Source organism: Vigna unguiculata, chromosome 8 (genome assembly GCF_004118075.2).
Source record: "Vigna unguiculata cultivar IT97K-499-35 chromosome 8, ASM411807v1, whole genome shotgun sequence".
In the NCBI taxonomy this organism is placed as follows: Eukaryota; Viridiplantae; Streptophyta; class Magnoliopsida; order Fabales; family Fabaceae; genus Vigna; species Vigna unguiculata.
The window spans coordinates 15,161,813-15,286,603 of record NC_040286.1 but is presented as its reverse complement, the minus strand read 5'-3'; the positions used below and the strand labels follow the sequence as shown (position 1 = coordinate 15,286,603).

Sequence of the window (124,791 nt, the reverse complement as noted above, 5' to 3'; positions counted from 1 at the left end):
TCAACGTCTCTATGGTGTTCGTTCTAAATTTGCAAATCTTATTTCCTCTAAACATCAAGACTCTATGACTGATTATATGGGCAAAATTCATGCTCTTTTTCATGAATTCAATGAATTATTGCCTCTTTCCCCCGACCTTGCCACGGAGATCGAACAACGCTCAAAGTTCTTCATGTTCGGAGCATTACACGGGCTTGTTGATAAATATTCACATATTCTTGATCAAATTTTGGGTTCCCCGATTGTCCCCACCTTAACTTCAACCTGCTATACTCTTTTGCGTGTACCAGAACAACCCAACACTGATACACCTGCTTTTGTTGATGATTCTTCTGCGTTGGTATCTCATCGTGATGACCGGACTCGTCCTCGCAAATAGGGAAAAGGGCGTCCTAAGTGTGAACATTGTGGCAGTGACAAGATTGAAAAGTGTTATGCATGACATGAGTGTGAACATTGTGGCAAGCCAAGTCACAAGATTGACAGGTGTTATGCATTGCATGGTCGTCCTTCTCGCTTTGCTGTAGCTGTTCAGACCAACCTTTCCCCACCTTCCTCTACTAGGGATCCTTCTTTTGTTTCATCTGATACACTTGTTATGTTCAACAAATTTCTCAAATGGTATAAGGATCAATAGTCTTCTAGTTCCACTGCATCTATCACTCACACAGGTACATCTTTTGTTGGTTTGACTCGATCTTCTTCTCCTGGTCCTTGTGTTTTTGATTCAGGAGCCATGATGAGTGCGTATTTTTGCCCTCATTTAATGTTTAATTCTGGGTATTTAATTGAATTTGTGTGCCTAAAGAGTGATTTAATTGATAATTCTGATAATTAGGTTGTTTGAGCTTGTGTGATAAAAATGTCTTAAAAAGTGATTTTTAGCTGCATAAATTATTTTTGGATATTTTAACGTTTGTTGATGCAGCTGAAGTTAAGTTTTAAGCTCATTTAGAGGTGTGGAAATAAATTGATTAAAGCTTCATGACACCTTAAAGATAAATCAAAGAATAAGAAATGATCAAAAGCACAAAAATTCAGGCCAAGCATTACATGAAGACGGCAAGAAAAGCTTGAAAAAGTGAAGAAGTTTGGCTAAACCAAGAAGAGAGGAAAGAAAAATTGGACCTTGCGATTTTCTTTATCTTTATGATAGAAGATAATTTGAGAAAAATATGTCTTAGATATTTTATTTGATATTTTTAAATAATTATCTTATTTAATTATATCATAAAATATTAAAAGATAATAACTACCAAATCTTTTTAAATATGACAAGATCTTCTGGAATCTTTTTAGATCCACAACAAACAAATATATCTTGAAGATATTGGATTATTTAGAAGATAATTTGAGGAGATTGCAAAGGGTTGATTTGGAAAATTAATACAAATATTAATTGGTGATAATTTATCATATATCTTTAAGTAATTAATTAATTTAATTATATTAGATATTGATATTATCAACCAATTATATTTGTCAAATAGTCTATATCTCTCCAAGTATTTTTAAATATTTATATTTATCTTTATTTCAAAAGATATTTGAGAGATTTTAGCAACAGAAAAGCCCAGTCCAATTCCTATATAAAGAGACCAAGGGAGAAGTAGAAAATAAGCTCGGCACTTCGGAAATTAGGAACCCTTAGGGGGACCTAATTTCTTTCTCTCTCTTTTCATCTCTTTATTCTTCTTTTATTCTTATTTTGTATTCCATGGATTGCTAAACTTCTTGGGTTGATTCCATTGTAATTTCATTATGGATTTTGAGGTTAGAATGAATTAATTTCTTTGTTCTTTTTATTATTGTTGAGGTTTTAATTCATCTATGTCTTTTATCTTTGAATCTCGTAAAAAGTAATGATTTTAAATCTATATGCATGTTGATCATATGAGTTCAAGGGTTTTTAAATTTAATTGAGACTTTACTTTGATTTTATTTAGAAACTTTCATGTGATTAAATGAGTTTTTACCAATAATTGAGACTTTACTTTGGTTAAAGGTATTTACTCTAATGAAAATTAATCGAGACTTTACTTTGATTAATTAAGCTTTTTATTTGGTGAGGAGATAAAAGAATAGACATGATTAGGCATAGTAAAATTTGATTGAGACTGTACTTTGATTGAATTTACTATGGATAATCTAAAAGTTCTAACTTTTAATTGAGACTGTACTTTGGTTTAAAGTGAGAACACCAACAAATTAATTGAGACTTTACATTGATTAATTTGTAAAACTATAACAATAATTAATTGAGCAATAATCTTTAGATAACCGATGATGAATCTATTTTGAAAAAGCAATGGAATCAATCTATTTTCTTTACTATTGTTTTTATTTCTTTTTACCATTTAAATTTTATTTCTATCTTTGTTTATCTTAATCCCCTATATTTTTTATTTTATTTGACTAACTCATTTGTATAGTTTATAAGAACTAATTTGTTAAAAATCAATTCCGTGTTCGTTGGGAGACGACTTTGGGTTACTTTACCCTTACTATTTTGTTGACTACTTTCTTAACAATACTGAAGTTGTTATAGATAAGTAGTATTAATTTGATCGCGTCAACGACAGCGTTATCAAATTTGGCGCCGTTGCCGGGGAACACGGTTAGAATTTTTATCATTTTAGTTCTTATTTTTATTTTATTATTTTGATTTTATTTTTTTTATTTTTATTTTTATTCTTTTGATTTTATTTTATTTTTATTTTTATTTTTATTTTTTGTTTATCACTAACATTTTCTTTTCTCAATTTTTGTTCTAACATTTTTTTTTATTTTCTTTAGTTATTTTATTTTATTTTATTTAGTTATTTTTTTAAGCATAGTTTTTGTTTGAGGAATTTTGTTGGGAAATTTGTGAAACTAGTTGGGAAAAACTTTGGCTAAGGAAAGATAAGGTACTTAAGTTGTCCATTGAGACGCACCTCTCTTTCCTGGAAGTCTACTCAACAAGCTTTCAACTTATTTCTTTTCAGAAAACCTCTTTCAAAAATGCAAAATAGTTTTTTATATGAAAATAATCAACAGTGTGATTTTCAAGTGAATTATAATTACTATCCACAGCAACCACGTGATTCATATGATTATCAACAACAAATTGTCACACCTACTTCTGCACCTAATACAAGTGGGTTAACTTTACGACAATTTAATGATCTATATCCTAGATCATCTTTTTTGGGACATGAGCAACAACCATATTCTGAGTGTCCACCTCAGCAATCATATGTTCCAAATAGTTTTCAGCAACAATATGTACCACCACAGCAATTTGAAGCAACGAATGGACCATCCTACAAAGAAGTTATGATACTAATGGGTGAAGTTATAGAGAAATTAGAGTCCATGGATGAAAGGTTGCGAGTTGATCAACGATGCAGAGATATTGAGCAAGAGTGGTACGAAAATAAGCAAATATTGTCTGATATGTTGAGGGATGCAAGTAAGAACAACTTCATAGAATTACTTGTAACTGTTAATACCACCCCTCAACCCCATCAGAGATTTCCTGAAAATCCAGATTTTAATACACTTCGTCATGAAATCAAAGATGTGCTTCTGAAGTTGGCCATCAGAGCTGAACAAATGTCTGAAGATTTGAGTCAGCTAATGAATGATGCAGTGAGAAAGGTCACTTTGGAAGATATGATGAAAATGATGACTGAAATGATGAAGATGGATCTGGTGGCTCGTTAAGCATGGCGGCTGTCGGCGAGATCCACATCTGACGATGGTGGCGCAATTTCTCTGGCAGCTTGGTGGTGGCGGAGCAGTGGCTACCGGCTTCAATGGATGACGGTGGTGGCCATGGTGCAAGAGGAGAATGATGACGTGGCACCATTTGGTTGACTAAATTTTGAGTGTTTGGATGTCGACACGTGTCATTCTCTAATTGGTTAAATTAATAAGTGGTGGATTGCCACATGACATGATCTGAGTGAATCTTAATTTATGAGTGGAAAGAGGGGTGAAGAACTTGCTAATTTCAGCCTTATTTAAAGGTGTTCTCTAACTTCAATCAATATATTTTCCCTCCTTAAATGAGCTTAATTTTAACTTTAGCTGCATCAACAAATGTTAAAATATCCAAAAATAATTTATGCAACTAAAAATCACTTTTTAGGATATTTTTATCACACAAGCTCAAACAACCTAATTATCAGAATTATCAATTAAATCACTCTTTAAGCACATAAATTCAATTAAATACCCAGAATTAAACACTAAATGAGGGAAAAATACGCACTCATCAACCGGTAACCTAAGACACTGAAACCAGCCTAGGACCACGCATTAGCAACGGCGAGCTGTGATGAAGGATTGACCCCAACCAAGGATGGAGGCACATGCTTAAGAAGACTAAGCATGTTTAGAAAGGAAGTTCACTAATCCTTCATCTTTTTCATTTGTGTTTGTTATTTTTGATTCCCTAAGTTGACTTAGTTGAATCAACTTTAGTTGACTTGTTGACTTTTGACTAGGTTTGACTTGTTGACTATAGTTGACTTGACTTAAGCCAACATGCTAATCTATGTTTATTTGCTTTGTAGGTTAATTAGGAGTAAGAAAGTAATGCTAGGTGGCACATGGTGATTGGGGAGCATAAATGATGTGGAGGAGAGAGTAAAGCAAAGACATAAAGTATAAAGTAAAAGGCATAAAAGAAGTGTACCTATGTACCTTTGGTCTCCTTTGTTTTTAGCACACTTTGGCCACTTTTTGGAGCCATATGAGACACATTCTTTGTGTCCTTTTGTGCTAGAACGAAATTAGCCTTGCACACACCATAGTTGGCTCTTTTGTCTCTCATTTTTGTAACCTTATTTGACCTAGTTTCTAAAAGCTAGGGTTAGGTTTTTGTAGAGACATCCTTAGGTATCTTTTATTTGCTTAGAGGCCCCTAAACTCTTCTATATAAGGGGTGCTCTTAGACATGTAAAAGGGTTGAACATTTTGAAGTAAAAACACTCTTGTGTCTCAACCACTTGTGAGAGTGTCCTCCCTTGGGAGTGAATACTTTTAAGCCTTATCTTGCGTAGCAAGTGGCGGCACACATCCACTCATCTTCAAGGTTGCCATGGCTTCTAGCCTAGCCTTGTAGTGGCGTGCTTCTCACATTTTTACCCTTTCTTTCCTTTTCATTTTATGTTTTCTTCTTCCTTTAATTGTTCTTGGTTTTTTATGGTTTATGTGCTTGCCATTTCCTTTTTGTTTTGAATCAATCCATCATCTTCTTCTCTTGATCTTTGTGAAAGGAACCTTCACATCTAGATAGCTTGCTATCTTAATGTCCAGTGGGGATTTCACTTAGCTTTCTTAATCAACTCACACCATATTCAATAATCTTAAAAAGGAACAAGATAATCCTTCATCATTTGGTATCTAGAGCTTTGGTTGCCCTTGAATATTGTGTTTTCATGTTCTAACCTTGTCATGTGTAGTTATCTTTGAATGGTCCACATAAAAACAAAGCTGGCAAAAAATGTTCACGATTTTAAAAGATTAAACTGCACCTTCTCAGTAGTTCAAAAATTACGTTCTTGGTGTCCAAAGAAAGCTCTGTTAGTCTAGGTTTTAACAAAAAAAGAAACAATGCATTTGGAGTTCTATGGAGAGAGTTATGATTGAAATAGTGAGCAAAGGTCAGAGCCTCAAATCCATGAGTTTAAATGCATGATAGCTACATGTTTGTGTCTTTGTGTATGTCATGTTGAGTCTTTAAATGTGTCTAATTTTGCTTGAGTCATATGTCATATGTTAACTTGAAGTTTTCTTATTTTTGTTTTTCCAAGTATATGAATCTTGCTTTCACTTTATGTCTTGCTTGATGTATGCTCCATAAAATTGATTTTGGCCTAAAACTGGAGGAACTAAGTGTCCAAGCCACCTAAAACTCTTTCTCACCATTTTATGAAACTAGTTGTGAAAGAAGAAAATTTTTCACCAATTTTTGTCTAAAAACTGAGAGCAACCTTGCTCCTTGGTGAACTAAAAGTGTGTTTTTCACTAGGTGTTATGCTACTAGTTTCCACACTTGAGAATTGGGTGATATTGGTTAATTAGTTCCATGCTTTAACTTGGTTATGATCTTTCTTGGTGTATGCATGATTTAAGACTTGAAGATGATTGTCAAGTGTTTTCCATAGAGTCTTTAAAATGTGCTTTTCTTGTTTTAGTCTTGTTAAAAGTTTTGTCTCAAACTTTTCTTCTTTAGAGTTTAGCTTTCCTTGTTTTTATGTTTTTCTTGCTTGTCACTAGGTGTTCTTTGTTTTGTCTTGGTAGTTTTCTTTTCTTGAAACTCTTGGGATGTTGTGGCCGAATCACTTGTCTTGCATTTAAAAGGTTTTGAACAAGTTTTTAAAAGTGTTTGCTTCACTCCTTTGGTGGATTTTGAGTGCTAGCCTTGCCTTGTTACTTTGGGAGAGTGATCTAAACACTTGGGTTACATTTTGGGTTGGATTTGGTCTCGGTTTTCATGTTGTCTAACCTCTAATCCATTTATTTTGTCTCGGATTTAAGTGTTTTTGTTGTAGGAATCATGGCCAGTTCATCAAATGCACCTACACCAAACAAAAAAATACATTGATGAGATTGCTTCGGGATTTGGAGTTGTCTAGGAAGGAGGCCTTTGAACAATTAAGAAAAGACAAGGAGCAAAGTGACCTAAGAATCCAAGAGCACATTCAAAAGCTTGAAGCTAAAGAGCAAGAAAGAGAGGCTAGGAAAAGAGGGCATTCTAGGCGCAACCCATCACAAGAGAAGCAAACTCCAAAGATTCCTAAGTTCTATGGAGGAAGTGATCCCAAAGTCTTCCTTGATTGGGAAGCTAAAGTTGATCAAATTTTCATTGAAAATCATGTCAAGGATCAAGCACAAGTTGATCTAGTAGTTTTAGGATTTTTGGAGTATGCCAATACTTGGTGGCATAAAGTTTGTAAGAATTATGACCAAGGGCCACCCGCGGCTTCTTGGGTGGACATTAAAACTCTTATGCGCGCTAGATTTGTTCCTCCCTCCTATAGGAAGGAACTTCTTTTGAAGCTCCAAAGGCTTCACCAAGGTCCTATGAGTGTGAGTGAATACTTTAAAGAATTAGAGTCTCAAATGCGTAGGGTTGAAATAAAAGAAACTAACAAAGAGAAAATAAAAAGATTTGTGAGTGGTCTTAGGAGAGACAAAAAAGACCAAGTAGAGTTGTATGAGTACTCCACTCTTGAAAATATTTTCACACTTGCCCTTGGGATTGAAATTCAATTGAAAAGAAAAAGAAGGGCAAGGAAGAGTTACTCACCCAACCACTACTTTAGTCACTCATGGAAGGGAAAGGATAAAATGAAACATGATAAGTTCCCTTCTTACTCTCATCAAGAACCACCAAGTAAAAGTAAGTCACCAAGTGATCTCATTCACCATTCTACTTCTCCAAGATCAAGTTCTATTAAATGTTTTAAATGTTTGGGTTATAATCACATTGCTTTAAATTGCCCAACCAAGAGGACCATGATCTTCAAGAAGAGTAATGATGTTGAAAGTGAACACTCATCTCCCCATTCTCTGTCAAAAGAATCTTCTTCCTCTAGTAAAACTAAAATTTTTGAGAAAGACCCAATGTTATTAAGGCGCATGATAGGTCAAGATCAAAGTGAGCTTGAGCCAACTCAAAGTGAAAACATTTTTCAATCTAGATGCAAAATTAACAAATGGGTTTGCTCTCTAATTATTGATGGAGGAAGTAGTACCAATGTAGCTTGCACAAGGTTGGTGGAAAAGCTTAGCTTAGAGACCATTCCTCATGCTAAGCCCCACAAGCTTGCTTGGATAAGTAAAGAGGGAGAAATAGATGTCAATAAACAAGTCCTAATTAACTTCTCTATAGGAAGGTACAAAGATGAGGTGCTATGTGATGTTGTTCCCATGGAAGTCACACATATCTTACTAGGTAGGCCATGGCAATTTGATAAACAAACTCTACATGATGGCCATACCAACCAATACATTTTCTTCAAAAATGGCCATACCAATTTGATAAACAAACTCTACATGATGGCCATACCAATTTGATAAACAAACTCTACATGATGGCCATACCAACCAATACATTTTCTTCAAAAATGGGAAAAAGAGAACTTTACTACCTCTATCACCTCAAGAAGTTAATAAGGATAGAAATATAATAAGAAAAGATAAAGAAGAAAAAGAAAATGGGCAAGCTTTCACCAAGGTGTTACTTGCCTACAAAAAAAATTCTTCCAAAGCAAGATGTGCATCACCCTTCCTTCTCTTCCCAAGCCAAATCCTCCCCCAAATCAAGTCAATCTCCATCTACAAAGGCTTAAAGAATTTGTGGTCAAATTCTCTCCAAGGAAGGGAGGATGATGAAGGATTGACCCCAACCAAGGATGAAGGCACATGCTTAAGAAGACTATGCATGTTTAGAAAGGAAGTTCACTAATCCTTCATCCCTTTCATTTGTGTTTGTTATTTTTGATTCCCTAAGTTGACTTAGTTGAATCAACTTTAGTTGACTTGTTGACCTTTGACTAGGTTTGACTTGTTGACTATAGTTGACTTGACTTAAGCCAACATGCTAATCTATGTTTATTTGCTTTGTAGGTTAATTAGGAGTAAGAAAGCAATGCTAGGTGGCGCATGGTGATTGGGGAGCATAAATGATGTGGAGGAGAGAGTAAAGCAAAGGCATAAAGCATAAAGTAAAAAGGCATGAAGCAAATGTACCTATGTACCTTTGGTCTCCTTTGTTTTTAGCACACTTTGGCCACTTTTTGGAGACATATGAGACACATTCTTTGTCTCCTTTTGTGCTAGAACGAAATTAGCCTTGCACACACCATAGTTAGGTCTTTTGTCTCTCATTTTTGTTATCTTATTTGACCTAGTTTCTAGAAGCTAGGGTTAGGTTTTTGTAGAGACATCCTTAGGTATCTTTTATTTGCTTAGAGGCCCCTAAACTCTTCTATATAAAGGGTGCTCCTAGACATGTAAAAGGGTCGAACATTTTGAAGTAAAAACACTCTTGTGTGTTAACCATTTGTGAGAGTTTCCTCCCTAGGGAGTGAATACTTTTAAGCCTTATCTTGCATAGCAAGTGGCGGCACACATTCACTCATCTTCAAGGTTGGCATGGCTTCTAGCCTAGCCTTGTAGTGGCGTCCTTCTCACATTTTTACTATTTCTTTCCTTTCCATTTTATGTTTTCTTCTTCCTTTAATTGTTCTTTGTTTTCTATGGTTTATGTGCTTTCCATTTCCTTTTCATTTTGAATCAATCCATCATCTTCTTCTCTTGAGCTTTGTGAAAGGAACCTTCACATCTAGATAGCTTGTTATCTTAATGTCCAGTGGGGATTTCACTTAGCTTTCTTAATCAACTGACACCATATTCAATGATCTTAAAAAGGAAAAAGATAATCCTTCATCAACTCATCTCCCCATTCTCTTTCAAAGGAATCTTCTTCCTCTATTAAAACTAAATTTTTTGAGAAAGACCCTATGTTATTACGGCGTATTATAGGTCAAGATCAAAGTGAGCTTGAGCCAACTCAAAGAGAAAACATTTTTCAATCTAGATGCAAAATTAAGAAATGGGTTTGCTCTCTAATTATTGATGGAGGAAGTAGTACCTATGTAGCTAGCACAAGGTTGGTGGAAAAGCTTAACTTAGAGACCATTCCTCATGTTAAGCCCTACAAGCTTGCTTGGATAAGTAAAGAGGGAGAAATAGATGTCAATAAACAAGTCCTAATTAACTTCTCTATAGGAAGCTACAAAGATAAGGTGTTATGTGATGTTTTTACCATGGAAGTCACACATATCTTACTAGGTAGGCCATGGCAATTCGATAAACAAACTTTACATGATGGTCATACCAACCAATACATTTTGTTCAAAAATGGGAAAAAGACCACTTTACAACCTCTATCACCTCAAGAAGTTAATAAGGATAGAAATAAAATAAGAAAAGATAAAGAAGAAAAAGAAAAGGGGCAAGCTTTCACTAAGGTATTACTTGCCTACAAAAAAATTCTTCCAAAGCAAGATGTGCATCACCCTTCTTTCCCTTCCCAAGCCAAAAAGGAAGGCCCAAAGCACAAGAAAGAGAGGAAGAATAGTCTAGAAAATAAAGATGGCCTAACCAAAGCTAGGGGTAATACCCTTAGAAAGGATGGAACAAGAGCTCATAAAAGGGAGGGGCAAATCCTCCCCCAAATCAAGTCAAGCTCTGAAGATGGTTTCAAACAGTAGCAGAGCATGAGTCAACAAGAAAGTTGACGCTGGCCCCTCAGGAACCGCTAACATCACTCCGGATCTGGCCGCCAAGATACAGCAGGAGCTAGTTGATCTGAAGAAGCGCAGTGCTGATGAGATGGAAGCACTGCGACAGGAAAACTCTCACCTCAGGCGAAAAATTGAGGTCGATCCCACTCAAAAGGGAAAGGCCAAGGAAACATCCGAAGCTGCAAAATCCCCGGTTTTCCAGCCTATGTGATGAAGGATTATCTTGTTCCTTTTTAAGATAATTGAATATGGTGTTAGTTGATTAAGAAAGCTAAGTGAAATCCCCACTGGACATTAAGATAGCAAGCTATCTAGATGTGAAGGTTCCTTTCGCAAAGCTCAAGAGAAGAAGATGATGGATTGATTCAAAACAAAAAGGAAATGGAAGGCACATAAACCATAGAAAACCAAGAACAATTAAAGGAAGAAGACAACATAAAATGGATAGGAAAGAAATGGTAAAAATGTGAGAAGCACGCCATTACAAGGCTAGGCTAGAAGCCATGGCAACCTTGAAGATGAGTGGATGTGTGCCATCACTTGCTATGCAAGATAAGGCTTAAAAGTATTCACTCCCAAGGGAGGAAACTCTCACAAATGGTTGAGACACAAGAGTGTTTTTACTTCAAAATGTTCAACCCTTTACATGTCTAGGAGCACCCCTTATATAGAAGAGTTTAGGGGCCTCTAAGCAAATAAAAGATACCTAAGGATGTCTCTAAAAAAACCTAACCCTAGCTTCTAGAAACTAGGTCAAATAAGGTTACAAAAAATGAGAGATAAAAGAGCTAACTATGGTGTGTGCAAGGCTAATTTCGTTCTAGCACAAAAGGAGACAAATAATATGTCCCATATGTCTCCAAAAAGTGGCCAAAGTGTGCTAAAAACAAAGGAGACCAAAGGTACATAGGTACACTTGCTTCATGCCTTTTACTTTATGCTTTATGCCTTTCCTTTACTCTCTCCTCCACATCATTTATGCTCCCCAATCACCATGCACCACCTAACATTGCTTTCTTACTCCTAATTAACCTACAAAGCAAACAAACATAGATTAGCATGTTGGCTTAAGTAAAGTCAACTATAGTCAACAAGTCAAACCTAGTCAAAGGACAACAAGTCAACTAAAGTTGATTCACCTAAGTCAACTTAGAGAATCAAAAATAACAAACACAAATGAAAGGGATGAAGGATTAGTGAACTTCCTTTCTAAACATGCTTAGTCTTCTTAAGCATGTGCCTCCATCCTTGGTTGGGGTCAATCCTTCATCACCACGGAAGACGAGAGCGAGTACAATCCCACCCCGCACACCTTCACAACCACCCAACAAACTCTCATCCTCTCAGCCCATCCCACCCCTGTCGCCACCCTCCCCACCACTCAGGCTCCATACAACATTCCTACCACCCTACACACTACAACCCTCAATACCTCCCTACAACCCACATACCCCATCACAACTTCACCTCCACCTTTCCCACCCTTGTCCACCATCCCATTCCCCCCACCCACTCCCACCCCACCAACCTAGACGTCCTCACCCCTTCACCGACTTCATCGCTAACACCCCCATTCCCACCCAGTGGGAACCCTTCACATTGGACTGTTACACTAGGTAAACCGATCCCGACGAATACCTTAAAGTTTACATCACCCACGTCACCCTGTACACTTCCCAAGACGCTGTCTTCTGCAAAGCCTTCGCATGGAGGAAATGCAGACCCTCCACACCAAATTTTGCAATGATTATACACCCACCGCTGCCAACCGCACCCCACCACCCTCCCCTCAGTATCCCCAGATCCTGCCTCCTTTATGAGGCCCTAAAGGCCGACCTCATCCCACCGCCGCGCAAGACAACCACTCCCCCTAATGCTGATATGTCCAAATATTGCCGTTATCACCGCAACCATGGCCATATTGTAGAGGACTACACAGCACTCTAGGATAAAATTGAAGAACTGGTGCATGCTGGCCACTTTCGCCGCTTCATCCGTAGAGAGGATCATCCCTCTCGACCTTGCCATCATCCTCGTTCCGACCACAGACACCCTACCCATGACTCTCGCCATGATAGACGCCCCAACCAACCCACCAACCAGCTCGCACCAATGTTACCCCCGTCGATCCTCCCCTACGCGACACTATCAACATCATCTCCAGTGGTTTCGCTAGTGGAGGATCCACATATCCAATCCATCAACCAGATTACCCATTCCCATCACATACGCCGCATGCCTCCCATCACCTTCACGGAGGACGACTTTCATGGCCTAGAGCACCAACAAGACGACCCTATGGTCATTACTGTCGAAATTGAAAACTACGCAATTAAAAAAGTCTTAGTAGACCAAGGCACCTCCGTCGACATACTCTACTGGGCAACATACCAAAAGCTTCAACTCCCAGACACGACCATGGTCCCGTATGATGAACCAATTTATGGCTTTTCTGGCGAACAAGTTCCACCCGCGGCTACATTGACTTTCACACAGTCTTCCATGATGGACCACAAACCAAGACCATTCTTATCTGCATCCTCATCGTTGACGCACCCACATCTTACAATGTCCTCCTTGGCCGCCCCTCGCTCAACACCCTTGGCACCGTCGTCTCCACCCCTCATCTGGCCATGAAGTTCCCCTCCCCTTCTGGCTACATCCTCACCATCCACTACGACCAACGCCTTGCACGCGAATGCTACATGGCCAGCCTTCGCCCACAACTACCTATCCAGATAACCAATCATATCGAGAGGTCACCCGGCTCTGGGATCGCTCTATCGGGTAACTATCTCGACCCTAGAGTGGGTCGAGATGTTCGCCTCGAACCTATCGAAGAGACCACCCCCTGGAGCTCCCGAATGGCCACTCAATCAAACTTGGCACCGGATTGGACTCTGAAGAGCATGCCATCATCACACCCGTTCTAGTCGGCAACACAGACCTTTTCGCTTGGTCAGTTGTTGACCTACCTAGAGTGGACCCTCTAATAGCATCCCACAAGTTATCTATCTACAAAGAAGCCTGGTATATCTCCCAGAAAAAACGCAAACTTGGCAAGGAGCGACGCCTAGCGGCTAAGGCTAAGGTTGATAAATTACTGAGCACAAGATTCATTGAAGAAGCTCACTACACCACTTGGCTTTCTAACATAGTGCTGGTGAAGAAAACCAACGGCAAGTGGCGGATGTGTGTCGATTACACTGATTTAAATAAAGCCTGTCCTCGAGATTCCTACCCCTTACCCAACATTGACCAACTTGTTGACGACGCGACTAGGAACAAGGTCCTCAATTTTCTGCACGCATACTCCGGTTACAATGAAATCCCCATGGCCGCATCCGACATGAACAAAACTGCTTTCATCACTGACGACGCAAATTATTTTTACAAAGTTTTGCCTTTTGGCCTTAAGAACGCCGAAGCGACCTACCAACGATTGATGGAAAAAGTCTTTAGCCATCTGATGGGCAACTGCATCGAAGTATATGTTGATGACATGGTTGTCAAGTCTCCGAGCCATCACCAACACGCACAGGACATCTCAGCAGTCTTCTCCGCGTTGCGACAATACAACCTTCGCCTCAACCCCGACAAGTGTTTATTCAGCATCAACCGTGGCAAATTCCTCGGATTTATGCTAACCCAGCGCGACATAGAGGCCAACCCCAAAAAGTGCAAAGCCATCATCGAAATGCGAAGCCCCACCAACGTCAAAGAAGTCCAACGCCTCACAGGTCGTCTTACGGCCATTTGCCATTTCCTGTCCAAATTAGCCGAACAAACCCAACCCATCATTCCGCTGCTTAAAAAATCCGCCAAGTTCACGTGGACTGATGATTGTGAACACATTTTCCTAAAGCTGAAAACCACCCTCACCTCACCACTTATTCTCCACAAACCGGATACTCATAAACCCTTGTTGGTTTATATCACAGCTACAGATCACACCGTCAGCGCCGCACTAGTTCAAGATTTAGGCGACACTCAGCATCCTGTTTACTTCGTCAGCAGAACACTACAAGATCCTAAAACTAGATACCAAATGGTGGAAAAACTGGCCCTATCCCATGTACACGCAGCCCGCCGCCTATGCCCATACTTCCAAAACCACAGCATCATCGTCAAAACCGATTACCCAATTCAGAAGATTTTGAAGAAACCAGACCTGGCAGGACGAATGTCGGGCCGTTGAGTTGTCCGAGTTTAACATTCGTTATGAACCTCATGGCCCCATTAAAGCCCAATGCCTCCTAGACTTCATCAACGACCTCCAACAAACACCCACGGAAGACCAATGGACACTTCACGTAGATGGTTCTTCGAATCCGAAAGGTGCAGGTGCTGGCATCGTGTTGGAAGGCCCCAACGATATCCTCATTGAGAAATCCCTCCACTTCGCCTTCCAAACATCCAACAACCAAGCCGAATACGAAGCCATCCTCGCAAGCCTATCCTTGGACCGCGAAGTTGGCGTCAAATCCTTAACACGCAAAACCGATTCCAAGCTCACTATAGGCCATCTGAATGACGAGTTCCAAATCAAAGACCCCACCCTTTTACAATATTACCATCTCGTCCGAGTAGTCACCCAATCCGCCTTCGACCAAGTTCGCATCCAACACATTCCTAAAACCGACAACATCAGAGCTGACATCTTATCCAAACTAGCCACCACCAAATTAAAAAGCCGCCACCGATCCCTATTGCAACAGACCCTATCCGCCCCTTCCATCACAAATACTTGCCACAACCTAACCCATTCCTAAACCGACAACTGGACCACCCCTTACATCCAATATCTCCAAACCGATAACCCCCCACCAAATGCTGACAAAACTTGGATAACTAAAGCTGCCAGATATACCATGATAGGCGATGATTTGTACAAACGCGGATATGGCCCAGTACATCATTAAAGAATTACATGAAGGCATATACGGCTACCATTCCGGCGCACGCACCATGGCTACCAGAATCTTTCGCGCCGGTTACTTCTGGCCGACTATGGAAGCAGATTGCCAAGACTTCGTCAAAAAGTGTAAACCATCCCAAAAACATGGCAACCTCATTCACCAGAAACAAGAACAACTTCATGCCATACTATCCCCGTGGCCCTTCGCTAAATGGGGGATGGACATCCTCGGCCCCTTCTCCCCCGACAAAGGCCAAGTAAAGTTCCTAATAGTAGTCGTCGATTACTTCACCAAGTGGATAAAGGCCAAACCACTAACCACCATCACAGCCCAACAAGTCCAACAATTTGTTTGGAAGGACATTATATGCCGATATGGTGTTCCATATACGATCATCACCGACAATGGCCGATAATTTATAGATAAGGAACTCGCCAAATTCTACACCGGCCTAGGCATTAAACACATAACTAGCTCTGGTGAACACCCACAAACCAACGGACAGGCCGAGGCGGCAAACAAGGTTTTCCTGGTAGAGCTACGAAACCGGCTGGACAGCGCCAAAGGACGATGGCCCGAAGAGCTCGAAGAAGTACTATAGGCCTATAGGTGCACCCCTCAATCAGCAACAAACGAGTCTCCATTCAACCTTGTATACGGTGCAGACGCCATGATACCCATCGAAATTGGTGAACCATCCCTGCACCGAGAACTATATGACTTAACCCACAATCATCAGAACATGGCCACTCACCTCGACCTCCTACCCGAGCTAAAAGAAAAAGCTCAAATACACAACTTAGCCGCCAAACAAAGAGCTGTCAGAAAATATAATGCTAACCTATGCCCAAGATGGTTCATAAAAGGAGACTTAGTTTGGAGAATGGCCAGCAGTGCAAGGAAGAAGGATGCAAATTCTCCGCCAATTGGGACGGCCCATACCGGATACGTGAAGACGTTGGGGGAGGCGGATATCGGTTGGAGCAATTGTCTAGGGAAGAAATACCCACTACTTGGAATGTGACCCATCTCAAGTTTTACTTCAGTTAAAAACATGTATTGTATCGCACCAAAAACTTGTAACCCTGCGTGTACTCTTTTTCCTCACCTGGTCTTTTTTCCCTAAGGAGGGTTTTGCCGGGGAGGTTTTAATGAGGCACCCTAGATTCAATGAATAATACGAAGGATTCCCAACTTTACGACCATTCTTTACTTTACCTCTCACATTCGTTTAAGTTCCCCACCCTTACCACAAGTAAGCGGCCTGAGTCGAACACCCTTAACTTGATGTTAATTCGTTTAAGTTCCCCACCCTTACCACAAGTAAGCGTCCTGGGCCGAACACCCTTAGCTTGATGTTAATTCGTTTAAGTTCTCCACCCTTACCACAAGTAAGCGGTTTGGGTCAAACACCCTTAACTTCATGTTAATTAGTTTAAGTTCCCCACCCTTACCACAAGTAAGTGGCCTGGGTCGAACACCCTTAATATACAATCGAGTTCGCCAAACATAACATACATCACAATTATCAACACCCGACAAACAAGATAGCAAACATAACAGCACTAATCACATTAAACGTAAATCACAATAGTGTACAAAGTGTTACGAACATAGTGTACCAATTATTACATACATAGAATCAAAAACCATTTCAAATCATAACAAATAAAAGTCCTATGCCAATTTGCCATTGCCCCCTTCCACGACAACCTCTGCTTCCTTCTCCTCCTCGGTCGCTTCCTTCTCTACCTCCCCCTCTGTGTTAGTTTTGAAATGGTTGAAAAGCCAAGAAGGGGGGGTTGAATTGTGAGTGAATCTCTTTTGCACATCCGCTATGTATTCTCCTTGTTTCATGTTGAATAGCTCATATTCTTGAATCAAGGCATGCTTTCTAGCTCTCTTAACATCATTGGTTCCTTCATGAGTCACTTCAAGAACCTCCCACATTTCCTTGGCACTCTTGCATTGTGAAACACGAAAAGACTCATCCATGTTGAGAGATGAAGTGAAGATATTCTTTGCATTGCAATCATATTGGGCTCTCCTCCTTTCTTCCTCATTCCATTGAGTCCATGGCTTATTAACCTACACATCATCAACGATATGCTTAGGAGTATATGGTCCATTTATGATTGCATCCCATATCACTTGATCTATTGACTCAATAAAGATTTTCATCCTAATTTTCCAAAATTGGTAATTAATGCCACTAAACATAGGGGGTCTATGAATTGAGGCACCTTCACCAAAGGGTAAGTTGTTTTCAGCCATTTCAAGTAGTTTAAAACAAATTTAGGACCTTACTTGATCAAATTTCAAGAACCTTGCTCTGATACCAATTGTTAGTTTTGAAATGGTTGAAAAGCCAAGAAGGGGGGGGGGTTGAATTGGCTAGTTAAAACTTTAGGTTATTTTTGCAAGCTAAAAACCACCTTACTTGGCTTGAGGAAGATGACTCATAACCAGCCATGAGACATAAGTTGGCTTCTTTACTCTCATCTTGTGAGGAGCTACTTGTCGTTAAATCATCATTGTCCTCCCATGCAATGTATGCATGTTTCTGCTTTGGCTTCTTCTCTTTTTTCCTATCAACACTCTTCTCCTTTTCTTTGTTAGCATTTGGACATTCAATCTTGATATGTCCTTGTTTTCCACAGTTATAACATGTAAAATTAGAAGAGTTTGATTCATTGTGTTTGGAAGTATACCTCTTGAGATTATCTTTGATACCTTTCCTTTTGAGATACTTACCAAACCTCTTGACAAGGAGATTCAAGTTCTCACTTTCACTTGATTCAACCACCTCATCCTCAATTTCCTCATTATTCTTGGTGCTAGTCTTCAAAGTTATGTTCTTGACCTTTTTCTCGCTTGACTCAAGCTCATTAAGCCTTTGCATCTCAATCTCATGCTCCCTAAGCTTACCAAACAATGCAGTTGTAGTCAAAGTGGATAGATCTCTTGTTTCTGAGATAGCCGTGACCTTTGGTTGCCAAGATCTATCAAGACACTTTAGCACCTTGATGTTTAACTCTTTCTTGTCAAACTCCTTACCCAAGCCTATGAGATGATTGACTATGTGAGTGAATCTCTTTTGCACATCCGCTATGGATTCTCATTGTTTCATCTTGAATAGCTCATATTCTTGAATCAAGGCATGCTTTCTAGCTCTCTTAACATCATTGGTTCCTTCATGAGTCACTTTAAGAACCTCCCATATTTCCTTGGCACTCTTGCATTGTGAAACACGAAAAAACTCATTCATGTTGAGAGATGAAGTGAGGATATTCTTTGTATTGCAATCATATTGGGCTCTCCTCCTTTCTTCCTCATTCCATTGACTCCATGGCTTATTAACCTGCACATCATCAACAATATGCTTAGGAGTATATGGTCTATTTATGATTGCATCCTATATCCCTTGATCTATTGACTCGATAAAGATTTTCATCCTAATTTTCCAAAATTGGTAATTAATGCCACTAAACATAGGGGGTCTATGAATTGAGGCACCTTCACCAAAGGGTAACTTGTTTTCAGCCATTTCAAGTAGTTCAAAACAGATTTAGGACCTTACTTGATCAAATTTCAAGAACCTTGCTGTGATACCAATTGTTAGTTTTGAAATGGTTGAAAAGCAAAGAAGGGGGGTTGAATTGGCTAGTTAAAACTTTAGGCTATTTTTGCAAGCTAAAAACCACCTTTAATTGAATCAAATAGATCACCAAGTTAGGATGCAAACAGTACTGAACTATACACTTTCAATCGATCAAAAACAGAGTTAACAGATTGATTTTACTAAACAGATTTTGTTCTGGTATAATCAATCGATTGAAACTAAAAAACAGTCGACTGAAATACTGGGAAAAATGCAGAAATGTGAATTTGAATTTTAAACAGGAAACAATGTTCAAGAATGATCAAGATCAGTTCCAAATGATTATACAAACATGCTCAATGCTTTAGATGCTATGAAAACATGCAAGAACATGAAAAAGATGATTAAAGCACAAGTTCTTGAAACTTTAAAATGAAAATGTAAGAGAGAAAGGTGAGAGAAGAGAGGACACCATGAATTTTTATACTGGTTCACTCAAACCTGAGCTACATCCAGTTTGTCAAGGCAACTTGAGCTTGACTTTGCACTATTTCAAAAGTTTTACAAAGAATCCACCCTTACACTTCCAAAATATGCAAAAACACCACAAAAGACTCTTGAATCACACAAGAATCACACTAGCACAGCAAGAAGCCTCTTACAGACCTAAAGCTTGAGAAAGATCAAACCTCAATGGTAGCACAACCTTGCCTACCACAAACCACTTTCTCCAAGCTTCAAACCAAGCCAAAAGCTTCAAGAATTGATCCAAGATCAATCTTCAGCAGCTGCAACACCTATGATCACGAAGGAGAGAGTTTCCACAAGTTTCCAGAATCAAATCATGCTCTAAAATGATCAACAGACCTCTCTTTCAAAAATCACAGCTTTTATAGTCAAACTGTTACGAAATTCAACAGGTTGATTTTCAAATCAATCGGTTGATTTCACTTGACTTAAGTGAAATCAGTCGATTAAAAACTAAATCTACTGATTGAAGTTGTTGCAGTTTAAGAATACTGCAGCCAACCTTTTAACCTGTTCAAAAACCATTCAACAGATTAAAAGAGACATTTTAACCTGTTGAAAAACCATTCAACAGATTAAAAACACAACAAAGACCAAACTACATCTAATTAATGCTTTAAGGTCTACAACATGAATTACAAACTACAAGTACACTTTCTTAATGATGTAACTACATGGAGAGCACATGTTTCAGCCTTGATCACCATGGATATCATCAAATCTCCTTTCCTTCATCAATGTAGGCTTCATTACAATGTTTATGGCTTTAAGATAGTTCAAAAGAGCTTCATTCAATCTTCATCAAATCTTCAAGAAGCAAACCACCTTGGCTTCTCATGTCAACACTCTGGACTACTCTCGGCCTCGTTAACAAGCTGCCTGTCAACCACATCTTTGTTAACATTAAACCATGAATCAGCTGCATCAACATCCTGGTGAAAGAAGGTTGCCTGCCGCAATCTCTTTTGGAACCCGTTGATGTGCTCTTGGATGATACAACCCTTCAAGTCATCAAGCTCCCCCTCAGCACCCTCATACTTCTCCTTCAATTCGTCATAATCTGCCTCCAGGTCCGCTATCCTTTTATTGAGTTTACCCTCCGAATCCAAGCAACGAACCTTCCAGGTTCCCAACCTTTTCTTCTCCTCCTCCCAACTCTCCCTCTCCTTCTTCCAGGCGGTCGTCTCTTCCGCGAACTTATCAACCTTCCCCTGTAACTCCTCCACCTTTTCCTGACTTCCCTCCTTTACTTCTCGATGATACAACGATCCAACCCGGCGACTTAAAATCAACGCCTTGCTTCCAAATTCCACCATAGTCCTCAATAGATGATCCGGCTCCATACTGTCGATAGAGTTGATTATTATCTCTGAAAGATTGATGTCAATGTCCTTCCTAATAGACGTTTCTGATAGTTCAATCAAATCAGATTCTGGTCCTTTGGCCCCACTCGATAATCCCGGCCCAAGCAACGCCGCCCTCACCTTCTTTAGATCTTTACCCTTATCGGGTCGAGCCGATAACTCAGCCTTCCTTTTAGTACCGCCATGCATGTACACCTCAACCAGTGACTCCTGTAAGTTTGGAACATCAGTGTTCCCAGCTGTTTTGGCCTTCGCGGCCATCTCCTTCCTCAATGCTTGAAAAAGTGCCAAGTTCTTCTTCTCGGATTGAGCCATGTGCCCTACAAAAACGCACCAAGACCCGATTAAGTCAAGTTAGAAACATTAATACAGTTTAAGTCATAAACAGATACCTTCAATATCAATAATCAGGTGAACTGAATTATAAACCCTAACTAGACCCTTAGTGGGCAACTTATCAGAAAACTTCATCAAGACCTCCATCACCTCCTTATCACCGCCGACAACTCCTCGGTGCCCATGTCCTTGTACCGAGAAGGGCTGCCCGTCCAACTAAACAGGAATTTTGTACTCCCATCTGCATTAAGGAAATAGGACTTGTCCTCCTCCTTCACCACAAATTTAAAGTACCCGTCCTTGAAATGCTTGAAGGATTGTGAGAACGCGTCCAATCTGCTAATGCTAAGATGACTCACCAAGGATAACCAAGTAGTCGACTGGCGGGGCCTAGTGTCATAAAAATACAAAAATGCATGAGGAGAAGGTTATAGATATAGTGATTTACACAAAACACGAAAAGCTTGTATGTAGGCCGAACTGTTCGGATGCAACTGTGTAGGTGCAACGTTGAGCTCACGCAGTACCCCCATGGTGAAGTCATCCAGCGGTAACCTCACATGCAGCTGGGAGAAATGACACATATACATATAAAAAAACTTCTCGGCCGCCCCTTCTTACCCGTGGCATACGCGGTCAATGGCGCTAACCCGCTCCAAGGAAACGATACCCCGGTTTACACCTTTCGCGATAATAGGGGTACAATTTAACCAAGAATTTAGCAAACGAGACCACCGAAACAAAGACGATTGATTACGAACATCAGCAGCCACCCACGCATAACCACCCTTGGCCGGCCAGTTACTCTCCGCTATTTCTTCTAGAGGGTCTTCTCATACCTCAGTCATCGTCTCCATCGGAATTCTGCCCACCATAGTCGCACGACTAGTACTCTCCTCCTCTACATGTATACCTACACTCTTCCCAGACTCCATACTCCATACTCTCAGTATTAGAAGAAGACAACGAAACACTATCACTACTACTAAACATACCTTTTTTCTAAAAAGATGGCGGCAAGAACTAGGAACTAGTCGGAGAGGTATAATGCACGCAAGATCTCTGATTATGAAATTCTCGCAAATGAACCAACAAACATAAACCCATCGCGAAATCCACATTTATAAGTGTGAATCACAAACGATAAAACTTCTTCCCGCCAAAATGACAACCCATACCAATCGACACAATCACGCTAAAGGTCATGAGTATCAAAAATGACGGTGCAAAAACCCCTCCTTAATTAGACCTCTGACACCCTTTCACCTGCTACCTACCTTTCCCATTTCTCCATCTTTAGCCTTAACATTGTTCATCACACTTAAAGGCTTGGGGACTAGTGTACCACACCTAGCCAGGTTCGCTGGCACATCCGCACATATCAACCTTCATCGACATACCTATATCGGCAAAGGCTGGGGGACTGATGTACTACACATAGCCAATTCAACCAAGTAATAATAATAAACATCCACCACATCTACACGCAAAGTTATTCAGGTAACTGGCCTAGGCTGACCTTGTTGACATGAGAAGCCAAGGTGGTTTGCTTCTTAAAGAATTGATGAAGATTGAATGAAGCTCTTTTGAACTATCTTGAAGCCATAAACATTGGAATGAAGCCTACATTGATGAAGAAAAGGAGATTTGATGATATCCATGGTGATCAAGGCTGAAACATGTGCTCTCCATGTAGTTACATCATTAAGAAAGTGTACTTGTAGTTTGTAATTCATGTTGTAGACCTTAAAGCATTAATTAGATGTAGTTTGGTCTTTGTTGGGTTTTTAATCTGTTGAATGGTTTTTCAACAGGTTAAAATGTCTCTTTTAATCTGTTGAATGGTTTTTGAACAGGTTAAAAGGTTGGCTGCAGTATTCTTAAACTGCAACAAATTCAATCAGTAGATTTAGTTTTTAATCGACTGATTTCACTTAAGTCAAGTGAAATCAACCGATTGATTTGAAAATCAACCTGTTGAATTTCGTAACAGTTTGACTATAAAAGCTGTGATTTTCGAAAGAGAGGTCTGTTGATCATTTTAGAGCACGATTTTGTTCTGGAAACTTGTGGAAACTCTCTCCTTCGCGATCATAGGTGTTGCAGCTGTTGAAGATTGATCTTGGATCAATTTTTGAAGCTTTTGGCTTGGTTTGAAGCTTGGAGAAAGTGGTTTGTGGTAGGCAAGGCTGTGCTACCACTAAGGTTTGATCTTTCTCAAGCTTTGTGTGTGTGCCTAGTGGTTTTCCAGGTCTGCACGAGGGTTCTTGTTGTGCTGGTGTGATTCTTGTGTGATTCAAAAGTCTTTTGTGGTGTTTTTGCATATTTTGGAAGTGTAAGGGTGGATAGTTTGTAAAACTTTTGAAATAGTGCAAAGTCAAGCTAAAGTTGCCTTGACAAACTGGATGTAGCTCAGGTTTGAGTGAACCAGTATAAAAAGTCGTGGTGTCCTCTCTTCTCTAACCCTTCTCTCTTGTATTTTCATTTTAAAGTTTCAAGAACTTGTGCTTTAATAATCTTTTTCGTGTTCTTGCATGCTTTCATAGCATTTGAAGCATTGAGCATGTTTGTATAATCATTTGGAACTGATCTTGATCATTCTTGAGCATTGTTTCTGGTTTAAAATTCAAATTCGCATTTCTGCATTTTGCCCAGTATTTCAGTCGACTATTTTTCAGTTTCAATCAATTGATTATACCATAACAGAATCTGTTTAGTAAAATCAATCTGTTAACTCTGTTTTTGATCGATTGAAAGTGTATAGTTCAGTACTGTTTGCATCCTAACTTGGTGATCTATTTGATTAATTAAAGGTGGTTTTTAGCTTGCAAAGATAGCCTAAATTTTTAACTAGCCAATTCAACCCCCCCTTCTTGGCTTTTCAACCATTTCAAAACTAACAGACCTAATCCTAATCGGCCTAAACTGGTAACCTAAGACACTAAAACCAGCCTAGGACCATGTATTAGCAATGGCGGCCTAAGCGACCAAAGAGGTGATCGGCCTATGTCGACCACCTTGGTATACTTAGCAAAATCAAAGCCCACAACAAGCGAGACTAAGGGCTTGGGCCAAGGCCTAGGCCACCTATAGCCCAAACCAAGGCCCAACCCATGGAATAAGCACACATAATTAATAATCTATAAATACACATGGACCCCACGAGTTAAAGGTACGCATTCATTACTTCATTAATCACCTAATTTGACTTTCTAAGAGCTTTGGCTGACTTAAGCTTCGGAGTCCCTTCTGTAGGTAACCCCTCCCGGATCCAAGCCGATATATGCCAAATGGGAAGAGGCCAACCGAGAAGATAGCGGACTATATAGGGAAGGTAAAAATATTTAACATATCAAATGAGTGTAAAAAAAATTAGGTGTCAAATGCGAGTAAAAAAATTAGGTGTGAAATGGGTAAAAAAAATTGAGGTGTCAAATGGGTGTAAAAAAATTTTAGTTGTTAAATGGGTGTAAAAATATTTTAGATGTCAAATGGGTGTAAAAATATTTTATGTGTCAAATGAGTGTAAAATATTATTGTAAGGCCCTCTTTAAAAATCTCTTAATTCTTTCTGCCACAAAGATAGTGGGCTGCCCTTATAAGTGGGCCTAAGGCCGGCCCAACAGATAAAGTCACTAGGTCTGCCCTAAACATTTCACTTCTTCACATTTCAGAAAAATTGTCATCATTGCATTACAGCCGTAGCCGTCTTCTACCTCTGCTAGGGTTTGGGGACCATCGTGAGCACGCCAGTTCGAACCCGTTTCCATTCTTACGTAAGTACTCCTTCCGTTAGCGTCTGTTTTCCCCCACTGTTACCCTAAGTAACTAATGTTCCGTTGTTGGTCATGGTTTCCAGCTCTAGGAGTCGCCTCTTGAGGACTACGTTCCGCTGTTTAGGGTCAAACTCGTGTCGGGCCTTCTTGCTAGCTTATTCCCAGGTAAGGGAAGCTAGAACCCTATTGTTTGGTATAAAAATGGTTGCTTGGATGTCATTTCGTGGTTTTCGTGTTTATATGTGACTGAGAATGTATGGTGTGAATTGATTTGTTGTCTGGGTATGGAACTGTGTTGGTGGCAGAGAGGAACAGTGGTGGAGTCTGATAGACTCGCCCAGGCGAACCTGTCTTGCCCAGGCGAGAGTTATAGGGGCTCGCTTGAGTGTTTTCCTCGCGAAGGGTCGCCCAGGTGACCCACGGTGCGTTTTGGGCGAGCGAACGTCTCATGCTGGAAGTCGAGCTCTCGCCTATGCGAAGGGAGCTCGCCTGAGCGAGGGTCCTCCTCGCCTGGGCGAGACCTTTCTGCCTGAGCGAGATGTTGGGCGAGAAATGGGTTGGTCTTGATGTATCTTGGGTTTTTAAAAAGTGAACAACATGCTTATATGAGTTTTACCTCTAAATCTATGGACTGGATGGCTGGTATAAATGGTGTGGTGTATGAGTTGTGAGTTATGAGATTTGACATGACGTGAACATGACAATTGTATGAAATGATTCATGAAATTGGAGTGACAAGTTTGGTATGAGTAACAATAAATCTTGATGGTTGGTAAACCGGTGGCATGGTTATGTTATGGGGAGAAACACTCTACTCATGATTGGGAATAACGAGTTGGTAGTGATTCAACATATGAGAAATGGAATCTGTTAATGGGTTTTGGTTTGAAATCTTGTGTGCAACGTATGTATAAATTCTGGGTTGTTTATGTATGCTGGTCTGTGTCAGTGCATAATTCCTTGGGGTCTCTAAGTGAGACTTTTAGGGTTGCGCTTCAGTGGTCGGGACGTAATTCCATGGCCCCTGTTAGTGGGTGCCCATGGTGGTTCCCCATCTGTATAACTAGGTAAGGATTCAAGGTAAGGACTGCATCCTGACACTCTAAGGGGCCAGTTAGTCTCATCCTGTGGTGAGAGTAGCAGGAGGCCTGAAATTCATTAAGGGCTAACCTCGTGGTGAGGGAGATTTGATTCATCGTAACACTTGCAACACATAGCTCAGAGATGAGCAGCTCAGAGTCGAGTAGGGGTATCCACCATAAGTGCAAGCATCCGCTGAATCCGACTAAGTTATACGTATCCGGATGAGTCGAGTCGAGTCGTAGTGTATTGAATGAAGAATCATGATATGCTTGGTTGTGGTATGAGTATGGGATGGTGAAAATATAATTGACTATATGATGAATATGTTATTGGCTCTAGCTTACCCTTTCTGTTGTTTGTTGTATGTTCTGTGGTGTGGCTTTTCTTTTGTATTGATCATCAATTTGATTGATGGGAGCAGATGGACGAGATTCTCGTGACCAGCAAGGAAATGGAAATTTCGCTGCCTAGTCCACGTGGATTGGACTATAGATTCCTTTGGACTCTTCTTTAGGGCTTTGGCCCCTATATTTCGCTGTTCTTGGATTTGTAAACTTTTAGTCAAATCGTTACCCAGTTTCGGTTAGCATCGTGGTGTGCCTAGTTTTGTAGGGGTGGTGTTAATAACCCCAGGACTGCGTTGTTGTACTATCTTATGTGTGGCGTTTCCTTTAATTGCTGTTTTAAATTAAATGGGACGTTACATTTATGGTATCAGAGCGGTCAATCCTTAGGTCTGTGGACTTGGGTTGTTCGCTTAGCTTTCTCTGTGTGTCTCTGAGTGTTCAGTTAAAAAAAAAATTCTTGCCTTTATCAAGTCTAACCAAGTGATTTTTTGTGTGCCAGTAGACTATGGCACCTCTTCGTAGGACTTCACAATCATCCTAGGGAGACGCACCAGATATCGCCAGAGCCATAGAGGCGATGGTAGCAGCTATGGCGCAGCAGAGTGCTGCGATGAAGCAGCAGCATGATGCATCCATGCAGCGACAGGCGCCGTCGCTTGAGCAGCAGCAGGCAGTGATGTAGCAGATGGAGGCTGCGAGGGTAGCTGCTGAGGATGCTCATCGGCAGCATATGGAGGCCCTCCGCCAGCTGGAGGAGAACAGGGCGGCTGCCCCTGTGTTTGGTCCTGAACCACGACCTGCAGTCAGGGAGTGGAGCCTAGAGGACTTTCTGAAGCACCACCCAGCGAAGTTTGATGGGAAGACTAGTCCTGACGTCGCAGACTAATGGCTGAAGGACCTAGAGCACATCTACGACGCCAAGATGTGCCTTGCGAAGAACAGGTTGGCGTTCTCGGTTTATATGCTCACGGGGGAGGCGGAGCATTGGTGGAGCAACACCAGATCCATCCTGGAGGAGTGGGATGAGTTAGTGACGTGGGAGACTTTCAGGGAGAGATTCCTCTCCGAGTACTTTCCTGACAACATCCAGTACGCCAAGGAGGTGGAATTTCTCCAGTTGACCCAGGGAGGGAAGACAGTAGCAGAGTATGTTGAGAGGTTCAAACACCTCAGCCGTTTCTACACCTTACCACTCGATGAGCAGTGGCGATGCAGGAAGTTCGAGAATGAGATGTTGTGTGTTGTATGATTCTGGAGCGACACACTCTTTTGTGTCATTTGCTTGTGTGGAACGGTTGGGTCTGCCGGTGCGCGAGCTGCAGTGTGAGCTTGCGGTGTCTACTCTGGCGTCGGGTTTGGTCAGGACGTCGTCCTTGTGTGCTAGGCTTCCAGTGGAAGTAGAGGGGCGCAGGTACAAGGTGAACTTAATCTGCCTACCTGTACAAGTGTTGGAGGTGATCTTAGGAATGGATTGGCTCTCTGCCAATCGCATTCTGATAGACTGTCGGGAGAAGAAGTTGTTGTTTCCCGACTTAGAGGAGCCTGAGTTGGTGTCTTCCCAGGGTATTATGAGGGAACTACAGGACGGTGTGCAGTGCTACATGATCTTCACCCATATGGAGGTGGAGAGAGGAGAGACGACGTCTGTGATACCAGTCGTCCAGGATTTTGTGGATGTGTTTCCGGAGGAGGTACCAGGGTTGCCTCCCAGTAGAGAGGTGGAGTTCTCTATTGATCTAGTCCCAAGAACAGGCCCGGTCCCGATGGCCCCATATCGCATGGCTCCGGCAGAGTTGGTAGAGCTCAAGAAACAGATAGAAGATCTGATGGAGAAACAGTTCATCCGACCCAGCACTTCGCCTTGGGGGGCACCAGTGTTGTTGGTAAAGAAGAAGGACGGGAGTTCGCGTCTGTGTGTGGACTACAGGCAATTGAACAAGATGACTATCAAGAATAAATACCCGCTCCCGAGGATTGATGACTTGATGGATCAGCTACATGGGTCATCAGTGTTCTCGAAGATAGACCTACGATCAGGTTATCATCAGATTTTGGTTAAGGCTGATGATGTACAAAAGACAGCCTTTAGATCGAGGTATGGCCACTATGAGTACGTGGTTATGCCTTTTGGTGTGACCAATGCTCCCGCAGTGTTTATGGACTACATGAACCGGATTTTCAGACCCTTCTTAGATATAAGTTTGTCGTAGTCTTCATAGATGACATCCTTATCTATTCTAAAACTCCGGATGAGCATAAGGCACACCTGAGGATGGTGTTTGGTGTTCTGAGAGAAAAACAGTTTTATGTCAAGCTGTCCAAGTGTGAATTCTGGATGGATGAAGTACAGTTCTTAAGGCATGTGATATCAGCCCAGGGGATTGCAGTGGATCCGGCAAAGGTCGAGGCAGTGGTAAAGTGGGAAAGTCCCAAGTTGGCCACAGAGATCAGGAGCTTTGTGGGGTTAGCGGGATACTATAGGAGATTCATAGAGGGATTCTCCAAGATAGTGGCGCCTCTGACTTTGCTTACCCGGAAAGACCAACCCTTCACTTGGACGGACAAGTGTGAGGAGAGCTTTCGGGAGCTAAAGAGGAGATTGACGAGTGCTCCTATATTGGTAATTCCAGATGTGGAGAAACCGTTTGAAGTATACTGCGACGCGTCTCATCTCGGGCTTGGATGTGTCTTGATGCAAGAAAAGAAAGCAGTGGCGTATGCCTCACGATAGCTTAAGGTGCATGAGCGTAACTATCCCACTCATGACCTAGAGTTGGCAGCCATAGTTTTTGCAATGAAAATCTGAGGCATTATCTTTATGGTGCTCAGTTTCGGGTGTTCAGCGACCACAAGAGTCTAAAGTACTTGTTTGATCAGAAGGAGCTGAACATGAGGCAGAGGAGGTGGATGGAGTTCCTGAAGGATTATGACTTCGAACTTCTATATCATCCGGGGAAGGCAAATGTGGTGGCGGATGCCTTGAGTAGGAAGAGAGTGCACACTGCACACCTTATGATTAAGGAGGTGGAACTACTAGAGAAATTCTGAGACATGAGGATACAGAGTTGGGGTCCGAGTCCATTAGGTGTAGTACCCTTACTATATCTAGTGACTTCTTGGGCTCGATCAGAGAGAGGCAGTTGTTGGATGCTGGTCTGAACAGAGTTAGGGAACAACTTGGATTAGAGGAAGCCAGAGACTTTGCCGTGAGTGATGATGGCATACTGAGGTTTCAAGGTAGAGTATGTATATCGGATGATGCTGAGGTGAGAAAGTTGATCCTTGAGGAAGGACACAAGAGGCGTCTTAGCTTGCATCCTAGCATGACTAAGATGTACCAGGACCTCAAGGAATCTTTCTGGTGGCAAGGGATGAAGAAGGATGTAGCACATTTTGTATCCGCCTGTCTGACTTGTCAGAAGGCAAAGGTGGAGGACCAGAGACCCGGGGGAATCCTACAGCCTTTAGAGATACCGGTGTGGAAATGGGATAGCATCTCCATGGACTTTGTGACTCATCTTCCACGGACTTTTAGAGGACATGACACCATCTGGGTGATAGTGGATCGGTTGACTAAGAGTGCACACTTTTTGGCGATGAACTTGAGGATGTCCATGGCCAAGTTGGCCCAGCTATACGTCAAAGAGATTGTGAGGTTGCATGGGGTACCTTCGAGCATAGTCTCCGACAGAGACCCACGGTTTACATCCCGGTTTTGGCAAATCTTACAGGAGGCATTGGGAACAAAGTTGACTATGAGCTCAGCTTATCACCCTCAGACCGATGGCCAGTCTGAGAGGACGATCCAGTCGTTAGAAGATTTGTTGAGAACTTGCATACTGGATCATCTAGGTGCTTGGGACGAGGTATTGCCTTTGATAGAGTTCACCTACAACAACAGTTTTCATGCGAGCGTTGGCATGGCACCATACGAGGCTCTTTATGGTAGGAGGTGTAGGACTCCTCTCTATTGGTATCAGGATGGAGAGGTAGTGTTGGTTGGACCAGAGTTGTTAGAGCAGACCACCGAGAAGGTGAGGATGGTGACAGATAGGATGCTGGCTTCTCAGAGTAGGCAGAAGGCCTATGCAGATCGTAGGAGGAGGCCTTTGGAGTTTGCAGTGGGAGATCATATGTTCTTGACGGTGACCCAAACCACGGGTGTGGGAAGGGCTCTCCGCTCAAGGAAGCTTTCACCCAAATTCCTTGGCCCATATCAGATCACGAGGAGGATTGGACCAGTGGCTTATGAGATAGCTTTCCCCCGCAGTTGGCGAACCTTCATCCAGTGTTTCACGTGTCGCAGCTGAGGAAGTATGTATTCGATCTGGCCCACGTGTTGGAAGCTGAGGATATACAGATCAGGGAGGATCTCACAGTGGAAGTACCACCCATAGCTCTGGAGGATAGCAAGGTTGAGGAACGTCGAGGAAAGACCGTCAGTCTTGTTAAAGTTATATGGGATCGAAGGACGGGTGACTCGACTTGGGAGTTAGAGGAGGACATGAGAAAATCACATCCACATTTGTCTGTCTAGTGATTCTTTATTTTCGAGGACGAAAATTTTGTTGTTGGGGGGATTGTAAGGCCCTCTTTAAAAATCTCTTAATTCTTTCTGCCATAAAGATAGTGAGCTGCCCTTGTAAGTGGGCCTAAGGCCGGCCCAACAGATAAAGTCACTAGGTCTGCCCTAAACATTTCACTTCTTCACATTTCAGAAAAATTGTCATCCTTGCATTAGAGTCGCAACCGTCTTCTACCTCTGCTAGGGTTTGGGGACCATCGTGAGCATGCCAGTTCGAACCCATTTCCATTCTTACGTAAGTACTCCTTCCGTTAGTGTGTGTTTTCCCCCACGGTTATCCTTAGTAACTAATGTTCCGTTGTTGGTCATAGTTTCCAGCTCTAGGAGTCGCCTCTTGAGGACTACGTTCCGCTGTTTAGGGTCAAACTCGTGTCGGGCCTTCTTGCTAGCTTATTCCAAGGTAAGGGAAGCTAGAACCCTATTGTTCGGTATAAAAATGGTTGCTTGGATGTCATTTCGTGGTTTTCGTGTTTATATGTGACTGAGAATGTATGGTGTGAATTGATTTGTTGTCTGGGTATGGAACTGTGTTGGTGGCAGAGAGGAATAGTGGCGGAGTCTGATGGACTCGCCCAGGCGAACCTGTCTCGCCCAGGTGAGAGTTACAGGGGCTCGCCTGAGTGTTTTCCTCGCGAAGGGTCGCCCAGGTGACCCACGGTGCGTTTTGGTCGAGCGAACGTCTCGCTTAGGCGATGAGGGTCTCGCCTAAGCGAGAACGCGCGCAGGGTTCTCTTGCTGGAAGTCGAGCTCTCGCCTAGGCGAAGGGAGCTCGCCTGAGCGAGGGTCCTCCTCGCCTGGGCGAGACCTTTCTGCCTGAGCGAGATGCTGGGCGAGAAATGGGTTGGTCTTGATGTATATTGGGTTTTTAAAAAGTGAGCAACATGCTTATATGGGTTTTACCTCTAAATCTATGGACTGGATGGCTGGTATAAATGGTGTGGTGTATGAGTTGTGAGTTATGAGATTTGACATGACGTGAACATGACAATTGTATGAAATGATTCATGAAATTGGAGTGACAAGTTTGGTATGAGTAACAATAAATCTTGATGGTTGGTAAACCGGTGGCATGGTTATGTTATGAGGAGAAACACTCTACTCATGATTGGGAATAACGAGTTGGTAGTGATTCAACATATGAGAAATGGAATCTGGTAATGGGTTTTGGTTTGAAATCTTGTGTGCAACGTATGTATAAATTCTTGGTTGTTTATGTATGCTGGTCCGTGTCAGTGCATAATTCCTTGGGGTCTATAGGTGAGACTTTTAGGGTTACGCTTCAGTGGTCGGGACGTAATTCCATGGCCCCTGTTAGTGGGTGCCCATGGTGGTGCCCCATCTGTATAACTAGGTAAGGATTCAAGGTAAGGACTGCATCCTGACACTCTAAGGGGCCAGTTAGTCTCATCCTGTGGTGAGAGTAGTAGGAGGCCTAAAATTCATTAAGGGCTAACCTTGTGGTGAGGGAGATTTGATTCATCGTAACACTTGTAACACATAGCTCGGAGATGAGCAGCTCAGAGTCGAGCAGGGGTATCCACCACAAGTGCAAGCATCCGCTGAATCCGACTAAGTTATACGTATCCGGATGAGTCGAGTCGAGTCGTAATGTATTGAATGAAGAATCATGATATGCTTGGTTGTGGTATGAGTATGGGATGGTGAAAATATGATTGACTGTATGATGAATATGTTATTGGCTCTAGCTTACCCTTTTTGTTGTTTGTTGTATGTTCTGTGGTGTGGCTTTTCTTTTGCGATGATCATCAATTTGATTGATGGGAGCAGATGGACGAGATTCTCGTGACTAGCAAGGAAATGGAATTTTCGCTGCCTAGTCCACGTGGATTGGACTATAGATTCCTTTGGACTCTTCTTTAGGGCTATGGCCCCTGTATTTCGCTGTTCTTGGATTTGTAAACTTTTAGTCAAATCGTTACCCTGTTTCAGTTGGCATCGTGGTGTGCCTAGTTTTGTAGGGGTGGTGTTAATAACCCCAGGACTGCGTTGCTCTACTATCTTATGCGTGGCGTTTCCTTTAAATGCTGTTTTAAATTAAATGGGACGTTACAATTATAGGTGTCAAATGGGAGTAAAAAAGTTATAGTTGTCAAATGGGTGTAAAAATCTTTTAGATGTCAAATGGGTGTAAAAATATTTTATGTGTCAAATGAGTGTAAAATATTATAGGTGTCAAATGGGAGTAAAAAAGTTTTAGTTGTCAAATGGGTGAAAAAATAATTCAGGTGTCAAGTGGGAGTAAAAAAATTATATTTGTTAAATGGGTGTAAAAATTTAGTAGGTGTCAAATGAATGTAAAAATGTTTTAGGTGTCAATTGGGAGTAAAGAAAATTAGGTGTCAAATGGGTGAATAAAATTGAGGTGTTAAATGGGTGTAAAAAAAATTTAGTTGTTAAATGGGTATAAAAATATTTTAGATGTCAAATGGGTGTAAATATATTTTAGGTGTCAAATGAGTGTAAAATATTTTAGGTGTCAAATGGGAGTAAAAAAGTTATAGTTGTAAAATGGGTGTAAAAATATTTTACGCGTGAAATTGGTGTAAAAATGTTTTACGTCTCAAATGGGTGTAAAAAAATTTAGGTATGAAATGGGTGTAAAATAGTGATAGGGTCAAATGGGTGTAAAAAAATCTTGGGTGTCAATTGGGTGTAAAAATAGTGTAGGTGTCAATTGAATTTAAAATATTTTAGGTTTCAATTCAGAGGAAAAAAATTATAGGTGTCTAATGGTTGTAAAAGTATTTTATGTATCAAATGAGTGTAAAAAAATTTAGGTGTCAAATGGAAGTAAAGAAAATTAGGTGTCAAATGGGTGAATAAAATTGAGGTGTTAAATGGGTGTAAAAAAAATTGAGCTGTTAAATGGGTATAAAAATATTTTAGATGTCAAATGGGTGTAAAAATATTTTAGGTGTCAAATGAGTGTAAAATATTTTAGGTGTCAAATGGGAGTAAAAAAGTTATAGTTGTAAAATGGGTGTAAAAATATTTTACGCGTGAAATTGGTGTAAAATTATTTTACGTCTCAAATGGGTGTAAAAAATTTTAGGTATCAAATGGGTGTAAAAAAGTGATAGGGGTCAAATGGGTGTAAAAAAATCTTGGGTGTCAATTGGGTGTAAAAATAGTGTACGTGTCAATTGAATTTAAAATATTTTAGGTTTCAATTCAGAGGAAAAAAATTATAGGTGTCTAATGGTTGTAAAAGTATTTTATGTATCAAATGAGTGTAAAAAAATTTAGGTGTCAAATGGAAGTAAAGAAAATTAGGTGTCAAATGGGTGAATAAAATTGAGGTGTTAAATGGGTATAAAAAAAATTTAGTTGTTAAATGCATGTAAAAATATTTTAGATGTCAAATGGGTGTAAAAATATTTTAGGTGTCAAATGAGTGTAAAATATTTTAGGTGTCAAATGGGAGTAACAAAGTTATAGTTGTAAAATGGGTGTAAAAATATTTCAGGTGTCAAGTGGGATTAAATAATTATAGTTGTCAAATGAGTGTAAAAATGTTGTAGGTGTCTAATAAGTGTAAGAATATTTTAGGTGTCAATTGGGAGTAAAAAAATTATAGATGACAAATGGGTTGTAAAAATATTTTACGTATCAAATGGTTGTATAAAAATTTAGTTGTCAAATGGGAGTAAAAAATTTAGGTGTCAAATGAGTGTAAAAAAATTTTAGTTGTCAAACGGGTGTTAAACTATTTTTGATGTCAAAAGGGTGTAAAAATATTTTAGGTGTCAAATAAGTGAAAATATTTTATGTGTTGATGAGATGTCTAAAGCCAAGGAACCTACAACAAGAGCCATGACTAGGAGAATATAAGAGGAATGGGCCTTAAATGCGCATGCAGGGCCCAAGATGAATTTCACATGGGCCAAGCACGATGTGAAGACCTAGCCTAGGACTCTTTGCTTGTAAATACTAGATTAGGATTTTATTTTGGGCTTTGTATTTGGACCCAGTAGAATAGTGTTTTCTTTAGGCCATGTAATGGGCCTTAGAGGAAATTGGGCTTTAGAAGTAATTTTGGGCCAAGACTAGTGCATCTACTTTAGAAAAGCCCAGAAGCTTCTCAAACTTGCTCTCCAAGGATGAGATTTAGCTTCCCATGGCAAGACAAGTGTGACTTGCTTAGGTGACTAGTCACACCTCCCACATGCTCCTTTTTGGCTCCAAAATTCAACTTTCTAGACTTCTTTTTCCCTCCACTTTTTGGAGACTCCTTGGTCTCATTTTAGCCTATAAATAGAAGGCTTTGGTCATGTATTTTTCAGCTTGAAGATGAGTAATGAATTACTGGCCAAATTTGTGCACAAAGCTCTTTTAAGCTCACCTTAGAGTAAACTCTTCATAGTTTACTCTACTCTTCTTCCTTAGGAGTTGGCCTCACCTCTCTTAAGAATCATTTCACATACACCAAACCAAACACCTTAAGCTTCTTTCCTTCATGCTTCTGCATCCAACACCATCCATGGAGCCTCCATTCTTCATGCAAGCTTCAATGTGGTATCATGAGCCTTGGTTGCTCTCGATTTTAGTGAGTTAATTGCTTCTTCTCCATTTTTCTTTCAATTCCGTGTTGTTCATCTCTTCTTCTACTTGTCTTGCTATTTTTGTTACTTTTGTTTTGAGTATTTTTTACTTTGGTTCATCTTCATTTGCTTCATCTTGAACCATCCTTGTGTGCTTTAGGTGTTCTATTTGGTTTCTACTATTTACATTTTAATTGAGTATTTGTTGTTTTTGTTCAGTTCATTCTCTTATTCTTGAGTTTATTTGAATTTTAAGATCCATATGTTTTGTCTAGCGTCATGTTTAGTCTATATATGTCATTAATTCCTTGTTTAGCATTTAATTTGTTTTGAATTTGTTGGTGATGTGATGCTGAATTAAGTTTCAGATTTGAGTGCAATTTTAATCCTTAAAAATTAACACTCTCTTCTCTTTTTGTGCCTTGGAAATGAACCTTCACATCTAGATAACCTTAGTTATCTTAATGTCCAGTAGGAATCTTCCTTGTGCTTGCTTAACATCACCATAAACCAAACTAAATTTCCTTTCTATTAATTGTGCTTTGGTGCTTTTTCATTTCTATTTCTGAGTTCAGATTGCTTGAGTTTTGAATTTTTTGAGTTTAGATCTTAGCAACGTCTTAGAGTCAATTTTCATTGTGTTTTATTGTGTTTCATAATCTTCTTTTGATTCCTTTAAGTTTCCATCTCCTTTGTGTTTTTTGTTTCCATTAAAATATAAATGATCAAGCATAGTGTGGTGGTGATTTTGATTTGTGGTGAAAACTAGTTGTTGTTGTAACAACTATAAAAAGAAAGAAAAAGGGCACAAAAAGAATCCAAGCAAGTGCCCAAAATAATCAAAAGAAAAGATCAAAAGAAACTGGCAAAAGAAGTACACTAGAATCACTACCATCACTTGAGTTTGAGAGCATTATTTTGTTGCATTTTACTCTTGTTCCAAGTTCTGTCTGACTGCACACTATTTGTATTTGATTTATCATAAAACATTGGCCGGTGCAAATCCAAATCTAATTTTTTCTCTTTTAGCTAAGACATAGACGAAAAAGTGAAAAAAAAATCATTGAAAAATGTTAAGAAATGAAAAAAATGAAAAATAGCTGAAGTAGAGGCTTGATTGAATTCACGTTTTCTAGCTTATTTTGGTTGTTTTTCATCCATTCTAGTGCAATTCATTAGGTAATTAATTGGAGTGCTTAACTTGTTTCTTTACCTTATTTCAAGTTTGTCATTTCTTTGGTAATCCTTTGAGTTTGTCATGGCATTATTCACTTTTGGTTTAGCAAATATAATTTTGTGCTTTTCTTGTTTTATTTCTTGACCTCTTTTGGTTTGGTTTCTATATTTGGTCCTCACTTCTTTTTGGAGGTGATCTAATTTTCCTAAGGTAGCATCCTAGGAGGTGGAGTACCTAGTCTCGAAAGAGAATCCTCTTTGGTGAGATCAAGAGGAAGTGCAAGAGTGAAACACTGGAGAGGACCAAGCCAAGAAGACAAAGCCAAGAAGGCGTTTTACATTTTGTGCACTTTGATTGTATTCAAATTGAGTTGTAAAATTGTAATGATTTCCTTCTTGTGTTCATGGCCTAGTTAGGTGTCTTGGGGGAGTCTTAGGTACTCAATCCCATCTCCTAACTAGAACCTCTTCTATACATTAGTGAAGCACTTTTAGTGGTGAAGTTTGAAGGTTCCAAGTGCCTTCTACTTCTACCAAAACTTAGGCTGCATATAGCTTCCAATCTTTCTTGTTTTTAATTTTCTTGTTTGATAAATTAGTGTGTGTCAACTTAGTCTTTGAATTAATTTCATTTAAGAAGTTTTGTACAAAATTTTCAAGTTCCCTTGGCTAGGAAAGACTTGGTATGTAAGCAATCCAAGTGATTCACCTCTCTTTCCTGGAGGAGAACTAAAAGCTTTTGTTATCTACTTCTTCTTTGAAATTTTCTTTTAAAGACCAAAGTCTTCTAAAATCTACAAAAAAATGTCTCAACCTCCTTCTCAATGTAGGGGTGCTTCAAATGAAGAAGAAATAAGTTTGAAACAAATTGCGTTTGATTTGAGAGCACTACTATGTTGGAAGGAAGATGATACAATTGTAAGGGAAAGGGAAAAACAAGAAAGGGATATGTTTCATCAACTTTTAGATGAAGAGAGGAGGGGAACAAGAAATATGGAAAGGTTGCATAAGAGGATGAGTAATAGGAGTCAACACTTGTACTCCCACACTCCAACACTAGTCACACACTATGAAGAAGAAGATAATAGACTAGTTGAGAACTTCTATCAACCTCCTCCTCTAAGAAGAGAAAGAAGAGAGCCTAGTGAACCAAGAGCCATTAGAATAGACCTCCCTCACTTTTATGGGAAAGATTATGTTGAAGCTTATCTTGATTAGGAATGAAGGTTGAGCAACTCTTTGCTTGCCATCAAATAAGTGAGGAGAGGAAAGTACCCTTAGCTACCCTTAGCTTCCAGGGCAATGCTATGTATTGGTAGGCTGCTCTCGAAAGTGATATTCTAAAATATTAGAATGACCTCAAAGGAGCCCTTAGGAGAAGACATATTCCCTCCTACTATAATATAGAGCTAATGGATAAGCTCCAAAGACTCCATCAAAATAAAATGAAAGTGGAAGAATATAGACAAAAGATGGAGTTATATAAATGAGGGCTGGGATTAGGGAGTCTAAGGATACCACCATTGCAAGGTTTCCTAGTGGCTTAAGTCTTGAGATAAGAGATAAAGTAGAATTGTTGCCCTACCAAGACTTAAATGACTTGGCTCAATGGGGTGTAAAATTATTATACGTATCAAATGGATGTAAAAAAATTTAGCTGTCAAATGGGAGTGAAAAAAAATTAGGTGTCAAACGGGTAAAAAAAAATTGAGGTGTCAAATGGGTGTAAAAAACATTAGTTGTTAAATGGGTGTAAATATATTTTATATGTCAAATTGGAGTAAAGAAATAACAGATGTCAATGGGTGTAAAAATATTTTAGGTGCTAAATGAGTGTAAAATATTTTAGGTGTCAAATCGGAGTAAAAAAGTTATAGTTGTAAAATGGGTGTAAAAATATTTTAGATATCAATTCGGAGTAAAAAAATTATAGGTGTCAAATGGGTGTAAAAATATTTTACGTATCAAATGACTGTAAAAACATTTAGGTGTCAAATTGGAGTAAAAAAAATTAGGTGTCAAATGGGTGTAAAAACTATTTTACGTCTCAAATGGGTGTAAAAAAATTTAGGTGTCAAATTGGAGTAAAAAAGGTTATAGTTGTCAAATGTGGGTAAAAATATTTCAGGTGTCAAATGGGAGTAAAAAAATTACAATTGTCAAATGGGTGTAAAAATATTGTAGGTGTCTAATAATTGTAAAAATATTTTCGGTGTCAATTGGGAGTAAAACTATTATAGGTCTCAAATGAATGTAAAAATATTTTACGTATCAAATGGGTGAATAAAAATTTAAGTGTCAAATGGGAGTAAAAACTTTAGGTGTCAAATGAGTGTAAAAATTTATAGTTGTCAAACGGGTCTAAAATTATTTTCGATGTCAAAAGGCTGTAAAACTATTTTAGGTGTCAAATGAGTGTAAAATTATTTTAGGTGTTAAATAGGTGTAAAATAGTTTTAGGTGTCAAATGAGTGTAAAAATATTATAGGTGTCAAATGGGTGTAAAAAAATTTTGTGTGTCAAATGGGTGTAAAAATATTTTAGGTGTCAAATGGGTGTCAAAATATTTTAGGTGTCAAATGGGTGTTAAAATACTTTACGTCTCAAATGGGTGTAAAAATATTTTAGGGGTGAAATTGGCGTAAAAATACTTTGCATCTCAATTAGGTGTAAAAAAATTCTAGGTTTCAAATAGGTGTAAAAAAAATTTGAGATGTCAAATGGTTGTAAAAAAATCATAGGTGTCAAGTAGGTGTAAAAATAGTGTAGGTGTCAAATGAGTTTAAAAATATTTTAGGTGTCAATTTGGAGTAACAAATTTATAGTGGTCAAATGGGTGTAAAAATCTTTTACGTATGAAATGCGTGTATAAAATTTAGGTGTCAAATGGGAGTAAAATATTTCGGTGTCAAATGAGTATAAAAAAATTTTAGTCATCAAACGACTCTACAAATATTTTTGATGTCAAAAGGGTGTAAAAATATTTTAGGTGTCAAATGAGTGTAAAAATATTTTAGGTGTTAAATGGGTGTAAAATTGTTATAGGTGTCAAATGCGTGTAAAAATATTGTAGGTGTCAAATGAGTGTAAAAAAATCTTCTGTGTCAAATGGGTGTAAAAATATTTTAGGTGTCAAATGGGTGTAAAAATATTTTAGATATCAAATGGGTGTAAAAATATTTTAGGTGTTAAATTGGCATAAAAATATTTTGCGTCTCAATTGGGTGTAAGAAAATTTAAGTGTCAAATGGGAGTAAAAAAGTTATAGTTGCTAAATGGGTGTAAAAATATTTCAGGTGTCAAATGGGAGTAAAAAATATATAGTTGTCAAATGGGTGCAAAAAATATTGTAGGTGTGTAATAAGTCTAAAAATATTTTCGGTGTCAATTGGGAGTAAACAAATTATAGGTCTCAAATGGATGTAAAAATATTTTACGTATGAAATGGGTCTATGTAAATTTAGTTGTCAAATGGGAGTGAAAAATTTAGGTGTCAAATGAGTGCAAAAATATTTATAGTTGTCACACGGGTCTAAAAATATTTTCTATGTCAAAAAGGTGTAAAATTATTTTAGATGTCAAATGAGTGTAAAAATATTATGGGTGTAAAAAAATCGTGTGTGTCAAATGGGTGGTAAAATATTTTAGTTGTCAAATGCGTGCAAAAATATTTTAGGTGTCAAATGGGAGTAAAAATAAATGAGGTGTGAAATGGGTGTAAAATTAATTTATGTCTCAAATGAGCGAAAAAATATTTTAGATATGAAATTGGCCTAAATATAATTTGCATCTCAATTGGGTGTAAAAAAATTTAAGGTATCAAATGGGTGTAAAAAAATTTTAGGTGTCATATGCATGTAAAAAAATCATAGATGTCAAATGGGTGTAAAAATATTGTAGGTGTGTAATAAGGGTAAAAAGTTTTAGGTGTCAATTGGGAGTAAAAAAATTATAGGTGTCAAATGAGTGAAAAAATATTTTGTGTCAAATGGGGGTAAAATAAATATAGGTGTCAAATTGGTGTAAAAGGAGTGTAGGTGTCAAATGAGTTTAAAAATCTCTTAGGTGCCAATTGGGAGTAAAAGAATTATAGGTGTCAAATGGGTGTAAAAATATTTTAGGTATCAAATAAGTGTAAAAAAATTTGGATGTCAAATGGGAGTAAAAAAAAATTAGGTTTCAAATAGGTGTAAAAAATATTTTACGTATCAAATGGGTGTAAAAAAATTTAGGTGTCAAATTGGAGTAAAAAAGGTTATAGTTGTCAAATGGGTGTAAAAATATTTCAAGTGTCAAATGGGAGTAAAAAAAATTATAGTTGTCAAATGGGTGTAAAAATATTGTAGGTGTCTAATAAGTGTAAAAATATTGTAGGTGTCTAATAAGTGTAAATATTTTTGGTGTCAATTGGGAGTAAAAAAATTATAGGTCTCAAATGGATTTAAAAATATTTTACATATGAAATGGTTGTATAAAAATTTAAGTGTCAAATGGGAGTAAAAACTTTAGGTGTCAAATGAGTGTAATAAATATATAGTTGTCAAACGGGTCTAAAAATATTTTCGATGTCAAAAGGGTGTAAAAATATTTTAGATGTCAAATGGGTGTAATAATATTGTAGGTGTCAAATGAGTGTAAAATATTTTAGGTGTCAAATGGGAGTAAAAAAGTTATAGTTGTCAAATAGGTGTAAAAATATTTCAGGTGTCAAATGGGAGTAAAAAATATATAGTTGTCAAATGACTGTAAAAGTATTGTAGGTGTCTAATAAGTCTAAAAATATTTTGGGTGTCAATTGGGACTAAGAAAATTATAGGTCTCAAATGGATGTAAAAATATTTTACTTATGAAATGGGTGTATAAAAATTTAGGTGTCAAATAGGAGTAAAAAATTTAGGTGTCAAATGAGTGTAAAATATTTATAGTTGTCAAATGGGTGTAAAAATGTTTTTGGTGTTAAATTGGAGTAAAACAAATTTAGGTGTCAAGTGAAATGCGAGTAAAAAAAATTAGGTGTCTAATGAGTTTAAAAATATTTTAGGTGTCAATTCGGAGTAAAAGAATTATATGTGTCAAATGGGTGTAAAAGTATTTTAGATGTCGAATGGGAGTAAAAAAAGTTTTAGGTGTCAAATGAGTTTAAGTGTCATAAGGGTGTAAAAAAATTGTAGTTGTTAAATGGGTGTAAAAATATTTTAAATGCCAAATGGGTTTAAAAATATTTTAGTCGTCAAAGGAGTGTAAAATAATTTAGGTGTTAAATGGGAGTAAAAAAGTTATAGTTGTCAAATGGGTGTAAAAATATTATAGGTGTGTAATAAGTGTAAACATATTTTAGGTGTCAATTGGGAGTAAAAAAATTATAGGTGTCAAATGGGTGTAAAAATATTTTACGTATCAAATGGGTGTATAAAAATTTAGGTGTCAAATGGGAGTAAAAAATTTAGGTGTCAAATGAGTGTAAAAAGTTTTTAGTAGTCAAACGGGTGTAAACATATTTTTGATGTCAAAAGGATGTAAAAATATTTAAGGTCTCACATGGGTGTAAAAATATTTTATGTGTCAAATGGCAGTAAAAAAAATATAGGTGTCAAATGAGTTTAAAAATCTCTTAGGTGCCAATTGGGAGTAAAAGAATTATAGGTGTCAAATGGGTGTAAAAAAATTTTAGGTGTCATATGCATGTAAAAAAATCATAGGTGTCAAATGGGTGTAAAAATATTGTAGGTGTGTAATAAGGGTAAAAAGTTTTAGGTGTCAATTGGGAGTAAAAAAATTATAGGTGTCAAATGAGTGAAAAAATATTTTGTGTCAAATGGGAGTAAAAAAAATATAGGTGTCAAATTGGTGTAAAAGGAGTGTAGGTGTCAAATGAGTTTAAAAATCTCTTAGGTGCCAATTGGGAGTAAAAGAATTATAGGTGTCAAATGGGTGTAAAAATATTTTAGGTATCAAATAAGTGTAAAAAAATTTGGATGTCAAATGGGAGTAAAAAAAAATTAGGTTTCAAATAGGTGTAAAAAATATTTTACGTATCAAATGGGTGTAAAAATATTGTAGGTGTCAAATGAGTGTAAAATATTTTAGGTGTCAAATGGGAGTAAAAAAGTTATAGTTATCAAATGGGCGTAAAAATATTTCAGGTGTCAAATGGGAGTAAAAAAAATATAGTTGTCAAATCCCGAAGCAATTTCATCAATGTATTGTTTTTGTTTGGTGTAGGTGCATTTGATGAATTTGCCATGATTCCTACAACAAAAACACTCAAATCCGAGACAAAATAAATGGATTAGGGGTTAGACAAAAAATCGAGACCAAATCCAACCCAAAATGCAACCCAAGTGTTTAGATCACACTCCCAAAATAACAAGGCAAGGCTAGCACTCAAAATCCACCAAAGGAGTGAAGCAAACACTTTTAAAAACTTGTTTAAAAGCTTTCAAATGCAAGACAAGTGATTCGGCCACAACATCCCAAGAGTTTCAAGAAAAGAAAACTACTAAGACAAAACAAAGAACACCTACTGACAAGCAAGAAAAGCACAAAAACAAGGAAAGCTAAAACTCTAAGGAAGAAAAGTTTGAGACAAAACTTTTAACAAGACTAAAACAAGAAAAACACATTTTAAAAACTCTATGGAAAGTATTTGACAAGCATCTTCAAGTCTCAAATCATGCATACACCAAGAAAGATCATAACCAAGTTAAAGCATGGAACTAATTAGCCGATATCACCTAATTCTCAAGTATGAAAACTAGTAGCATAACACCTAGTGAAAAACACACTTTTAGTTCACCAAGGAGCAAGGTTGCTCTCGGTTTTTACGCAAAAATTGGAGCAAATTTTTCTTCTTTCACAACTAGTTTCATAAAATGGTGAGAAAGAGTTTTAGGTAGCTTGGACACTTAGTTCCTCAAGTTTTAGGCCACAATCAATTTCATGGAGCATACATCAAGCAAGACATAAAGTGAAAGCAAGATTCAAATACTTGGAAAAATAAGAATAAGAAAACTTCAAGCTAACATATGACATATGACTCAAGCAAAAGTGAGGCACATTTAAAGACTCAAACATGTAGCTATCATGCACTTAAACTTTTGGAAATGAAGGTCAATGATTAAGCACACAAAGACATGTTATCCAACAACATTTAGGAGTAAGAAGAGTAACAAAAACAGTAGCCAAAACTGCCCAACATAACCCGAAAAACGTTGATTCGCGGTGATCTCGGCAGCTCTGACCTTTGCTCACTATTTCAATCATAACTCTCTCCACAAAACTCCAAATGCGTTGGTTCTTTTTTTCTTAAAAACTAGACTAACAGAGCTTTCTTTGGACATCAAGAACGTAATTTTTGGACCACTGAGCAGGTGCAGTTTAATCTTTTAAAATCGTGAACAGTTTCTGCCAGCATTGTTTTAATGTGGACCATTCAAAGATAGCTACACAAGACAAGGTTAGAACATGAAAACACCATATTCAAGGACAACCAAGGCTCTAGATACCAAATGATGAAGGATTATGTTGTTCCTTTTTAAGATTATTGAATATGGTGTGAGTTGATTAAGAAAGCTAAGTGAAATCCCCACTAGACATTAAGATAGCAAGCTATCTAGATGTGAAGGTTCCTTTTACAAAACTCAAGAGAAGAAGATGATGGATTGATTCAAAACGAAAAGGAAATGGAAAACACATAAACCATAGAAAACCAAGAATAATTAAAGGAAGAAGAAAACACAAAATGGAAAGGAAAGAAATGGTAAAAATGTGAGAAGCACACCATTACAAGGCTAGGCTAGAAGCCATGACAACCTTGAAGATGAGTGGATGTGTGCCACAACTTGCTATGCAAGATAAGGCTTAGAAGTATTCACTCCCTAGGGAGGAAAATCTCACAAATGGTTGAGACACAAGAGTGTTTTTACTTCAAAATGTTCAACCCTTTTACATGTCTAGGAGCACCCCTTATATAGAAGATTTTAGGGGCCCCGAAGCAAATAAAAGATACATAAGGATGTCTCTACAAAAACCTAACCCTAGCTTCTAGAAACTAGGTCAAATAAGGTTACAAAAACTGAGAGACAAAAGAGCTAACTATGGTGTGTGCAAGACTAATTTCGTTCTAGCACAAAAGGAGACAAAGAATGTGTCTCATATGTCTCCAAAAAGTGGCCAAACGTTAGAATATCCAATAATATTTTATGCAACTAAAATCAATTTTTTCGCCATTTTTACCTTATGTACTCAATAAATCCAATAATCACAAATCCTAATTAAAGCAATCCTTAAGCACAAAAATTTTATTAAATCCCCAAATTTAAACATTAAATAAGGGCAAAAGTTTAAACTCATCACACACCCACACTTATCCTTTTGCACTCCTAGGAAAAATTGAACAATTTCAAAACTTTATTCTGAGGTATTTTATTTCATATCTTCACTGGATTAAAGGAATGAATACAAATGGAAACAAATCAATCTTCTAGAAATCATGTTGTCATGCACATACAAATGGAAACATTCTGTTTTTCACACATGAGTTAATCTTTTGAGTTTATAAGATAATCAAATATGAAAGATAAACACTAAGGTTAAATGTATATTTTCTCACCAAAATTCGCTCAAGTGTTTTGCCTTGTGTTTCCACTCAAAATACCCATGCAAGTAAACACTCTCAATGCTTAGCAAGACTCTAATATTCATAACTTTCAGAAAACATGCATTCAAAAATCATGAGGACTTTTCACAGGTTATAACGGGGCTAAGGCAAAGGTAGGAAATTTTTTTTAGGATTTTAGTGTTTTTGAAATAGTAAGGTAGAAAGAATTATGGAGCATAGTTTCAAAAATAATCCCTTTTTGTCTTTTTTTTTTCTTTTATCCTTTGTTGCTCTTTTTCAGAAAGCAATCATTTTTCATTTCAACACTCTATCATCAACAAATTTTTTTCCTTTTGCCATTTTTACAACTTTGTGGGGGAAATACTCACCCTCACACTTTATTTCTCAACCAATCTTAACATAATCCACTAGCTCATTCTTTCTTCCTAAGGTAAGGAAAAACATGGTCTTTTTTTCTTTTTAAGATTTAACAATATGCTCAAAACAAGAAAAAGAGGTTTAAAGCTCAAAGGGTCTACTAATGGATCAATGTCATGGTTAGCTTATTTGGCCAAGTAGCTAAAAACAAGAAATGCCTCAATCATATCAAATCATGCATATTCACCTAAGATGCAAAATAAAAGAATCAAGCTAAACATTTGAGTACCAAGAAGACATGAGCAAGTCACACAAGAAAAATAGGAATGACACATGGTAGTTCATCCTTATAATAAAGCTCAAAACTCACAAGGTCAAAACTCTTTCACAAAAGATTTATTCTAGAAACTCTCAAATCAACTCATTTAGTAATTCACAGAAACAATCCCAAAATTATGATCGTTCCAATTAGTGAATCAAATCCCAAAATCCAATGTCAATATGTTTTATTGAAAGCAGAATTTTTTTTAAAGAAAATAGAAAACAAAATTAGAAAAGAAAAAAAAAACAAAACAAATAGAAAACAAAAGTATGAAGGGTACTTTATCCATGACACATCCCCACACTTTATCCATGCATTGTCCTCAATGTATTCAATATGTATATAATGCAAAGAAAAAGTATGAAGGGTACTTACCTCCTCAAGGTGGAAGGTATGCGGGAGAAGTCCAGCTCATCCCATCCATCGTCTTATTCACCATATCTTGATTTTCATTAAATATCCAAAGACGATGCTGATTAACTTTCACAGTAGTCAACGCTAGGAGGACTTCATCAGGAAAGTCATCTTGAATAGGAATGTTATCTACTCCATTTTCAATCCTGCTAAGATGGTCAGCTACTAAGTTATGTGCCCCACTTTTGTCTCGAATCTCAATGTCAAACTCTTGGAGCAGTAGCATCCATCTGATCAACCTTGGCTTGGAATCTACTTTCTTCAGAAGGAAATTTAATGATGCATGATCAGTGTAAACAATTACTTTGGAACCAAGTATATACGGTCTAAATTTGTCCAAGGCAAACACAACAACCAATAATTCCTTCTCAATTGTGGTGTAGTTAGCCTACGTTGTGTCCAATGTTCTGGAAGCATAATATATCACATGTGGTAGCTTCCCATCTCTTTGTGCAAGCACCGCTCCTACTGCAAAGTTTTATGCATCACACATAAACTCGAATGGTAATGTCCAATCAGGTGGCTGGATGATAGAAGTGGTGGTAAGTGCCTTTTTCAATGTATCAAAAGCATCTTTGCACCTCTTTGCAAAGTCAAATGGTACATCCTTTTGCAGTAAGTTGGAGAGAGGGTTGGCTATCTTGCTGAAGTCCTTGATAAACCTCCTACAAAATCCTGCATGTCCAAGAAAAGATCGAACCTCTTTCAAAGAAGAGGCGTAAGGCAATTGTGAAATAATATCAATTTTAGCAGGATCTACAAATATACCATTCTTGGAAACAACGTGACCTAAAACTATACCTTGTTCCACCATAAAATGACATTTTTCAAAATTTAAAAAGATGAACCATATACATTAAAATCATCCATAAAAACCTCAATACAATGCTCAAACAAATCTGGAAGAATACTCATCATACATTGCTGAAATGTTCCAGGAGCATTGCAAAGGCCAAATGGCATCTTCCTATAAACATATGTACCGAATGGACAAGTAAAGGTAGTCTTATGTTGATCCTCAAGGGCAATACAAATCTGAAAATACCCAGAGAATCCATTAAGAAAACAATAATGAGACTTACTTGCCAATCGGTCTAACATTTGGTCCATGAATGGTAAAGGAAAGTGGTCCATTCTGGTGGCCTGGTTTGGTCTTCTATAATCAATAGAGACCCTCCAGCTATTCTGAATACGAGTAGGAATCAACTTGTTCTTCTCATTCTTGACCACGGTGATCCTAGATTTCATGAGGACCACATGTACAGGACTCACCCAAGTGCTGTTAGAAATAGGATATATAATACCTGTTTGTAGCAACTTGGTGACTTCCTTCTTCATAACCTCCATCAGCTGAGGCTTCAGTCTCCTCTGAGGTTACCTTACTCGCTTAGCATCCTCCTCCAAGAGTATTCTATGCATGCAGAAAGAAGGACTAATACTAGGAATATCTGCCAAAGTCCAGCCTATTGCTCTCTTGTGATCTTTGATAACCTGCAACAAGTTTTGTTCCTGCTCATCAGTAAGCAAGGCAGATATAATAACAGGGAGTTTCCCACCCCTCTCAAGATAAGCATATTTCAAATGAGATAGTAAAGGTTTCAACTCCAAAGTGGGTGGTTGTTCCACAGATGGCAACATTTTATTGCCTAAGGTAATTTCAGCCATCTCAGCATCACACTCGAACGCCACAGAGGTATCATATAATGACCTCGCGTCCTTAATATCACTTGTTTTATAGTTTTCTTTTTCGTCTAAAATCGAGTGTCACAACTGGAATCACGACGGAATAACGAACCAAAAATAAAATTTGTAAAAATAGAGTTTTGGAATTGCCACCATAGTAATTATAGGAAACTATGGAAAACCATAAAAAAGAGCAAGGTCTCCGAAAAACCAGATTTTGGGTTCGGGAGTTGGTTACGCATGGGGAAGGTATTAGCACCTCATAACGCTTGTCCTAAGACGTTACCTTTAATTAAATGTGCAAAAGTGATGTGGTTTTTCAAAATATTTAATTTCCCCCCAAAATATTAATAAAAGAATTTACAAAAAACAACAAAACTATTTTTTTGATTTTTTTGGCCCGACAAGGATTAATCCTCGCTCCTACGTATCTCCATGTGAACGGAGAATCAGGATTACGTAGTTCTTTATGAAAAAACTATTTGGAAAACTATTTGAAAAATGATTTAATTTGTTTTATAATTTTGAAAACCTTTTTATTCAAATTTTAGTATTATTTTAAAATTCGTGTCACGCGACGCGATTGGTCGGATAGACACTTGAAATAATTTTTTTTCTAATCTTTTATTTTTTTATTTTTTAAGCATTTATAAATTTTTAATTATTTTTAAGTTATTTCAATGTAGTTGTGGATGTCATTGCGAAGTGAGCAGCCAAATAGATATAAAAGAGTAAACAAAGAAAACTATTTTTTTATATTTAGATCATCTGTATATATATTTTTAGAAAAAACAAAAGTCTAAATTGAATGTCATGCGACGCGAGCGGCCAGGCAGACAATAAAGAAAGCGGAAAAAAATATTTATGATTAAAAAAAAGAATGAAAATTGAAAAAAGCTAAATCAAGGGATGAAAGAATTGAGAGTGACGTACCTTAAAAAATTTTCAATATCTCCCCACCTTTTCTCTTTTCTTTTTTTTTGCTTCCTTTTCTAATATTTTTGTGTTTGTTATTCCAATATTTGTAAAGATGAAAGGTGTCTATGTGGGTGGTAATGAGAGAAAGAGAGAGTGTAGAGAATGTTTTCTTCTTTTTTTTCTACCTCCTTCAATATGTTTTTTTAAGAGAGATAAAAAAGGAGGTGTGTGTGTGGGAGTGGTAATGGAAAAGAATTATAGAAATGTAGACAATTTTTTTTGTCTCGACAGAGTGCATATTTATACTCACCTTGCAATATCAATGCAATCTCAGCCTTAATTGTAATGAACAATATAAGGAAGGAATGGGTCACGATAGCAGCATATTATGGGAATCAAATCATAACCAATCAGAGCACAAAATCAATCCCAATTAGTAATTTTGATTCTAACCGTCAGAGCACAAAATCAAACCCAATTAGTAATAATGATTATTACAATTTTAAGAGATATTGCTTCTAATTATTAGAATCATATCACTAATTTCTCTATTAGAACAAAGGTAGAAGATATGTTGAGTTGTTGGGCTCACGACGAGGAATGTGATAACAAAATAGGCTCTTTCTTCTTCTTTTTTTCCTTTTTTTCTTTTTTTGTCATCTCTCTTTTTTGTTTCCCTAAAATTAAAGTTTGAAAATCTTTGAAGAAAATTTTGTTTCACATTTTTTTTTATTTTTTATTAACTAAAAACCTTTTTTTTTGTTTTTTTCTTCTGAAAATAAATTTATTCACCCGGACGAAATTGGGTGTTAACAACTGTCCCTCTTTACTTAGATTTTACTAGATAATATGAAATTTTGACTTTTTCATATTATCGTAATAAAAGATAAGTAAAGATAAAAACACTAATTTCGTTCGGGTTTCAAAAAAAAAGACAAATTTGACCATTCCAGAGGAGATGGTATGTATCTGAAAGAAAAAAACTAGGTGACCATTACTAAGTAAAAGGTCTCAATTTGACACACTTACTCTTTTTGTTTTTTACTTTTTAAAAAAACCAAATTAGACCAATCTCGTGGAGAGGGTCTATTCCAAAGATTCAAATTCGGTGACGATTACCATGTAGAGGGTCACGAGTTGACAAATCACTTTGTTGTATTATCTTCTTTTCTGACTTTTTTGAAAAACCATATTAGACCAATCCCGAGGAGAGGGTTTATATCACAAGGAAAGAAATGAATGACCATTGCCTCGCAGAGGGTCTTGATGTAAAGAGATTGATGACCATTGCCTCACAAATGGCCTCGACGTGACATAAGAAATCAATGACCATTGGTATGCAGAGGGTTTTGATGTAAAGAGATCGATGACCATTGCCTCTCAGAGGGCCTCGATGTGACATAAGAAATCAATGACCATTGCTTTGCAAAGGGTCTTGATGTAAAGAGATCGATGACCATTGCCTCGCAGAAGGCCTCGATGTGACATAAGCAATCAATGACCATTGCCTCGCAGAGAGCCTTGATGTAAAGAGATCAATTACCATTGCCTCACAGAGGGTCTTGATGTAAAGAGATCGATGACCATTGCCTTGTAGAGGGCATCGATGTGACATAAGAAATCAATGACCATTTCCTCGCAGAGGATCTTGATGTAACGAGCTTAATGACCATTGCCTCGCAGAGGGCCTCAATATGAGATAAGAAATCAATGACCATTGCCTCGCAGAGGACCTTGATGTAAAGAGATTGATGATCATTGCCTTGTAGAGGGTCTTGATGTGACATAAGAAATCAGTGACCATTGCCTCGAAGAGGGTCTTGATGTAAAGAGATCGATGACCATTGCCTCGCAAAGGGCCTCGATGTGACATAAGAAATCAATGACCATTGCCTCGTAGAGGGTCTTGATGTAAGGAGATCGATGACCATTGATTCGTAGAAGGCATCAATGTGACATAAGAAATCAATGACCATTGCCTTGCAGAGGGTCTTGATGTATAAAAGGAGAACCTGACTTTTACTTTTGAAGTGTCGAAAAACATCGCGTGAATGTCTAACATTGGTCAGACTTATACAAAAAATTATCATTGTTGAATTTTTTTTTTTTGAAATGATTTTCAATGATTTTGTGGAGTATGATGGATAATTTGATGATGCATGACATATTATGATTTTCTTTTTGAACCTATATGATGATTCATACATGGATGCATGGATGCATGGGTGAAATTTGCTTTTTTCATTTTTTATTTTTCCTTTATTTTAATTTGAGAGCAAGGAAAACTAGGCTTAGAGGCTAGAAAAAAAACTGCGAGGCCAGATAAAACTGGATTTAAGGGCCAGTGTGGAAACTAGGCTTAAGGTATATTAGTAATTCATATGAATGAAGGGGATTTTGATCGAAAAGATGGAAAATATTTTATTGAAAAAGATGGATGGCGCATGTATGCATGATGTATGAATTACCTTATGTATGAATTTTTCTTTTGCATTTTTTTGTTAAACAAATTTGAATTGTTCCCCATTTCATGGTTATTTCGAATTCAAGGAATCATTCTACTTTGATTTTTTTTTTTACTTTTTCAAATCATTTATTTGGTGTAATCAGTTTACTAACGAACACTCTTTTTAATCATTTCCTTTAAAACACTATTTGAATGACATCCATGAAATTGCCAAGGGCTTGAAAAGGCTTGGATGAGGTGATGAAGATAACTAGGGAGTTGCCCCAATTTGAATTTGTCTTAAGGCACAAAATGTGTTTGGGTTTTCCCAGTTATTGATGGTATGAAGAAAAAGATGGGGATTTCAAAAAAAAATTGCCCTATGTTGTGAGAGCCTAGGATGGTCTTAGGGTGCAAAAGCGTGTTTGACTTTTCCCAATTGAGGAGATTGAAAAATGACGAGGTCTTCACAAGTTGCCCCTGATGTGATCACAATCTTTGATGTAAATAAATGCCCAATTCAGAATGAATTATGGGAATAAACAAAGTGACTGTCCCAATTTGGGTTTGGGATTGATAAAGATGGTCTATTTTAAGGTTAGTCAAGGTTTAGACTTAAAGCGGGGTTATTGTTGGAGCAAAGGTGGAGTTTCATGAAGAATGAATTGAAAGAGGACAACCCAAATTTAGCTTAATTGTTTGATTGCCCATGCTAATTTTGAAGCTTTGGAAATATGTCACTCCAAAGTAAACTGCCCCAGTATTTAAAAGCAAATCTCTGAACACACTTTTTTAATATTTTTAATTTTATTTTTTAGAACAAACCTATAAGCAAATCAAAATTTTCCTCTAAATTAAAACCTTCGAAAGATAACAATCAATCTTTGATCTGTGTGGAATTTATTAGGCTTGTATTGTGGCCAAGGCTAGGGGTATGGATGTAAATGATAGTAAAGACCCAAAAAGTGATGTGAGGGTTTTTTTAAACAAGGATCTTTGAATAATGTTTTATTCAGAATTTGTTTTGCTTCTTCTTGTTCACCTTTTACTTGCCTTTTTCTTTTGTTTTCTTGATATAACCATATCTTTTCTTCTTTATTTTATATTTTCGTATTGGTGAACTACCATTCGGATGAAACAAACATTATGTCAACCCTTAGTGTGAGGGTGACCCTTGTTTAGGGTAATTTAAAAGAAATTTTTTTGGAAGACTCAAAATGGGTAGCAAAGGATAATTACTTTGTTTTTTTTTTTGGATAAAGAAAAATGGCCATACATCATTTCAAATCATGGTTATTTTTCTCAACAAAAACTTTAATTTAGAGGAAAATAATTTAGTTCATGTGACAGGATATCCCTTATTTTGTTCTCTCTTTTAGTCATTTTTTTTCTTAATTTTGCCTAGATTGTCCTTCAGAATTTTCAGTCTAACTGATTTTTCTTCATTTTTTTTGTGTTCAGAGAATTTATGGTAATCCTTTTTAAGGTATGTGTCTGCTTTATGATAATCCTCCATGGAAATGAAAACAAGGTTTATGGTGGAAGAGAGATGGAAAGGAAGATGAATTTGAGCAATTTCATGTATGCAAGACTATATAATGCTTCAAAAGACATGATAACAAACAAATTTTATTTCTTTATTCAATCCACTGATTTGACCAAAGAATGTTTTATTATTTAGAAATATTCCAAGAAATTGGTGACAAGCAAAATGGGAAACAAAAATTTATTTTAGTGCATTTTTTTTGTTTTGTTGAAATTATGCATATGCATGTTATGTGTTGAAACTATGAACATGGTACCATGGATGACCACAAAATGAAATGCAATGCATGTTTGTGCCTCGTAGGGCACTTATTTACATGATATGCTAATGAAATGTATGTATGTTTATAGCTAATAATGGTGTGATTGTGATGAATTTATTATTATATATAAGGAAAGGTGAGGGTAAAGGATGCAAACAGTCTCCCTTTGATGCCTTAATTTAACATAGGTTTGGCACTTAAAGTTCTAAGGGAAAGTATATGTGCTCACAAGGATAGTTCCTTAATACTTAAATATTAAGGTCACTAGAGCTATATCCCACTTCATGGCATTTCGCACGACAGTTGGTAAACAATAAGAAGTGAGAGTACCAATGGAGCAAACAAACTCTAGTTGGGGTTCTCACAATGACCTCTCGGGAAGTACATCCACTGTGGCACCACTATACAATCCGCTCTAATTCTAAGCAACTCAGACCTGGGTATAGGGCCCCACTCATGTAATGAACAAAATATGTGTGTGAAGGGAGAATATAATGTATACCTAAACCCACACTTGGGAATTATTCCAAATACAAAAATAAAGAAGAAAATACACAAACAACTATTCTAAATATAAAAAGAGATAAATATACACATATTGATATTGCTGTCGTTCAGCGATCAAATTACCACTATTTAACTTTAGCAACTTTAGTATTGCCAAGTTAGTAGTGAACAAACTAGTTAGGGTTAAGATAACCCTGAGTCGTCTCACAACGAATACGAAATTGATCTCAAATATTTGATTCTTAAAAATGCAATTAAAACTAGCAACTATAAAAATACGGGGATTTTGATGTGCAAAGAAAATGACATGGAAGATTGTAAACACAGTAATAGAAAATAGGTCAATTCCACTGCATTTTCAAAATAGGATTCTTCATCGGTTATCTAGAGATTATTGTTAAATTAATTATTGTTGTTGATTTACAAATTAATCATTGTAAAATCTCAATTCATTTGTTGGCATTCTCACTTTTAATCAAAGTACAGTCTCAATTAAAAGTGAGAATTTTTAGATTATTCATAGTAAATCCAACCAAAGTACAGTCTCAATTAAATTTTACTATGCCTAATCATGTCTATTCCTTTGTTTCCTCACCAAATAGAAAACTTAATTAATCAAAGTAAAGTCTTGACTAATTTTAGTTAAAGTAATTACCTCTAATCAAAGTACAATCTCAATTATTGGCAAAACTTATTTAATCAAACGAAAGTTTCTAAATAAAATCATACCAAAGTCTGAATTGAATTTAAAAACCTTTTAACTCATATGATTAGCATGCGTGTAGATTTAAAATCATTATTTTCTATTCAATTACGAAACAAAGGACATAGATAAACAAAAATCACAACAATAATTAAAATAACAAATACATAAATTCATCTAACCTTAGAATCCAGTTAAGAAATTACAGTGGAATCATAGCTAAAAGCTTAGCCTTCCATGGCTTTGATGGAATACTTGATAATAATATGATGAAGGAAAGAAAATAAAAGGGAGAATGAGAGATGTGGTGGATGACGGTATCTCCAAAACCAGAGAGTTGCTAAGTTCCTTCTTCTGCTCCCTTAGGCCTCTTTATATAGACTTCAATCGGACTTGGACTTTATCTGTTCGATTGCTAAAATATTTTATCTTTATTTAATTAATTAACAATTAATTTCTGTCCAATTTCCAATTTTGCCCCTTTTGTTTAACCATTTTTACAGTTTGGACCATAGTTGACTGCTGGCTTTGACCATTTGACCAGTGTTGACCAGTTGACCAATTTGACTATCCAATAGCAGCCTGACACGTGGCGTATAAACTCTCTCTCCAGCATTAGGGTTTGCTCCTCCTTCCTCCCTTGGCTGCACGTGACGGTAGGGAGGGTTTCCTTCTTCAGCGAGGTGATGTTCCGAACTTGATGCTATTTTGTCTTCGTAGTGATGGCTATGGTTTTCGCTGCTGTTCTGGCTCGTTCTCGCTCACGACTGCACGGAGAAGATGATGAAAAATTCGTGAAGTGGTGGATGCATGGTGGTCGTGACTGGTGCACTGAAGGATGGTTTATGCATTCTCCATTGGCGACACCTCTGGTTCGTGTTTTTTGTTGGAGAGATGGTGGTGCGGTTGTAGCGCTAGTGCAGATCTGGTGGTTGAAGCTGGCTGCTGCGTTTCGTTCACGTCGTGAAATGGTGCTGGCAGAATCATGGTCGCAGGGAAGATGATGGTGTTTGCGGCTGCTTCCATGGTGGTCGAGGTTCTGGTGCGGTGGGTTCGTGTTTTCTGCAGGTACGTGAAGTTGCCATGGAGGTTGAAGGTGTGTTGAACGCTGTTGTTGCTGCAAGCGCGATGGTGATGATGCGCGAAAATGCGCGAGCTTAGTGCACGTTCATTGAAGATAGTGGTGTGGTGGCGTAGTTGTGAGAAGGATGGAGGCTCGAATGTTCCGCTTCTGATCTAAAGTGATGGAGTTGGAGAAGCGTGATTGTTGCTGGCGAGAATGATGGTGAACAGCGGCGGCTGCCGGCATGGTGAAGGCGACTAGGGTTTGAGGAGAAATTAGGGTTTCTCATGGGAGAGATGAAGATGATGATGTGGCAACCTCCCATTGGACAGCTTGTTAGTGCAAGGACTGTTACCACATGGAATAATTTAATTGGACAAATTTAAAAAGTGGGGATTGTCACATGGCATGATCTGGTTGAATAGAGTTTAAATGGTAGAAGGGGTGCAATTTAGTAAGAATTAGGGGTGCATAACAAGTTTTTGTGGTCCATTTGCAGGAGGAGTGTGTAAATAAAAACAGGGGGTGCATTTATCTCCTGAATTATTCTTTTCAAGAATTTTCTGATTTTGGACTTATTTTGTAACTTTGAATATTTCAAATCCAAACTTTTAATGACTCACATTAAACTTCAGCTGCATTAACAAACGTTAGACTATCCAATAGTATTTTATGCAACTAAAATCAATTTTTACGCCATTTTTACCTTACGCCATGGCGTTGTTAATACATTGAGAAAGGCCATCTCTCCCCACAACACTAACAAGCTGTCCAATGGAAGCCTTTAGCTCGATAGCCCCAATAACATCCATTCCCCACATTGAGAAAGACCATGGTGCTGTTAATACATATAGTGATACTGGTGCTGCATTAATATTATCTGCATACGGTTGGCAATTATGACACTTTCGGACATGGACACAACAGTCATTTTCCATTGTTAACCAAAAGTAGCCAGCCCTCAAGATCTTTCTAGCCATGGCATGTCCGCTCATATGAGTCCCGAAGGAACCTTCATGAATTTCTTTTAGTATTTGCTATGCTTCCTTTGCATCAACACACCTCAAAAGTACCATGTCGTGATTCCTTTTGTAAAGAACTTCCCCATTCAACAAGAAATTTAAGGCTAGCCTCCTCAATGTTCTTTTATCATTTTCAGAGGCGGCCTCTGGATATTTCTAATCTTTGAGATAACGTATGATATCGAAATACAAGGGTTTGCCATTGATGAAGGCTTATCTTGTTCCTTTTTAAGATGATTGAATATGGTGTGAGTTGATTAAGAAAGCTAAGTGAAATCCCTACTGGACATTAAGATAGCAAGCTATCTAGATGTGAAGGTTCCTTTCACAAAGCTCAAGAGAAGAAGATGATGGATTGATTCAAAACAAAGAGAAAATGGAAAGCACATAAACCATAGAAAACCAAGAACAATTAAAGGAAGAAGAAAACATAAAATGGAAAGGAAAGAAATGGTAAAAATGTGAGAAGCACGCCACTACAAGGCTAGGCTAGAAGCCATGACAACCTTAAAGATGAGTAAATGTGTGCCGCCACTTGCTATGCAAGATAAGGCTTAAAAGTATTCACTCCCAAGGGAGGAAACTCTCACAAATGGTTGAGACACAAGAGTGTTTTTACTTCAAAATGTTCAACCCTTTTACATGTCTAGGAGCACCCCTTATATAGAAGAGTTTAGGGGCCTCTAAGCAAATAAAAGATACCTAAGGATGTCTCTACAAAATTGGTGCAACTGAAACACAACCTTGGTGTCATCGGTATGTACTGCTTTTTTGGAGATGTGAGCACTACCCTCCGTGCCCTAGTCAATTAGAAGCACCATCAAAAAACATCACCCACGCATTGTTATCTGAGTCACCACCATCTCCGCTAAGAAGAGAAAGAATATCTTCGTCAGGAAATTTAGGTCTCATGGGTTGGTAAATTGGAATGGGATGACAAGCCAAATGTTCGGCTAAAGCACGACTTTTGATAGCTTTGTGGGTGATATATACGATGTCGTATTCTGATAATAACATTTCATCTCCTGATTCTTGCGTAATAATTTGACTAGTGGTTCACAAGTCGAGATTAGTTGGGAGATAAACTGATGAACGTCCTTGGTGTAGGAGAGGAAAGAGATCCATGGAAGACATCAAAAAGTAGATGAAATGCAGCGGAAATGAAGATAAGAGCAAGAAGAGCTCTAGGCAATGGAGGTTTTTGGTGAAGATGAAAAGTAGAAGTGGAGTTATGGTATGGAAGGTGATGGACGCGCGAAGCCACAGTCTTGTCGGAATTCACGATGCAAGGCCATGAAACATAATTTTGTTCGGTGGAAATCCACCAAACAGGCAGCGGAAGACAATTACGGTGTTCGGAATCTCACCGACGAGGTCACTCTAGGGTTTACTCTCGATGAAGGTGAGCTAAGATAAAAGGGGATTAAAATCTCTCTCATTCATCAAAGTTGTGTTACAATAAGGTTGGCTTGCCTTCTATAGCTAAAGGCAACCGGAAAAAGGAGAAGAGAAGTGGATGCCGTCTAACAAATGGTTCCTAACGGCAAACAGATCTTAACGACGTAAGAGAGGAACGAGAACCCTAATTTGAGGTGTGAAAAGCATGATAGTTGGGCGGTCTGTATTGGAGAGCAAAACCCTATCTGCGCCGTTTGGAAAAGGAGGAAAGGGTTTGTATGCGTGATGGTTGATCTGCAGGAGAAACCAAGTGGAGAAGTCTAGAGTAATTGGGCTGGAAGCCCAATATGTGATGGCAGAAGACGAGAATGATGTGGAAGCATAGGCCTCTGGTCTGCATCTATTAATTGGAACACGTGGACTGCAGCAAATGGATTTCCAATTTGTGAAGCATACTGAAAATTGATGCATACGTGAAGCATTGGGCCTTTCCAAGACCAGAAGCTTCAGCCCAAAATGAAGGCTGAAAACAAAGTGCCTTCCACTCAAGAAAGATGTTGGCAGGTGGTGCAATGCGGAAATATATTAGGCTGCTGATTGCAGACCCAATATGTGAGGGCTGTAGAAAAAATGAGGCACGCGTGAATCTGGAAGAATATATGGCTGCTTATTCACGATGCTTTGATGAAAACGATAAAGGCGCTGCACAATATAGTCCAAAAATTAGTTGATATCAACAGTAATGGCCCAAAAGATTTAAGGCCTAAAACAAACATTTATTTAATTAAAATAAGGAAAATAAAAGAAATTAAAAGGAATTGGCCTAGGCGTTGGCCCAAGCTATGAGTCCTTAAGGTGATATTCATCAGAAGGTGGCTAGAGGAGATGAAGGAGAAGGTTAGCCACGTATGCTCTCAAAATAATAGAAGAGTGGAGTGATCTCAACATAAACATTTTATTAAAAATTTCAAGAGTTAAAATGTACAAATGGTCTACTTTTAGCTTTTATATGTGAGCCTAAAAGCTAGACTAATTCTTGGCCCTTAGATCAAGCTTGGAGGAGAAGCTTTAATCATCACCCTTGGATGGTGGCTTGGAGAAGGAGGCATCTTCCTAGCCTTTGGATGAAGACTTGGAAAAGAAGACACTCTCTTAGCCCTTGGATGAAGGAGGCACATGGGTGAAGTGTGGACTTGGCTCCATAGGATGCATGATCCATGAGGTGTAGAAAGGAATGTTGACTTCCACTTAGTCCACCTTTGACCTTTGGTAGCTCATGGCAAAATCTCCTATTGGGCTTAGTCAAGCCCAATTTTATCATTTCAACTACACATTGTTTGACTTATTATTCTAGAAAAACAAGGCCTAAACAATGGCCCAATTTAAATCTATACTACTTCCTTCATGCATCATCTCATATTTTAGAGATTTCTTTAGCCTATGTGAATAATGTAAAAAGCCCATGATTGACTTGATCATCTTGTGAGAGGCCCATGTGGATCTTTCTCATCATGCTTCTAATGATTGGGCCTTGATGTGGGCTTGGGCTTGTTGATGCACTTGAGCTTGGGTTTGTTGGGGTCACATCATAAACCTAGCAATGTAGTTTAATCTACCCAAGAAACCCCGAACCTCTTTATCTGTTTGAGGGATCAACATTTCTAAAATTGCTCGTACCTTGTCTGGATCAACTTCTATTCCTTTTTGGCTGACAATAAATCCCAACAATTTCCCAGACTTTACACCGAAGGTGCATTTAGTAGGATTTAGCCTTAGCTTAAACTTTCTTAACCGCTCAAACAACTTTTGCAAATTAACAATATGCTCTTCTTCTATCTTAGATTTGGCAATCATATCGTCCACATAAACTTCAATCTCTTTATGTATCATATCATGGAACAAAGTCACCATGGCTCTTTGATAAGTTGCCCCTGCATTCTTTAAACCAAATGACATCACCTTGTAGTAGAATGTTCCCTACAGGGTAATGAAAGTGATTTTCTCCATGTCTTCAGGCGCCATCTTAATTTGATTATATCCCAAAAAGCCGTCCATAAAAGAGAAAAGTGCAAATTTAGCTGTATTGTCAACCAAAGTATCAATATGTGGTAGGGGAAAATTATCTTTAGGGCTAGCCCGATTCAGATCACGATAATCCACACACATTCGATCTTTCCCATCTTTCTTTGGAATTGGAACAACATTAGCCATCCATTGAGGATACTTTGCGACAGCTAAAAATCCAGCATCAAATTGTTTTTGTACTTCTTCTTTAATTTTTAAGGACATTTCTGGTTTCATCTTCTTTAATTCGACTTTTAATGCGAGCTTATGTTGTACTATATTTGGGTCTAATCCTGGCATATCTTGATAAGACCATGCAAAAACATCCTTGAATTCTTGCAACAAAATAATCAACTTTTTTCACGTTTCGACAATCATACTAGTGCCAATTTTAACGTTTTTTTGCTCATCTTCCATCCCTAGATTAATTATCTCTATTTCTTCTTGATGCAGTTTTATTTCCCTCGTTTCTTGTTCCACTAGTCTCAATAACTCAGGTGGAGGGTCTTTATCTCCATCATCATCATTATCATCATCATTACTATCATCATTACCATCATCATTATCTATGTTACTATGATCTACAGTATGAGCATTACTATTTTCATTAGGTTCATTATTTGATCTGCATTATTTTGAAAAAAAAAATTATTTAAAATAGGATAACATGGATGAAAAAGAAAAGATATGAAAATGGAAGGGAAAATGCATTTATTGATGTCGACATTGAAAAAAAGATGGCCCATAAACAAGTTCCTAAGGCCTTGGGTAAAGCAAAAGGAAAAAGATAAAGACATAAAATGGATTACATTGTATCATAGTTAAAAACCCCAGGTAAGTCAATGACTTTCCGATTATTGAGTTTCGCGTTTGGAGGACACAGGCGCACAAAATTTGTGCCTTTTTCACCATGTTCATCTTCAGCAGCTGCCACTTGACCCTCATTCAACCAACCTGCACTTCTAAAACTCTACTTGATATCACAAATTTTTAATCTTTCCTACCTTTGGTTCATGTCCTTCCAAGCGAGCCAAGACCCTCTCCCTTCTTTCTTCCATTGTCTTCCTTTTGTCTTGTTTAGTAGGTTTATATCCCAGGCCGTATCGACCCTTGTTGTTTGAAATCTCTATCAATGACGTTGAACCTCCACAATTTTTTCCCAGGCCATATCCAGGCTCGTGCCCCCCTTTTATCATAACTTTAGCCATCATTATAGATGCGCATGACAAATGTGGCTCCACAAGAGCTGGTTCAACATAAGTCATGCCCACAATCTCCAAAGCTTGAAAAGAAGTTTCTAGTGCCTCTTCTATAACGTCAATGTAATGAGAGGATGTTGGTACACTTATTATCATATCCTCTTCCCCCGAGACTATTATCAGCTTCTCCACTACCACAAATTTCAATTTTTGATACAGAGTGGACGGTACCACTCCAACCGAATGGATCCAAGGACGACCCAATAGCAAACTATAAGCGGGTGCAATATCCACGACTTGAAATACTATCTGGAAAACACTTGGACCAATTTGGACTGGAAGTTCTATCTCCCCTACAACCTCTCTCTTGCTTCCATCGAAAGCTCTCACAATTGTAGCACTTGGTCTCATGTAAGCTTTATCATAAGGCAATTTCTCCAAGGTTTATTTTGGCATGACATTTAGCAAAGAGCCATTGTCTATAAGTACTCGAGCTATGAAGCGATCAAGGCACTTAATAGAGATGTGAAAAGCTTTGTTATACCCTTTTCCTTCAGTTGGGATCTCGTCATCAGTAAAAGTGAGGTAATTGTTAGCAGTAATGTTGCCAACAATTCCTCCAAACTTGTCAAGGGATATGCCTTGTTCTACATGAGCTTCCGTTAAGATTTTCATTAATAATGTCCTATGGGAGGTAGAATTCATTAGCAATTCTAGCAAAGAGATCCTAGCTGGCATTCGATTAAGCTGGTCAACCACTTTATACTCACTTTGTTTAATAAACTTGAGAATTTCACATGTTTCATCATCAGAAATTTCCTTTCTTGCAGACCTTTCTCCTTTTTTGAGTCATCCTCAGTTTGTGCCTCATTTCCCTTCAAAAACTTCTTTGCTTCATTAGTTATAGCCTTCTCGTCATTCTTATCCTTTCCCTTGTAGTTCGTTAAACTCGGTGGTGTAAATATACGAGCACTTCTAGTCATGCCATCTATTCCAGAGATATTGCTAATAGCCAAGGTATTGGAATCAACGACCTTATTCATCACTTCTTCTGATTTTCCCTTATCCAGTACTTGCATGTTATATCTCCAAGGTATCGTCCTGTCATCCTTATAAGGAAACGGAGAAGATTTTTGTACCACTAAGGGTTGTCGCTCCTCAGGCATGAGCGAAGGTTTATTCTTAGTGAAATGAACAACCAACGGCTTAGGTGCCCCAAGTTCCTTATCCTCATGGGATTGCATTAAAACCTCATTGGACCCACTCTGGTAGCTAATTTGTACCCAATGCGTATTCCTCAGTTCTTACAACATGTTCCTGAACTCTTCACAATGCTCAATAGAGTGTTGTTCTCGGGGATGAAAGCCCCATCTATCAGTTTCGTTGATTTCACCTTGTATCAACCCATGCTTACATAGTTCACGAATTCCATTTTAGTGGCTATCGATTATTTATAGGTATGGGCTTCCTAGCAAGATTATTACTGTAACATCCCAACCGGGTAGTACGGATTTAAAAAATAAAATAATGAAGTAAATAATAAAACTTCATTTATTATAACTGATATTCCCAAAATGCGGGAAAATTAAAAACTTGTATTACTTTCACAATAAACCAAAATTCATAAGTATAAATAAGATTGTAATTATCCAAAAGTCCAGAATATTCATAATTACAATTTATTTGAAAGCATAAAAAAACTTCATAAAAGTTCTGATAAAATCTTCTACCAAAACTAGCCTCACTCCGTCTCTAGACCTCACCAGATCCACCTGCAATAACATCTGCTCCCGTGTACCGCGTACACGATCATTGCCAAACACAAGCAGATAGGGTGAGCCAACAAATTACAGATATATATAAATATTGCACAGTTATATATATCGCACAATCACACCAATACTGCTACAATAAAATCGCCTGGCGGGGGACACGTACCGCTAGTCGAACCTTGGCTCACATTCAATACTTAAATTTTGGGATTTAATATTATTTTTGCGCTTAAAAATTGTATTTAGTTGCATACCACATTATTGGATATTATTGAGTTTAATAATGCAACTGTAATTTAATTTAGGTCCTTAAGAGTGTAAATAATGAATATTTTAATTCATAAATTAAGTCCCAAAATAGGAATTTTGGAGAGAAATAGTTCAAGTACTAAATGCAACCCAAATTCACATGTTTACAAACCTTTTTCCAATTAGAATACCTATTTCTAAAAAAACATTTCTGAAGCTAGTTGCACCCCCTGTTTTCAGGTTTACACCCTCTTCTGTAAATTAACTTTAAATTTCTGCTCTGCACCCCTCCTTTTTACTAAGTTGCACTCCTAATATCACTTAAAATCTAGTCCACTAGATTTCACCACATGACAATCTTCCACTTACTAAATTAACCAATTAAAGCTTTCACGTCCTCAATCCCCCACTCACTAAAATAACCACTCACAGTTTGCCACATCATCAATCTTCCACTAACTCAAATCACCAATCGAAACATGCCACCTCATCACTCTCTCTCTCCTTCACACAACCAAAACCATAACCCTAACTCCTTCTCTCCTTCAATCTCCATGCCGCAGCCGCCACCCCCGACGTCGGCCGTCACCGCCATTGTGACTGTCGCTGCAGCTTGCCGGAACGTGGTCACCAGAAACTCCGACAACGCCTGCGCCTCCATCGCCGGAAAACACATCCCCCCACTACTGCAATCGGAATTTGTGACTGCTTCGTCTTCTCTACACGTTCGCAGCCACTACCACGTCGTCATAGCACTTGCAAAGACAACGACCTACTGTCACGAACACAAAGCCGCTGCACCATCTTCTTCCTCGCGCCCCCATCTCCTACAACTCTCGCGCCTCCATCAGCCTCCGTCGGCCTCCATCGCACCTCCATCGCAGCTTCCTACGCGCACCAGCCTTCATACTTTGCTGCTTCAGATCTGTGCGGACACCGATCCACCACGGACCAACCTCTCCGTTCACATTTACCATGAGCCTGGCAGCCACCGCGAATCTTACATTTCCTTCGAAACCGAGAATTGTGACACAACGCAGCGCCTCCATGCTTGTACCTGCGCATGAATCACCTTCTTCCTCGCGACGTCAGCCATGAAAACCATCGAACCTGTAGCTGTGTCTTACGTCGAAATCAGATCTGCATCTTCTTTTTCATAGCAACGCTCACGGCAGCGAGAAACCCTAATTGCAGAAAGGAATTCTAATTTGGGAGAGAGACTTCTCTGACACGTGGCAACCTCTCGTTGGACAATCAATGAGTTAGCAGTGGTCAACCACTCAACTCTAGGTAAAGATTTGGTCAACCGTGGTCCAAAGTCTATTTTACACTATATCTGGCAGGTGGTTCCTTTATAGGAATCCTAAATTGTCTAAAAGAGGAAAAAATCTTCTAGCGGCAGTTCATAGCCGATCAGACAATTTCTGGAAATTTCCTAGAACCACAACTTTAATTGGAATATCCAATTCATACATAATCATACCATATTTAGGATGTCAATCTTACTTAAAATAAACAACACATGAAATTATCCTATTTAGCATGCCAATCAAATTTAAATTAAGGTTAACGTGTAAGGTATTCTAATTATCATACCAATCAGAAATAATCATAAACTTAACACGTAAAGCTCCCCTAACCTGGTTTCCTTGCTTAAAACGCAAATGCTAGAGCTCCCCCTTTGATCACCAATGGTCTCCTTAGCACCACCTCAATTTAGCTCCTCTAATTCACTTACTAATCATTATTTTTCCTTAATTTCGTGCACCTTACAAAGCTCTCAAAAATTCAGCCTCCAAACCCCTCTATTCTCTCACAATTTGTCTTTTAATGGTGTCTTAATTAACAATAATGAAAGGAAAACGAAAATGACATTAAGATTGATTTTAATTGTCAATCAAAGTCACTTATGGATTGTTTTCACAGCCTCCCTTGGCTGCTCATTCAGCTAGGGTTTTCTCCACCTTTTCACCTTGCCAAAACTAATTTTAGCAAAAAGGAAGTTTAATTAAGAATTACCAAGGTTCGCACCCATAACCATGCCAATGCCAATTCAATGCACAACCATTCAACCAATTCATGTTTCGTGATATTTAATATAATTCTATGATTATATTATCACTCAACATGATCAAGCATATTATTAAAAATAATAATAAATTAAATAACACACATTTGGCAATAGGACTTGAACCCAAGTCCTCTCACACAATTAAAGTACTCTCAACCACTTGAGCTAATACTTTTCCACATCATATAAATAAAAAATTAATGCCTTAAAGGCTCCCACTACCCGCATTTATTAATTAATTATTTAATTTTCACGGGTCTTACAATTAGCGATAATACTACCAATTTGAACAATAAGTTGATGACAGAATTGTGCGATGATTTCAAGATTCAACATCATAATTCTTCACCTTATCGCCTAAAAATGAATGGAGCAGTTGAGGCGGCAAATAAGAATATCAAGAAAATCATACAGAAGATGGTGGTAACCTACAAAGACTGGCATGAGATGCTCCCTTTGCTTTGCACGAATATCATACTTCGGTCCGAACATCAACTGGGGCAACTCCATTCTCATTGGTATATTGGATGGAGGTGGTTCTTCCCTTAGAGTGTTGATGGAAACACAATTAGAAGAAGTAGACTGGGTTCAAGCTCGGTTCGATCAACTAAACCTCATCGAGGAGAAAAGACTAAATGCCATATGTTAAGGTGAGTTATACCAAAGAAGAATGAAAAAGGCCTTTGAGAAAAGGGTTTGTCCTCGAGAGTTTCACGAAGGTGACTTGGTATTGAAGATAATCTCGCCTGTTTTAAAAGATCATAGAGGAAAGTGGACTCCAAATTATGAAGGGCCATTTGTGGTAAAGAAATCTTTTTCTAGAGGAGCCATGATTCTCACCAAGATGGATGAAGATTGATGAAGGATTGACCCCAACCAAGGATGGAGGCAAATGCTTAAGAAGACTAAGCATGTTTAGAAAGGAAGTTCACTAATCCTTCATCCCTTTCATTTGTGTTTGCTATTTTTGATTCCATAAGTTGACTTAGTTGAATCAACTTTAGTTGACTTGTTGACCTTTGACTAGGTTTGACTTGTTGACTATAGTTGACTTGACTTAAGCCAACATGCTAATCTATGTTTATTTGCTTTGTAGGTTAATTAGGAGTAAGAAAGCAATGCTAGGTGGCGCATGGTGATTGGGGAGCATAAATGATGTGGAGGAGAGAGTAAAGCAAAGGCATAAAGTATAAAGTAAAAGGCATGAAGCAAGTGTACCTATGTACCTTTGGTCTCCTTTGTTTTTAGCACACTTTGGCCACTTTTTGGAGACATATGAGACACATTCTTTGTCTCCTTTTGTGCTAGAACGAAATTAGCCTTGCACACACCATAGTTAGCTCATTTGTCTCTCATTTTTGTAACCTTATTTGACCTAGTTTCTAGAAGCTAAGGTTAGATTTTTGTAGAGATATCCTTAGGTATCTTTTATTTGCTTAGAGGCCCCTAAACTCTTTTATATAAGGGGTGCTCCTAGACATGTAAAAGGGTTGAAGATTTTGAAGTAAAAACACTCTTGTGTCTCAACCATTTGTGAGAGTTTCCTCCCTAAGGAGTGAATACTTTTAAGCCTTATCTTGCATAGCAAGTGGCGGCACACATCCACTCATCTTCAAGGTTGTCATGGCTTCTAGCCTAGCCTTGTAGTGGCGTGCTTCTCACATTTTTACCATTTCTTTCCTTTCCATTTTATGTTTTCTTCTTCCTTTAATTGTTCTTGGTTTTATATGGTTTATGTGCTTTCCATTTCCTTTTCATTTTGAATCAATCCATCATCTTCTTCTTTTGAGCTTTGAGAAAGGAACCTTCACATCTAGATAGCTTGCTATCTTAATGTCCAGTGGGGATTTCACTTAGCTTTCTTAATCAACTCACACCATATTCAATAATCTTAAAATGAAACAAGATTATCCTTCATCAGAGATGAATTACCTCTCCCTGTCAATTCCGATGTGGTTAGGAGATATTATACTTAAAGGCCCTGTGTCTATTAGAGGATATGAGCATTACTTATTTTCAGGATTTACTAGAATTTTCTTATGCTTTGTTTCCTGTTTTTTTGTTCCTTGGATTACATTTTTGTTTTTAAAATAAAAAAAAAAACCCCAGGCTTCATTCAAAGAGTGGTTGAGTTCTGCAAGCTTTTTGTTGAATCGAGTCCTATAGGGTGTCGTAAAAGTAAGATACAACTAAAAAGATCGCATGATGGGGTCATTGCCTTCATTAAAATATCATCAATTAATTTATCATTTGAGTTTTTTTATTTTTATTTTTATTTTTATTTTTATTTTTTATTTATTATTATTTATTATTATTATTATTATTATTATTATTATTATTATTATTATTATTATTATTATTATTATTATTATTATTTTTAAAAGGAAATCTTAATTTTCTCCTTTCATTTCATGCATTCATGCATAGCATGTCTCATATACATACTGTCATTCATGTTTATATCTCTATTTACTTTAGTTTTTGACCTTTTCGCTAAAACTCAACTTCTATTGGCATTCATACTTTCACTAGTAGTTAAAGCCTACTTTGTGTTCGTCTATACATTTTTACCTACATTAAGTCCAGTATCTGATTGGCACCAACTTTAAAAGTCTAGCATCCGACTAGCATCAGTAGTAAAAGTCCAGCATCCGACTGGCATTTGCATTAAAGTCCAGCATCCGATTGGCACCCACTATGAAAGCCCAACATCCGACTGGCACCAACATGTTTATTTTCTGCTAAAGTCCAGCATTCGACTGACACCTTCATGTTTATTTTCTACTAAGTCCAGCATCTGACTAGCATATGCATTAAAAGTCAAACATCTGATTGGCACCCTTGCTCTCGTTCCTTTAGCTGTCTAATTTAAGGTTTTGACACTTTGTCTTTCCTTTTCTTCTTTTCGAAAGTCGGATGAAATTTGTGTTTTCGTCTTTACTTACCCTTTCACCATGACACTATGAAAACTTCATTTCATATTGTCTGATAAACATTAAATAAAGAGGGATAGCAGTCAACACTCAATCTCGTCCGAATAAGATGAATAGAATAAAATGTAAATAAAATGATCTTTTAATAATCATAATTATAATTTTCTTATTTCCTAGAAAACTAATTTAAATATATAATTAGCTAACTAAAAGTTTTTTAAATAAAAAATAAACGAATATAAAAGATAACAAATACTTTTATAAATATCAAAAGCATAAAAATAATTTTTAAGATGAAGAATAAAAATATTTAAAAAAAAGAGTTTTATAATAATAATAGCTGTTTTTAAATAAATCAAAACAGTTTAATAAAATAAATTTGAATTTGTAACAAGAATGGCCAAAAGATAACCACACTTAACGGTAATAAAAACTATAAAATAATATATATTCTAATCAAATATTTGAAATAATAAAATATGATTTTCTTATCATTAATAAGTATCATCAAAACAAAATTAAAAGAATGTCTTTTTGAAAATGAGTTTACACTCATTTGAAATTGGAGTTGGTTAATAAAAGAATAATTATCTTCTCCTCTAATCCTCTCTCTCCAAAAATATGGGTCTCTTTCCCACTCTTATCTCACCAACAACATGTAACGTATCTTTTTTTTTTTTGTTTAATTACTCGTAAGGTACCCAGTTTGGGTCAAGGGTGTCAATTTGGTACCCGGCGAAAAAAAGGTTTCAATTTTGTACCCAAGTTATTTTAAGTGCATCAATCAGGTACATTTTCATTGACGCCGTGAAAGTCATTAACGTTGACAAATTAACAGGGTCTGTTGACACCAATATTTGACACGTGGTATGGCACTTATTACTGACGTGGTATTTTGAAAATAAGGAATAAAATAATCTGCGTTTGAATTAAAAAATTAAGTGTGTGAGAGTGTTAATTTTGGAAAGTCAAAAAGGTGAAGGTGAGTGAGAAGTGAGACGGTCTGGAGGAAGAAGCGATCGAGGTTTCTGCAAAATCGAAGGGCGAATCGATCGGAGAAGGTGAAAATCGTTTGGACAAGGTGAAACCGTTCGGAGAAGGCGATCAAAGGTACGTTTTTTTGAGACCCCTATTCGTCGTTCTCATTTTCCCTGGATTTAGGGTTTTTTTATTTGAATGCGTTTACTTTGAAATTGGTGTGTTGGTATGCTTTAGGGTGTTGTTTTTGTACGCTTTTGTCGGTTGATTGTGGTTTTTAAGTAATGCGGTTGGGTGTGTATTTGTTTAATCAATTTTGTGGTCCACCGTTTGTGCGAAAGTGACGGTGTTATAGTTGTGGTCCCCCATTTTAAATTGTTTGTCGGTGTGTATGTGGTATTGACTGTAAATTTAGTATTATTGTTTGGGCAATTTTATAGATTACAGATGGATGACCACTTTGAAGTTGTCTTCCACCATGGGGGAAAGTTTATAAATGATGGGTCACTAAAATACGTGGGTGAGAGCAATACCCTTACATGTGACCCAGATAGGTGGAGCTACTTCGAAATATTATCCATTCTGAAGGAGATGGGGTATGTGAACGTGAAAGAGATGTGGTATTCAGTTGGTGGAGGTTCAGTGTTGGAAGGTAGGTTAGAGTTGCTAAGTGATGACAAAGGAGCATGCCATATGATGAATATCGCCATACTCAATGGCCAAGTGCATCTTTTTGTTGTGCACATGGTGTCTGAACCTCAGATAGTTCATTTGTTGGAGTATGGTGGTAATGAGGCTGCAGCTGATGAAGAAGTTGATGTGGAAGATGTTGTAGAGGTAGGAGAAGACGGTGGAGTTGCTGCTGCTGCCGTGGTAGGAGAAGATGTTGGAGTTGGAGCTTCTGCAGAGGTAGATGGTGGAGTTGGGATTGGCGCTGCTCCAGTTGTTGATGTGGATGTTGGGATAGGAGGTTGTACAGCTGTTGGAGAGGATGGTGGAAATGGAGCTGCTGAGGTTGGAGAGGTTGATGGTGGAATTGGAGTTGCTGCAGAGGTGGGAGAGGCTGATGGTGGAATTACATCTGCTGCAGAGGTGGGAGAGGATGATGGTGGCACAAAGGTTGATGGTCGTGCAGAGGTTGGGGTAGAAGGTGAGGCTAATTGTGCTGTAGAAGTTGGGTTGGATGGTGCTGCAGAAGTTGATGGTGGTGTAGAGGTTGGGGTAGAAGGTGTAGAGGTGTTTGAGGAGGAATCATCTGAAGGTAGTAGTGAGAGCGATGAAGATTTTGAAGTTCATAGTTGGAATGAATCTGAGGAGGAATTATCTGCTGCTGAGGGAGACGATGGTCTGTTTGATGTACCTGTTGGAGGAGATGATGCATCTGAAGATGAACTTTTTGAAGTTAGAATTAAAGAAGGTAATGTTGGTGGAGTGAGAGGGTTATCATCCCAAAAGCCCACCCCTAAACATGCGGACCAAAGAGGATTCTCTGATACAGAATGGGAATCTGAAACATTAGATAGTGATACAAGTGATGAAGATAGAGATAGATATGGGAGTTTTAGTATATTTTCTCAACCAAAAAATATGGAGGACTATAACTGGGAGGTTGGGACTTACTTCACTGAAAAGGAACACTTCACTGATGCAATTAGAACTTATGGAGTGCACAGTGGGAGGAAGCTGAAAATATTTAGAAATGACAAAAGAAGAATTTGTGTTAAGTGTTTAGGTGCGAAGGGTAAGTGCAAGTGGTATGCCTACTGTGCTTTCAAGGCTGCCCAAAGCACTTGGCAATTGAGGAAAATAATAAACAAGCACACTTGTAGCCGTGAATTCAATGTGAGGCTAATGACTTCTAAATGGTTGAGTGGACGGTTGGAGAAGACATTAAGAGACAATCCAGGTGTTAAATTAACTGCCTTGAAAAATAAGATTGGAAGGAAATGGAATATAGGTGTTTCTAGGTCTATGACCTTCAGGGCAAGGACAATGGCATACACAAACATAGATGGCTCATTTAGGGAACAATATAAACGCATTTATGATTATGCAAATGAACTTTTAAGGTCCAATCTGGGGTCAACTGTAAAAGTTCATGTTGAAGAGAATGAGGGGAACCCAATATTCAAAAGACTTTTTGTTTGTCTGAAGGCCTACAAAGACAGTTTTGTGTCTTGTAGGCCCATTAATTGGTGTAGATGGCTGTTTTTTGAAGGGCAAATATGGTGGTGAGTTGTTGACAGCTGTAGGAAGAGATGGAAATGACCAGATGCTCCCTTTGGCATACGCAGTAGTTGAGGTTGAAAATAAGGAGACATGGAATTGGTTTTTGGATTTATTGATTGGAGACCTTGGTGGGCCTGAACTTTGCTGCACTTATACATTTATTTCAGATCAACAAAAAGTAAGTTTCTTAACCTTTTTTAGTCACTTTTCAGATTCTCATTCAACTGCTATTCTTTTAATAATGCATTACTTCACATTACTTTGACAGGGACTGCTCCCAGCATTGCAAGAATTGTTACCTGGTGTGGACCAAAGGTTTTGCGTGAGGCACATCTACTCTAATTTCAGGAAGAAATTTCCTGGAAAAAATCTGAAGTTGTTGTTATGGAAAGCAGCCTACTGCACACATCCTCAAGCATGGGAGGCAGTCATGAGGGAAATTAAAGAAGTTAATCTGGACGCATTCAAACACTTGTTAGCCATCCCCCCAAGGTATGTTGAAATAATTCCTGCAGTGTATTGTATATAGTGTGAACTGCATGTGATAGGTTTTTTTTTTGCAACATAGGTTTTGGTCTAGGTCCAGATTTACAGCCAGACCTGCATGTGATACACTGGTGAATAATATGTCTAAGGGGTTCAACAATACAATTGTGGACGCAAGGAGCAAACCAATTATAAGTATGATGGAAGAAATTTGGATTTATCTCATGATGAGATGGGTAAGCAATAGAAAGAGGATTAGTACATTTGAAGGTACAATTTGCCCACGAATTAAGAAGAGGATGGAAGAGGAGGCAAAAAAGACTAAATATTGGCTTCCAAGGTAATACTCATTCATTATTCTGATAAAGTTACAATTCATTTTCAAATGTCAATTCACTTTATCTTTTTGCATTCATAACAGCTGGTCAGGACAAAGATTATTTGAGGTCAGTCATAGGTCAATGATTGGAGAACAATTTGTGGTTGACATTGACAAACATGAATGCAGCTGTAGAAAGTGGACCATAACAGCAATCCCATGCTGCCATGCGCTGACTGCTATTAGATTTTTAAATCTGAATGCTGAAGACTTCCTTCCACATTGGTTTCTTGCATCTACGTATGAAGAGACTTATTTTTCACTTATATACCTTGTCAACGGGCCTCATATGTGGGAGATCACTGCTGCAAATGATGTTTTGCCTCCAACAAAGAGGGTCCTTCCAGGAAGACCGAAAAAGAAAAGAAGATTGGAGGCTTGGGAATTGAGGAAAGATGACACTCAATTGAGACAAGGTGGTACCCGTAAAAAATGTGGGTTGTGTAGACAAATTGGCCACAAAAGAACAAGCTGCCCACATGCTCCTCCTGTACCAGCAGAAACTGGTCCATCTGGAACACAACAAAACACACCTGTAGACCCTACTCAACCAAGCCAGAGCACTCCACAAACTGACCATACTCAACCAAGTCAGCCTATTCCACCAACTCAGTGTACTCAACCAAGTCAGACTACAAAAGTCTCACAGCCACAGAATCATACTCTTCCAACACAAGCAAGTCAAACTCTACCAACACAAGCAAGTCAGACTACTGCAGTCCATCAGATGCAGTCTACTACAACAGCAGCCTACAGAGAAAAATTGTCCTTCAGGAGGGGCCCAATTTAAATTTTATTTGTTGTTGTGTTTTGGAACATCAAATTGGAAGAAACTTTTGTAATGTGGTGGTGTATTTTGGTTTCTATTTTGAAAAGCATTATGTATGTTGAACATCCACATGGTACGAACATCAATTACCATCTTTTGAGATAGCAGAACAATATTCAATGAATGTGATATTGGGTTATTATGCACACAGTGGCTTATTACTAGATGGCAATGTTTTTGGCTTATTATGCACAGGTTGTGGCTTACTATTACAAGGCTATATATGATTGTTGGATGAATATGATGCTCCAGTTTGTGTGCTTTCATTCAATAATCAAATATAGTTCAAATAAAGTGACAGGAAAATTTACTTCAAAGCTAATTTCATTCCATAATCATAATTCATTACAATAACATGACGTAAATACAAACATTCCAACCCATGAAACTACATCCACACCCACTGTACTCCATCCAGGTTACAAAAAAATCAAAAAAATTGGCTCAATTTACAAACCAAAATTACGTTAACCAGTCCCAGAAAACATATCACCCATGTTAAAAACTTAATCCTTTTTTCGAACACCATAACTGATTTTTCAAGAGCATATATTTTTCTCCTTTGTCTTCCTATGGTTGCATCTCTTTCATCCCCATTGTCTTCGTTGAACCACTTGAAAAAATTGCATCCTTTAGATTCTTCATTGGCACCACTTCGCTGGTCACATGAAATCAAACCCACAAAAATGCTTACCACCAACAAACATTATGGAAAGCAAAAATTTAAACAATAATTCATACCTTGTAGTTAGGGCACCCAAGAAATTGTTTTCCAAAATTCTTAACTGTTTTAGCAACTCTCAACGTTGCAACCTCCCCACAGTAGCACATTTGGGTTCCACCCGCACTCCTATATGAAACAGTAGGGGAGGAGACACTATTTTTTTGTGATGCCTACGAACACGCACAACCCTCACTGCGAGACATTGAACAATTGATTGGAAGAAGAAGACACACAACACGAACCCACCTCTTCAGCTCTAAACCTGCAACCGAGTGGAGAGGAAGAAGAAGATGAGACATTGACGAATTGATTGGAAGAAGAAGACACAAATCGAGAAGCCACCTTTTCAACTCTGAACCTGCAACCGAATGGAGAGGAAGAAGAAGATGATATGGTACATTTAAGAGTTAGGGCAAATTTAGACTTCACCTTTCATTAAACCACCACTGCACACTGTACAATTATTTTTTTACACGTCTTCTCCTTTCAATGACACGTATCCGTTATCCATTGCCACGTCACCAAGATTTTAACGTCGTTCCTCACAATCTAACGGGATGTACCTGATTGATGCACTTAAAATAACTTGGGTACCAAATTGAAACCTTTTTTTCGCCGGGTACCAAATTGACACCCTTGACCCAAACTGGGTACCTTACGAGTAATTAAACCTTTTTTTTTTCTCTTTCCCTTCCTCCACGTATCTCCACCAAATGTTTCTGTTTCTCTCACCAAGATATATAAAAACACACACACATCAATTGAAAAAACACTTTTTTCCTAATTAGGTGAGAGCCACCCCATAGAGAACGTCAATTGGTGCTGCTGCTAAACGCCAACTGGTTCTCATTGGTGAGATTGTCAACCGTGTAAATACTCTATATCCCTCCTTGTCTCTTATAATCTACTGTTTTTGTTTAATAATCTGGAAATGTTTGAGTATTAATGATTAATTGAAAATTGTTGATATTCTGTGGTTGATTTTGTGTGGCTGGTGTGTATTGGGGTTTATTGATGGAGATTGGGGTTTTTTTAATTTGAGTTTGCAAAAGTGACTTTGGTGAAGTCCGTTTTATAGTGTGGGAAATTTGGAAAATAAATGAATGTATTTGCGTAATAGAAATCTTTTAGTTTTGATACTATTTGATTAATATAATTTTGGATTGCTATATTCATGTTAAAAGTTCTGAATCTGTATGGAATGTTTGATAATGCGTGAGTTTGAAAATTGTGTTTAAATAAAGTAAGGTTACTTAATTTGGATTGGCTAGGAATGGTTTCCATAGAAGTTGTTTCATATGTTTCAATAAAGGTTAACTCAATTCATCACTTTCGCACCCCTCTTTTATACATTTCACCTTTGTTCATTTACCTTTGTACCCATTGTAAATGCTTACACCCTATCGGATTGTGAATTAGAAATTTATACCGTTTGCACCCCTGTTTTAGCTATCACACTCATGCTTTATGCTTCATTTGGTTTTATGTTGTTTTTATATATATAAATTCATTTTTATCTTTTAATCAATGTTTTTCTAAATAAAGTTTAATTATCATGTCTAGTCTCGGACTTGCTTTAGAATTAAATGTTTTGCTTAAATAAATTTTAATTATCATGTTTAGTCTTAGACTTGCTTGATAATTAATTTTTTTTAAAAATAAATTTTAATTATCATGTCTAGTATTGGACTCGCTTGATAAATAATGCTTTTCGTAACTTTAATTACCATGTCGAGTCCCGGACTCGCTTGATAATCATGATTTTCATAAATTTAATTATTATGTCGAGTCCTGGACTCGCTTGATAATCATGATTTTTCGTAACTGTAATTATCATGTCAAGTCTCAAACTTGCTTGATAATCTTTTTTTATAATTTAAATTATCATGTCGAGTCTCGAACTTGCTTCATAATTAATTTTTACAACATACAAAACTTCTCTAAAATAATGTGAGTTTACAAACCCTCACATCTTTTTCAAACATTTTTTTTATCTTAGAACTACATGATCTCTGATTCTCCATTCTGATTGGAGATACGTAGCAATCCTTGTCGAGTTCACCTTCCAAAAATCACATCTTTTTCAAACAGTTTTTTTTCTAATTTTTTTTTATTTTAGAACTATGTGATCCTTGATTTTCCATTATGAAGGGAAATACGTAGGAGCGAGACCAAGTTCTTGTGGGGTTCACCTCCCAAAAATTTAAAATCTTTTTAAAATCTTTTTTTTTCTCAAAATAGTCTATAGTCTTTTTTATTTTTATTTTTTTTTGCGTTTCTTTTTATTGTTATTTATTTATTTATTTGTTTATTATTATTATTATTATTATTTATTTTATTTTATTTTATTTTTGCGGGAAACCAAATATTTAAAAATTGTATTAATTTTGTACACTTAATTAAAAGGAACCGTCTTTGGATGGATGTTGTGGGGTGCTAATACCTTCTCCACACAAAACCGACTCCCGAACCTAAACTTGGTTTCAAAGACTAAAATCTTTAAGGTTTTTCTATATTTTTCCTTAATAAATTATGGTGGCGACTCCTCTGTATTTTAAAATAAAAATTTTTCGTCGTCCCATCATGACCCCGGTTGCGACAGATGGCGACTCCACTGGAGACTTTTTTTCTAGAGAGTCAGTCCTAATTAATTAAATGTGCAAAATATATGTTGATTCATATTTTTTCCCTTTTTTTTGTTATCTTATTCTCTTTTATTTGCATTTATTTTCATTTGTCTTGAGGTGATTTATATCTACTTTAATATTGTGATTTATTGTATTGTGAAATTTTTGAATCCTAGGGTAGAAAAATCACTATATCTGTCTATATCTACCTGGGAAATTTTTTGGTTGTTTTGCAGATAGGGGATTGGGTAGTTTTAGGTTATGCTCCCTTTACACACTATACATACTATGATATTGCATTCATTTTTATTTTTTTGATTTTGGGCACTATACCAAGGTCTGAGTGAGCCATAGGGAGTGGAGGTCTAACGATTGTCATGTTAGATCTCGGATCTACTTGACTATTGTGAAGACTTCATCTAGAGTTTGCTTCCTCGGAACATGCCACATCTGTTGGGTCGCCCATCGTTGTGGATTTTGTTTCGAGGTAGACTTCAACTCTAGAGACTTGTGGGATTATTTAAAGACACACATGTGATCATCACATAAAGACCCATACAACAAACTAGGTTGTCTACACCTTCTAGGACATAAGGAGGGAGCTTGCATTTTCTTGCTATATATTTCGCATCCATGAAATCATATAAATTTTTTTAAATACAAATATTTTCTTACTTTATCTTTCTCTTTCATGGTCATGCCAACATGCAGTTTTTGTTTTTTTTTAAATAATGTGCATTTATCTTTATTTTTTCTTTCATGATATCATTGCATGCATATTCATACACTTTCATACTTCTTGTTTCAAGCTTTCACGTCTCAATTTTTTTTTATAGTATTTATTACTTATTTTTTTTTTATTTTATTTACTTTTATTTTGTTTTATTTATTTATTTTTTTTTCTTTTCACCACATTCATGCATATATCGTTAATTGTAGTAGGGCATTGGAATCTCGTGAGTTGTGCACACAAATATGGGATCAATCAAGTCACTTTGTTTCAAAGAAAAACTATCTTTGCTAAAATAAAAAAATTAGAAACGCAAAGATTGAAAGACACAATTCAATTAATGGAGAAATCACAATGTAGGACTTTTGCTAGCAAGTATGGTAAAATTTTGGATTTGGCAATGTAGAGGTACCTGTTGACGTTGTTATGTCCTTAATCCAATATTATGATCCACCTCTAAGGTGTTTTACTTTTCGAAACTTTCAACTGGCTCCTACTATAGAAGAGTTCGAAGAGATCATGAGGTGCCCTTTGGGAGATAAAAAACCATATATGTTCTTAGGACATCATCCAGCTGTATCAAAGGTGGTCTCGGTGCTAGCAGTAGAAGAGCATGAATTAATAAAGAAAAAGCAAAACAGAAATGGTGTGGAGGGATTTCCACTATCCTATTTAGAAGCTATAGCTCGATTGTTGGCAGCTAGAGGGAATTGGGAGACTTTTATGGATGCGCTCGCCACCATGCTGTATGGGATTGTATTGTTTCCGAGATGCGAGGAGTTTATAGAGTTTACAGCAATTGATGCATTCTTAGCCTTCAAACACAAAGGAGAAAGTCCTGTGGTTTCTATCTTAGCAGATGTACTTCATACATTGAATGCATGCCATGCAAAAAAGGGCGAGAAGGTATTATGTTGCGTACAAGTTCTCTACGTTTGGTTAGTCACTACTATCCTTAAGCAAGCTGACGGGTCATTTTGTCCTTTTGAAAATTTTAGAAATTGTTTCTCCAAGAATGACATAAATTGGCAATCATATTTGGCGTGCTTAGAGGAATCAAAGATTATATGGTGCTCAAAGTGGAAGAACGTCTCTAAAATGATATGGCATTGTGGAAATTTTCCCAATGTTCCTCTTATGGGGACAAGGGCGTGCATAAGTTATAATCCTATATTGGGAATGAGGCAACATGGATATCCTATTTGGGGAGCGCCATCAGAAAATGCTATCACTCCTTTTCTAATACCAAGCTTGAGTTTGGAAAATGGAGAAATGCTGGCGAAGGTTCGACGGGCTTGGGACAAAATAATAAAAAAGGACTTGACCATTAAAAGCAAAGAGGATGTTGAAGGTAGTTACAAGCAGTGGTTACAGAGAAGAGTTCACACTATTGGACTACCATTTCCAGAGTGGGGCATGAATATTGAGGAGGATGGCGGGCTTGCCCAAAACCTTGAAGAAGTTCTGAGGTTAGAAGCCACCTTAGAAAAGATGAAAAATGAAAAGGAGAAGCTTCGAGAAACATTAGAAGAAACTAAAGTAGAAAAAGAGAGGCTTCAAGAAACGTTAGATGAAGTTAAAAGAGAAAAGAGGAAACTTCAAGAAATGTTGGAAGACACTAAAGAAGAAAATGAGAGACTACGAGATGAGAGCTTTGCAAAGTAATGATCCCTAGAGAAGGCCTTGAAGAAAGCTCGGATTGACGAATGATGCAAGGAAATGGTCAGAGGTAGCTTAGAGGAGACCAAGAAGCCAAACTTTGGAAGAAAACAAACAACTGAAAGAATCACTGAAGAATGTTAGGCTAGCACGCCAAAATATGCAAGCTCAATTAGAAAATGTGAAATAGAACATGAAGAAAGTAATTCACGAGTATGAGGGGAAGATTATAAAAGCAAAGCAAGACTTAACCATCATATATCATGAAGCTTTGAAGTAAGAACAAACCAAGCTACAAGAGAAAGAACATATCATAAGATCCTTATTTGAGAATGGTAAAGTTTGGATGGAACGCTTTGCCGCGATACTTAGAGGAGGACAACATCTCCCACGACTCTTAGCTCGGGCTGAAGCAATGGCATATGTATTTTCCACCCCTATGGAGATATATCAACTTTTTGAATATTGTGAAGATATGATAGATTTGATGAGGGAAATAATTAGCCATCGTTGATGTATTTGAAGTTTATTTCTTTGTTGCTTTGAGACAATAATGTTTTTTTGGCTTTGAAGTTATAATAAGAGACAATTTGATTTTGATCTCATATTCACGTGTACTTTAAGACTCACAAGATTCCAAACATTAGTAATGCAAGCATGTTTTTCCCCTTCTTCTTGCATACTCATAACATTTATATTTAAACTGTTGGCGCTTATAAAATAAACGACTCAAACAAAAAGTCTTGTTCCGCTATACCCTTACAGGACTCGTGCAAACAAAAACCTCATGGAAGATTGGGAAGGTGCCCACGAAGAAATGAAAGCAGAGATTCACCAGCTGAAGGACCAGATAGGTCAGATTTTGGAAGCCCTTAAAGGTTTGAGTATCGACAAAAGCCCTGCTATCGAGAGCAAAGAGGGAACCTCTTCGTACTGATGATGGATTGACCCCAACCAAGGATGGAGCCACATGCTTAAGAAGAGTAAGCATGTTTAGAAAGGAAGTTCACTAATCCTTCATCCCTTTCATTTGTGTTTGTTATTTTTGATTCCCTAATTTGACTTAGTTGAATCAACTTTAGTTGACTTGTTGACATTTGACTAGGTTTGACTTGTTGACTATAGTTGACTTGACTTAAGCCAACATGCTAATCTATGTTTATTTGCTTTGTAGGTTAATTAGGAGGAAGAAAGCAAGGCTAGGTGGCGCATGGTGATTGGGGAGCATAAATGATGTGGAGGAGAGAATAAAGCAAAGGCATAAAGCATAAAGAAAAAGCCATAAGGCAAGTGTACCTATGTACCTTTGGTCTCCTTTGTTTTTAGCACACTATGGCCACTTTTTGTAGACATATGAGACACATTCTTTGTCTCCTTTTGTGCTAGAACGAAATTAGCCTTGCACGCACCATAGTTAGCTCTTTTGTCTCTCATTTTTGTAACCTTATTTGACCTAGTTTCTAGAAGCTAGGGTTAGGTTTTTGTAGAGACATCCTTAGGTATCTTTCATTTGCTTAGAGGCCCCTAAACTCTTCTATATAAGGGGTGCTACTAGACATGTAAAAGGGTTGAACATTTTGAAGTAAAAGCACTCTTGTGTCTCAACCATTTGCGAGAGTTTCCTCCCTAGGGAGTGAATAATTTTAAGCCTTATCTGGCGGCACACATTCACTCATCTTCAAGGTTGCCATGGCTTCTAGCCTAGCCTTGTAGTGGCGTGCTTCTCACATTTTCACCATTTCTTTCCTTTCCATTTTATATTTTATTCTTCCTTTAATTGTTCTTGGTTTTCTATGGTTTATATGCTTTCCATTTCCTTTTTTTTTAATCAATCCATCATCTTCTTCTCTTGAGCTTGTGAAAGGAACCTTCACATCTAGATAGCTTGCTATCTTAATGTCCAGTGGGGACTTCACTTAGCTTTCTTAATCAACTCACACCATATTCAATTATCTTAAAAAGGAACAAGATAATCTTTCATCATTTGGTATGTACAGCTTTGGTTGTCCTTGAATATGGTGTTTTCATGTTCTAACCTTGTCTTGTGTAGCTATCCTTGAATGGTCCACATAAAAACAATGCTGGCAGAAACTGTTCACGATTTTAAAAGATTAAACTGCACCTGCTCAGTGGTCCAAAAATTACGTTCTTGATGTCCAAAGAAAGCTTTGTTAGTCTAGTTTTTAACATAAAACGAACCAATGCATTTGGAGTTCTGTGGAGAGAGTTATGATTGAAATAGTGAGCAAAGGTCAAAGCTGCCGAGATCACCGCGAATCAACGTTTTTCAGGTTATGTTGGATAGTTTTGGCTACTATTTTTGTTACTCTTCTTACTCCTAAATGTTGTTGGATAACATGTCTTTGTGTGCTTAACATTGACCTTCATTTCCAAAAGTTTAAAAGCATGATAGCTACATGTTTGGGTCTTTAAATGTGCCTAACTTTTGCTTAAGTCATTAGTCATATGTTATCTTGAAGTTTTCTTATTCTTGTTTTTCCAAGTATTTGAATCTTGCTTTCACTTTATATCTTGCTTGATGTATGCTCCATGAAATTGATTTTGGTCTAAAACTTGAGGAACTAAGTGTCCAAGCCACCTAAAACTCTTTCTCACTATTTTATGAAACTGGTTGTGAAAGAAGAAAATTTTCAACCAATTTTTCCCTAAAAACTGAGAGCAACCTTGCTCCTTGGTGAACTAAAAGTGTGTTTTTCACTAGGTGTTATGCTACTAGTTTTCATACTTGAGAATTGGGTGATATTGGCTAATTAGTTCCATGCTTTAACTTGGTTATGATCTTTCTTGGTATATGCATGATTCAAGACTTGAATATGCTTGTCAAGTACTTTCCATAGAGTCTTTAAAATGTGCTTTTCTTGTTTTAGTCTTGTTAAAAGTTTTGTCTCAAACTTTTCTTCTTTAGAGTTTAGCTTTCCTTGTTTTTGTGCTTTTCTTGCTTGTCACTAAGTGTTCTTTGTTTTGTCTTAGTAGTTTTCTTTTCTTGAAACTCTTGGGATGTTGTGGCTGAATCACTTGTCTTGCATTTGAAAGGTTTTGAACAAGTTTTTAAAAGTGTTTGCTTCACTCCTTTGGAGGAGCTTTGAGTGTAGCCTTGCCTTGTTACTTTGGGAGAGTGATCTAAACACTTGGGTTGCATTTTGGGTTGGAATTGGTCTCGGTTTTCATGTTGTCTAACCCCTAATTCAATTATTTTGTCTTGGCTTTGAGTGTTTTGTTGTAGGAATTATGGCAAGTTCATCAAATGCACATACTCCAAACAAAAACAATACATTGATGAGATTGCTTCGGGATTTGGAGTTGTCTAGGAAGAAGTCCTGTGAACAATTGAGAAAAGAAAAGGAGCATAGTGAGCTAAGAATCCATGAGCACATTCCAAGGCTTGAAGCTAAAGAGCAAGAAAGAGAGGCTAGGAAAAGAGGGCATTCTAGGCGCAACCCATCACGAGAAAAGCAAACTCCAAAGATTCCTAAGTTGAAAGTCGAAAATGACCCAAACATCTACATTGAGTGGGAACAAAAAGTGGACCAAATTTTTAACATTCATGTAGTTAGTGATCAAAAGCAAGTAGATTTGGTAATCTTAGAGTTTGAGGATTATGCCATGACTTGGTGGCATCAATTATGTATGGACAATATTAACCAAGAGTCACTCGCGACTTCTTGGAGGGACCTTAAAATTTTGATGTGCGCTACATTTGTTCCTTCCTACTATAGGAGGGAGAATCTTTTGAAGCTCCAAATGCTTCAACAAGGGTCCATGTGTGTGGATGAATATTACAAGTTAATGGAGTCCATGCTTCTAAAAGTAGGACTCCAATTTGAAAGTGAAGAGGAAAAGGTAGCTAGATTTGTGAGTGGGTTAAGGAGGGACATACAAGATTTAGTAGAGTTATATGAGTACTCCTCTCTTGACAAAGTTTTACATTTGGCCACCAAAGTTGAAACTCAATTGCAAAAGAAAAAAGAGGCCAAGAGGAGTGGTTCATACAATGACTACTATTCTAGTACTTGGAAAGATAAAGAAAGAAAACATGATAAATCACCACCCAAGAGTTACTGATAGAGGCCGTAGCCCACCAAATTAAAACATATTAAATGCAGTATATGAAAGTGAACCAAGTCGTCTCCCAACGACCAATATTTTCATTCAAAGCGAAATTTCCAGATGAACACAACAATAACACAAGGGGGGGGTTTGATAGATTTATGGATGCAATGCACAATTGAAAACTTCAATGCAGACGTGTAAAATTAATGTAAAAACAGTGTTGATTCGTTGCTTCAAATGAACATCCACCAATCACAGTTTACAACTCAAAATTGTTATATTAACTCTAATGAGACCCAAATTAATTACTAAGTGCAAATGAACTCGAACTCAAGTGCAATTAAGCAAAGCACACAACCATGAATCTGCTACAGTTCACTAAGCATGAACACATAATGATTCCACTCTGCAAATTAAGCAAAAACAGAACGGTTTCTTCATTTAAACCCAACGCAAATTCAAAATTGAGAGATTAACATAACTCCACCGAACAAAACACTAATCTCAAGGTTTCAATCCATTCTCTGCAAAGAATCAACACGCAAATTTAGTTCCTCATGGAATCCGAATAAGGCTTAAACATAAATTTTGATTCAACCATCCAAATGAGTGCAAATTGATGCAGAAAACCTAAATTGGTGCAGGAATCGAAAATGAGCAAGGAAAGAAAGGGGCAACAACGAAAACAGAAACAAAAAGTGAGAATACTTCAGTATAAATTTTACCCAAACGGTAGAAAACATTAATACAACTTCAATGTATTGTCCAAGGCTCATAAAACGTGAAAAACCAATGGAAAACGTGAAAAATTCGCTTGTGCCACCATGGGTCACCTTCCAAAGCTTAAAAACAACAAAAATGGAGGTTTAAGAGAGTGTGGAAGAAGAAGGAGCGGCTGGTCTCCCCCATGCAGACCTAATTTCGTGATCATATCACCTCTGCCACTCTTATTTACAAAACTGCCACTCTGCCACTCAGATTTACAAAAATGCCACTCTGGGCCTCAAATGTTGACCTATTGACTTTGCTGACGTGAAAATGACATGGAAATGATGTGGCAATGATGTGGAAAGTCTCTTCAACTAAATATTAATGTCCAAGCTCCAAAATTGCTTCACCCAAATACCTAAAAATAATCAAAAACAAAAATTAGGCCAAATAATATGAAATTATTCCAAATTCGGAACAATGGCCCAATAAAGCCCAACAGATGAAGAACACTCTAATGATGAACAATTAAGCACTAATCAACTGTCTAATGGGTACACAAAGGCTAGTGGAATGGAAGAAAATGATGACTCATCAAAATCGACCACACTTACCCTTTTGCACTCCTGGACAAAATTAAAGAGTAAAGCAAAGCAAGGACATCACAAACATATCAAGAGAGACAACAACACACAAGACAAACATACACATGACAAACAGACTCGACACAGACAAATTAAAACACATGTAACACAGAAGGATTCAAAGCTGCAAGGTATCCATGAACATCATCCATGCAATTCAAAACATGTCAAGTACTCAGTTCAGCTCAAGGAGATAATTGAAAGCAACATAACCTCACGAAATATGCACTATATGATGAAGGATTTACCCCAATCAAGGATGAAGGCACATGCTTAAGCAGACTAAGCATGTTTAGAAAGGAAGTTCACTAATCCTTCATCCCTTTCATTTATGTTTGTTATTTTTGATTCCCTAAGTTGACTTAGTTGAATCAACTTTAGTTGACTTGTTGACCCTTGACTAGGTTTGACTTGTTAACTATAGTTGACTTGACTTAAGCTAACATGCTAATCTATGTTTATTTGCTTTGTAGGTTAATTAGGAGTAAGAAATCAATGCTAGGTGGTCCATGGTGATTGGGGAGCATAAATGATGTGGAGGAGAGAGTAAAGCAAAGGCATAAAGCATAAAGTAAAAGGCATGAAGCAAGTGTACCTATGTACCTTTGGTCTCCTTTGTTTTTAGCACACTTTGACCACTTTTTGGAGACATATGAGACACATTCTTTGTCTCCTTTTGTGCTAGAACGAAATTAGCCTTGCACACACCATAGTTAGCTCTTTTGTCTCTCATTTTTGTAACCTTATTTGACCTAGTTTCTAGAAGCTAGGGTTAGGTTTTTGTAGAGACATCCTTAGGTATCTTTTATTTGCTTAGAGACCCCTAAACTCTTCTATATAAGGGGTGCTCCTAGACATGTAAAAGGGTTGAACATTTTGATGTAAAAACACTCTTGTGTCTCAACCATTTGTGAGAGTTTCCTCCCTTGGGAGTGAAACTTTTAAGCCTTACCTTGCATAGCAAGTGGCAGCACACATCCACCCATCTTCAAGGTTGCCATGGCTTCTAGCCTAGCCTTGTAGTGGCGTGCTTCTCACATTTTTACCATTTCTTCCCTTTCCATTTTATGTTTTCTTCTTCCTTTAATTGTTCTTGGTTTTCTATGATTTATGTGCTTTCCATTTCCTTTTCATTTTGAATCAATCCATCATCTTCTTCTTTTGAGCTTTGTGAAAGGAACCTTCACATCTAGATAGCTTGCTATCTTAATGTCCGGTGGGGATTTCACTTAGCTTTCTTAATCAACTCACACCATATTCAATAATCTTAAAAAGGAACAAGTTAATCCTTCATCATTTGGTATCTATAGCTTAGGTTATCTTGAATATGGTGTTTTTCATGTTCTAACCTTGTTTTGTGTAGCTATCTTTGAATGGTCCACATAAAAACAAGGCTTAAATAGTCATTTGGTCCTAGTTTTGGTCGACTTTTTTCACTTTGGTCCTACTTTTGAAATTGTTTTCAATTTGGTCCTACTTTTCGTTATATTTTTTCAATCAACTCCTTTCCGTTAACTCCGTCTAAATCGTTAACGGATGTGAACAGTAACTGCCACGTGTCATTTTGTGATTTTTTTGATTTTTTAAAATTTTTTTTTAAAATTTTTTAAATTTTTTGAAAATTTTTTTAATTTTTTTTAAAATGTACACGTGTCAAGCTCATATTATGCCATGTGTCATTATTGATTTTTTTTTAATTTAATTTTTTTAATTAAAAAAAAATCCACATGTCAAGCTAATATCATGTCACGTGTCAGAATCATATTTTTATATTCAATTTGGTCCTAATATTCGTTATTTGTTTTCAATTTGGTCCTAGTTTTTTTTTTTAGTTTAGTATTTTTTTTCCTCTCCAAAGACAAAATATAATTTGTATATAAATGTGGCTTAATTGCAGTTATATGAATATTCTTATTAAACAACATATTTTTATTAAATATTTTTAATTTAAAATTAGAGTTTGTTTAAAATTAAATATTTTTAACCTCTTAAAATTTGAAATTAATGGTGTTATTGCTTTTTTTCGTTTTAATTTTAAACTAACGCTAATTCTAAATTAAAAATATTTAACAAAAATATGCATTTTAATATATACAAATTAAATTTTGTCTCAATTTGGAGAGGAACAAAAATGTTAAATTTAAAAAAAAAATTAGGACCAAATTGAAAATAATTAACGAATATTGGGACCAAATTGAATATAAAAAACTGACTCTGACACGTGGCATGATATTAGCTTGACACGTGGATTTTTTTAAAATTAAAAATAATAAATTTAAAAAAAATTAAAAAAAAATAAAAAATCACAAAAATGACACATGGCATGATATGGGCTTGACACGTGTACATTTTTTTTAAATTAAAAAAAAATTAAATTTTTTTTAAAAAATTAAAAAATATTAAAAAAATATTTAAAAAAATCAAAAAAATCATAAAATGACACGTGGCGGTTATTGTTCACATCTGTTAAAGTTAACGGTGTTAGCAAAAAGGACTTGATTGAAAAAATATAACAAAAAGTTGGACCAAACTGAAAACAATTTCAAAAGTAGGACCAAAGTGAAAAAAGTCGACCAAAACTAGGACCAAATGACTATTTAAGCCTAAAAACAATGTTGCCAGAAACTGTTCACGATTTTAAAAGATTAAACTGAACCTGCTCAGTGGTCCAAAAATTACGTTCTGGATGTCAAAAGAAAGCTCTGTGAGTCTAGTTTTTAACAAAAAAAGAACCAATGCATTTGTAGTTCTGTGGAGAGAGTTATGATTGAAATAGTGAGCAAAGGTTAGAACTGCCGAGATCACCGCGAATCAACGTTTTTCAGGTTATGTTGGGCAGTTTTGGCTACTGTTTTTGTTACTCTTCTTACTCCTAAATGTGGTTGGATAACATGTCTTTTGATGCTTAGTCTTTGAGCCTCAAATCCATGAGTTTAAATGCATGATAGCTACATGTTTGTGTCTTTGTGTATGTCATGTTGAGTCTTTAAATGTGTCTAACTTTTGCTTGAGTCTCTTGTCATATGCTTCTTTGAATTTTCTTGTTCTTGTTTCTAAGTTTTTGAACTATTGCATGAGATCTATGCCTTGTGTTGTTGTATGCTCCTTGAAATTGATTTTGACCTAATTTTAAGGAACTAAGTGTTCAAGACACCCTAAAACATCCTTCTCATCATTTTAAGTACCTAGTTTTGAAAAGAAAAAGTGTTTTCAAGACCAAAAACAGTTTGGCCGAGAGCTTTTACAATGCTTGGTGAATCCATATGGCAATTTTTACTAGGTGTTATGCTACCAAATTTTATACTTGGATTTTGGGTGATATTGGCAAATTAGTTCCATGTTTTGACTTGGTTATGATCTTTCATGGTGTATGCATGATTTGAGGTATAATCTTGGCTTGTTCAAATGCTTTCCATAGAGTCCTTAAAAGTGCTTTTCATTGTTTTAGTCTTGTTAAAAGTTTTGTTTCAAACTTTTCTTCTTTAGAGTTTAGCTTTCCTTGTTTTTGTGCTTTTCTTGCTTGTCACTAGGTGTTCTTTGTTTTGTCTTAGTAGTTTTCTTTTCTTGAAACTCTTGGGATGTTATGGCCGAATCACTTGTATTACATTTGAAAGGTTTTGAACAAGTTTTGAAAAGTGTTTGCTTCACTCCTTTGGTGGATTTTGAGTGCTAGCCTTGCCTTGTTACTTTAGGAGAGCGATCTAAACACTTGGGTTACATTTTGGGTTGGATTTGGTCTCGGTTTTCATGTTGTCTAACGCCTAATCCATTTATTTTGTCTCGGATTTGAGTGTTTTTGTTGTAGGAATCATGGCAAGTTCATCAAATGCACCTACACCAAACAAAAACAATACATTGATGAGATTGCTTCGGGATTTGGAGTTGTCTAGGAAGGAGGCCTTTGAACAATTGAGAAAGGACAAGGAGCAAAGTGACTTAAGAATCCAAGAGCACATTCAAAGGCTTGAAGCTAAGGAGCAAGAAAGAGAGGCTAGGAAAAAAGGGCATTCTAGGCGCAAACCATCACAAGAGAAGCAAACTCCAAAGATTCCTAAGTTCAAAGGAGAAAATGACCCAAACATCTACATTGAGTGGGAACAAAAAGTGGACCAAATTTTTACCATTCATGTAGTTAGTCATCAAAAGCAAGTAGATTTGGTAGTCTTAGAGTTTGAGGATGATGCCATGACTTGGTGGCATCAATTATATATGGACAATATTAACCAAGAGTCACTCGCGACTTCTTGGAGGGACCTTAAAAATTTGATGCGCGCTAGATTTGTTCCTTCCTACTATAGGAGGGAGACTCTTTTGAAGCTCCAAAGGCTTCAACAAGGGTCCATGTGTGTGGATGAATATTACAAGTTAATGGAGTCCATGCTTCTAAAAGTAGGACTCCAATTTGAAAGTGAAGAGGAAAAGGTAGCTAGATTTGTGAGTGGGCTAAGGAGGGACATACAAGATTTAGTAGAGTTATATGAGTACTCCTCTCTTGACAAAGTTTTACATTTGGCCATCAAAGTTGAAACTCATTTGCAAAAGAAAAAAGAGGCCAAGAGGAATGGTTCATACAATGACTACTATTCTAGTACTTGGAAAGATAAAGAAAGAAAACATGATAAATCACCACTCAAGAGTTCCAAAGACCCACCTCCTAGGACTAATTCATCTAGGCCTTCTAATGAAACTCCTAATTCTTCTCAAGGTACAAGGACAAGTTCTATAAAATGTTTTAAGTGTTTGGGATATGGGCACATAGCTTCAAATTGTCCCACCAAAAGAACCATGGCCTTAAACCTTAAAAAAGAAGTAGAGAGTGAACATTCTTCTCCCCCTTCCCCCAAAAGTACTTCTTCCCACACTTCTTCTTCAAGTGAAAGGATTAAACCCCTTGAAGGTGGATTGTTAATGATAAGGCACCAACTAAGACAAGTTTCCAAGGAACTTGACCCTTCTCAAAGACAAAACCTTTTTCATTCAAGGTGTCATATCAAAGACAAACTATGTCCCCTCCTCATAGATAATGGAAGTTGTGTAAATGTGGCTAGCACAAGGGTTGTGGACAAGCTTGGCTTGAAAACTATCCCTCATGCCAAGCCCTACAAGCTATCATGGCTTAAGAAAGAGGACATTAAAGTAACTCAACAAGTCCTCATTAACTTTTCAATTGGAAATTTTAAAGATGAGGTGATATGTGATGTTGTGCCTATGGAAGAAACTCATATTTTGTTAGGTAGGCCATGACAATTTGATAGAAAAGTCTTTTATGATGGCCATGCTAACACCTATGCTTTCTCCTTCCAAGGCAAGAAGTTCACACTCCTACCTCTCTCACCCAATCAAGCAAATGAGGACCAAAATAAAGTGAAATATAAGAGAAAAGATGAAAAAGAAAAAGAGCAAGTTACCTCCAAAGTGTTACTTGCCTCTAAAAAAATATTTTCAAAGCAAGATGGACATCACCATTCTTTCTTCTCTTGCAAGGCTCAAAAGGAAGACCCAATGCGCAAGCATGAGAAGAATAGTGGTCTAGAAAAGAGGGATGGCCTAACCAAAGCTAGGGGTAGTACCCTTAGAAAAGATGGAACAAAAGCTCATAAAAGGGAGGCGCAAAAACTCCCCCAAATCAAGTCAAGCTCCATCTACAAAGGCTTAAAGAATTTGTGGTCAAATTCTCTCCAAGAAGGGGAGGATGATGAAGGATTGACCCCAATCAAGGATGAAGGCACATGTTTGAGAAGACTAAGCATGTTTAGAAAGGAAGTTCACTAATCCTTCATCCCTTTCATTTATGTTTGTTATTTTTGATTCCCTAAGTTGACTTAGTTGAATCAACTTTAGTTGACTTGTTGACCTTTGACTAGGTTTGACTTGTTGACTATAGTTGACTTGACTTAAGCTAACATGCTAATCTATGTTTATTTGCTTTGTAGGTTAATTAGGAGTAAGAAATCAATGCTAGGTGGCGCATGGTGATTGGGGAGCATAAATGATGTGGAGGAGAGAGTAAAGCAAAGGCATAAAGCATAAAGTAAAAGGCATGAAGCAAGTGTACCTATGTACCTTTGGTCTCCTTTGTTTTTAGCACACTTTGGCCACTTTTTGGAGACATATGAGACACATTCTTTGTCTCCTTTTGTGCTAGAACGAAATTAGCCTTGCACATACCATAGTTAGCTCTTTTGTCTCTCATTTTTGTAACCTTATTTAACCTAGTTTCTAGAAGCTAGGGTTAGGTTTTTGTAGAGACATCCTTAGGTATCTTTTATTTGCTTAGAGACCCCTAAACTCTTCTATATAAGGGGTGCTCCTAGACATGTAAAAGGGTTGAACATTTTGATGTAAAAACACTCTTGTGTCTCAATCATTTGTGAGAGTTTCCTCCCTTGGGAGTGAAACTTTTAAGCCTTACCTTGCATAGCAAGTGGCGGCACACATCCACCCATCTTCAAGGTTGCCATGGCTTCTAGCCTAGCCTTGTAGTGGCGTGCTTCTCACATTTTTACCATTTCTTCCCTTTCCATTTTATGTTTTCTTCTTCCTTTAATTGTTCTTGGTTTTCTATGATTTATGTGCTTTCCATTTCCTTTTCATTTTGAATCAATCCATCATCTTCTTCTTTTGAGCTTTGTGAAAAAGGAACCTTCACATCTAGATAGCTTGCTATCTTAATGTCCAGTGGGGATTTCACTTAGCTTTCTTAATCAACTCACACCATATTCAATAATCTTAAAAAGGAACAAGATAATCCTTCATCACTGTATCACTCAAATAATTGAAAGCAACATAACTCTCAAAGCACCCCTGAAAAACAAACATCAAACAAACTTGGCAAGCCTCTAGAACCAACAACCAAACCAGAAACACATGCAATTCAAGATCAGAAGGACTTTTCAAGGTTGTAATTGGGCTGAGGACAAGGTGTGGAACATATGGATAAGTAGCTAAGCAACAAAGGAAATAGAGGAGCAATGGGGAATAAGTCTCAATCAAGCATGAAAGTAATCCCAAACACCAACACTTCCAACTTCAGTTCTCACACAATGCTCAAATGCAAACTTCTTTTTATTTCTTTTCTTTTCTTTTCTTTCTTTTTTCTCTCTTTTTCTTTTTGTTTTTCTATACAAAGAACATGCAGAGAAACAACAATTTTGAAATCCCACCTGGGTATACAAATGAGCAATCCCAAGAACCGATAACAAGCATGCGCACAACCACACTTGTTGTGCGCGACCACACTTAATTGAGCACCCATTCTCAAAACAATTCCAAAGCTCCAAAATTTCCTAAGGTAGGAATAATCATGGTTTTTCAGGCTAAGGGCTTGTAATGAGCTATAGAACAATGAAAGGGTATGCAAGCTCAAAAAGGGGTATCAACGAAAATAGTTCAAGGTAGGCTCATCTGGCTATAGGCTCATAGAACAAAATTGCCTAAATCATATCCCAACATGCATGTGAATCAGAAAAGCATTCAGAAAGAGTCAAGCCAAGGCCACTGTGCAAGCATTCAAGAGGCATATATCACACAATCAAAGAACAGAGAGTGGCTCAAATTCTCACACACGGTAAAATAATTCCAAAAGCAACTTGACATGCAAAGAGAAAACAAGGATATCAGTCCACAGAGTAACCAACAACTCATCCTCCATGATGAAGGATTGACCCCAACGAAGGATGAAGGCACATGCTTAAGAAGACTAAGCATGTTTAGAAAGGAAGTTCACTAATCCTTCATCCCTTTCATTTGTGTTTGTTATTTTTGATTCCCTAAGTTGGCTTAGTTGAATCAACTTTAGTTGACTTGTTGACCTTTGACTAGGTTTGACTTGTTGACTATAGTTGACTTGACTTAAGCCAACATGCTAATCTATGTTTATTTGCTTTGTAGGTTAATTAGGAGTAAGAAAGAAATGCTAGGTGGCACATGGTAATTGGGGAGCATAAATGATATGGAGGAGAGAGTAAAGCAAAGGCATAAAGCATAAAGTAAAAGACATGAAGCAAGTGAACCTATGTACCTTTGGTCTCCTTTGTTTTTAGCACACTTTAGCCAGTTTTTGTAGACATATGAGACACATTCTTTGTTTACTTTTGTGCTAGAACGAAATTAGCCTTGCACACACCATAGTTGGCTCTTTTGTCTATCATTTTTGTAACCTTATTTAACCTAGTTTTTAAAAGCTAGGGTTAGGTTTTTGTAAAGACATCCTTAGGTATCTTTTATTTGCTTAGAGGCCCCTAAACTCTTCTATATAAGGGGTGCTCCTAGACATGTAAAAGGGTTGAACATTTTGAAGTAAAAACACTCTTGTGTCTCAACCATTTGTGACAGTTTTCTCCCTAGGGAGTGAATACTTTTAAGCCTTATCTTGCATAGCAAGTGGCGGCACACATCCACTCATCTTCAAGGTTGCCATGGCTTCTAGCCTAGCCTTGTAGTGGCGTGCTTCCCACATTTTTACCATTTCTTTCCTTTCCATTTTATGTTTTCTTCTTCCTTTAATTGTTCTTGGTTTTCTATGGTTTATGTGCCTTCCATTTTCTTTTTGTTTTAAATGAATCCATCATCTTCTTCCCATGAGCTTTGTGAAAGGAACCTTCACTTCTAGATAGCTTGCTATCTTAATGTCTAGTGGGGATTTCACTTAGCTTTCTTAATCAACTCACACCATATTCAATAATCTTAAAAAGGAACAAGATAATCCTTCATCACTCCAAGAGTGAAGTGAGTGTTCCAAACAGAAAGAAAAAACATAGCACTAACTAACACAAATTAACAAAAATGAAACAAACAAACGGAAACAACAACAGACAGACCTGGACAAGTGCAATAAAAGTAAAGAAGAGGGGAAAGAAAACTCCCTGAATCATGGTGAGACAACAGTGGGGTCAAGAAGGGAAGTTTCCTCCACAACAGTATCCACCAAGGCAGGATTGCTGAGGAATGGCTTCAGACGATGCCCATTCACTTTGAAGCTCTTATCGGTGGACTGGCTTTTGATTTCAACTACACTATAAGGATAAACATTAGTAACAACAAAAGGACCAATCTACTTTGATCGCAACTTACCCCCCATGAGTCCAAGTCTAGAGTTATATAGTAAAACTTGCTGACGAATAACAAACTCCTTTCTAGCTATGGAGCTATCATGGAATTTCTTGGTCTTCTCCTTGTAGAACATAGAGTTCTGATATGCCTCCAGACGGATCTCATCTAACTCGTTCAACTGCAGCTTCCTTTCCTCCCCAGCTTGATCAAGAGAGAAGTTGCATGACTTGACAGCCCAGTATGCTCGATGCTCTATCTCCACTGGAAGGTGGCATGGCTTACCAAAGACAACCCGATAAGGAGACATCCCTATAGGTGCCTTGTAAGCAGTCCTGTGAGCCCATAGAGTGTCCTCAAGTCTACTGCTCCAATCCTTCCTGTTGGGCTGCACAATCTTCTCCAAGATCCTCTTGATTTCTCTATTTGAGATTGATGAGTGCGCATTTTTGTCCTCATTCAGTGTTTAATTCTGGGTATTTAATTGAATTTATGTGCTTAAAGAGTGATTTAATTGATAATTCTAATAATTAGACCATTTCAGCTTGTGTGATAAAATTGTCTTAAAAAGTGATTTTTAGCTGCATAAATTATTTTTGGATATTTTAACGTTTGTTGATGCAGCTGAAGTTAAGATTAAGCTTATTTAAAGGTGGAAAAATAAATTTATTGAAATTACAAACACCTCTAAATAAGGCTGAAATTAACAAGTTTTGGAAAAATCACTTTTGCACCCCTAAATTACATATGCACTCCCCTCCTTCCAAATGGGCTACAGAAAACTTACTTCTACACCCCTACATTTGTCTATTTTCACCCCCTCTTACCACTTAAACCCAACTCACTCAGATCAGGCCATGTGGCAATCCCCAACTTTTAAATCTGTCCAATTAAAACATTCCACGTGGCATTAATCCTTGCACATGCATGTGAACCAATTAAGTAGTGCCACGTCATCATCATCTTCTTCCCTCAAACCCTAGCAGCCAACACTCACGACCACCATGGCAGCTACTGCTCTGCCACCACCGTCCCTGCACTACGCCGTCAATGCCTTCACTGCACCAGAAGCGGCGCGGCCACCACGTTCATCAATGGCAGCGCCTGCACCGTGAACGACGCACCAACTGCAGTAGCTCGCACCTGCAACCACTCCCGGCCAGCATTGCGGAACGCTGCCACCATTGACGCAGAACCATCGTTCGTTGTCCTCACCACGTTCGCACCGTAGCTCCAGCACGCACCAGCTTCACGAATCAGAGTGCACCTGCACTACGAATCCTTCGCGCACTCACGCCAGCAGCCATGGAAACCACCTTCTCCATCGCGCAAATGCAGCAGCCACCGCGAGCCAGAACAACAACAGAAACGCGGGCAACATCGAGCCTCCCTGCAGCTGTTTGATCTGCAGCAAACACCATCTTCAGTCACGAAAAAACGCAGCGCCTCCTCCACTACGAACCAACCAGAACCTCAACTGTGACGGACCATAAACCTGCGTGTGTGACAAACCAGAGCAGCTGTTCGAACAGCCATGGAAAGTGGCCGCTGCAACGCGCTTTCAAGCATCCGCCGTCGTGCCTTCACTGGAGAAGAAAAGGCAGCCACCACAGCCGCAGCCATCATCACGTGTTGGAGAGAAGTGTGAGAGTGAAACCCTAGTTCAGGAAAGAGAAAATGCATTGCCACATGTCATCCTATCATTGCACAGTCAAACTGGTCATAGCTGGTCAAATAATCCACTCTAGTCAAATGTTCAAATCTGGTCAAAGACTGGTCAAATGAGAGGGGTTTAACTCCAAATATTGATATTTTTGGATGTCTCTGCAAAATTGGACTACAGAATTGAAAATGGGCTATTTAGAAAATTAATACAAATATTATTTGGTGATAATTTATCATATATCTTTAAATAATTAATTTATTTAATTATATCATAAATTATTGACCAACTATATTTGTTAAATAGTCTATATCTCTCCAAATATCTTTGAATATTTATCTTTATCTTTATTTTAAAAGATATTTGAGAAGTTTTAGCAACACAAAAGCCCAGTCCAATTCCTATATAAAGAGACCAAGGGAGAAGCAGAAAGAACAAGCTCGGCACTTCGGAATTTAGGAACCCTTAGGGGGACCTAATTTCTTTCTCTCTTTTCTTCTCTCTATTCTTCTCTCTTTATTTTGCATTCATGGAGTTCTAAACTTCTTGGGTTGATTCCATTGTAATTTCATTATAGATTTTGAGGTTAGAATGAATTAATTTCTTTGTTCTTTTTATTATTGTTGAGGTTTTAATTCATCTATGTCTTTTATCTTTGAATCTCGTAAAAAGTAATGATTTTAAATCTATATGCATGTTGATCATATGAGTTCAAGGGTTTTTAAATTTAATTGAGACTTTACTTTGATTAATTAAGCTTTTTATTTGGTGAGGAGATAAAAGAATAGACATGATTAGGCATAGTAAAATTTGATTGAGACTGTACTTTGATTGAATTTACTATGGATAATCTAAAAGTTCTCACTTTTAATTGAGACTGTACTTTGGTTAAAAGTGAGAACACCAACAAATTAATTGAGACTTTACATTGATTAATTTGCAAATCTACAACAATAATTAATTGAGCAATAATCTTTAGATAACCGATGATGAATCTATTTTGAAAAAGCAATGGAATCAATCTGTTTTCTTTACTATTGTTTTTATTTCTTTTTATCATTTAAATTTTATTTCTATCTTTGTTTATCTTAATCCCCTATATTTTTTATTTTATTTGACTAACTCATTTGTATAGTTTATAAGAACTAATTTGTTAAAAATCAATTCCGTGTTCGTTGGGAGACGACTTTGGGTTACTTTACCCTTTCTATTTTGTTGACTACTTTCTTAACAATACTGAAGTTGTTATAGATAAGTAGTATTAATTTGAACGCGTCAACTACAGCGTTATCAAATTTGGCGCCGTTGCCGGGGAACACGGTTAGAATTTTTATCATTTTAGTTCTTATTTTTATTTTATTTTTTTCTTTTGATTTTATTTTATTTTATTTTTATTTTTCTTCTTTTTATTTTATTTTATTTTATTTTTTATCACTAACATTTTTTTTCTCTCAATTTTTGTACTAACATTTTTTTTTCTTTAGTTATTTTATTTTATTTTATTTAGTTATTTTTTTTAAGCATAGTTTTTGTTTGAGGAATTTTGTTGGGAAATTTGTGAAACTAGTTGGGAAAAACTTTGGCTAAGGAAAGACAAGGTACTTAAGTTGTCCATTGAGACGCACCTCTCTTTCCTGGAAGTCTACTCAACAAGCTTTCAACGTATTTCTTTTCAGAAAACCTCTTTCAGAAATGCAAAATAGTTTTTCATATGAAAATAATCAACAGTGTGATTTTCAAGTGAATTATGATTACTATCCACAGCAACCACGTGATTCATATGATTATCAGCAACAAATTGTCACACCTACTTCTGCACCTGATACAAGTGGGTTAACTTTACGACAATTTAATGATCTATATCCTAGATCATCTTTTTTGGGATTTGAGCAACAACCATATTCTGAGTGTCCACCTCAGCAACCATATGTTCCAAATAGTTTTCAGCAACAATATGTACCACCACAGCAAGTTGAAGCAACCAATGGACCATCCTACAGGGAAGTTATGATACTAATGGGTGAAGTTATAGAGAAATTAGAGTCCATGGATGAAAGGTTGCGAGTTGATCAACGATGCAGAAATATTGAGCAAGAGTGGTACGAAAATAAGCAAATATTGTCTGATATGTTGAGGGATGCAAGTAAGAACAACTTCATAGAATTACTTGTAACTGTTAATACCACCCCTCAACCCCATCAGAGATTTCCTGAAAATCCAGATTTTAATACACTTCGTCATGAAATCAAAGATGTGCTTCTGAAGTTGGCCATCAGAGCTGAACAAATGTCTAAAGATTTGAGTCAGCTAATGAATGATGCAGTGAGAAAGGTCACTTTGGAAGATATGATAAAAATGATGACTGAAATGATGAAGATGAATCAGATAGATCAGAAAGAGATGATGAATGCCGCCACACAAAGCTTGCAGAGTCAGTCTGAAAAATCAATAGCGGAATCACATCATATTGATTTATCTACTGATGGATATAATGATTGTCATAGTAATATGTCTACTGATGGACATATTAAGGATGTTGCTGAAGTTGATGAAGAAATTGAAGGTTCTCACACAAACATATCTACTGATGGATATGTTGATGATGCTCAATGTGAATATAAAGTTGTACCTTTCGATGAGGATATGAGTACAAATGATCATTTTCAAGAGCAAAGTTGTGAGAACAATACAATGGAGGAACCAAGTGCAGTTGAAGAGCCAACAATATTCGAAGATGCAGCTAAAGCATCTACTGTTGCAACTGACTTGGTTAATGATGAAGCAGCAAATTCAACTACTTCAAGTGTAGATTTTTGCTCACAAGGTGAGATTATGAGGATTACTGATGATCCTGTTAACAATTTGAATACACTTGATGATGCTCAAGTTAAGTTGAAGCCACACAATCCACACATCAAGTTTGTTGATGTGAATGATGCAAATAAGTTTTCAGTGGTTATCTTTGTTGACATGGCTGTAGAAAAAGAAGAAAGGTTGCTGTAACAGGTAAAAAGCTTAGATTCATATTCTTTTGAAAACATTGTTGATAAAACAGTTAATTTGCATGCATGTTTGTTTTTTGTTTCTGTTTTTAATTTTAAAAATATTAAAATAATTTCAAAAATACGTGTTTTTGTTTTCTTTAATAAAATTGTACAAGCTGACTTGTACTTTATAAAATTAAAGAAAATAAATTTTGACATATGGCCAGATTGAGCCAATAGTCAAAAGATTTTTCGTTTCCTCCCCAAAATAAGTCCATCAAGGACATTTTTTCTGAAATAAGTGTGGGGGAGACAAACTGTAGGTAGGATTTTCCTTTTGATGTCTTTTGTTTTTTTTTTTTGTGTGTTTTTTTTTTCATTTAAAAAATTGTGATTTCGTTTTGAGAAAATTGTGAAAGTATTAACTTTTTACTAAGTGAAACTTTTAAACAATATGTCTCATAAGAAATCCACCAAAAATATTTCCCTGCTTTCAATAAAACATTGACATTGGATTTTTAGGATTTGATTCAGTAATTGGGATGATCATAATTCTAGAAAAATAAAAGTCATGTTGATATGAGTGGATTGTTTCTATGATTTGCTAATTGAGTTCATTTCAGAATTTCTTGATTAAATCTTTTGTGAAAGAATTTGACCTTGTGAGTCTTGAGCCTTAATGCAAAGGATGGTCTGCCATGTGCCACTCCTATTGTTTTTCTTGAGTGACTTGCTCATGTTTGTTTATACTCAAATATTTAGCTTGATTCTTTTGTTTTGTAACTTAGGTGAATATGCATGATTTGATATGATTGAGGCATTTCTTGTTTTTAGCTACTTGGCCAAATAAGCCCACCTTGATATTAATCCATTGGTAACCCCTTTGTGCTTTTAAACCTCTTTTTCTTGTTTTAAGCCTATTGCATAACCTTGAAAAGAAAAAGACCATATTCTACCTTAGGAAGAAAGAAGGAGCTAATGGATTGTGTTCAGGAATGATTGAGGAATAAAGTGTGTGGGTGAGTACCTCACCCACAAATTAATAAAAATGGAAAAAGGAAAAATTGTTGATGAAAAAGTGTTGAAATAATTGCTTTCTAAAAGAAAAAGAGAGATCAACAAGCAATAAACACAAAAGAGTTGTTTTTAAAATTATGCTCCATTATTCTTTCTATATTTTAATTTCAAAAACCCAAAAATCCTAAAGTTTTTCCTACCTTTGCCTTGGCCCCATTATAACCTGTAAAAAAGTCCTCATGATCTTTGAATGCATGTTTTCTGAAAGTTTGTGAATATTAGAGTCTTGTTAAGTATTACAAGTGTTTACTTGCATGAGTATTTTGAGTGAAAACACAAGCCAAAACACATGAGCAAATTTTGGTGAGAAAATACACATTTAACTTGAGTGTTTTCTTTCATAGTTGATTGTCTTGTGAATTCAAAAGATTAACTCATGTGTGAAAAATAGAATCTTTCCGTTTGTATATGCATGGTAACTTGATTTCTAGAATATAGATTTGTCTCAAGTAAGGTTCATTCCTTTGATCAAGTGTTGATGTGAAATAAAATACCTCAGAAGAAGTTTTGAAATTACTTAATTTTGCCCAGGAGTGCAAAAGGATAAGTGTGTGGGTATGATGAGTGCGCATTTTTGTCCTCATTCAGTGTTTAATTCTAGGTATTTAATTGAATAATTCTAATAATTATACCATTTGAGCTTGTGTGATAAAATTGTCTTAAAAAGTGATTTTTAGCTGCATAAATTATTTTTGGATATTTTAACGTTTCTTGATGCAGCTAAAGTTAAGATTAAGCTTATTTAAAGGTGGAAAAATAAATTTATTGAAATTACAAACACCTCTAAATAAGGCTGAAATTAACAAGTTTTGGAAAAATCACTTTCGCACCCCTAAATTACATATGCACTCCCCTCCTTCCAAATGGGCTACAGAAAACTTACTTCTACACCCCTACATTTGTCTATTTTCACCCCCTCTTACCACTTAAACCCAACTCACTCAGATCAGGCCATGTGGCAATCCCCAACTTTTAAATCTGTCCAATTAAAACATTCCACGTGGCATTAATCCTTGCACATGCATGTGAACCAATTAAGTAGTGCCACGTCATCATCATCTTCTTCCCTCAAACCCTAGCAGCCAACACTCACGACCACCATGGCAGCTACTGCTCTGCCACTACCGTCCCTGCACTACGCCGTCAATGCCTTCACTGCACCAGAAGCGGCGCGGCCACCACGTTCATCAATGGCAGCGCCTGCACCGTGAACGACGCACCAACTGTAGCAGCTCGCACCTACAACCACTCCCGGCCACCATTGCGGAACGCTGCCACCATTGACGCAGAACCATCGTTCGTTGTCCTCACCACGTTCGTAACGCAGCTCCAGCATGCACCAGATTCACGAATCAGAGCGCACCTGCACTGCGAATCCTTCGCGCACTCACGCCAGCAGCCATGGAAACCACCTTCTCCATCGCGCAAATGCAGCAGCCACCGCGAGCCAGAACAACAACGGAAACGCGGGCAACATCGAGCCTCCCTGCAGCTGTTTGATCTGCAGCAAACACCATCTTCAGTCACAAAAAAACGCAGCGCCTCCTTCACTACGAACCAACCAGAACCTCAACTGTGACGGACCATGAACCTGCGTGTGTGACAAACCAGAGCAGCTGTTCGAACAGCCATGGAAAGTGGCCGCTGCAACGCGCCTTCAAGCATCCGCCGCCGTGCCTTCACTGGAGAAGAAAAGGCAGCCACCACAGCTGCAGCCATCATCACGTGTTGGAGAGAAGTGTGAGAGTGAAACCCTAGTTCAGGAAAGAGAAAATGCATTGCCACATGTCATCCTATCATTGCACAGTCAAACTGGTCATAGCTGGTCAAATAATCCACTCTAGTCAAATGTTCAAATCTGGTCAAAGACTGGTCAAATGAGAGGGGTTTAACTCCAAATATTGATATTTTTGGATGTCTCTGCAAAATTGGACTACAGAATTGAAAATGGGCTATTTAGAAAATTAATACAAATATTATTTGGTGATAATTTATCATATATCTTTAAATAATTAATTTATTTAATTATATCATAAATTATTGACCAACTATATTTGTTAAATAGTCTATATCTCTCCAAATATCTTTGAATATTTATCTTTATCTTTATTTTAAAAGATATTTGAGAGGTTTTAGCAACACAAAAGCCCAGTCCAATTCCTATATAAAGAGACCAAGGGAGAAGCAGAAAGAACAAGCTCGGCACTTCGGAATTTAGGAACCCTTAGGGGGACCTAATTTCTTTCTCTCTTTTCTTCTCTCTATTCTTCTCTCTTTATTTTGCATTCATGGAGTTCTAAACTTCTTGGGTTGATTCCATTGTAATTTCATTATAGATTTTGAGGTTAGAATGAATTAATTTCTTTGTTCTTTTTATTATTGTTGAGGTTTTAATTCATCTATGTCTTTTATCTTTGAATCTCGTAAAAAGTAATGATTTTAAATCTATATGCATGTTGATCATATGAGTTCAAGGGTTTTTAAATTTAATTGAGACTTTACTTTGATTAATTAAGCTTTTTATTTGGTGAGGAGATAAAAGAATAGACATGATTAGGCATAGTAAAATTTGATTGAGACTGTACTTTGATTGAATTTACTATGGATAATCTAAAAGTTCTCACTTTTAATTGAGACTGTACTTTGGTTAAAAGTGAGAACACCAACAAATTAATTGAGACTTTACATTGATTAATTTTCAAATCTACAACAATAATTAATTGAGCAATAATCTTTAGTTAACCGATGATGAATCTATTTTGAAAAAGCAATGGAATCAATCTATTTTCTTTACTATTGTTTATATCTTATTTTATCTTCTTATCTTTATCTTTCATATTTTTATAATTTTATTTGACTAACTCATTTGTATAGTTTATAAGAACTAATTTGTTAAAAATCAATTCCGTGTTTGTTGGGAGACGACTTTGGGTTACTTTACCCTTTCTATTTTGTTGACTACTTTCTTAACAATACTGAAGTTGTTATAGATAAGTAGTATTAATTTGAACGCGTCAACGACAGCGTTATCAGAGATCTCGGCTTGCCCATTAGTTTGGGGGTGATATGGTGTAGAAAGTTTGTGCACGACCCCATACTTTTGAAGCAAAACCCCCATGGATCTGTTGCAAAAATGGGTGCCCTGGTCACTAACAATAGCTTGAGGAACTCCAAACCTGCAAAATATGTGAGACCTAACAAAGTCCACAACAACTCGAGCATCATTAGTTCTAGTGGCTTTGGCTTCCACCCATTTTGAAACATAATCAACAACAAGCAAGATGTAAGTGAAACCAAAAGAGACAGGGAAAGGGCCCATGAAATCTATACCCCAGACATCAAACACCTCACAAAATAGCATGGGTTGTTGAGGCATCTGTTGTCTCCAAGAAATGGCTCCTCCTGCTCGTTGGCATTCCTCACATGTGCTACAAATCCTCCATGCATCTTTGAAAATGGTGGGCCAATAAAATCCGCAATCTAGCACCTTACAAGCTGTCCTTTGTGTGCCAAGGTGACCACCAGGTGCAGATGAATGACAAAATTTGAGGACCGAGTCAATCTCATGGTCCGGAATGCATCTCCTGGTAACCTGATCACTGCACATTTTCCACAAATAGCGGTCATCCCAAATGTAATACCTAGCATCGCTCTTGAGTTTATCACTTTGAGCTCTGGATGCTAGGGGAGGAAAAACAGAAGCAGCAAGATAATTAACAATGTTAGCAAACCAAGGTGATGAGTACGTATTTTTGCCCTCATTTAATGTTTAATTCTGGGTATTTAATTGAATTTATGTGCCTAAAGAGTGATTTAATTGATAATTTTGATAATTAGGTTGTTTGAGCTTGTGTGATAAAAATGTCTTAAAAAGTGATTTTTAGCTGCATAAATTATTTTTGGATATTTTAACGTTTGTTGATGCAGCTGAAGTTAAGTTTTAAGCTCATTTAGAGGTGTGGAAATAAATTGATTAAAGCTTCATGACACCTTAAAGATAAATCAAAGAATAAGAAATTATCAAAAGCACAAAAATTCAGGCCAAGCATTACATGAAGACGGCAAGAAAAGCTTGAAAAAGTGAAGAAGTTTGGCTAAACCAAGAAGAGAGGAAAGAAAAATTGGACCTTGCGGTTTTCTTTATCTTTATGATAGAAGATAATTTGGGAAAATATATCTTTAGATATTTTATTTGATATTTTTAAATAATTATCTTATTTAATTATATCATAAAATATTAAAAGATAATAACTACCAAATCTTTTTAAATATGACAAGATCTTCTTGAATCTTTTTAGTTCCACAACAAACAAATATATCTTGAAGATATTGGATTATTTAGAAGATAATTTAAGGAGATTGCAAAGGGTTGATTTGGAAAATTAATACAAATATTAATTGGTGATAATTTATCATATATCTTTAAGTAATTAATTAATTTAATTATATTAGATATTGATATTATCAACCAATTATATTTGTCAAATAGTCTATATCTCTCCAAGTATTTTTAAATATTTATATTTATCTTTATTCCAAAAGATATTTGAGAGATTTTAGCAACAGAAAAGCCCAGTCCAATTCCTATATAAAGAGACCAAGGGAGAAGTAGAAAACAAGCTCGGGACTTCGGAGTTTTGGAACCCTTAGGGGTGCCTAATTTCATTTCCTTTCTCTCTCTTTTCTTCTCTCTATTCTTCTTTTTATTTTGTATTCTATGAATTACTAAACTTCTTGGGTTGATTCCATTGTAATTTCATTATGGATTCTGAGGTTAGAATGAATTAATTTCTTTGTTCTTTTTATTATTGTTGAGGTTTTAATTTATCTATGTCTTTTATCTTTGAATCACATAAAAAGTAATGATTTTAAATCTATATGCATATTGATCATATGAGTCAAGGGTTTTTAAATTTACTTGAGACTTTACTTTGATTTTATTTAGAAACTTTCACATGATTAAATGAGTTTTTACCAATAATTGAGACTTTACTTTGGTTAAAGGTATTTACTCTAATGAAAATTAATCGAGACTTTACTTTGATTAATTAAGCTTTTTATTTGGTGAGGAGATAAAAGAATAGACATGATTAGGCATAGAAAAATTTGATTGAGACTGTACTTTGATTGAATTTACTATGGATAATCTAAAAGTTCTCACTTTTAATTGAGACTGTACTTTGGTTAAAAGTGAGAACGCCAACAAATTAATTGAGACTTTACATTGATTAATTTGCAAATCTACAACAATAATTAATTGAGCAATAATCTTTAGATAACCGATGATGAATCTATTTTGAAAAAGCAATGGAATCAATCTATTTTCTTTACTATTGTTTATATCTTATTTTATCTTCTTATCTTTATCTTTCATATTTTTATAATTTTATTTGACTAACTCTTGTATAGTTTTATAAGAACTAACTTGTTAAAAATCAATTCCGTGTTCGTTGGGAGACGACTTTGGGTTACTTTACCCTTACTATTTTGTTGACTACTTTCTTAACAATACTGAAGTTGTTATAGATTGAAAAACAGAAAAAAAATAAATAAATAAAAAAAATCCTACCTACAGTTTGTCTCCCCCTCACTTATTTCAAAAAAAAAATGTCCTTGGTGGACTTATTTTGGGGAGGAAACGAAAAATTTTATGACTATTGGCTCAATCTGGCCATATGTCAAAATTTATTTTCTTTAATTTTATAAAGTACAAGTCAGCTTGTACAATTTTATTAAAGAAAACAAAAACACATATTTTTGAAATTTTTTTAATATTTTTAAAATTAAAAACAAAAACAAAAACCAAACATGCATGCAAATTAACTTTTTTATCAACAATGATTTCAAAAGAATTTGAATATAAGCTTTTTACCTGTTGTAGCAACCTTTCTTCTTTTTCTGCAGCCATGTCAACAAAGATAACCACTGAAAACTTATTTGCACCATTCACATCAACAAACTTGATGTGTGGAGTATGTGGTTTCAACTCAACTTGAGCATCATCAGGTGCATTCAGATGGTTAAGCGGATCATCAGTAATCCTCATACTTTCATCTTCTGAGAAAATTTTTTCACCTGATGTTGTTGACTCTGCTACTTCATCATTAACCAAGTCAGTTGCAATAGTAGATGCTTCAGCTGCATCTTCGAATAGTGTAGGCTCTTCAACTGCACTTGGTTCCTCCATTGTATTGTTCTCACAACTTTGCTCTTGAAAATGATCATTTGTACTCATATCCTCATCAATGGGTACAACTTTATATTCACATTGAGCATCATCAACATATCCATCAGTAGATATGTTTGTGTGAGAATCTTCAATTACTTCATCAACAACATCTTTAGCAAAATTGATATGTCCATCAGTAGACATATTACTATGAAAATGATTATATCCATCAGTAGATATATCAATGTGATGTGATTCCGCTATTGGTTTTTCAGACTGATTTTGTAAGCTTTGTGTCGCGGCATTCATCATCTCTTTCTGATCTGTCTGATCAATCTTCATCATTTCAGTCATCATTTTCATCATATCTTCCAAAGTGACCTTTCTCACTGCATCATTCATTAGCTGAGTCAAATCTTCAGACATTTTTTCAGCTCTGATCGCCAACTTCAGAAGCACATCTTTGATTTCATGACGAAGTGCATTAAAATCTGGATGTTCAGGAAATCTCTGATGGGGTTGAGGGGTGGTATTAACAGTTACAAGTAATTCTATGAAGTTGTTCTTACTTGCATCCCTCAACATATCAGACAATATTTGCTTATTTTCATACCACTCTTGCTCAATATCTCTGCATCGTTGATTAACTCGCAACCTTTCATCCATGGACTCTAATTTCTCTATAACTTCACCCATTAATATCATAACGTCCCTGTAGGATGGTCCATTGGTTGCTTCAACTTGCTGTGGTGGTACATATTGTTGATGAAAACTATTTGGAATATATGGTTGTTGAGGTGGACACTCAGAATATGGTTGTTGCTCATATCCCAAAAAAGATGATCTAGGATATAGATCATTAAATTGTCGTAAAGTTAACCCACTTATATCAGGTGCAGAAGTAGGTGTGACAATTTGTTGCTGAAAATCACGTGGTTGCTGTGGATAGTAATCATATTCACTTGAAAATCACACAGTTGATTATTTTCATATGAAAAATTATTTTGCATTTTTGAAAGAGGTTTTCTGAAAAGAGATAAGTTGAAAGCTTGTTGAGTAGACTTCCAGGAAAGAGAGGTGCGTCTCAATGGACAACTTAAGTATCTTATCTTTCCTTAGCCAAAGTTTTTCCCAACTAGTTTCACAAATTTCCCAACAAAATTCCTCAAACAAAAACTATGCTTAAAAAAATAACTAAATAAAATAAAAAAAATAACTAAAGAAAATAAAAAAATGTTAGAACAAAAATTGAGAAAAGAAAATGTTAGTGATAAAAAAATAAAAAAATAAAAAATATAAAATATAAAATAAAATCAAAAGAATAAAAATAGAAATAAGAACTAAAATGATAAAAATTCTAACCGTGTTCCCCGGCAACGGCGCCAAATTTGATAACGTTGTCGTTGACGCGATCAAATTAATACTACTTATCTATAACAACTTCAGTATTGTTAAGAAAGTAGAGAGTGTCAACAAACTTTCATCGGGAAAGTCATCCCAGATCGATGAAGCATCATCAGTAGACCTCTCAATCCTGCTTTGGTGGTCTGCAACCAGGTTTTGTGCTCCGCTTCTATCACGGATCTCCAAATCGAATTCTTGGAGCCAGAGCATCCATCTTATCAGCCGAGGTTTTGATTCTGCCTTCTTCAAGAGGTACTTAAGAGCTACATGGTCAGTAAACACAACAACAGGAGAACCAAGCAGATAAGATCGAAACTTTTCAAGTGCAGAAACTACCACAAGAAGCTCTTTTTCTGTTGTGGTGTAATTTGATTGGGCAACATCTAAGGTCCTGGAGGTGTAGTAGATTACCCTCGGCTGCTTATCAATCCTTTGAGCTAGGAAAACCCCTAATGCATAGTTGGATGCATCACACATAAGCTCAAATGGGGCTGTCCAATCGGGCGCCTGAATGATTAGAGTTGTGGTCAGGGCCTTCTTGAGGCAATCAAAAGTCTCTTTGCATCCTTCATTAAGGATGAAGTCAACATCCTTTTGTAGTAGGATGGACAGTGGGAGGGCCTTCTTACTGAAGTCTTGAATGAAGCGCCTGTAAAACCCTGCATGGCCAAGAAAAGAACGAACCTCTCGCACAGAAGAGGGGTAAGGCAATTGTGAAATAATTGAGATCTTGGCATGGTCAACTATATGCCCTTTTTTGAAATTATGTGCCCCAATACTATGCCTTGTTCTACCATGAAATGACATTTCTCAAAATTTAGAACAAGGTTAGATTCGATGCACCTGTTTAAAACTCTGTCCAAACTATCCAAACATGCATCAAATGAGGACCCATACACAGTAAAGTCGTCCATAAACACCTCAATGCATTTTTCAAGAAAATCACTAAAAATGCTTAGCATGCACCGCTGAAATGGGTTCCACAGCCTGTACCTGAGCATAACAATGAGATGCATATGTACTTCCTGCAACATGGTTAGTGCAACCTGATTGTATAACATCAAAGTCAATAGGTACAACATCCAGAGAGTCAAAGTCAGTAGATTCAACATTATCCACATCATATTTAGCATCATCAGAATCAGAATCAGAATTAGAATCAAGAACATCAATGCATGCAAATTCAGATAACTCAGACACAGATGAATGTTTTAATGCATTTAAAGAGTGAAAATCAGAAATCAATCCATCAACAACATCATCAATAATATCCACGTGAAAAATAGAATGATCCTCTGAAGGATGTTTCATGGCATCCAGAATGTTAAATCGCACAACAATATCATCAAACTCCATGGACAAAGTACCTGGATGGACATCAATTTTGGTTCGTGCAGTTTTCAAAAATGGTCTGCCTAAAATGATTGGTGCAGAACCATGTGAAAATCCCTCTTCCATATCAAGAATGTAAAAATCAGCAAGGAAAATCAATTCACCTACACGAACCAAAACATCATCAACCAAACCTGCGGGGTGGGCAACACTTCTATTTGCCAACTGAATCACCACTCCCGTAGGTTGCAGGGCTCCAAGAGAGAGAGATGTAAAAATAGACAGAGGCATTACATTTATCGAAGCACCAAGATCAACCATTGCATTTTCAAATTTATTGTTACCTATGATGCAGGGTACACAAAAATGTACCTGGGTCCTTGCACTTCTCAGGAATCTGAGGAACAGATTTATCTATCAATGCTGATACATTTCTGCCCATGCTGATCTTTTCGTTTCCCTTTAGCCTCCTCTTGTGCGTGCATAGCTCCTTCAAGAACTTTGCATATCTGGGAATCTGTTTAATGACATCCAACAGAGGTATGTTCACCTCCACCTTCCTGAATGTTTCTAAGATCTCCCTGTCAACCTCTTCCATCTTTTTGCTTGGAATGGCTCTTGGAGGGAAAGGAAGAGGTATGGAAGGTGCAATAGTAGAGGTGGAAGGCGTAGAAGTCACACCAGATGTGGAAGGACCAACTGCATGAGCATCACGCTTTCTCTGAAGTGTGGCAAGGTCGACTTCCTTTGAAGGTGTAGGCTCGGGAGTGGGAACTTCAATGTTCTTCCTAGATCTCAATGTAATGGCACTCACATTCATCATATTTTCCACCGTCTATGATGGAAGCTTGTCAGAATTCTGAGCTTGTGCCTGGTTTAGCTGAGTGGCCATCTGCCCCATTTGATTTGTCAAACTCTAGATTGAGGCCCTAGTCTCCTGCTGGAATTGCATATTTTGAAGGGTCATCATCCTGACTAAGTCCTCCAATGAAGTAGAAGAAGAAGGTGCAGGTGCTGCAGTAGGAGCTAGTGTGGGTACAGGTGGAGCAGGAGCAGCTTGTGGTGCAGGTGCAACTCTTTGTTGTGGAAGTGGTTGCACATTTTGAAATTGTTGGGGCTGTTGGTTACCCTGGTTTCCCCATCTCAAATTAGGGTGATTCCTCCATCCTGGATTATATCTGTTAGTTGATAAATCATGGTGGTTTTGTTGTTGTTGTTGGGGCTTATTGTTGTTGAAAATATTTGCTGCATAGGCCTGAGGGGTATCCACTGGTGTAGAAGAAGAAGTTTGTTGTTGCAATGCTGGGCAAGAGTCTGTAAAATGATCAATAGATGTACAAAGGCCACAAACTCTTGCAGTTGGAGCTCTCTGATTGGAAGCAAGTTGGTTGACCAGTGTGGTAAGAGCATCAATCTTACTCTCCAACTTCTTCGTGTACTCGGCTGCTCCTACATCATGAACACCTCTAACAACTATGGCATCACTCCTTGTGCCAAATTGTTGAGAATTTGAAGCCATGTTCTCTATTAGTTGTCTGGCTGCAACTGGGGTTATGTTACCAAGGGCACCATGATGAGTTCAAATTTTTGCCCTCATTTAATATTTAAATTTGGGGATTTAATTGAATTTTCTGTGCTTAAAGATTGATTTAATTACGATTTGTGATTATTGGATTTATTGAGTAAGTTTGGTAAAAGTGGCGTAAAAATTGATTTTAGTTGCATAAAATATTATTGGATATTCTAACGTTTGTTAATGCAGTTGGAATTTATTTTTGGTCAATTAATAGTGTGATTTTGAAATATTCAAAGTTACAAAATAAGTCAAAAATCAAGAAAATCTGGAAAAGAATAAATCAGGAGCTAAATGCACCCCCAGATTTTATTTGCACACTCCTCCCTCAAGTGGACCACAAAAACCTGTTCTGCACCCCCAGTTTTCACTAAGTTGCACCCCTCCCACCATTGAAACTCACCGGAAACAGCAGCAACATCGCGCCTCAGCCATGGCAGCCACCAACCACCTTCACCTGCAACGCCGGCAGCCACCGCGACGCGCCACCTCCATCACGTAATCTTCTCCGTGAGCTTTTTCGCAACACCACCGCGTCCCAGCTTACTCCTCCATCTCTCCCGCAACAGCACCAAGCCAGAAACCACCGCGAGTTCATCTTCTCCGCGAGCGTGAGCAACCAGCGCATCTCCATCGAGCTTCGCACGCCTCCGCTGCAGCAACAACTCCACCATCGCAGCACCTCTTCCGACCACCACCACGCCTCCGCGAAGCCTGTTCCGCGCACGTTCTCGCCTCCATTACAGCAGCAGCACCACAACCTTCGCGAACCAGAACGCCACCGCGAGCACACAACAACCACCGCAACACCGCCGCAGTGCGCCTCCGGCCACCACAGTTCGCGCACCTGCAACCACCGCGCCCACCGGAGTAGCCGCCATTGCCGTCAGCCGCGCAGCCAAGGGAGGAAGGAGGAAGGGGCAGAAACCCTAATTCTGGAGAGAGAGTACTCTGCACCACGTGTCAGCATCTGATAGGACAGTCAAACTGGTCAACTGATCAACTCTGGTCAACTGGTCAAAGTCAGCAGTCAACTCTGGTCAAAACTGCAAATATGGTTAAATGAGAGGGGCAGAATTGGAAATTGGACAGCAATTAAGTTGCTAATTAATTAAATAAAAATAAAAGATTTTAGCAACTGACAGATAAAGCCCAAAGTCCAGTGGAAGCCTATATAAAGAGACTTAAGGGAGCAGAAGGGGGACGACTTACAATTTACAACTCACAGCTTAGAAACTTAGAACTCTCTGGATTTGGCAGATACCGTCTCCGCCACATCTCTCATTCTTTCTTTTATTTTCTTTCCTTCATATCATCATGTATTCCATCAAAGCCATGGAGGGCTAAGCTTTTAGGGTTGATTCCACTGTAATTTCTTAATTGGATTTTGAGGTTAGATGAATTTATATGTTTTGTTATTTTGATTATTGTTGTGGTTTTTGTTTATCTATGTCCTTTGCTTCTTAATTGAATAGAAAATAATGATTTTAAATCTACATGCATGTTAATCATATGAGTTAAAAGGTTTTTAAATTAAATTGAGACTTTACTTTGATTTTGTTTAGAAACATTCATTTGATTAAATAAGTTTTTGCCAATAATTGAGACTTTAATTTGATTAGAGGTAATTACTTTAACTAAAATTAGTCAAGACTTTACTTTGATTAATTAAGTTTTCTATTTGGTAAAGAAACAAAGGAATAGACATGATTAGGCATAGTAAAATTAATTGAGACTGTACTTTGATTAAATTTACTATGGACAATCTAACAATTCTCACTTTTAATTGAGATTGTACTTTGATTAAAAGTGAGGATGCCAACAAATGAATTGAGTCTTTACATTGATTTATTTGTAAATCAACAACAATAATTAATTTAACAATAATCTCTAGATAACCAATGAAGAATCTGATTTAGAAAAAGCAGTGGAATTGACCTATTTACTATTACTGTGTTTACAATCTTCCATGTCATTTTCTTTGCATATCAAAACCCCCATATTTTTATAATTGCCAGTTTTAATTGCATTTTTAAGAATTAAATATTTGAGATCAATTCCGTATTCGTTGTGAGACGACTCAGGGTTATCTTAACCCTAACTATTTTGTTCACTACTAACTGGCAATATTGAAGTTGCTAAAGTAGTGGTAATTTGATCGCCTAACGACAGCGATATCAAATTTGGCGCCGTTGCCGGGGAACACGGTTAGTATTTCTTTTATTTTGATTCTGTTTTTATTTATTTATTTTATTTTATTTTATTTTTTATTTTTATTTTTTATTTATTTTACGCATATACGTTTGATATAGTTTGTTATTTTGTAGTATCTAGTTTTCTGTTAATATATTCCAAGCAAAGTTCTATTTTTGTTTTGATTAAGAATTTCTTTTAAGAAATTTTTGAGACTAGTTTGGAAAACTCTGTCTAGGAAAGACTTGGTATTTAAGTTGTCCATTGTGACGCACCTCTCTTTCCTGGGAGTAGACCCAACGACATCTTAACTCATTTCTTTCTTGAAATCTTTCTCCAAAACAAGAATAGGAAGAAAAAAAAAACACACAGGGAAACACTTTCAGGTGGACTGCATAGTGCATGACTCAGGCCAATCCGGGTCAATTTTATCAACTTGATTCAGAACTTGAAAGGAACTTGCGTAAATCACGTAGGAGACTTGATCTCAAGTGTTCTACTGAAGGAGCACCATCATCATCTGAACCTACCACTGAAAGTGTACCACTAGAATCACCTCCAGTGATTAACATATCTTCTGATCCATCACCTGAACCAGAAATTCAAGAAGATAGAATGGAAGAAAGAACAATAAGAGAGTTGGCTTCACCGGATGCAGCAATTACACAAAACATGTGCATCCAATATCCAGATGGAGAATGTGAGCTTAAGTCTGGGTTAATCCATCTTTTACCCAAATTCCATGGATTAGCAAGAGAAGACCCGTACCATCGCTTGAAGGAATTTCATGTAGTTTGTTCATCCATGAGACCTACAACAGTGACAGAGGAACATATCAAGCTTAAGGCATTTCCATTCTCATTGCAAGATGCCGCTAAGAATTGGTTATACTGCCTTCCGCCAGGATCCATCAATACTTGGGAGACTCTGAAAAGATTATTTCTGGAAAAGTTTTTTCCAGCATCTAGAGCTGCTGCTATTCGCAAAGATATTTATGGGATAAGGCAACAAGAAAGAGAAAGTCTTCACGAGTATTGGGAAAGATTCAAAAAGTTATGTGCTTCCTGTCCTCATCACCAAATCAACGAGCATCTCCTCATTCAATACTTTTATGAGGGATTGAGTATCATGGATAGACAAATGATAGATGCTCCAAGTGGAGGGTCATTGGTGGACAAAACGCCAACAAATGCAAGACAATTGATTGAAACTATGGCGTCGAACCATCAACAATTTTCCACAAGGAGTAATTCTATAACTCTATTGAAGGGAACCCATGGAGTAGAAGCTTCATATGTTGCAGATCATAAGAAATTAGAAGGGAAGTTGGATGACTTAGCGGCCATGGTAAGGACCTTGACAGACTTGCAGAAAAAGCTTATCCCTTCTACTTTATGTGGAATTTGTGCTTCTACTAATCATCCTACAGAGGCTTGTTCTATGTTAAAAGAGACAGGGACGTTAGACAATGAACAACCTCAGGCATATGCTGCAAACATCTATGGCAATAATAGACCACCTCGGCAGCAATACAACCATGATTTGTCCTCCAACAAGTACAACCCAGATTGGAAGGAATATCCCAGCCAGAAATGGGGAAATCAACAACCTCAACACCAACAAGTCTATGTTCCACCTCAATAGAGGTAGCAACCACAACCAGCTGCAACCTCTGGTGATTCAAACATGGAAGCAATGATGAAAATGATGGCTGACATGATGAAGGGACAAATCAATGAGTTGAAACAGACGATGGAAGCAACCAATCAAAACTTGCAGAACCAGATTGGACAAATGGCAAATGAGTTAAATCAGATGAAGTCTCAACAAGGCTCAAGCAATTTGCCTGCACAAATTGTAATCAACCCGAGAAATGTAAGTGCTATTACTTTAAGATCGGGTAAACAAATACAAGGCCTTGGGGATGCCCAAGAAGATAAAGATAAGGACAATGAAGTTGTACCTAATGATGAAAGAGGAAGATCAGATGAAGCAACACAAGCAACATCTGAAATGCCTGCACCCAGTGATAACTCCAGGTTGGTATCCCCTAATACTTCCTCTGAAAATTCTTCTCCTTATTCTCCTCCTCCTCCCTATCCAAACCGTTTGAAACCAAAAACTAAAAAGATGGAGGAGTTAGACAAAGGAATCCTGAATACTTTCAAGAAAGTGGAGATAAACATCCCTTTGTTGGATGCTGTAAGACAAATTCCTAAATACGCCAAGTTTCTCAAAGAATTATGTACACATAAAAGGCGTATTATGGACAAAGAGGTAGTGAAGATGGGAAGAAACGTCTCTAGCTTAATTAAGAAGCCTACAGTCAGAATGCCGCAAAAGTGTAAGGATCCAGGTATGTTTTATGTTCCCTGCATTATAGGTAGTACTAAGTTTGACAATGCTATGTTAGATTTAGGAGCTTCCATTAATGTAATGCCTTTATCTTTTTTTACTTCACTTCATCTTGGACCTCTTAAGTCTACTGGTGTGGTCATTCAATTGGCCAATCGTAGCACAGTTACCCCTGCAGGTGTGCTAGAAGATGTGCTTGTCCGTGTGGACAAATTAATTTTTCCTGCAGATTTCTATATCTTGGACATGAAGGATGATGAAGGAATGAGTTCAACCACAATTATTTTGGGAAGACCATTCATGATGACAGCACGTACCAAGATAGACGTGCATGCAGGATCCTTGACTATGGAGATAGGAGATGAGAAGGTGCAGTTCAATGTGCTAGAAGCCATGAAGCACCCAATTGAAGACCATTCTTTGTTTTGTATTGATTTATTGAGTAATGTAGTGAACAATTATGCTTTTGGACTTTTGGACGTTTTATCTGGTTTTTCTTCTTCTTTGGATTTTTCTTTTTTGAATATATCGGGCTCAATTTTAGACGAAAGTGAAAATTGTAAAACAAGTGATGTTGAGGACGCGGTGTCACTATTTGATACCTCTGTGGCGTCGAAGTGTGATGCTGAGGTGGCTGAAATTACCTTAGGCAATAAAATGTTGCCATCTGTGGAACAGCCACCCACTTTGGAGTTGAAACCTTTACCATCTCATTTGAAATATGTTTATCTTGAGAGGGATGGGAAACTCCCTGTTATTATATCTGCCTTGCTTACTGACGAGCAGGAACAAAAGCTATTGGAGGTTATCAAAGATCACAAGCGAGCAATAGGCTGGACTTTGGCAGATATTCCTAGTATTAGTCCTTCTTTCTACATACACAGAATACTCTTGGAGGAGGATGCAAAGATGCGTTTGATACATTGAAAAAGGCGCTTACCACCACTCCTATCATCCAGCCACCTGACTGGACATTACCATTCGAGCTAATGTGTGATGCATCAAACTCTGCAGTAGGAGCGGTGCTTGCACAAAAAGATGGGAAGCTATCACATGTGATATATTATGCTTCCAGAACGTTGGACACAGCGCAGGCTAACTATACCACGACTGAGAAGGAATTATTGGCTGCTGTGTTTGCCTTGGACAAATTCAGACCGTATATACTTGGTTCCAAGGTAATTGTTTATACTGATCATGCAGCATTAAAATTCCTTCTGAAGAAAGCAGATTCGAAACCAAGGTTGATCAGATGGATGCTACTGCTCCAAGAGTTTGACATTGAGATTCTAGACAGATGTGGAGCACATAATTTAGTAGTTGATCATCTTAGCAGGATTGAAAATGGAGAAGATAACATTCCTATTAAGGATGACTTTCCTGATGAAGTCCTCCTAGCATTGACTGCTGTGAAAGGTATGTTTCCTGAACCTTGGTTTGCTGATATTGTTAACTATTTGGTTGTTTCTGCTAGTCCTCCTTCCTTCTCCAAATATGAAAGAATCAAGCTAAAAAGTGAGGCAAAGTACTATATCTGGGAAGACCCAATCTTATGGCGCATTGGTAGTGACCAAGTCATAAGGAGGTGTGTTCCAAATATCGAGATACCTCATGTGCTTGAGTTCTGTCATTCATCTCCTTTTGGTGGACATTATGGCACACAAAGAACAGGTAGGAAGGTGTTGGATTGTGGATTATATTGGCCTACTATCTTTAAAGATGCACAGAGGGTATATGAAAATTGTGAGCAGTGCCAAAGGGCAGCCAGATCCATTACAAGAAGGGATGAAATGCCTCAACAACCCATGCTATATTGTGAGGTATTTGATATTTGGGGTATTGATTTTATGGGTCCTTTTCCTCCTTCTTTTGGGTTTTCTTATATTTTGCTTGCTGTAGACTATGTCTCCAAATGGGTGGAAGCCATAGCTACAAGGACTAATGATTCTCGAGTTGTTATGAGTTTTATCAGGTCTAACATTTTCTGCAGATTTGGGATACCATGAGCCATCATCAGTGACCAAGGGACTCATTTCTGCAATAGGCTACTTGAGAACATGTTGAAGAAGTATGGGGTGACACATCGCATTGCTACACCATATCACCCCCAAACTAATGGGCAAGCAGAGATCTCTAACAGGGAGATTAAAAAGATACTAGAGAAAGTAGTGAAGCCTAGTCGAAAGGATTGGGCCACAAGATTGGATGATACACTTTGGGCACATAGGACAGCCTACAAAACACCTATAGGTATGTCGCCTTTCAGGGTGGTTTTTGGAAAGGCTTGTCATCTACCTGTGGAGATTGAACATCGGGCCTATTGGACCGTGAAAGCATGCACCTTGGATTTGGAAGAAGCAGGAAATGAGCGAAAACTTCAGTTGCAAAAATTAGAGGAGATTAGGCTTGCAGCCTATGAAAACTCAAAGTTCTACAAAGAGAAAACCAAGAAGTTCCATGACCAAAAGCTTGTGGCTAGAAAGGATTTCCAAGTAGGTCAGAAGGTGTTACTATACAAATCCAAGCTTGGTCACATGAGTGGTAAGTTGCGCTCTACTTGGGAAGGACCATACATTGTTACAAAAGTTTTCCCTTATGGAGTAGTGGAGATCAAGGAAGAATCCTCAGCAAGAACTTTTAAAGTTAATGGGCATCATCTTCGGATATTCAATGAAAATCAAGATATGCTGAACAAGACGATGGATGGGATGAACTTGACTTCTCCCTCATACCTTCCACCTTGAGGAGGTAAGTACACTTCATACTTTTTCTTTGCATTTTATACATATTGAATACATTGAGGACAATGCATGGATAAAGTGTGGGGGTGTGGGGAGATTTCCCCCTTTTTTGTTTTTGTTTTCTATTTGTTTTGTTTTTCCTTTTCTAATTTTGTTTTTCGTTTGTTTTTATTTTAAAAAAGAAGTTTCTATTTTCAATAAAACATATTGACATTGGATTTTGGAATTTGATTCACTAATTGGAATGATCATAATTCTGGGAAAATAAGAGTCATGTGCTATGAATGGATTGTTTCTGTGATTTACTGATTGAGTTGATTTGAGAGTTTCTGGAATAAATCTTTTGTGAAAGAGTTTTTGACCTTGTGAGTTTTGAGCTTTATTGTAAGGATGAACTACCATGTGCCATTCCTATTTTTCTTGTGTGATTTGCTCATGTCTTGTTGGTACTCAAATGTTTAGCTTGATTCTGTTGTTTTGCATCTTAGGTGAACATGCATGATTTGATATGACTGAGGCATTTCTTGTTTTTAGCTACTTGGCCAAATAAGCTAACCATGACATTGATCCATTGGTAGCCCCTTGAGCTTAAACCTCTTTTTCTTGTTTTGAGTATATTGTTAAACCTTAAAAAGAAAAAAGACCATGTTTGTCCTTACCTTAGGGAGAAAGAAGGAGCTAGTGGATTATGTTGATATTGGTTGAAGAATAAAGTGTGGGGGTGAGTATTTCCCCCACAAAGTTATAAAAATGGCAAAAGGAAAATAATTGTTGATGACAGAGTGTTGAAATGAAAAATGATTGATGTCTGAAAAAGAGCAACAAAGGATAAAAGAGAAAAAAAAAGGATTGTTTTTGAAAATATGCTCTATAACTCTTTCTTCCTTACTATTTCAAAAAAAAACACAAATCCTAAAGTTTTTCCTACCTTTGCCTTGGCCTCATTATAACCTGTGAAAAGTCCTCATGATTTTTGAATGCATGTTTTCTGAAAGCTGTGAATATTAGAGTCTTGCTAAGCATTGAGAGTGTTTACTTGCATGGGTATTTTGAGTGAAAACACAAGCCAAAACACTTGAGCGAATCTTGGTGAGGAAATATATATTTAACTTGAGTGTTTCTCTTTCATAGTTGATTATCTTGTAAACTCAAAAGATTAACTCATGTGTGAAAAACAGAATTTTATCCATTTGTATGTGCATGACAACATGATTTCTAGAAGATTGATCTGTTTCCATTTGTATTCATTTCTTTAATCCACTGAAAATATGGAATAAAAGACCTCAGAATAAAGTTTTGAAATTGTTCAATTTTTCCCAGGAGTGCAAAAGGATAAGTGTGGGTGTGTGATGAGTTCAAAATTTTGCCCTAATTTAATATTAAAATTTGGGGATTTAATTGAATTTTCTGTGCTTAAAGATTGATTTAATTAGGATTTGTGATTATTGGATTTATTGAGTAAGTTTGGTAAAAGTGGCGTAAAAATTGATTTTAGTTGCATAAAATATTATTGGATATTCTAACGTTTGTTAATGCAGCTGGAATTTATTTTTGGTCATTGATAGTATGGATTTGAAATATTCAAAGTTACAAAATAAATCCAAAATCAGGAAATTCTGAAAAAGAATAAATCAGGAACTAAATGCACCCCCAGATTTTATTTGCACACTTCTTCTAAAGTGGACCACCAAAAACTTGTTCTGCACCCCTAGTTTTCACTAAGTTGCACCCCTCCTACCACTTAAACTCCACTCAACTAGATTATGCCATGCGGCAATCCCCACCTTTCAAATCAGGCCAACCATAAGCTGACACGTGTCATAATCCTCCACTCACCAAATTGACCAATCAGATCTTGCCACGTCATCATCTCCTCCATCTCACACATGAAACCCTAACCCTAATTTTCCTCCTCTCCTACCATCACCATAGCCGCCGCAGCACCTCTTCATCTCGCCGGCCACCACCGCACCTCTTCGTCCGCAGACCAGCAACCACTCGCGCACCACCATGAGCACTGCAACTCGCCGAAAACAACACCGTCCCTACAGAACCACTGCACCACCATCTTCTCGCCACCATGGACCAATCTTGACGGTAGCAGGTTCACGCACCAGCAGCCTCCATTCCCGCAACCTTCACGCACCATCGTAACACCTCCACGACAACCATCCTCTCCGTTCGCGCAACTGCAGCGCGCCTCTGTCGCACCATCTCCACAGCAGCGCCAGCCACCGCGCCTGCACCTGCATCTGCGCGATCCCGCTCCGCACACCACAACGCAGCAACAGAACCACCACGCCGGAAACGAAACGCAGCAACCATCACCCCATCTCGTCACCGGTCACCACCAACCTCTGCAGCATCGCGTCGCACCAGCAACCAGTGGAGAAGAGAGCACATCCTTCACCATCCTTCTCACCGCCAGCGCGAATCTGCACAACCAGAAAACACAGGCAGATCAGAGAAGAAGAGCTCGCCGTAGAAGGAGGAGCAGCCGCGCCGTCAGCCGCACCATTGCAGCAGCCACAAGCCTCCATGAAACCCTAAACGCAGCAAACCCTAGTCTGGAGAGAGATAGTGCATTCTGCGCCACGTGTCAACATCTGATAAGCAGTCAACTGGTCAAACTTTGGTCAATTGGTCAAACTTTGGTCAAAACTCTGTTCAAAACTGCAAAAATGGTTAAATAAGAGGGGCAGAATTGGAAATTGGACAGAAATTAAGTTACTAATTAATTAAATAAAAATAAAATATTTTAGCAACTGATAGATAAAGCCCAAAGTCCAGTGGAAGCCTATATAAAGAGACTTAAGGGAGCAGAAGCGGGGGAACTTACAACACACGACATCAGACACTTAGAACTCTCTGGTTTTTGCAGATACCGTCTCCACCACATCTCTCATTCTTTCTTTTATTTTCTTTCCTTCATATCATCATGTATTCCATCAATGGACCTGGGTGCTAGGTAGTACAATTAGTCTTTCGCATTACCCTCCAAAGAATGAGGGAAAGCCTTCAAGTATACATGGTCCTCTTGTACATCTGCAGGCTTCATGGTGGAACAGACGACATGAAACTGCTTGAAGTGTTTGCACGAGTCCTCACCTGCAAGACCATGAAACTTTGGCAACAAGTGTATTAAATCAATTTTTAGCACATATAGAACCTCCTCCTCAGGGTATTGAATGCATAAACTATCATAAGTGAACTTTGGTGCAGTGAGCTCACTCATGGTTCTCTCATGAGGTGGAGGAGGTTGAGCCATGTTATTAGTATGAAAATCAAAATGCTCAAAATAAACAGTATGCTCAGAATGCAAGGAATGAGAAGTATCATGAGTATGATGAACCAACTTCCATGCTTGAAAAGGAAGCTTGTTCATAGTGCTTTATTATGCATTTGGTCCGTCGATAAGAAGCAAATTCGTCAAACGCAATGCCTGGAATTATTTATTGTTACAAATGAAAGTGGGGTACTGTTGCCAAGAAATGTTATCGACGGAATGCAACCATTGGAAAGTAACAAATATCAAGTTGAATTTGATCCTGGAGGAAGAGAATTAGTTTCAACTTGTGAAAAAATAAAAGTTCTTCACAAAATCATAATAAACTTACATTAAAACTGGTGTCTTAAGATTCTGGACAAATCTTCTCGAAGAAGGAGGGTATGATGTGAATTGCATATGGGTCAAATGGAGGATGACTAATGCGCCGTGATGATGCAGTTTCTTTTATTAAAATAAGGGCCCAATGCTTTGTAAAATTGGCTGACCAAATTGTGTTTTGGCTTAACCAATTAATGGGCTTTAGTTTTGCTATATTTTCAAGTTGAAAGTGTCTATATGCCCACTTAAGAACCAACCTTTGGAAGATCAAGAGGACCTTTGCTGAAAGTTCGTGGATGACTTTTGGTAGCCTTAAATTCAGTTACAATCAACCATTAAGTAGCGGATCATTATTAGCTTGAGTGGATCATTAATTAAGAGCTTTAAGTGGGTTGTAATTGAAATTTATGTGTCTTTTGTAATTCTGATGCTTAAAGCTTTTATTAATCAATGAAGGCAAGCTGTGTTTTACTGAGAAAATAAACGAGTTTTATCTCATCTATCTCAGTGAGAGTGATTCTCTTAAGTTCTTTAGTGATTCTCCTAAGTTCTTGAGTGATTCAAGAATCCCTGAGTTTTATCAAAGTTCCTTTATCCCTTTGTGTGTTTAAACTCTCAAGCTTATCTTCCATTATTGGAGGTGTGATGTCTATCAATTTCCGCTCCATCTTCTTATATGTTTCCATCCTTGAAAGATCAGTAAAACGAATCGAACCCTTGGGATTCACATCATTTGGTATTCAGAGCCGGACTATGTAGATTTGGGATAAGAATGTGATGAAGGATTGACCCCAACCAAGGATGAAGGCACACGCTTAAGAAGAGTAAGCATGTTTAGAAAGGAAGTTCACTAATCCTTCATCCCTTTCATTTGTGTTCGTTATTTTTGATTCCCTAAGTTGACTTAGTTGAATCAACTTTAGTTGACTTGTTGACCTTTGACTAGGTTTGACTTGTTGACTATAGTTGACTTGACGTAAGCCAACATGCTAATCTATGTTTATTTGCTTTATAGGTTAATTAGGAGTAAGAAAGCAATGCTAGGTGGCGCATGGTGATTGGGGAGCATAAATGATGTGGAGGAGAGAGTAAAGCAAAGGCATAAAGCATAAAGTAAAAGGCATGAAGCAAGTGTACCTATGTACCTTTGGTCTCCTTTGTTTTTAGCACACTTTGGCCACTTTTTGGAGACATATGAGACACATTCTTTGTCTTCTTTTGTGCTAGAACGAAATTAGCCTTGCACACACCATAGTTAGGTCTTTTGTCTCTCATTTTTGTAATCTTATTTGACCTAGTTTCTAGAAGCTAGGGTTAGGTTTTTGTAGAGACATCCTTAGGTATCTTTTATTTGCTTAGAGGCCCCTAAACTCTTCTAAATAAAGGGTGCTCCTAGACATGTAAAAGGGTTGAACATTTTGATGTAAAAACACTCTTGTGTCTCAACCATTTGTGAGAGTTTCCTCCCTAGGGAGTGAATACTTTTAAGCCTTATCTTGCATAGCAAGTGGCGGCACACATCCACTCATCTTCAAGGTTGCCATGGCTTCTAGCCTAGCCTTGTAGTGGCGTGCTTCTCACATTTTTACCATTTCTTTCCTTTCCATTTTATGTTTTCTTCTTACTTTAATTGTTCTTGGTTTTCTATGGTTTATGTGCTTTCCATTTCCTTTTCATTTTGAATCAATCCATCATCTTCTTCTCTTGAGCTTTGTGAAAGGAACCTTCACATCTAGATAGCTTGCTATCTTAATGTCCAGTGGGGATTTCACTTAGCTTTCTTAACCAACTCACACCATATTCAATAATCTTAAAAAGGAACAAGATAATCCTTCATCCGAATGGAAGTTTATTATATAAGGTGTTTAACCGAAGGCCACCCATGTTTAGTTGCATTCGATTACGAAAATGAAAACAATGTTGTGAGCCAAAGATTGGTGGAGAAACTCCAGTTACCAACAACCTTTCATCTAAATCAAGCATGGATCAAATTCAATACATGACAATGTGTGAAAAAAGTATTATGTGATATTGGTCCCATGGACTGTTGTCATCTTCTTTTGGGATGGGCATGGCTATGTTTTAAAACAATCCATCTTGATGAACGTTCCCTTTATTTGAGGCATGAGGGACATCAAAAGAGGTAGAAATTTATAACACCAAGACAAGTCAGTAAGGATCAACTTAGGCTGAAGGAGAAAACAGAAAAAGAAAGAATAGAAAAAAGAAGTAATATAAACTGCAGAAGGAAGGAAAAATAAAGAAAAAGAAATGGAACTAGAGAAAGTTTATTCCTCAATGTTTTTTCTTCTACAATTTGTGATGTCATTTTATAGGAACAAAAGGATAAGCATGTGAATGAAACACACCAACTTCCATGTTTGAAAAGGAAGCTTATTCATAGTGCTGTATTATGCATTTGGTCTGTCGATAAGAAGCAAATTCATCAAACACAATGCATGGAATTATTTATTGTTACACATCAAGGTGGGGTACTGTTGCTAAGAAATGTTATCGACGGATTGCAACCATTTGAAAGTAACAAATATCAAGTTGAATTTGATCCTAGACAAAGAGAATTAATATCAACTTGTGAAAAAATAAAACTTCTTCACAAGATCATAATAAACTTACATTAAAACGGTTGTCTTAAGATTCGGGACAAATCTTCTCGAAGAAGGAGGGTATGATGTGAATTGCATATGGGTCAAATGGAGGATGACTAATGCGCCGTGTTGATGCAGTTTCTTTTATATAAATAAGGGCCCAATGCTTTGTAAAATTGGCTGACCAAGTTGTGTTTTGGCTTAACCAATTAATGGGCTTTAGTTTTGCTATATTTTCAAGTTGAAATAAGGGTCCATATGCCCACTTAAGAACCAATCTTTGGAAGATTAAGAGGACCTTTGCTGAAAGTTCGTGGATGACTTTTGGTAGCCTTAAATTCAGTTACAATCAACCATTAAGTAGCGGATCATAATTAGCTTGAGTGGATCATTAATTAATAGCTTTAGGTGGGTTGTAATTGAAATTTATGTGTCTTTTGTAATTTTCATGCTTAAAGCTCATATATAAGTTGAACCATTTTCATCAATGAAGCCAAGCTGAGTTTTACTCAGAAAATAAACGAGTTTTATGTCATCTATCTCAATGAGAGTGATTCTCCTAAGTTCTTGAGTGATTCAAGAATCCCTGAGTTTTATCAAAGTTCCTTTATCCCTTTGTGTGTTTAAACTCTCAGGCTTATCTTCCATTGTTGGAGGTGTGATGTCTATCAATATCCGCTCCATCTTCTTATATGTTTCCATTTTCTCGTTTTAAATAATTTCTCAAATTTCTTGCTTAATAGCATTTCAACCTTGAAAGATCAGTAAAACGAATCGAACCCTTTGGTTTCACATCATTTGGTATTCAAAGCCTGGCTATCTAGATTTGGTATAGGAATGGAAGTTTATTATACAGGGTGTTTAACCGAAGGCCACCCATGTTTAGTTGCATTCGAATATAGAAGCGAAAACTATGTTGTGAGCCAAAGATTGGTGGAGAAACTCCAGTTACCAACAACCTTTCATCTGAATCAAGCATGGATCAAATTCAGTACATGACAATGTGTGAAAGAAGTATTATGTGATATTGCTCCCATGGAATCTTGTCATCTTCTTTTGGGATGGGCATGGCTTCGTTTTAAAACACTCAATCTTGATGAACGTTCCCTTTATTCGAGGCATGAGGAACATCAAAAGAGGTAGATATTTATGACACCAAGACAAGTCAGTAAGGATCAACGTAGGCTGAAGGAGAAAACAGAAAAAGAAGCAATACAAAAGGAAGTAAAATAAACTGCAGAAGGAAGGGAAAATAAAGAAACAGAAATGGAACTAGAGAAAGTTTATTCCTCAATGTTTTTTCTTCTACAGTTTGTGATGTCATTTTACAGGAACAAAAGGATAAGCATGTGAATGAAACACACCAACCTCCATGTTTGAAAAGGAAGCTTGTTCATAGTGCTTTATTATGCATTTGGTCCGTCGATAAGAAGCAAATTCGTCAAGCACAACGCATGGAATTATTTATTATTACATATCATGGTGGGGTATTGTTTTCGAGAAATGTTATCGACGGATGGCAACCATTGAAAAGTAACAAATATCAAGTTGAATTTGATTCTGGAGGAAAAGAATTAGTTTCAACTTTTGAAAAAATAAAAGTCCTTCACAAGATCATAATAAACTTACATTAAAACTAGTGTCTTAAGATTCAGGACAAATATTCTCGAAGAAGAAGGGTATGATGTGAATTGCATATGGGTCAAATGGAGGATGACTAATATGCTGTGTTGATGCAGTTTCTTTTATTTAAATAAGGGCCCAATGCTTTGTAAAAGTGGCTGACCAAATTGTGTTTTGGCTTAACTAATTAATGGGCTTTAGTTTTGCTTTATTTTCAAG

At 37.4% G+C, this 124,791-nt stretch overlaps 1 protein-coding gene and 1 pseudogene across 1 annotated transcript; one reads left to right on the top strand and one right to left on the bottom strand.

Moving 5' to 3' along the window:
* The first annotated feature begins 15,209 nt into the window (after positions 1-15,209).
* Positions 15,210-15,827, top strand: LOC114194906. Its single transcript, XM_028085311.1, has 2 exons — positions 15,210-15,482; positions 15,732-15,827. Exons 1-2 carry the CDS (start codon positions 15,210-15,212, stop codon positions 15,825-15,827), a joined length of 369 nt encoding a protein of 122 aa, XP_027941112.1.
* Positions 15,828-46,359: 30,532 nt separating this feature from the next.
* LOC114194905 lies at positions 46,360-108,316 on the bottom strand (annotated as a pseudogene).
* Between the last annotated feature and the right edge of the window lie 16,475 nt (positions 108,317-124,791).

Excerpts from the sequence above, each read along its gene's own strand:
- LOC114194906 (XM_028085311.1), top strand. The coding sequence starts at position 15,210 with ATGGCCCAGTACATCATTAAAGAATTACATGAAGGCATATACGGCTAC. Across the intron at positions 15,483-15,731 it reads TCTCCCCCGACAAAGGCCAA|GCCGAGGCGGCAAACAAGGT; the intron begins GTAAAGTTCCTA and ends ACCAACGGACAG.